General features: G+C 44.3%; 2 protein-coding genes across 3 annotated transcripts; one reads left to right on the forward strand and one right to left on the reverse strand.

Annotated features, from left to right (window-relative positions):
• Positions 1–7,577: 7,577 nt before the first annotated feature.
• SPOP (speckle type BTB/POZ protein) lies at positions 7,578–74,233 on the forward strand. Of its 2 annotated transcripts, XM_057716137.1 has the most exons (11): positions 7,578–7,763; positions 41,917–41,962; positions 53,614–53,756; positions 54,373–54,494; positions 56,413–56,564; positions 56,687–56,814; positions 63,716–63,893; positions 67,125–67,180; positions 67,708–67,830; positions 71,582–71,724; positions 72,977–74,233. In XM_057716137.1, exons 3-11 carry the CDS (start codon positions 53,679–53,681, stop codon positions 73,119–73,121), a joined length of 1,125 nt encoding a protein of 374 aa, XP_057572120.1. In that variant the 5' UTR covers positions 7,578–7,763; positions 41,917–41,962; positions 53,614–53,678; the 3' UTR covers positions 73,122–74,233. The 2 variants fall into 2 exon arrangements, with proteins under 2 accessions (XP_057572120.1, XP_057572122.1); XM_057716139.1 differs by lacking the exon at positions 41,917–41,962 and having other exon boundaries at positions 7,598–7,763.
• Positions 74,234–89,532: 15,299 nt separating this feature from the next.
• On the reverse strand, positions 89,533–93,968 carry NXPH3 (neurexophilin 3). The gene is made up of 2 exons (XM_057716023.1): positions 93,698–93,968; positions 89,533–91,310 (listed from the first exon to the last, which is right to left on the reverse strand). Exons 1-2 carry the CDS (start codon positions 93,749–93,751, stop codon positions 90,606–90,608), a joined length of 759 nt encoding a protein of 252 aa, XP_057572006.1. The 5' UTR covers positions 93,752–93,968; the 3' UTR covers positions 89,533–90,605.
• Positions 93,969–144,179: the final 50,211 nt, after the last annotated feature.

The following is a 144,179-nucleotide window of genomic DNA, read 5'->3' on the forward strand; positions in this document are numbered from 1 at the left end:
ATACAGGGGTTGCAGTAAGAGGAGAAATATGGGAAGACCTAGCTCAGGGTTAGGGAATATACACAGCTTCCTGGAGGAACAGATGGATGAATTGAAGCTGGAGAATCAGCAGAGAATTAACCAGGGGAAGGCGAGGGTAGGGGCAGGGAAAGGTGTGGAGAAGATTGCCTTGGAAGAGGTAGCAGTATGTGCAAAAGGAGAGAACTTGGTTTACTCAAGGAATTGAAAGCAGTTCTTTGTATTACAGGAAACCTTATTGCTAGGTATGGTGGGAAGCATAAAAGAGCACCTGGAGATTAAGGCATAGGTCACCGGCAAAGAGCCTTTCACCTCTTTTAAAGAGTATGGTTTTTATATTGAGGGCAATGAAGGGTGGAATGCAAAGAAATGACTCGATTAGACTGACTTTTTAGAAATCTCATTCTAGCTGCAGAGCAGAGAATGAACTGGAAGGGTGAAGATCAGAGGCTGGGAGCCCAGGAAGAAGGCTGCTGTGATCCCGGGAAGGACTGGGGAGGTGTCAGTGAAGACAGAAGGAACGAGGCAGAGCTGGGAGATAACTAAAGTATGGAATTGTCAGAACTTGGTGTTGAATTAGAAGGGGGCTTTAAGAGCCAAGTGTACTTTCCAGTTCCCAGGCTTGAGCTACTTGGTGAGATAATAGAACACTGGAGGAGAAGCATGTGTTATATCTGCTGAATATTAGGTGCCGATGGTTCATCCAACTGAAGATATCAGGTTGATAGTTGGATGTGTAGGTCTGGAGCTCAAGAGAAGGACCTGGCTCAAGATAGATTTGGAATATTCTTCAGCAGATGGATGGCAATGGAGCTGTGAGAATAAAGGAACCATCTCAAGGCAAGTGAGGACAGTGTGAAGAGGAGAGAAACTGGACACAATCCAAGGAAAGCTGATATTCAAAGGATGGCCAAAGGAAGAGCCTGTAAAGGAATAACCAGAAAGGTAGAAGGAAAAACCAGGAGTAACGGTCTTCTGTTGTTGGCCTCCAGCATTCATTTCCCCCTTCTGCCAAGAGGGCCCTGAATTTCCTTTGGGGTATTCACTCCTCCCCTGTTCTCAGACCTGTGGTTTGGGTCATAGGGGAGACATGCTGGCTGGCTCCTCCTAACCTTCCTGGCCCACTCCCCACAGACCTCCCACTTGCTCTCTGTACTCCAGCTACACTAATTTTCCTTGAGTTTCTCAAAAACTCCATGCTCTCTCTGGCCCTAGGATCTTTATCTTCCTGGCCTGCTTTCCTTCCTCATTCCCCTTCTCTACACTCTTTGCCTACTAACCTTCCTTTCATGCTTGCAACCTTCTTTGACATTCCAGACAAGTCTAGGGTTTTCTGTTGTACATTTATTCATTCAGTATGTACTAAGCATCTTCTGTCCATGTGTCAGCACTGTGCCGAATGCTGGGACATTATGGAGAGCAAAACAAACAGGCTGGAACCAGCAATTGATTAGGATAATAAACAAGTAAATTCACAAAACAGTTACAAATTATTGTTAGTGTTGTAAAGGAAGTGAACAAAGTACCAAGATACCAAGAAGATCCTTATTTTGGATAAGGCAAGTGGTCAGAGAAGGTTCTCTGAGGATATGAAAATTAAACTAAGACCTGAAATAAGAGGCAGACCTGAAATAAGAGGCAGAACCAGCCAATGTGAAGAGTTAGGGGAAAAGTGTCCAAGGCAGGGGGAATAGTAACCACAAACACTTGTGCAGGGAAAGAGCTCGATGGGCTCTAGGAATTGATAGATGGCCACGGTGGCTGAAATGCAGACGGGAAAAAGAGCAACAAGAGATGTAGTTGAATATGAGACTCTTAAAGGCAGTGGTACAAAATTTGGGTTTTATTCTTGGTACAATGGGAAGCTATTCAAAGTTTTTAAGCAGGGATGCAGCATGATCTGACAAGTTTTAATTAGATTGCCCTGGTTGCTGAGTGAAGAATAGATTGAGAGACAAGCAAAGAATTAGGAGGACGAGTTAGAATTCTCTCACTGTGGTTCAGGCAAAAGAGGATGTTGGCTAGAACTTGAATGGGACTGGGGAGATGGAGAGAAGTGGACAGATTCAAGGAATACTTTGAAACTAGAATTTATGGGAATTCCTGATGGATTAGATGTGAGGTATTAGGGGAGAAGGGGAGTCAAGGATAATGCCCAATTTCTGGCCCAAATGAGTGGAAAGAGAACCAGACTGTCTTGGCTCGGACCCCAGCTGCCTTTGCTGCTCTCAGCTTCCTTGGAAGCCCTGAGGCAAATCTTCAGAAGCCCAGAGCTTGAGAAGCAAACACTGTTCAAAAACCACTGAGCTGGAGGATCAGTATGGTCCCTTCCAGTTTTGAAATTTTAGAATTCTAAGCTGAAATCTCTGTGAATAGGGACAATATTTCTATTTCTTTTGACTTCTCCTGTAGTTACCTTGGTAGAGCTCTGTAAGGGAGCTCTTGGGGAGCATTCAGTAAGTGCTAGTTGACTGTTCATTTGGGTACAGACCTTCCATAATTGAATTTTAGATTAAATTCCCTTTTTAGAATAGGGTTCTAATGTAGAATAAACTTTCAATTGAAATCAATTCACCTTGATAAAGTAGAGCCATGGCAAGAATAATCTAAAATTGTAAAATCCGAAGTAATTTCTATTTTAGGGGAGGCAGAGAAAAAAATGTTTTTGCTAAACAACTTACTTACATTTAAGTAAATGTTATTTTGGGGCAAATACCAACAGGTAAGTGGATAAAGCCCACTCAGAATAGGACCAAGAAACCACTGAAAATAGTTCATAACAGTGAACATAATCTATATTTTGGTAATGTATTCTTTGTTGAAAGCAAATATTGACCCTCTAAAACTTATTTTGAAATAATGACTTTAGGTAATTCTTAGAACCATTTTAAAGATGAATATGATGGAGATGGAGCCGTGTGGCCAGTCCAGGACAAAAATCAAAGACAAGCCAGACTCAAACTTGCCATTTCCTCTCCTCTCTTTCCCACTGCTTCTCCTCTGCTTGATACTCCACTCTTCAGACATGATCTTTCCCAACCATTTCTCCAGGTGAAAAACTGAGAACTTCAGTATCTATAAGCACATTGATCAAATCCTCAGATAAGTGTACCATTCCAAGCCTTTTATAAAAGAGGGAAGTAAAGTCTTTTATACAGAATGTCTTTTATACACCAAGCGCTTTTGAACAAACATGTCATTTGATACTGCTTATTACCCTATGATGAATGCCCTGTTTCACGGATGAGGTGGGAGGATTGGTGGTCCAGCATCTGACACCCTTCCTGTTTGGGATGAGTACCCTGCTATGGACAGCATCAGTAAGAAGGAGTGCTGAACATTACACCATGGGCACTGTGGCAGTGAGACCTTTATTCATTGCCCCCCCCCACCCCCCCACATGGTGGTCAGGGCCCAGGATGTGGTCTAGGATTAGTCAACAGGGTGCTGGTGCCTGGGCTTTGGGTTTGCAGCCTGAGGCACACAGATGGAAGGAAGATTAGATGTCCTTTGCAAGGTGGGAGCAGGGGCCATGTGTCTGGTGGTGGCACTTTGTGGCAGTGCTCAGCGGTTGGACCTCCTGGCCAGAAGGTCCTGCTAAAGAAGGTTGTTGTTCTTCCTCCACTAGTCCTTGGTTTCTGCCAGATTTGTCTTCAGCTCCTGATAATTCTGGGAGCCAGAGATATTCAGTAAATTCCAGTTGGGGCTGATATAGCCAGTGTTGGGACAGTTCTTGCAACCAGAAACTTAACCCATCTGTGAGGTAACAGACTCCGAGGTCAAGGAGCTTGTTCAGGGACCCTGGCTAGCAAGTGTCAGTGTTCTGGCCGAGGAGCCCATGCTGCTTCCTTGATTCCATGCTTCTTGAAGAATTCTAAAGAAGGGCATAGAGGAAAGGAGCAAGGATTGCACACCGATTAGAGTGAGGCTTGAAGACCAGCAGGCATGTGAATACTTACCCCCAAATCCACATTCAGTAACACATCCATAAATAAGTGGGGTCTATTCTATTCTGTGGAGAGGGACTGTGCTATGTTCAAATTTTATTTCGGTTAATCCTCACAACAATATGATACGGTGGGCATTATTTTCTCAATTGTTCATATGGAAAAACTGAGGCTCAGCGCAGTTTGTCCAAGTTTATATTTAGTAAGCATTAGTGCTAGGTTTGAACTTGAATCTCCAAGGCGGCTGGAGCTCATTCATTAAGCCACAGCTGCTTCACTATGAAATTTAATCAATCAATCAATATTTCGTCACTGCCAATTTTCTGTTAACCCCATCACAGCTCTAGCACAGCCTCATCAGTGTGTTCTTTTTCTTTTTTAAAAAATAAATTTATTTATTTATTGGCTGCATTGGGTCTTTGTTGCTCCACACAGGCTTTCTCTAGTTGTGGCATGTGGGGGCTACTCTTCATCGTGGTGCACGGGCTTCTCATTGCGGTGGCTTCTCTTGTTGCAGAGACGGGCTCTAGGCACTCAGGCTTCAGTACTTGCGGCACACAGGCTCAATAGTTGGTGGCATATGGGATCTTCCCAGTCCAGAGACTGAACCTGTGTCCCCTGCATTGGGAGGCAGATTCTTAACCACTGCGCCACCTAGGAAGTCCCTCATCAGTGCTCTTATTGGCATGCTTCCTTGAGTGTGGTCTTACACCTGTATCCCAGGGGGTGTCATCTGTCTCTTTAGACAGGACCATGCCGCTACTAATGACCTTCTTTCTTGCATTTCCATCTCCTATCCATGTACGCATCTTCTGTTCATTCCTGCCTGCCTCTGCCTCCCCTACACCTTCACGGGAAACCATGCCTTTGCTTGCTGGACTGTAAAATGGAGCTGAAGATCCTCATTGGCAGAATGAATACCAGACGTCTAGGGATCTTTGGGACAGATTCCTTGCCCAGACCTGGCTCATGATGGTCAAAGAACACTTTGTCATTTGTGTTTTGGATTAAGAAAACGAGTTCTGTATGTTTCCTACCATCACAAAGAGCAGTGAATTGAATTGGTGCCATTGTAACCTTGATTATTGTTGCATAGATAAAAGCCTCATTAAGTCCCTCATGAGGGGAGAGAAACATTTTATTTTGAGGCTAGAGGAATGAAGGGGGTTTTCTTGCTTGTTGTGTTTACAACAACAAAACAGTAAATGGAGGAAATAATTAAATAACTGCACCACCACCCCCCCCCCCACCAAACCTCATCAAGAGACTGGGTGAGTTTTTAATTAGTGCTGCATTTTCAATAAATCCGTATCTGGATGTGGTGATGATTCTTCCCTGGATAAGGAAAGGTAATAATGAGAATCCTATTTTTCAGCCCCACACTAAAGAGATGCCTAGTATATTTAATCATGCTGTAGAAATCCTGGCAGCTTTCTCTGAGCCCAGCCTCTGCTCTAATTACATTTCTAGATTTTAGTAAATTGAAAGGGAAAATGTAGGAACAAAATAATTAAAACCGAAGAGGAAGTGCATATTAAAAAGGAGAAGCTGTTTAAAATTCTTCCACACAGTGCTTCCAAGGACATCTCCAGTCGTTTAATCAGATCCACACCAAATCAAAGTCCTTTGTACAGAGGCTGGTGGGATCATATCTCAGGTGGGCGGTATGGTCCCCACAGTAGAATGGGAGACTCATCACACCAGGCTACAGATGGGGATAGGACTCTTATGTCCTTCCAGATCTCTGGAGAGTCAGGGCCAGCCTGGACAAGCTGTTGGTGCAGACTCACCAGCTCAGAGGAGTCGCTTCCCAGGCAGAATCTGACTAAACTGTAGTGATTAGCCCCAGTTTTAAGGTAGCTAAAGTATGTTGTCCATGCCTTCAGTTTCCTCCTTCTGCACCCCTTCCCCACCTCCATGCTCCTCCCTCCAAGAAGTACCCCTTTTCTTTCTTCCCTGCTATCCTGTGAAATCTGAAGTCAAGAGAATAGGAACTGAACAGCTTCAGTGACACTAGGAATCAGTTACTTGTAACTGGTTACTGGGTTGCCTGTGGGGCACTCTGAATTTTCCCAAGGACCAAAAACCTCGCTGGCTTGAGCTAAGGGAATGAAATGTTTATTGATGACGATGAGTGAGACGTAATTGGAAAGTTTCAATCGTCAGCCTAATAGGTGACAAAAGCACTTCTTGTTTTAAGTGGGACAGGCACAGTAACCACACCATTGCTGAATTTAGGGTCTCCATTTCTTGATCATTTTGGCTGAAATATGGGTTGAGCAAGCTTAGGAGTTTGGGGTGTTTTGTCCATCATTCCTAGGACATTTTAAGCTGTGGGCTTGTAGGGTCTGCTTGTGTATCTGAAAGTGGAAGACAGCCTAGCACTGTCACAGCCTCCTCTGTGGCTTGGCTTGTCGGCTCCCAACTTTCCCTGCTGAACAGACTCACCAGCCACCTGGTGCCAGGACGCATGTGGCAGGAGACAGTGAACACTGTCTCCTGGAGACAGTCCCACAGAAGCAGAGCTTCCAGTAGCTATCCCCAAGGCAGGGCCCACACTTTGTCACCCCATGACCCACAGGTTCATCTGCTTGCTCTTCTGGATACAATGCCTCCTCGCGCATTTGTGTGCGGGTCTACATAATGATACAATCTCAGTATGGGAAAGAGACAACGCCTGCTGCAGATTATTTGGCTTGATTTATAAAGAATAATCTTTTAAAGTTTAAGCCAAAGGAAAGAATTGTAGCAATAACAAATATCCCATCACTGACATTTTTACTTTAACACGGAGATTATTTTTCTTCCCATGGCCAAGATGCTCTGAGACTTTTTTTTCTTTTAGTATTTTTGGCCCCACTGGGTGACATGCAGGATCTTAGTCTCCTGACCAGGGATCAAACCCTTGCTCCCTGCAATGGAAGCGTAGAGTAACCACTAAACCGCCAGGGAAGTCCCTGAGACTTCTTTTCTTTTACTCAACTCAGCAATCAATGATAGCCCTTGGGAGCTAGGATGTGAGACCAACTGGGGACCCAGGTGTCCAAGACAATAAATTGTCACTGAATCAGCTTCCTTTCAGTTAAGCCACCTATATGCCTGCCTTCCCTCAAAAGAATGGTCCTTTTCGTTTCTGTTTCCAAATGCTCAATTTTAGAAGTTACTTAAAAGGGTCTCTAACATCATCATAAAGTCTAAAAAATATTTTACTGACACAGAGTTGGTTAGAGAAAAATGAGGTAATGTATATAAAAGTGGTAGGAATCCACAACCTGCTTGCAAATATAACTTGCTGTTGTTAAATGCCTTTATTGTTATGCCCACCCCACTTCCCCTCTTGGTGTGCCTCTATTTGGTCCTCACACCTCTGTGCGGCCTGCCGCGCCCTGCACGCGACCCCCTCCGAGTTCCCGCCTCTTTCTTCTCAGGCCCCTCCTCCCGGCAAATCCTAGGGCCCCGGTGAGACCCGGGACGCACGCGCACTAGGGAAGGTAGGCGGAGTCTTGAGACAGAGGGAGGAGGGGCAGGAGAACTCAGAGAGGGCAGGGGAGGGGAGGGGAGCAGAGGGGGCGGAGGCCGCGCGGGGTGGGGCCCGGCGGGTACACGCTCGCTGCGTCGACGTGCTGACGCCATGACGTCCCGGCCGGTGTGTTTCGGTGTGTGTGTGTGTGTGTGAGTGTGCGCGCTCCGAGTGTGTGTGTATTTGTGTATCGGCGGTCCCGCAGGTCCCGGATGTTGCGGACAGTATGAGGCGAGCGCAGGGGGACGGGGACCAGCAGCTGTCGCCGCCGCTCTCAGGTGAGTGAGGGGAGGAGAGTCGAGGGAGAGGGCTGTCCTGTCGGAGTGGGGGGGACGTCTCTTTAAGAGGTGACTGACCCCCCGCTCCACCCCCCCAACCCCCCCCCCGCCGCCGCACATATACTCTTCTCTGCCCCATTTCCCACATCCCGGGTTACGTAGCCCGCGAATGCCAGAGCGTAATCAAGCGTTCCTTCTCCTAATCCCAAGCATTCAGGAGACACAAACGCCCCCTGCCTTCGGGCTCCCCCCCCCCATAATTTTCCCAGCCCCATCCCCCTTGCCAAATAGTGAGCTGTCGCCTGCGGCGAGATGGGTGACTGCGCATGCGCGGGTGTGAAAGCGTTAGGGGTGCTTGTTCGCTGCCCTCGGGGCGCATGCGCATCGCTGTGTTGCGGGGACCTGCGGGATAAAGAGTCTCTTGACCACGCGCCCGCCTTCTTCCCGGACAGTGAGCTAGACTTGGTGGCGGCTAGTGAGCCTGTTGCTTCTATCCAAAACGGAGAATTTAAATTATTTGAAGGAGTTTGTGACAAAGCACCGTTCGCATCTTGTGCTGTCCTAGAGACTCCCAGGCTACAAACGCCTCCCACAGCCAGCATGCCCCACACTGACCCTTCTTTTGAAACTGTCACCGCAACTTCTAGTTCTAGCATTACTTTTTTTTTCTTCGGATACTCCCATTGTCATATTGTATGTTTAATGCAAACTTCCCCTAAATTTAGGAGTAGATGCCTCAACCCATTCAGTTATTCTGGCAGGGGATTTTGGTAGCCTTTATAAGGAGGACGAGGGTCATAAAAAAGAAAGGGGGTTTTCTTTTAGTAAAATGATTTGTTATTCTCACAAAACTAGATAAAGATCAGAGTATAAGGCTTAGAGTATTAACTGTATATCAGGGTTCTCTCATTTCCAGCCCTCCTAACTTTGTGTGACCTATTTGCCTCTTTTTTGGTAAAAGATCTTCCTTAACGCTTTCGTTTTAGCTGTACCTTATTGATGCTTTGAACAGCACATGAAAACAAAAGCAATCTGAAACTACTGGTAGACAATAAATTACCCAGTGGAAGTTTTAATTTTAAATAGCAAGAGTGGTTTTTCTTTCACATTTGCAAATAACAAAGAGCAAGCTTTAAAAAATGGACTTTAAAGTACAGTAATGTTTCAGTGATCTAGAACCTGGATTTTCAGTTGCCAGATTATACGTGGTCCCTTAATTTGGTCCTGTGTTGCCACTCTTTTGGATACTTGCTGCTTCTTACCTCTGCCATTAGAACAGGGTGAGGAGATGATAAACTCTTACAAGCAAAAGTTTTGCTGAATAGCATTGAAATGGATAACTAAAATTGTTGGGGGTGTGTGTGTGTGCACATTTTCTGTGTTTTTCAGTTGTCTCTGCCAACCTTGTCTCCTATCTGGGTAACTTAGGAATGGGACATGTTATTAGTGAGTCTTATTTTCTCTTCTCTTTCCTTTGTGTTCTTTCTTTGGTATTCGTCTCTCAAGGCCCTTTTTCTCCTGCTATTCTTAACTCTAGGACCTTATGTTCTTAGGCCTTAAAGTGTGTGAGTGTGTATATATACATATAGAATATGTATTTTATATATATATATATTTTCCACTTTCCCACTTAACTCTGGCCTTTGCATGGTTCAGCTGTCTTTTGTGCTGTTTTCTGTTGCCATGATTACAACTGGAGCCAAGAGACCACACAGAGGAAGCACAGGAATTTGGGGGGCATATATCTTTTTGTATCCTGTGAAAGAGCTGGCGGCTCATCTTTTTTTTCCCTTGTGTGAGGACTGAGGAGTATAAGTTATTGTGAGAACCTTACACTTAGGCTAGGGGTGGTTGATGTCCATTTGGTGCTTTAGGACCTCCTTTTAGAGCTCTTCATAGTGGTTAGTTTGGTGCTTGGAGATGTTTAATGTTGCCTATGTCCAGACTTCCATTAGGTAGTCTGGTAAAATCTTGAAGTAAAACTATGGAGGTAATAAATGTCCATTTCTCTTCTCAGTAGGCTTCTGTCATATAGGATGCTTTGTTTTTATCTGGTTGAAATCTCATGTAAAATTTTTCTGGTATGTAGACATGAAATACTTTTAGGTTAACATAAGTATTAATTAAATCAAATTTGTGCAGAGCCATGTTTAAAAAAGTAACTCTTTAAAATGGGTAATACATGTACATACATATGAAACAAAACTCAAAAGCTGCACAGAGAGAGGGAAAAATCTTTCCTCTCCTGTCCTCCTTTCATCCTTCTAGTTACCTCCCTCAAAGGAAACTGTTGTTACCTATATCTTGTTTACCTTTCCAGAGATAATGCTTTTACAACTATATATTCTTTGGTGTTTTGCTTTTATTTATTGTTTATACAAATGTTAAGTTAGTATATCCACTATTCTGCACTTTGCATATCTTGACTGTCATTTCATATAGTACCTCTCCCCTTTTGAAAGATGGCAGATATTCCACTGTATAGATGTACCTTCATTCAGCCAGCTCTTATTGGATACTTAAGTTGTTTCCAGTGCTACGATTAATTCCTCATATGTACTTTTTATGTACATGGGTGTCTGTTGGATAAATTGCTAGTGGAAGGATATATGCATTTTTAATGTTGATAGATATTGCTAAATTGCTTTCCATGGAGGTTGTATTGATTTATATTCCTGCCAGAAGTATGTAAGTCTGCCTCTTTCCTCACCAACACTGTATTATCAAAGTTTAGAAATCTTTGTGCAGGGGACTTCCCTGATGGTGCAGTGGTTGAGAATCCGCTGCACGGGTTTGATCCCTGTCAGGGAACTAAGATCCTGAGTAGTGCAGCCAAAAACAAAACAAAACAAAACAAAGCTTTGTGCACTCTTTTATCTAAGATTTTAAAGTTCGTTATGTAGCTTGTTACGCTTCATTACACCCAGGAGTTGTGGATAAATAAACTGTCACTGTTTTGCAGATGGGGGTGGTGGTAATAGATATTGTTGGACCAAAGAATAATGTCATGAGGATACAGTCATATGCCTGGATAACACGGCAAATCCATTAATAATGCTAGGAAGACATATAGAACATACAGTCTAATTTCTCCCATTAACTCTTGCTGCTAGTTTTTCTATGCAAAATTCTGTAAGCCCGTAAGTGATGTTTGATGATCTCTTTTTGATAGCTGTGACTCCAAATTGTTTATACAAGTGAACTGTCATTCTGTTGAGGAATTGAAAAGCTAACCCAGTTAGTTAAGGTGCTTTTCTGAGTGCCTGCACGGAATATTGCTACTGGTACTTTTTAAAAGTCTGCTAATTGCAGAATTCGTGCTTTACTATGGGCTGTGAGTAGATAGAAAAGAATTAAAAGGTGTCTCTGCTGGAAGAAGCATACAATTTTATTGGAAAATCAAATCTGAGTATGTGAAATAATAAGAGAACAGTTAGAAAACAGAATAGGAACAATTCTGTGTTCCATGCTGACAGGCCTTCTAAAGATGCGATTAAGATTTAGAGGTGAGTTCATTTGGGAGGCCTTCCTGGAGGAAATGCATTTTGAGGCCCAACAACTGTTTAGGTGAAAATTTTTAAACATAAAGAAAAATTGAAAGAACAGTAATCACCTTTATACCAATTATCCCCTAGATTCAACAGTTTTTAATGTTTTGCTGTATTTGCTTTGTCTATATGTGTGTAAAAGTGTTTATATATAATATGTAAAGCTTTGTAGATGTCATGACACTTTAATACTATAATACTTTGCTTTAGATGCATCTTTTTAAAATAAAGACATTGTTTTAGTTAATAGTTCTTACAGTACATTGTCACAGCTGAGGCAATTGATAGTACTTTCCTAATACCATCTACTCTCCAGTTTATGTTCACATTTTCCCAGTTGTCTCCAAAATAACACTTGTTAGCTCTTGGTATTTTTTTTCTCCAAACGTCTCTTTAGTCTCTTTTAAAATCTAGAACACTTTATTTAGGATCCATGCAATATTGCCTTTTTGAAGAGACCAGGCCATTTGTATTGTATAATATATCACTTCTGGAGTTTTCCTCACAGTTTCATTTAATTTGTTACTTTATCCCTGTATTTCCCACACACTGGCAGTGAAGTTTTGGTTAGATTCAGGTTAAACATTTTTGGTAATAATACTTCATACGTGATGCTCTGTACCTCATTATTGCATCGCAGTAAGAGAAACATCATGTCATAATGTCCAACTGTTAATGGTGATGTATTTGTTCAAAATGATAAATACCAGATCTCTCCATTGTAAAGACTTTTTTCCCTTTGTAATTAGCAAGTAATCTGTAGAGTGGTGACACTTTGGCATGATACTATTATACTTCTCCAGCAACCTTTCACCTTCTGATGGCGATCGTTGCCTGAATCAGTTATTTCTTTGGTTATTACAAAACGGTAATTTTCTAATTCTGCCATTCCTTTTACATTGATTAGCCCTCTATCTTCTGTAAAGATTTCCCTCATCAGTTAGGAATAAATTATAATTCCCAAAAGTTCAGGTAAATTCTTAATTTTCCCTTTAGCAATTTTCTGAGTAAGGAGTTGCTATACCTCTAATGATAGCAAATGAATTGTTTCTTTTTCTTGCTCTCCTTGTTTTAGTATCCTTACAAACTCTTGGATTTTAATTTAGTCTATGTTTTACCAGTAATTACAGACCTTTTTTTTTTTTTGATGCTCAAAATGTCCCATATTTGACCTATGGAAGCCCTTTAAGCTTGGTGTCTGAGTGCCTCTAGTAAAAGAAGTACCTGGATCACTTTGTATTTTTCTTGTCTCAGGTGTCCCCTCACCTCACCTGTGTACGTTGTTCATCTTCCTATGGAGTCTTTGGCACCAAATTCTAAAAACTAAAGGTGCCTTTCTTTTAACACAATGTACCTAGTGTTTGACTCACTTCTGTTCCACTGGCATTGTTGAGTTCTGACTCTTAGAGCTCACAGATTTCTCTTATCTTGAATACTCATTGTAAAAGACAGGTAGTATCTCTGAAGAGAGCATTGCCTCCCACCCCTACATCGTTAATATAAAGTTAGCTATGGAAGAGACTGGGGTTTCTTCTCTCATGAGCAACCTTGCTTTTTTCCTGAGATGAAAGGTACACAAGATGAAATTTAGAAACTGATAATTTGTATATAATATCTTGAGGATGTGGGGTTTTGATCGTTATAAATCTTTGTATGTGTATTTGCAAGTATGTCTTCCTCCCTTTTCCTCATTTACACGAATTTCTCCAACAGTTGGAGTGTTATGTAAGATTATGCTGTAATAGCATGTTTTTTTTTTCATTATCACTAGATTTCATCATAAAAAAAGAGACAAACTGTTCTTAATTCGGGAAAATTTTCAGATAGGCCATGAACTCTCGTATCTAGCTGTCTTAACACAGGGTGTGGAACAGTGCTGGATCTTGTGGATTTCTGTCGTGTACTATGGACTCCGAAATGTTGATACATCCGCAGTGTTTTCTGAAAATCCTTCACACTAGTAAGGGTTCACATAAATGAAAGATAGAGTGGAGCTACATTCTAAAACTGTCTTAGGGGCTAAACTAATTCCTGCCTTAGCAGAAAATGATTTATAACACTCTTAGTGTTTAGTGGTATTTTGAGTAACTTACTGGTTTCAAGTTACTCAAAGCCTGACAATAACAGTATTTTGATATTTCTCTGAAATTCATTTTTCTTTTTACCATCTTGTCATATTTACTTTCAGATTTTATAAGGTTATTCTCAACCTTGTTTCATAATAATACTGGCTCCATATTAAATTCTGGTTGTGTATTCAGGGAAGCACACCTGTTTCTTGTGTTTTTATTTCAGTCATGGTGAATCACTCTGAAAGGCTATGCTGACACATTTGCTACTAAGATCCAGTAGCTTCTTTTACTTTTGTTTTTGACGAGCTCCCATTATAGGAAAAAAGATTTGGAGCTTCATTTACAACTATGGTCATGTTTTAATAGAATCGGCAGGAGTTGTTTAGTTGCTCCGAGTGGCAAAGTTAGTCATGCTGCTTTGGAGGAGCTGGATGCAGATCTCAGAATGGGAATTTTACATTTGGACAGTAACCCTTACTTGACCATGAAGACCTTTATTTTTTCTTTTCTTTTTTTTTTTTTTAACAACTTAAAAAAATTTTTTTAAATTTTTTGGCCATGCCATGTGGCATGCGGGATCTTAGTTCCCTGACCAGGGATCAAACCCACACCCCCTACAGTGGAAGCATGGAGACTTAACCACTGGACCACCAGGGAAGTCCCAAAGACCTTTATTTTTGGGAGGCGAGAATTCTACCATTGAACCACCAACGCGGCAGCCAAGACCTTTATTCTTGACTGTTGCTTTCTAAGAAGCTGTTGGCATAAATCTTTAGGCTGTGGCACTAGCTACATCAAAGAAGGGCTGATAGTAGTTCTCTGAAGGCCTCTAATTTCTCCTGTCAATCTGCTTATTTGTAAGAAAACAGAAAGATGTATCATTCATCTCCTTAATTTGAGATTTATGTAATCCTTTTCTTGGTATTTAGAAACAGGTACTACTTTAGATACTTCATATGAGTAGGATCATGTAGTTTTTGTCCTTTTGTATCTGGCTTATTTCACTTAACATGACGTCCATGAGGTTCATCCATACTGTAGCATGTGTCAGAATTTCCTTCCTTTCCAAGGCTGAGTAATACTCCCTTGTGTATATATAATTACATTTTGTTTATCCATTCATCCACCAGTGGACACTTTGGTTGCTTCCACCTTTTGCTGTTGTGAATAATGCTGCTCTGAACATAGGTGGACAAATATCTCTTTGAGACCCTGATTTCAGTTCTTTTGGATATATACTCAGAAGTGGAATTGCTCAATCATATGGTAGTTCTGTTTTTACTTTTTTTGAGGAACCTCCATACAGTTTAATATAGTGGCTGCACCATCGTACATTCTTACCAACAGTGTACAAGGGTTCCGGTTTCTCTATGTCCTTGGCAACTTGTTTTTTGCTTTAAAAAAAAAAAAAAAGCCATCCTAATGGGTGTATTTTAATTTGCTTTTTAACTTTATCTTTTATTGAAACTAAGTTTAAACTTTAAAGTAGGTTTTTTTTTTTTTCCTTTATGGTGTGTGTTTTTTGTGAGGTAATAGTTACATCCTGTGTTTTTTTTTTTAATTAATTAATTTATTGGCTGTGTTGGGTCTTTGTTGCTGCATGCCAGCTTACTCTAGTTGTGGAGAGTGGGGGCTGCTCTTTGTTGCGGTGCGCTGGCTTCTCATTGTGATGTCTTCTCTTGTTGCAGAGCACGGGCTCTAGGCGGGAGGGCTTCAGCAGTTGTGGCTCTCGGGCCCTAGAGTGCAGGCACGGTAGTTGTGGCACACGGGCTTAGTTGCTCCGAGGCATGTGGGATCTTCCCGGACCGGGGCTCGAACCCATGTCCTCTGCATTGGCAGGCGGATTCTTAACCACTGTGCCACCAGGGAAGTCCCTGTATTTTCTTCTATAAGTTTTAAAGTTATGCTTTTCAAATTTAGGTTTCTGATCCACCTAGAATTTACTTTGATGTTTAGTGTTAAGTAGGAATCATCTAATTTTTTTCATAAGGATAACCCAAAGTAGGGATTTAATTTTCTTTCCATAAGGTACCCCACCATCGTTTATTGAATAGTTGTATATGACTTTATAATACCACTTACAGGTTTCCAAATATATGAGGGTTTGTGTCTGTGTTCTCTATATTCTATACCATTGGTCTGTTTGCATATCTTGTGCTGATAACTACACTGCCTTAATTATCATAGCTTTATAATAGTTGTTCATATCTGGTAGGGCAGGTCTCACTACCTTGTTTTTTTTCTGTTCATCAGCATCCCAGAAAAACCCTGTCTGATTGGTGTATTTCAGTGAAGCCATTTGCTGTCTGAATTATATTGACATGATATATAATGGCCTTCTCCAAAAGAGAGAAAAAAATCAAGCCTCCCTTATCTAGCACCTGGTCATTAAGCTTGTCTCTTATTCTGAATGAGCCGATAATTTTCATTCAATTTTTAGTTTTGTTGGAGTGATATTTATTTTTATATAGGAATATGGTCTTCAAATGGAGGAGAACGTTGTTATAACTTGTTGTCTCATATAAGGACACCAAATAAAACACTTTTGGCATTGAGGTTCTGTGATGTTAAGGCTTTCTTAATCATAAGGAAAAGAAACCTATTTAAAATAGCTTGTATAAAAGATTTATCAAAAGGAAGTAGCTGTCATAGAATCCAAGGAAAAGCTGAACAACAAAGCTTCAGAAAGGGCTGGCACCAAAACAGTTCTGAGTGCAATATTTAAGCAGTTAGAGTTAATGGACTCTAGTGTGCCACCACAAACAGACCTCAGTATCCATGAAGCTTAATTTTGATTCCTGAGCAATATCTGATTTGGTCAGTCTAACGCTTGATTTCCCCCCGGGCCAGATATCTGCCCCGGGTTCAACTCTCGTTGAGGCTACAAAAAGCAGTTTTGGGGGTGGCTGGAATCAGGAGCAAATTCTCTTAAGCAGTGGTTCTCAAAACATTTTGGTCTCTTTACACTCTTAAAAATTATGGAGCTTTTCTTTGGTTTATATTTATTGATAGTTACTAAATTAGAAATTAAAACAAAACATTTTAAAAGTATTAATTAAAAAACTATACTAACACAAATAATATATTTTTATGAAAATAACTTAAAAAATTTGGAGTAGTGGCATTATTAGATTTTTGCAAATCTCTTTTCTTAAATATTCAGCTTAATAGAGAAGACAGCTAGAATCTGCTGTTTCTGTATTCAATCTGATGTGATAGATTGTTTTGATTGAAATATATGAAGAAAATATGGCCTTAAAGGACTTGTAGTTGGAAAAGGGAGGAGTATTTTCAGGCAGTTGTGAATATTATTCTCTGATACTACGCCAAAACTTGATAATTGGTAGTTTCTTCAAAAGTTAGGTTGCAGTGTGGACTCTGAATCATACTGATGTTACTGTTACATTAAAATCATTGGTCTTTGATACATAATTTTATAATATCATGCATTGGTTGTTTAGGAAATGTTGGTTCATTGAGTTCAGCAGATCTTCCAAATGACACATTTCCTAATACAATACCAAAAAACCCACATTAGCTAATATCAGTGTCCTCCTTATCAGAAAAATTTGTAAGTATTGGGAATCTATCAGGCAGCTACAATATTTCTAAAATGTTTATTTTTGATTAAAAGCTTGGATTTTATCATTTGCAACAAATACTGTCAGTTGTTTCCTTGAAGTGACAGAATCACTTTCAAAAAAATACCTGCTAAATATTCATGTCTGAATAACCATAGTTTGCCCTTTGTTCCAAGTAAAAGTAGTGTTCCATAAAAAAAGCACTTCGTGTAGCTCACAAATCACAGTCACAATTGCTCTTCCTGGAGACAACCAATGTACTATCCTGTAGATGTGCTTTTTGTATACTTCCCATTTCATCACATAGAATATTTAAAAGACCTGTACAAGGGCTCAGGTTTCATAAAATTAATAATTTTTATTGCTTTATCAAGCACATTCTTAAGTGAAATTGACTTTTTAAAAAGATCACTGGTCCATGGTGGTAAAAGACACGCATGACTCTAGTGCAGTGTGATGCCATTACCTTGATTTATGCTAAGGCATCCACAGTTATACCCATTATTGATTTTGTATCACCAGTGCAAATGCTAACACAATGAGAAAGGCAGTACTTTCTTAGTATTATGAAAATGGTTTGAACTTAACAGATGCACTGAAAGGGACTTTCAGGGATCTATAAACTACACTTTGGAAACCATTGTGGGTTGGGAAACAAAGGTCTGTTATTTGAGGTACAACAAGTTTCATGGTAGAATTTTACTGGATTGGCTAGTACTGTTACTTAACATCATTTAACATGATGTAGAAATGAGGATACTTAAAAGATCATAAAAAGTTTCAGATTTCTTGTTGAATAGAAATATTTTCCTAGTAATTATCGTTTTCAAACAGCAGAATTTAAGATATTCAGATTCTTAGCCAGATAGTCTTTCAAATATGTCATAATCTTAGGGTAACCCATTTTAATGTGGCTTATGGAATTTATGTCATCATAGTAGCGTGTGCAGCTTAACATTTTTTTTCAAGCAGTTGAATACATTAAAGAATTTGGGCTCCAAAAATTGCATTTGGGAAGATCTTGCGTTTTCAGAAAAGGCATAGAAGGGAAGGTTAAGGCTAGGAATCTGCTATTTCAGCTTTAAATCTTTTGTTCATTAAGAGTCTTATGAAAAAGAACACTCCTTCCCCCAAATTTAAATATGTTTTATGACAGAGAAGGGACTAGTGGTGTTAACTGACTTTATTTCAAATATCTATTGAGTGACTATAAACAAAAGGTTTTGTAAAAGGTGGGGGAGGGGTAAATTCCGAAATGAGTGGGGAATTAAACCAGGATTATGTATTTTGGTGTTTAGAAGAGGGGACTTAACCTGGTGGTCTGGTGGTTAAGACTCCTCGCTTCCACTTCAGGGGGCACAGGTTCAATCTCTGGGTTGAATCCCTGGTTGGGGAACTAAGATCCTCGAAGCCACATGGAGTGACAAAAAAAAGAACAAGGGGAAGAGACCATTCAATTGGGAAAGTTAGGGTAGGAGGGCTTTCTTTGTGAAGGTTACATTTGAGCTGGGTTTTGAAAGGTAGGTATTTTATTTATTTATTTATTTATTTATTTACTTACATATGGCTGTGTTGGGTCTTTGTTTCTGCGTGCGGGCTTTCTCTAGTTGTGGTGCATGGACTTTATCTAGTTGTGATGCACAGGCTTAGTTGCTCCACGGCATGTGGGATCTTCCCCGACCAGGGATTGAACCCATGTACCCATGTCCTCTGCATTGGCAGGTGGGTTCTTTTTTTTTTTTTTTTTTAATTTATTTTAAAAAATTTGTTTATTTTATTTTTATTTTTGACTGCTTTGGGTCTTCGTTGCTGTGAGCAGGTTTTCTCTAGTTGTGGAGGGTGGGGGCTGATCTGTCGAGGTGCAAGGGCTTCTCATTGCTGTGTCTTCTAGAGCACGAGCTCTAGGCTCACAGGCTTCAGTAGTTGCAGCACGTGGGCTCAGTAGCTGTGGCTCGAGGTCTCTAGAGCACAGGCTCAGTAGTTGTGGCTCACAGTCTTAGTTGCTCCAAAGCCTGTGGGATCTTCCCAGACCAGGGATGGAACCTGTGTCCCTTTCATTAGCATGCGGATTCTTAACCACTGCACCGCCAGGGAAGCCCTGAAGGGTAGGTATTTTAAAGGCTGGAATTTTGATAGGCAGAAATAAGAAGAGAATTCAGGCAGAAGGAATGTCATGAGCAAAAATGTGGAGGTGGGGAAATACAGTGTTAGTATAGGGTGTGTACTGGAAATAATGAGCAGTGTAGTGTAGCTGGAGCAAAAGACACATGGGAAAATGGGAGATAAGATAGGAAAGTAAATTGGCCCAGAACACGGGAGGTCTTCTACCAAGGCCAGGCAGTTAGGGTTTAATGTGGTAAGTGGTGGAGAGACTTTGAAAGTTTTTGATTGAAAAAAATAACATGATCAGAGTGTACTTTCAGAAAATGCATTTGACCTCAATCATTTATTAATTCATTCATTGAACAATTTTTAAATTGCTTTGTGCCACTTAAGCATGAGGAATACTGTATATAATGGTGAACCAAATGCAAAATCCCTATTTCATGGAATTTACATTCTAGGAAAGGAGTGTCAACAAATAAACAAAATGTAATTACAAAAATTACTATAAATGTTATGAAGGAAAGGAATAAATTACTATGGGGGATAATGGGGAAGTTAAATTTAATTGAGGAATCTGGGAAGGTCTTTCTGAGGAGTTAAATTTTTAATAGAGTACCTACCTTGTGCCAGATGATGCTCTAGATGCTGAGGATGTAGTTAAGGAACAGAACAGACAAAAATCCCTGCTCTCATGAAGTGCATATTCAGGCAGTAAACAATATAAAATATATGTTATGTTAGAAGGTGGTAAGTCCCAAGGAGAAATTATAAAGCCAGAGAAAGAGATGCTGAGTGTTGGGGTGGAGGTAGGTATTGCAGTTTTAGATAGAATGGCCAGAGAATGTCTCACTAAATTACTGCAAAGGTAATATTTGAGTAAATATCTGTAGAAGTGGAAGGTGAAGGAGTAAACCAGAAACTCCAGGCAGAGGGAGTAGCGAGGGCAAATGCTGGGAGGAATGTATGTGCCTGGCATGTTCAAGGCACCAGCAAGGTCAGGGTGGCTGGAATCGGGTGGACAAGGGAGAAAGTAGTAGAAATAAGCTTCGAGAAGTTAGTAGGAGTCCGGGACCTCTAGAGCAGTGGGTGAGCCCATAGCTGCGTGTTAAAATCACCTGGGGAGTTTTTAAAGCTCCTGAATCCTGGGCTGCACCTCATACCACCTAAATAAGAATCTTTGCAGGTGGAAGGAACTCAGTGGCAGAGGTGATGGAGAGAAGTAGATTATTTGAGAAGAATGTAAAAGAAAATCTATTTAATTTTAGAGTGAATGTGGAGGTTTAGGGAGAAGAAAGTGTCAAGGATGACTCCCAGGTTTGTGGCTCAAGAAATTGGATGGGGAGAGGTGCCACTTACTGAGATGGGAGTGGGAGATAGGAATGGGAGGAGTAGGTGTGGGAGTTGGAGGGAAGATCAGAAGTCAGGAGTCCAATTTTTGACATGTTAAAATTTGAGATGTGAATAAGGCTGAGTATAAATACATTAAGTAGGCAGAAATGTGAGTAGAGCTTGAAGTAAAGTCAGAACTTGAGGTAATAAATTTGTCTATAACCTGCTCGCTGATGGTCTTAAAAGTATCTAAATGACATCATATAGGATCTATTATTTGATGGGGGAAGAACTGAAGGTCTGGAAAGTGTTTGGCCTATTCCAGTAATCTGAACAAGAATTGGTGCTAGTGTGAACTAGGATGGTGGCATTGGGACTAGAAAAGAAAGAGTAGGTTGGAAATTTGGGGACCTGGGGAGCCCTAGGTAGCGGGGATGGACAGTAGACAAGGAGTGGAAGATAGCTTGGAGATGTGAAGCCTGGGTAATAGTCGGTCTGTTAACAGATCTGAAGTAGTCAGGAGGAAGCAAGATAGTGTTTGGCTTTGCATATGTTGACATTTAAGAGAGGCTGCTTAGCAGGCAGGCAGTTGAATCTCATTGCACTGGGTTTTGGAAGAGCAGGTGAGCTTTGAAACATAGATCTAAGTTTTATTTCTGTGAAATTGGGAGTGGAAAAATTTTTGAGAATACAACATCCAAAGTCTTTATCATGACCTGTTAGGCCCTCTGTGATATGGTCCCTCCTTGTTTCTTGGCAGTTTTCCTTTGTGTACGATGTTCAAGCTGCACTGGCTTTCTTTCTGTTTTTCCAATATGCCCAGCTAGGTCCTCCTTCAGGGCTTTTGTACTTGTTTTCTCATCTTGAGTCTTCCCCTTCCTCTTGGTAGATGGAATAAAAGTTCAGAGAGAAAAATTCAGAAGTTAGCATCTGGGAAGTAGAAAAAATTCCAGGAGATCCTTGCTAAGGAATGAGAGTGTTGATGAGCGTCTGAAATGGAATGGCTGTGGGAGCCCTTGAAGTTGAAATCCTGTCAACGAAAAGACACAGAGTACCATCTTGGTGTTCGTGTACTCCAGTATTCAAATCTGTTGATCAGAGATGCTAAATCAGTGGATTTCCCCTCTGCCTTGTTGGTCTGATGATGGGGTGGGGGTGGTGGACGTTGTTGATGATTTGACTCATTGCTGTCCTGTCACCACTTATGGAGATGTCCTCTGAATAGGTGAAAACTTCCTTCAGTGAAAGTTATTGGTAATTATTTCAGAAACTTCTGGCATGAAGAAACAACATGAAAACAGCAAGAAAGTTAATTACATGTCAACTTTGATACATTGTTAGGGACTGTTTCTCTTCATGAGCTAGTGTGTCACTTCTCAAGTGATAAAAGAGTTGTATGTTATTTTAGATCTACACTATATTTTTTTCAGAGTGAAAAGATTTGCTTTTTTCTGATTCTTAAATCATGGAGAAATAGAAAAAAACTTGAAAATTTTCATGTCATTAAAAATACTCTTTTAAAGTAACTACATAGAAATATGTTGTATGGATGCATCATATTTTATTTGGCCAGTTCCCTCCTAATGAACTTCCTTTTTCTCCAATTTTTGCTTATAAATTATGCTTTGATGAATCTTTATACACTGATCAGATTGATTCCTTAGGTTGGCTTCCTAAAGTGGAAGTAGAATTGCTGTGTTGAAGGTTATGCAGTATTTCATTTTTCCCTAATTGTTCTTTTAATATCTTTATAGTTGAAAAGGTATTTAAACAGCATTAAAGGACATTTTAATAAAGGAAAAAAATCAGTTTTATCCTTTTACCAGCTGTTTTCCTCTTCTCATATAAGTTGCTTTGTTTTGATTTTTAAATACCTACTCCGTGTTCTCACTACCAAAAGAGAATTTGGGGGTAGGGAAAAACACATACAAAGAACAATTACAATTCTGGGCATCCTATATTATCAGGTAAGGGATTCTAAGTAACATTTGTTAGCTGCCAAGAAAGTGACAATAAATATGATGGAATTCGGAGTGAACTGAGGTGATGAGGAAATGCTTCAAGGTAAGGTGGGACCTGACCTGGATCCAGAAGAGTAGTATTCAAATACAGGGTAGGGGAATGTTCCTGGCCTTCAGAATGGTATAAACAAATTTGAGGAAGGTGTGTGTGAGCTGACAAATAGGCTAGAGTATGCCGCTATACTAATTGGGAAGGAGGGTTCATATTGTGTAGTGGAGAGGCTTGTATAGGAGTTGTTATATTCCAGAGGACTGATTTTATTTTTGGTACATCTGAAGTTGTACAGTAGGGAACTTTAAGATAAAGCAGATATGTGGTCCAATTTAAGCAATCTGAATAAAGTCTCTTTTTATAAGAAATATAGGTTATTTACTTATATAAGTGAATTATTTAAATAATGAACTTCCTGTAGATCTTAAAAGTTCTCATCCCACACAGATTTTTTTTTTGGTGACTGTGTGATGATGGATGGATAACTAAACTTATTGTGTTAATCATTTCACAATATATGTGTGTATATCAAATCATTATGTTGTACACCTAAAGCTAATACAGCGTTGTATGTCAATTATATCTCAATAAAAAAATGAACTTCCCAGTACTTAATTATTCATTTTATTATATGGTTTGACAGACATGTTACAACTTTTGTGGATCTCAGTTTCTTCTGTAAAATCGAAGGGTTTAGACAGGATGGTTACTAAGGTCCTTTCTGGCATTTGAGATTGTTACATAAACTTCCAAGAATACCTTGATTTTATGAAATAAATTGGCCTGCAGTTAGGCAGATATCCACTTCCAGCTCCTTAGGCACAATAATTCGCCCCCATATCTGTGGGAGCAAAAATCTTCAGTTGGATGATTCTCTCATGGTTTCCCAGGTCTAGATTGATTCGCTTTTGGAAACTCATTTGTTCTCACTTTTTATTTCTAAGTGACATTTAGAGATTTTCATTTAAAAGAATTTTGTGGCCTAAGATTGAGCCTCAAGAGGATACTGTGAGGTTGAGAGGAACTATTACATAATAATAGTCAGTTTTAAACTATCCATAGGAATTTATCTCATGCTGGCTTCCTTCTTTTACTCCGAATTCACTCCCATGATGTCTTTAATATATGGCCAGGCTATGTAAATACATTTTATTATTAGTTCAGCCCAGATGCAGTTTTGGATATAAAATCTATAGGAAAAATTAATACATTCCAAAGTAAAATGTTAAGGATTTCTTTTTTTACTGTTTGTTTTGAATTACTTATACCACTTTTCACCTCCTTTAGTGTGGATAATTGACAACTGACTAGTACTTTTTAAAACTCAGACTTTCTCTTTAAAGTACACAATCATGTTAAAGCTAATTTTTGGTATACTTTAAGTATCTCCCTCCTAGCGCCACATTCTTTTCACCGAAGCGTATTTGACCAATGTTGCCTTTTAGAGGGAACCAGGGTCATAAGTTGACTAACTAGCTTTTCTAACAAGCCTTCTCAGGATGCTGGTAACTTGATGGGGCCTTCAGGATTTAGGCTCCATTCCTCAGTTTTTCAGGTAAACTTGTTTCTTCAGTGCACCAGAGTTGATTGGTCTCAGAGAAAAGGGGCTAGCTAAACTCACATTGGGCTAACAGGTAAGCCAGAATGCTGTTTTGTCAAGGTACATGGTGAGGGTTTTATTACGGTACATCGAGGGGCATTCTCTTCCATGACCTAGAAAACGTGTCTGCTCAGTCTCTTCCCTTCCTAGTGTCAGAGTATTATTAAAAAACTAATAATAGCTGATGTTCACTGAGCACTTACTATGTGTCAGGCTCTGCTGTAAGCATTTTACTTGTATTTAACTCATTTAATCTTCACAGTAATCTTATGAGGGAGATATTCTTATCTGTGTTTTACAGGTGAGGAGTCTGAAGTACAGAGAGGTTTTTTAAGTAGCTTGCCTGATATCACATAACTAGTAAGTACTGTGTTGTTGTAAGCAAAAGATCACTTGGTAAGCATGAATCTTCGCAAAGGGAAGTAAAAATCCTTGAAGCCATTTTATCTGGATCATGATCTGTTCACTCATTCCTTTTTCAAACATTTCCTAAGCATCTACTATTTGCTGGGCACTGCCTAGACACCAGCCTTACCAAGGTGAATATAACTCAGTGAAGTGCCCTCCTGGGACACTCAGTCTAGTGGGAAAGACAGATAATTATAATAGCAAGAACTACACATTGAGAGTGAAGAGGAAGGAAGCATTTAATTCTACTTAAAGAGATTAGAGTAGCTGTTTACAAAGATGAAGGAAAGGCATTCTAGATAGAGGAAACATAGGCAAAGATGGTGTGGTCAGAAAACAGCTTACTCAGCAGGAACGAAACAAAATCTTGCAGTTAAGGTAATATCGCAGTCTACTTATATCCTGAACTAATTAAAGCTGATTGTTTGTCCTGGGTATAAAGAGATGCAGACAGTTTGGAGATGTATTTCTGAGGTAAAATTGATAAGACATGATGATATTAACTAAATGGTGGGGCGGGGGGGGAGGTGGGGAAAGTGAGGGAGAGTGGGAAGTTGAGGCTAGTCCTAAGTTTCTAGTTTTAGTACTTAGATGAATGGTGGGATCACTGGAAGACAGTCCGGTGTTTGGAGGAAGGATGGATTTTCATTTTGGATTTGCTACGTTTGAGATGCCAACCAGATAGCCATGTGATGTCTAATGGCAGGAAGTTGGTTTGCAGTGCAGAAGAGATAGGCAGGCAAGTCTGTGGTAACTAAAGCCATAGAAATTAGTGAAATGGTGGCGACTGTAGTGATTTGGATTGTCTAGAAGGCAGGAACAAAAAGAGAGGGGCCAGTATTCCCTATTTTCATTAAATCCTTGTTTAAATTTTTAGGTCCTTTTTTGTCTGCTTTGACTTGTTAGAAATCTTGTCTTTCGAAGTAAGTGCTTTAGTAATTCTTATTTGTGGTTGCTTTAAAATTCACACAAAAACTATTTTGTATTTTGATTGTGGTGGTGGTTATATGTGAATTTTGTCAAAAATTTTGTACCCAAAAGGTAAATTTTACTGTATATAAAAATTGCTAAATAAATAAATGCATCCAGAGTTTATTCCAGAATTCTGTGGATACTTTTCTCTTGTATCCTTTTAATGGGATCTGTTTAGAACTTTTTATAATACCAGGATCTCATATTAACAAATTTTTCTAAACTTTCTCACCAGCTCTTTGATCAAGCTGACAAATAAGCGAATGGGTGGATTTAAATTTATCTATCCTCCTCCTACTTTGGTTATCACTACTTGAAAAGAGAGAGGCAAGAAAGGATCTGAAGAGTCTACAAATTATACTGACCCAGTCTTTTTTCCACCAATAAATTGTGAATGATTTTTCACCATAGATATCTACAATATTTTTTAAAATAATTTAAAAAATTTTTTTGAATGTTTTCATCTCCTTCAAGAATGGTAGGAATTGAAGTAAAGGTTATAATTTCATTCTAGAATAAAGAATGAGGATAACAGTGTCTTAATGCCAAGAATAACAAAAATATTTTGAATTAGCTAAATTAACATCAGTTGGGAAAATCAGAGTTTATAGACATGAGATATTTATAGGAGTGATTGGGTAAATTATAAATTATGTGGAAGTCTTAGACATTGAACATGTAATTTCAATTTTTGATAATTTGTTATGCAGTAGTAGAAAACTAAGACACCTCCCTTCCTCTACGGGACTGTGCCTTGACTACTTTGCCTTGTATGGAGTATGTGCTCATTAAAAACTCATACAGTGGGGGAAAGAAAGAAACTACTACTTGCTTTTGAAAGTAATTTGCATTACATGATCTGTTTGGATAAACTTTCCTGGCAAGTATGGGCAGTAACCAGTAAATATGCACTTTGATTATCAGACTGTTTACAGCTAATTATGAGCCATTATTTTCTTTTATGTCATAGTAGTTTGCTATTTAACATAGCAGCCCTACTAATTATTACTTTAGTTTGTTCTTGACAGTATGTACAAGCTTAGTGTTAAATTGAGTGTCTTTGGATTTGATTTTTGGTTTAGTTTCAAGTAGTCATTTTTCTCTTCTTGAGCCATTGCCACTTAATACCAGTCTCAGGTCCAAGAAACAGATTCTTGTGTGTCTTGAAAACAGTAGATTGTATTGAAGGGCGTAATTGTTTCATTTCGGTCTGAGGCCTGCGTCTTTGATTATGTGATTGTAATATTTGTTTTTGCTGTGGTTTATAATTTTTATTTGAAAACTGTTAACCTAAAATTTTTATCTACTAGTCTGTGGAGTTCATTCTGGTAGATGGGATGTTGAATTCCATTAGACAGAATTTGTTAGCACCTAGAAGACTTTAATTTTTTTTTCAGCTGCAACCATTCTTAAAGGGCCCACAGGTAAGGGGTTTTCATTTGTTAGTGGTGGAATTTGAGGACCTCCCACGTGATTTTTTGATAATGTCAAGGGCAGGACCCTTGCCAAGTAACCCTTATATTTGACTTCATGTCCCATTTAGTTCAGCTGCCTCTCCCTTTCCCAGTTGATGCCTTGTTGGTTATCTGGATTATCTGCTCTGAACCCAGTGTCTGGGGTGGGCCCCAGTGATAATTTGTGGTATAGTCAGAGCAAGGGCTGAGAAGACTTCCTTCATTTTGAAAGATACTTCTGGCCCTTAACATAGGACTTGCTGTGTTTCGTGAGTTTTATGTATAGGTGTATGTAAGGTTGGCTTTGATTTGAATGCTTCCTGTTGATGCTTAAAATTGTGAGGGTTTTTTTTAGTGATCCCCTGATACTAGAAGAAACTGGGGGCAGTTTTCTTAAGAGATTTAATGTTGGTGTGGTTGGTTTACTTAGGTGAGGAAAGGAAGGAATGTGTTGGGAATAATCTCGTATTGGGTGTTCCTAAATTGTGTTTTCCCACTTTTCTTAAAAAGTTAGAGGGAGCTTCTGCTGAAAACATATATATTGCATTAGATATACCTTGTTTATCTGGTTCTAAAATTAAAAAAATTTTTTTTTCACATTTCAGTGTAAGACCAAAGTTATTCCTCCCTTCCCCCATGGGATGGCATACTACAGCTGAAGATGTTATAAATACTTAAAATAACAAATTACAGAAAAGTAAAATGAGAACTTTTATGTATGTTTACTTTGTTTTTAGAAACTCATGTGCTCCTCCTGGAGTTGCCTGATGTTTATATGGTCCTTTGCAAATACTTCCTACTGAATTAAGATGATAATTTCAAAGTGAATGACACTCATTAATTTAATTGACAGTTACTTACTGAGTATCTACTCCATGCTAGACATTATATCAATTATTTAATTCAAAAAAATACTCAAAAATGTTACTTCTGTGTGCTCTATTAACATTTTTATCAACTCTGAGATGGTGCATTATCCCATTTAATTTGGGGATAAACAACTGAATTAATAGGGATCTTTTGCCAGTGAAGAAGATAAGGAACTAAACTGATTTTTCATTGTACTGATAACTATCTCTGGGTGAAAGTGGCCAAATTAAATGTGGAGGAATTTAGCCACATGTGCTATTAAATCCACATCCTGATCTAAAATAGAACTTGGTCTCCTTGGAATTCATAGAATCTGCAGTACAGGTTACTCTCACATACTCTTTGTGCTTCCTTGTACTCAAAGGTGTGGGAGAATTGAGGAGTCAGTCATGTGGGGAGTATGTATTGGTACAACATTTTGTTGAGCAGTTTGGCATTACCTGTTAAAATAAACAATGCTTAGACTTGAGCTTGCTTGCATTTATGTGTTGTTTGCAATAGCGAAAACCAAAAACCACACAGCAGGGTACAGTGGAATTCTTTGCAACCTTTGGAAAGATTAAGGTGTGTATGTACCCCTCAAGGAGTATGAGAGAGGGAGAGAGTGTGTGTGTGTGTGTGTGTGTGTGTGTATTTGTGTGTGTATGTGTGTCTGTTTGCAGGTACATGCCTTTTTTGGGTTTTGTGTGCTTTTTTGCTTGTTTCTGAGGATACAAAAGAAAACAGTGGCAGTCTTTAGTCTTAGGAAGAGGATTTGGGTGTCTGGACGGTAACTTTTACTTTTCAATTATAGCTTCCTATAACTTTTGAATTATACCGAATATGTATTGCTTTTAGTTTTTAAAAAGCATATATGAAGAGAGGTAGATGTACTTTTAACAGTTTTTCGAAAGGATCATAGAACTTTAGCTCGGGAAGGCACTTTGGAGAGCCTTGGACAGTTGCCCTCAATTTAAATATAAGAAAACTTAGATTTAGTAAAGTATCTGCAAAGCCTACACTAGAATTCAAGTCCCAAGGACGGCAAGAGCTTATGAATATATTGACTTGTTCTGTTCTTATTCTAATGATTTACTTAACTGATGTCCATTTCTCATTGTGAAGAATTGATTTTGAAAGACTCAATAAAATGTTGACCTTTGTAAGACAATAAAGGTAAAGTGGTAGTGTTAACTCTTACCTACATTTTGTAACTTTTCCTTAAAAGTGAGTTTGTTTCTGCAAGTTTTTGATATTTGAAATGAATTTGTGTCTAGAGTCCAAAGCTTCCCTTTTTGATTTGAGTACTAGCTGACTATTAGATTTTTAAAATTGATTTTATGGAGTTTTTGTTCCATCTAGTTTCCAGGGGTGAATAGATGGAGAAATAATTTTAGTGTCTTCTAAATGGCTTGCTATTTAACGCCAAGTATGCTGAGAAGGATGGTAGGGAAATTGTTTAAAGGAGGAAAATTTATATATTGAGGAGGAACTCTCAGTTCTTGAAAATAGGAGTTCTTCTTTTAACTGTAAGTTGAACCTTTTCCTGGCTCTTCAAGGCCAGAAACATTTTCTCTTAATTCAAACCAAGCAAAGAAATTGGTAGTGGTGAAGGCTGGTGGTTCAACATGGGACTGGACATCCAAACTGCATTCAGTGACTATTTTTTATGGTTGATTGACTTTAGGGCCCAAGCAATGGAAACACATTTATTAATGCTAAGAGTTGTTGTTGGACTTCGGATAAAAATCTGTTTTTGCTGTGACTCTACTAGTTGTACAGGTGGGAAAAACTTAGTCTTCCAACGTTTAAATAAACCATAAGTCTCTCCCAAAATGGGACCTCTGTTTGCTAATAATTTATTCAGCTAATAAGATGACTTGTTGCTTTGAGGAAAGGGTTTTCAGGAAATTGAGTAAAGGAGCCTTTTTACACCTTGAGGATCAGAGTCAAATCATATCTGTGTAGTTTTAATCAGTTAAGGTTTGGTTGAGTTGAAGGGAAGAAGAGGTTACAGAGGGCCAAGAACAAAGAGAGTTGGAAATTTATCTTTGTAACCTCACATCCTTGGGGAGGAATCCAGTTTCTATAGCCACTTTAATTCTGTTGCAAATGTAGACTGAGCAGTAGAATTGGGTATCTTGACAGTTGACTTAATTTGAAGTCACATTAGATAAGACTGGAAAATCTGTAAAACAATCATTTTACTGGATGTTCATTAAATCCTTTTATATCTCTAGAATATTTTGCTAATTCCTTTATTCACCAGGTGTTTATGAAGCACCTTCTATGTGCCAGGCACAATACAGGATTCTCTGGGTACAAGTCCCTTGCCCTCAGAGTATTCTGGCTAATAGCAGAGAACTCCCTTCACTTTACTCAGATTACTTCACTCTTTTACTCCTGAAGAGTTAAGTAGTATTAGCAAGTTTTCTTGTTTTTTTACAATATCACTCAAAAGATATTTGTTATTATTTATGTCTCCATCTCCAAAAATGCTTTTATATCTACCTTTTATTTTTCTATTTGTAAGCCAATTTCCCATCTCAGATTTCAGCTCCCAGTCCCATTGTGATCAGTTGTTTTCCTTAATTGATAGAAAAGAAACTGTGTACTACAGAATAAGGCTTAGTGGTCAAAAAAATGAGTGATTTCTTTAAAGCAAGACAGAGTCTATAGGCTTGATACTATAATTTTTTTTTTTTTTAAACTTTTTTTTGTATTTATTTTTTTGGCACACGGGCTTAGTTGCTCCGCGGCATGTGGGATCTTCCTGGAGCTGGGATCGAACCCATGACCTCTGCATTGGCAGGCGGATTCTTAACCACTGCGCCACCTAGGAAGCCCGATACTATAATTTTTAAAAAGAGAAGCCTAAGTGGATATGATAAGAAACTTTTCAAAGATCAAGGATGGCTTTGTTAAAAATTTTTATACCCAAAAGAAAAAAAGTTTGAGTTTCTGTTGGACGCAAACAAGAAAAAGACGAGGGGGCTGCTTTTGACTTTGAATTGGGCATTATCTCAGCAGAGCACCCACTGTCTAGGTTCTGAGTTTGAGATTTGCCGGACCAGAATGTCAGTACACTCAGAAGATGATCAGGCTGTGTAAAGTGTAGACAGTGTGGAGGATTAAGTCGCACAAAACAAATCTATGGAAGAGTAGGGATGGGGCTGCTACTTTTGACTATGATCACAGAAGGCCTTTTTAATTAATTATTTATTTTAAAAATATTTATTTATTTATTTTGGCTGCACTGGGTCTTAATTGCGGCATGTGAACTTCTTAGTTGTGGCATGCGCGCAGGATCTGGTTCCTAGACCAGGGATGGAACCTGGGCCCCCTGCCTTGGGAGCTCAGAGTCTTACGCACTGACCACCAGAGAAATCCCCAGAAGGCCTTTTTTAGAAGAGGTGAGTGTTGAGCTAAACATAGATAACAAAAAGCAAGCAATGTGAATAACTGGAAGAGTCTTCCAGGCTGAGGGAAGATAGTGCTAAGGCCCTGAGACGGAAACAGGCTTGCCTTATTTATAGAAAGAAGGCCAGTGTGTTTGGAGTGAGGGGTAGGTAATGAATTTGGCATAATGGGCCAGTTTTTGTAGGACCCTATGGGGTTAGGTAAAGAGACTGAATTTTATTCTCAGTGTGGTTAAATGGAAGAGTAACATGATCTGATTTACCTTTTTAAAAGTTCATTATGGCTGCTCTGTGGCAAATAGATTGTGCTACAGAGGAAGCTGGAAGATCAGTTAGACACCAGTTAACACTGGTTCAGATGAGAGAAAACTGCACAGAAATGGATAAGATTTGAAATGGATAAATGTGGACTGTGTTAGGAAGCAGGACAGCCGACAGGACTCGGTGATAGACGGGATATGAAAAGATAGGGGTTTTGGCTTGAGCAACTGGATGGAAGATGGTGCCATTCAGTGTTTTAGCCCTGTTAGACTTCTCAAATGAATCTAATTAAGGAATGATAGAAATTGTGCTTTTTAATTCTGTAAGCTTGTGGCAAAGGAGAGAGAGATCTCCTGGGGAAAAGACTGGTTTTTTGTAAACTCAGACTAGAAAATACTCCGGCATGTTAGAACAGTAGATATTTTATTTTTAAAAATTAATGATGATTAGGTGCTAAAATATGGAAAGTCATTAAAAAAGTATTAGGATATATGATTTAGTCCCAGCGTCTAGTCTTGAGAGTAGGCATGAGCCTATCAACGGTTTGCCCAGGTGTCATTAATAATAGTGTTTTGTTAGAACAAAAGAGCATAGTGTTCAACAGAGTTGCCACTTGAAAACTACATCAGAATTGAAAGCTAGGGTATATAGCTGTATCTTCTGTCGGGTGTTTTTCCAGCTCTTCCATGTTGAATAATACCTGATCTAAGAATCACCTAGTCACAGGAATTAAGGTATTGGATTAGAAATTGAAAGACTTCAGCTCTGAACTCAGCCCCCTTAATAGCCATGTAGCCATGATAGATTGTAACCTTTTGAGCTTCTGTTTTCTTATTTGTAAAATACTTGCGCTGCATGCCTGTTAAAAAATCCCAAATAAGATCATGAATGTCACAGTACTTTGAAGATGGTGAAGCACTGAATGCTGCTTGTGAGGGAATGGTTATATCACTTAAAGCATTTACCACAAAAGGACCTTAAAAGTCCTTTTAAAGAAGACAAGGAAGAGCTGAGCTGGAGTGATAGGATCAAGATGGCGGAGGAGGACGTGCGCTCACTACCTCTTGCAAGAGCACCGGGATTACAACTAACTGCTCAACAATCATCCACAGAAAGACACTGGAACTCACCAAAAAAGACAGCCCACATCCAGAGACAAAGGAGAAGCCACAATGAGACGGTAGGAGGGGCACAATTGCGTTAAAACCAAATCCTATAAATGCTGTGTGGTGACTCACAAACTGGAGAACAGTTATACCGCAGAAGTCCACCCACTAAAGTGAGGGTTCTGAGCCCCACATCAGGTTTCCCAACCTCGGGGTCCAGCAACGGGAGGAGGAATCCCCAGAGAATCAGACTTTGAAAGCCAGCGGGATTTGATTGCAGGACTTTCACAGGACTGGGGGAAACAGAGACTCCACTCTTGGAGGGCACACAAAAATGTATGCTCACCAGGACCCAGGGGGAAGGAGCAGTGACCCCATAGGAGACTGAACCAGACCTACCTGCTGATGTTAGGGGGTTGCCTGCAGAGGTGGGGGGCAGCTGTGGCTCACTGAGGAGATGGGGGCACTGGTGGCAGGGGTTCTAGGAAGTGCTCATTGGCATGAGCCCTCCCAGAGCCTGCCATTAGCCCCACCAAAGAGCCTGTGGGCTCCAGTGCTAGGTGGCCTCAGGCCAAATGACCACCAGGGTGGGAACACAGCTCCACCCATTGGCAGACAAGCAGATTAAAGTTTTACTGAGCTCTGCCCACCAAATCAGATTAAACTCTTACTGAGCTCTGCCCACCCAGCCCTACCCACCATCAGTCCTTCCCATCAGGAAGCACCCACAAGCCTCCTACATAGCTTCCTCCACAAGAGGGCAGACAGCAGTATCAAGCAGTATCAGCAGTATTTCATCTTGTGGAACTGAAAACCACAGCCACAGAAAGAGAAAATGAAAAAGCAGAGGACTTTACCAGATGAAGGGACAGGATAAAACCCCAGAAAAACAACCAAATGAAGAGGAGATAGGCACCCTTCCAGAAAAAGAATTCAGAATAATGATGGTGAAGATGATCCAGGACTTTGAAAAAAGACTAGATGCAAAGATCAAAAAGTTTACCAAAGACCTAGAAGAATTAAAGAGCAAACAAACAGAGATATGCAACACAATAACTGAAATGAAAAATACACTGGAAGGAACCAATAGCAGATTAACTGAGGCAGAAGGGCAAATAAGTGAGCTGGAAGACAGAATGGTGATCATCACTGATGCAGAAAAGAATAAAGAGAAAAGAATGAAAAGAACTGAAGACAGCCTAAGAGACCTCTGGGACAATGTTAAATGCACCAACATTCTCATTATAGGGGTCCCAGAAGGAGAAAGGAGAGAGAAAGGACCCAAGAAAATACTGGAAGAGATTATAGTTGAAAACTTCCCTAACATGGGAAAGGAAATAGCTAGCCAAGTGCAGGAAGCGCAGAGAGTCCCAGGCAGGATAAACCCAAGGAGAAACATGCCAAGACATTATAGTAGTCATATTGACAAAAATTAAAGACAGAGAAAAGTTATTAAAAGCAACAAGGGAAAAATGACAAATAACATACAAGGGAACTCCCATAAGGGTAACAGCTGATTTCTCAGCAGAAACTCTGCAGGCCAGAAGGGAGTGGCATGATATATTTACAGTGATGAAAGGGAAGAACCTACAACCAAGAATACTCTACCCAGCAAGGATCTCATTCAGATTCAATGGAGAAATCCAAAGCTTTACAGACAAGCAACAGCTAAGAGAATTCAGCACCACCAAAACAGCCCTACAACAAATGCTAAAGGAACTTCTCTAAGTGGGAAACATAAGAGAAGAAAAGGACCTACAAAAACAGCAACAAAACAATTAAGAAAATGATAATAGGAACATACATGTCGATAATTACCTTGAATGTAAATGGACTAAATGCACCAACCAGAAGACACAGACTGGCTGAATGGATACAAAAACAAGACCCGTATATATGCTTTCTACAAGAGACCCACTTCAGACCTGGGGACACATACAGGTGGAAAGTGAGGGGATGGAAAAAGATATTCCATGCAAATGGAAATCAAAAGAAAGCTGAAGTAGCAATACTCATATCAGAAAAAATAAACTTTAAAAAATGTTACAAGAGGCAAGAAAGGACATTACATAAAGATCGAGGGATCAATCCAAGAAGAGGAGATGACAATTATAAATATATATGCAACCCAGTATAGGAGTACCTTAATACATAAGGCAAATGCTAACAACTATGAAAGAGGAAATCGACAGTAACACAATCATAGTGGGGGATTTTAACACCCCACTTACACCAATGGACAGATCATCCACACAGAAAATTAATAAGGAAACACAAGCTTTAAATGACACAATAAATCAGCTTGATTTAATAGATATCTATAGGACATACCATCCCAGAACAGCAGATTATACATTCTTCTAAAGTGCACATGGAACATTCTCCAGGATAGATCACATTTTGGGTCATAAATCAAGTGTTGGTAAATTCAAGAAAATTGAAGTCATTTCAAGCATCTTTTCTGACCACAACACTAGGAGATTAGAAATCAATTACTGGAAAAAAACTGTAAAAAACACAAACACATGGAGGCTAAACAGTACGCTACTAAATAATCAAGAAATCACTGAAGAAATCAAAGAGGAAATCCGAAAATACCTAGAGACAAATGACAATGAAAACGCAGTGATCCAAAGCCTATGGGATGCAGCAAAGGCAGTTCTAAGAGGGAAGTTTATAGCAATACAATCCTACCTCAAGAAACAAGAAAAATCCCAAATAAACAATCTAACCTTACACCTAAAGAAACTAAAGAAAGAAGAGCAAACAAAACCCAAAGTTAGTAGACAAACAGGGACATTTGTAGAGACATGGATGGACCTAGAGACTGTCATACAGAGTGAAATGAGTCAGAAAGAGAAAAACGAATATCGTATAATAACACATATGTGGACTATAGAAAAATGGTACAAATCAACCGGTTTGCAAGGCAGAAATAGAGACACAGTTGTAGAGAACAGACATGGACACCAAATGGGAAAAGCGGGGAGGGTTGGGGGTGGGGATGAATTGGGAGATTAGGATACCAAATTGTACACTCTAAATATATTCTGTTTATTGTCTGTTAACTGTATCTCAATAAAAGTTCTTAAAAAAAAAAAAAGACGGGGAAGTGCTCGCTTTGACAGTGTATAAGCTAAAATTTGAAAGGTACAGAGAGGATTAGCATTACCAAAAAAAAAAAGGCAAGGAAGATGGGGGTGGGAGTGCTTCAGTTTTATCTCGACTGTGAATCTTGAGGTTATGGTTTCCATTAGGTTGTAGTACTCAACTTTACAGACCTGTTCTAAGTGGCCTTATCATTCTTAACCAAAGTGACTTGTGAAACAGAGGACCCCAGATAAATGCTGTGAGGATGATAAAACGTATAAGTTTGGTTTTGCTCTCTTATTTGGTAGTTAGAACTTTATTCCTAGCCATAATGAAAATGAAAGACAGCAAAATATGGTTAGTATTTTTTACTTTAAGTTTTCCCCTCTTTATTTGCTCTTTAGGGGCTGTGGAGTGAGATTTTGTTTGGTTTACTTGGAGTATCTTTTGCTTAAGAAGGGAAAAGTATAAACATGCCAGAGTCTTGCTAGAAGTTGAAAGCAACTGTTGGTCAGCAAGAGAAAAGAAGGAAAAAAACAGGTTGGGGAATGGAAAAAGTGAAGCAAGAGGGAGGAAAAACAGATTTTGAAAGAGGAGAAAAAGCATGTAAATCATTTCCAAAAGTTTCAAGTTTTCTTTTAAAAAATCTGTCTTTGAGTTCAGGTACTATACTTTGAGGTGATTGAAGGAGGGGTTGGTTGGTCTTAGAGGAGAGTGAGTAAAATTAGGTAAAGATAGAGGACAGGTTTTCAGAGATTAGAGGTAGATGTTGGAGAAGAAGGAGAAGGTGCTTTGTGGAAGCATACTCCTTTGTGAGGTCTGACAGTCTCTCTTAGGATATGCTGGGTTACTATGAGTGTTACTCTTATTTAAAATGTGCTTTGTTACTGAAGTATATAAAGTCAGTCTCTTTACTCCCTGTGCTTAAGTAACCCCGGTGCTATATTCTCATCAAGTGGGGAAGATATTTCACCAAGAGTAGATTTTTTATTATTGAGAAGATCTGGACTAAATTCATTGGCTTTTTTGGTTTGATTCAGACTGCATTATTGTATACTTAAAATATTGCTCTGATGTTGATTTTTTAAAGCTTTTCTAATCTACTTTTGCTTCTGAATTTATTGTTTTTTGGGGAAAAAAAAGCCAAGCAAAAAGTAGAGAGATTGTGACATCTTCAGCCGAAGTCCTCTTCATTTACTTTCTCAGTTCTTTTTCCCACCTCACTCCCTGGAGACAGACTGTGACCATGAATTTAGTGTGTATCCAATGCAGAGTGTGTGTGAATGTATCAATAAATACTATTGCAGTCATTTTTTTTCATTGTTTTTCAAGATCTGTCCATCCGGATATACATAGATCTGGGTCCCTCATTTTAGCTGTTTTATTTTTTTATTTCTCTGTTTCAATACTTCAGTTTTCCCAAACCCCTTTGGTGGATGATTTAAATTGTTTCCAGTTTTTTGCCATTACAGACAAAACTTCAGTGAACAACCACTTCATATGGTTTTTTCCTTTTCCTCCTCCTTCCTTGTTATTGCTTTGGTAGTTTGTCGTAAATATCCTATTTGAATTCTCCCATTTGGTTCACCAGTTTGTGATCATCATCTGATCATCATCTGAAGGAGAGGGAGGGATGAGGAAAACCTTCCATAACTCGAGTGCCAGTTTTCTATTACTAAGGCCAGAGGCTCTGAAATGTTCTTTTCCTATGGATTCTTTTTGGCCTCTGATACACTTAGCAATGTTTGCATTTAATATTTTGTATTTTTATTGTCTCATATCCAGTAGCTGATTTTCATAAACATCAGTAACTACTTACCTTTTCCCTTTCTCCCTTATATGTTTTCTTTTGTTACTTTTTAACTCCTGGGGTACTTCCTACCCATTAAATATAGAAGTAGTATTTAGTGATCTCCAATCCGGTTCATGCAATTCTTATACTGTCTTATAAATTCAGCATGATCCAATTGTAGCTGATATTTACGAAAGAGTTTCTTGGCTCATTCTTAGCCAAATCAAACGTTTTAAAACTGTAAGCCTTTACCTTAGATTAGAATTCCTACAGATAAATTTTGTTCAGGGATCATATGTTTCAGTGGCCAGTGGTTTTCATTTATATTTTTTTCCTGGAGTCTTTAACCCGCTATACTTTAGTCATTATTGTGAGGTTGGATATATTTTTAATTTTTATGTTCCATGAGGTTTTTTTCCACTTTAAAGGTAGATCCTGTTCAGAGCTTTGAGCACTTGGAATGCTAAAGTGTTGCAAATGATAACAGTTACTCTTCTCTGACAATACACTCTGCCTGCTGAAGTGTTTGAGTAGGAATTCTTTTCTTGAATGTTATCAACTATCTGTAAGAATTTATGTGCTAAGTATTTTTAAAAGCAATTGATATTACCTTAAAATGGAAATCTTAGTAATAAATATAACTGTAGAATATCAGGTGCCTGTGTATTTTCTTTCAGATTTGTTTATGTCCTAGGATATGGTTCAGGCCACAAGTTGTGGTTGGAAAGTAACCTTTGGATCTAGGCTAATTCTGGCTTTATTTTAGGTAAAGTATTCCACCAAAAGTATAAGCTCTATCTGTATGCTCAGAAGTATCTGTCTAATCACCCAGTAGGCAGTTTTGTTCAGTGAATTGTCTTCCTTATGTTGTAATAATTAAGTTTGAATGGAGTTCCTTACCTGGCTCTTTATCATGTCAATCCCATGTTTTATGCTGCAGAAAAATGTTTCCATTTTAAATCTTTCTTTAGAATAAAAACACTAACACTATGCAGTTTTGTTTTCCCTTCCACTCTGGAAACTCTGCTATAAAAAGTTTTAGTTCCTAAGTCAAAAATAATTTTTTCTTCTAACTGTAGTCATTGTCTTGGGATATTTCAAGACTTTACTGTTTCAGTGGGCATCAGAATATAATATAAAGAACCTTCTTCTTGAAATTATATTTGTTTGAGTAATTCTTTATTTAAAACACCTTTTTTCCTGATTTTAAAGAAAATATGCTCATTTAAAAAACAACTTTAAAATAACAAAAAGTGTAACTAAAAGAAGCAATCACTCAGTCTTCATGCTACATCTTGTTGAGTAATTCCCGTAGTGGTTATGGCAGCGTTCACCCGAAACAGCAGTGCGGGAGAGCTGTTGTCTCTCTGGGCTCTCCCAGCGTTGTCATCATCAAAACATGCACTGCACATTTGTTTTAGGGGAAAATGCGGTTTAGTTTGTATCAGCTTTTTATTTTATAAGTCTTACCTGTGACTCAGTACTAACAAGAGCATAAATCTGAAACTTGTTAGTAAAACAACTTTGTTAATAAATTTGACTTACAGAGCGGGGAAACCTTTTTTTAAGTGTATAAAGTTATTGTCTTATCTTTTAAGGATAGTAATCCAAAAGAAGAGAATATTAATTCAGTTACTTACTAAATAAGTATTCATTTCTGGTCTTCCATATGCCAGACACTGTCTGGGTACAGCAACAAAACAGACAAGAGTCTGCCTTCTTACATCTCAGGTAAAGTGTGGTAGATGACTTTATGTGCTATAGAAAAAAATGAAGCAATGAAGGAGAAATAGGATTGTGGCTGTGGGAGGAGGAGATGATATGTTTAAGGGTGTCAGGAAAGGCCTCGCAGAGGTGGTGATTATTAGGGAAAGCCCCAACAATGGTGGAGAACACCAAGAGAATACCTTGGGGAAGAGTTATCCAGGTAGAAAAACGGGCAAGCACAAAGCCCTAAGGCAGGAATGAGCCTATTCTGTCTGAGGAACAGCAGCAAAGAAGGGCATTGTGGCTGGAATACAGTGAACTCTGGAGAACATAATTGGAGATGAGGCCAGAGAGGTAATGAGGTCCAGATTGTGCAGAGACTTTTCAGTTATTGTCAAGACTTTGGCTTTTACTCATAGTGAGATGGAACTCATTGGAGGTTCCATCAGAGGCCATGATTAAACTAAGAAGGTAATACCAAAAAACAGTTGTGTCCTGGCTTTGCTTTTTGAAAAGCTTGTGTTTGTTTCTTACAATAATCTTGGTAGCAACCAATGGCTCCTAATGAGTAGTCATACATAGATTTAAATATTTGTGTCAGTCCTGAAAATTTCCCAGGAATACAGATCTTAGGTATTACATTTAAATTTAGAGAAAGGTATTATATTTAAATTCCTAAATATAATAGGAAAGCCAGTCTATATTCATTTCTGGGTGGCTGTGCTTTATTACTGAGTTCTCATCCTGAACTGTCTTGAAAAAAAAAAAAAAATCAAGGGTATATTCTGTGCAAGACACTATATTCACCCTTAGACATTGCAGGAGATATATGCATACACATGTATACACACACACATACTATTGCAGGAGTCCCCAGCCTCGGGGCACTGGTCCACAGCCTGTTAGGAGGTGAGCGGGCAGACAGAGAGTGAAGCTTCATCTGCTGCTCTCCATCCCTCCCATTGCTCTCCATCACCCCTTTGCTCTCCATCACCCCTATTGCTCGCATTACTGCCTGAATCATCTCCTCCCCACCGTCTGTGGAAAATTTGTCTTCCACGAAACTGGTACCTGGTGCCAAAAAGGTTGGAGACCACTGGTCTGTTGGGTTATTTTATTCCATGTTTTATTGCATTTTAAATTACGATTTTATTTTAATGCATTTTTATTATGAAATATAACCCATAGAAAGTACACAAAACATAACTGTATAGTTTAAAGATTAATTATAAAAAGCAAGTACTTCTGTAACCACCAGTTAGACCTAGAAATATATCATTGCCAGCACCCAGAAGAAGCTTGCTGTGTTGTGTGTCCCTTCTAGATCATAACCCATACCATTGCTCAGAGGTATCACTAATCTGACATTTGTGATAGTAGTTTCCCTTTCTTTGTGATTTTGCCACCTAGAATTCATTGCAAACCAATATAACTTAGTTTTGTCTGTTTTTGAACTTTATATACATTAAATGGAATAATACTCATTGTGTTCTTTTATGTCATCTTTCAGAACTTAAGTACGTTTGTGAAGTTCATCCATGTTGTTATGTAGAACTGTAATTTCGTTGCCATGTAGCACCCTGTCATGAATATACCACAGTTTGTGTATCCATTGTACTGTTAATGTTTTTGGCTGTTAGGAACTCTGCCGTTGTGAATGTTCTCATTTATTTACGCTGATGGACATGTGCAGGACTTTATGTGGGCCATATTTGGGGGTGAAATTGTTGGATCTTTAGTTTTATTAGATAAGAAAAAACATTTTCCAAAGTAGTTGTACTAATTTGTCATCCTACCAACAGTGAAAGTGTTCCTGTTCCTCCCAGTCCTTATCAGTATTGTCAGACTAAATTTTGCCAATTCTCTAGGCCTAAAAGTGTTCATTCTAGCAAATTAACTGAGAAACCAAAACCTTAAATACAGTTGGTGTGTGGTAAATATCTGTTAAATGAATTCAGCCTGACTCCTGCTACTCTAAATCATCTCATAATGACTTGTCCTGTTTTAGAGTCAGTAGTTTAGTACAGTTTTCGGTGAGGGCTCATTCCATTACTGATATTAACTAGACTTGGTTAATCAAAATAAGAGGAGCTTATTTGTAGCAGTGTACCAGTTAAAGATAGCATTTACATTTTCAGGAAGAGATTCTGTTTTTGAAGACTCACCCAAAATGTATGCAGTACTTCATTTTCCCACAAAAAGGAAGATAGCACCAGAATTTCCTGCCTAGGTTATGCTGCTAGAAGCCTTGCAACCACTCTTATCCCTGTTTCTGTTTTGAATGACTTTGTAGGATATGGTAGATTATTTAAGGTGGTGGTGGTGGTGGTGTTTAGCTAAGATATCTGTCTGGTCTTTGACAGCAACTTCAGTGTGGCAGGTATTTATTAAAACCATAGAATACAGGCTTTGTTTAAATGTATCTTGCTTTGATGTAACTGACCCACAGAGCACTTTTTATAAAGGGTATTTTACATAAAAATTTGATAGTAATTCTTTCAGCATTTTATGAAGTAGCTGGCAGAAGTGATCCCCTCTTATAAATGTTGACACGGGGCAAGCCACTTAATTTCATTTTTGCTGTACTCATGGGCCAGTTCATTGGAGGAATTAACTTGAATTTTTCTGATTTTAATTTCTAAGTATAATCTTTTTGAGAGATGACTAGAAAATAGAGCTCTCAGAACTAGTGATGAGATATAAGAATGGTAATTTTGACTAGTAAATCCCAGCTAATGTATCCCCTGCTTTTGTAAGATTTTCCCTTTTCAGAATAGCCTAAGTAAGTAAAGACTTGTATGAGATTCAGAATCTTATGTCTGATTCATCATCTCTATTTCCAACAGAGATTTCCTGTTAGACAAGACAAATTAGAGTCTTCCTACTGACTTGGTGAGTTTTTACATAGTTTTATTTTAAACATAGTTTAAGATCATGAGGACAGAAGTGGAATGAAAAGCATAGAAATATTTTTCGTGACTTTAAAAAATGCACATCTTGAGCGCAATCTACTGTTTCATTTCAGTCCAAATAGTACGTATAGTTGGAAGTCATATAAGATGAGCATGTAAGTTCTGTTTTCTTTTTAAATAATGAGCATTACAATCAGTGTTAAGGAAACATTTTCCATAAATGGTTTCAAAAGAGGTTTTATTCTAAATATTCTTTCCTGGAGTAAACCAGCATTATTTATTCACATCTTCTCTGCTGACTACTATCTATAGGATAAGGCTTAACACTAATGATGGAGAGGAGACAAGATGTTTGGATTTAAATTTTTGGATAATACATGATATGGAAACTTTAGAGTTTTCTCCCTAGAAAAGATCTTCAGGGAACTTTGAATTACAGCCTGTAAAAGGAGATACCTTAAAGCTATTCATGGGCTTCATTTTACTCTACATATAAAAGGAGTTTGATTCTGAGCAGATTGCCTTTGTGTATGTACCTTAGAGCTCACCTCTCTATGGGTAACTTAGATCTTTCTGGACTAACTTAGATGAACCATTCTGTCTAGTATCTTAGAAGTTTTGCTTTATAATATGAGATTCTTGCCTCAAATGCTTATGTATGTTTTTACACAGTTTTATTGGGTAAAATAGGTGTTATTGCATTTTAATCTTTTCAATTCTGAGACAAATCATCGGCAGCCAGGAAATTGTGTTAAGACAGACATTCTGTCTAACTTTCTCCTGTTTTGTCTGCCTGTGTGGTTTTACTTTTTTCTTGCGTCATGAATTTTGGAATGAACACTTAAAACTGAGAACTTCCTGCTCACCCTTTGTCCCATTTAGTTTAGTTAGAACCTTAACATTAACATAGAAATTGGCTTATTTTAAATAACTTCAGAAGAAGGGAGAATTTCTTTTTTGCAGGTGGTTTCTGGGTAAGGAACATGGGTCCGTGTAAACAACCATCAGATTTCTTAAGACCACACTTAAAGAATAAGAGTAAAGCATACATATTCCTCAGTCTCTTTCATAGGTAGGGGAGGTCTAAGTGTCACTCATGAAGATAAGAGTTGCCAGAGAACACTGAATTCTGTACTGCTTGATCGTTTGTAGTAGTAAATGCTGAAGAGAATTGGTTGTCTTTGTAGTAGACCAGATCCTCTGGAGCAGGTGGGTCTTTTCAGCTTCTAAGTTAATGAAGTTATTCCAGATTATATACCCTAAGACCAATCTAGAATTTCTTCCTTCGTATGCGTTCCTTGGGCCCTTTCTGTAGCCAAATTGTGTTAGCGAGAAATATTTTTAAATGGCTTGACTAAAACATTGATGGCCAAAAAGAACTGCTTGTTGAATTTGGCTTCTATAAAGGCCAGAGGACCCTGTGGGGTTATGCAACCTCTGCCTATTTGTTTCATGAAATGACTCTTTTGTTTCTGAATTCCTTGCAAATTGGACGTGTTTAAATTGTATTAAGACCAAGTCATTCATCTGTTTAGTATTTGATTTTATACGATTCTTCATAGTTGTAGTTGAGGGGAGAAGGTGAAAAACTATAACCTCTCAAATCTCAAAACAGCTTTGGGAATATAATTATATAATAAATAGAGTCTTCTTAACCATAAAGTTTTTTCCTTCTTCTTCTTCCTCTTCCTTCTTATTTTTTAAAATTCTGCTCCAGCTCTTGTTTTAGAATAAATATTTGCAACCTAGAGTAGAAATCTTTGGCAAAATGTGGGATGTGTTGAAATCTTTATCTTTCCTAAATTTGCTCTTTGTGGCCGTAGAGATTTTTGCCCAAGCCATTCAGTGGAATCAACACATGATAATTTGTGAAAAGATAGAAGTTGCTGATGGTTTGGTTCTGCCTATCTAAGTTCATTTCTAAAGGTGTTTTCCTTTGGAACTGAGATCTGCTTTGAAGTGAAATAGCCCCTTTATAGGCAGATTTGTTTGCTGATTTGCATTCATGTTTCATTTCAGACATCTCCCAAATGATGGATTTTGAAAGTGATGTGTGGAGAAGCTTAATCCAATGAACTCTTTCTGCCTTTTTTTTTTAAAAGCAGCTGGAGGAGGGGTTTTTTGTTTTGTTTTGTTTCATTTTTGTTTTCCTAGCAGGGGTTTAGTAATTAACAACAGCAGCACATCACCTGATGCAAAGAACCCAGACCCTGTGAAACCTTTGCTTGTTGCCGCTGTGGTTTATTCTGCAGGACCCTCCATTCAGGCAGAGACTGTAATTTTTTCCTTTTCTGTTGTTATGTAGATGTGATCATTTGTGCCTAAATTAAAAAGAACAAAAATTCAAGAAGTCTTTTTAAGGTCTAAGGAGATGCAATCCTACAAGACTGTGGAATGGCACATAGTGGCACATACCTCTTTCCAGGACAGACCTCTGCATTTGAAACAGAGCATGCTCTCCCTGAACATATTTTTGGGGTGGGGAATCATGCTAATATGTCCATATCAACTACTCTTACATAATGGATAGTTTTTAGAGGGAGGGAATGATTCCCTAGCCCTTAACTTAAATTGGCAATATATTTTTCTGCTCTTTGATTTTTTTCTTCTAACTGGAAAAGTTGCATCCAGATTGAGAACTATTCCATATTCTAACTTTTGAGCTGACTGCTGAGGTCTCCTTGGGGACAAGGGCACTTTGTAGTTATTTATAACCTACAGAGAAGGGCAGTACGGCTGTAAACAGCCAACACATGCTGAGGTTTGGGAGTCAGTGGGAGCAGTCTGTTGTTTATTCCTCTGCTTTCTACGACTTGAAATTCTTTCACATATCTTCTTGTTCATCTTCATTTTGACTTTGGATGAGCCTTACTAGCCAGGCTATTTCTAGAAAACTCTATCTTACAGCACTTAGATTGAGGAGAAGGAAAAATAGCCTTCTTATGTACAAAAGCATACCTAATCCTCACAGTCATTGCAGAGTGTATGCTCGCCTAAGAGATCTATAAACTGGGAAAATCTTAAAGGTACTGACATGCATATGTAATACTATACTTGTTTCTGAGTTTTCCTCATATACAATAGTTTCTTCTAAGTTTTCCTTATACACAACAATTGCAAGAACAATTGAACTCTTAGCTAAATAGTTGGCTATGGTAGAAAATATGTTCTGCATCTTAGCCTGGTATAGAAAAAACTTAGTTGTGTGTCTAGACATGTCTTAAAAGTCTGTCTATCTGTCTGTCTGTCTTTTTATATATACACATGTTTACACATGTATATATTTAATGTTAATTATCATTTCTCTACGTGTCAGTTTTAAGGGAATCAAACCCCACGTCAGCTATGAAAATTATAGATCAGATGTAGGTAAATGCTGAGAATCTGCCTCATTTTTATCAATGTATGGTAATTTTACTGTATAGAATTTAACTTGAAATAACTGAGAGGCCTGTCTGAGTTTCTAACAGCTGCTGTAATGGTTCTTTCAGGATCAACTTACCCTAGCAGATGTGCTTATATTACTGTTGTCTTGTGGGTTTAGGAGCGTCCCATTTAGCCCTGTACACTTCTCTTTTCTCCCAACTTTTCTTGGATTTTTTTTTTAGTCAAAGAAGAATGTAGTTTTGGAATGTATTAAATTAATTCTTTAAAATTGGAGATCAACTGATAGTTTTCCTTTTAAAATATTTTCTTGTTTTAAAAGTATGCTTGGTCCTATAGCTGTTATTCATTCAGCAACTCCCAAAGTTTAACCTTTTAACTAGAGCTCATTAAGGAAAAATAGGATTCTAAAAGACAGTAGTCTGGTTAGTCAACAGCAATTTCATTGAACAAATATTTATTGAGTGCCTATTATGATACCATTTTAGGCACAGGGGATGCTGTTCTCTCATTGTGCTTAACTTCTAGTGGGGGAAGACAATAGACAAGTAAGAATATAAAAACAAGGTAATTTCAGATAGTGCTATTTAAAAAAGAAATTTAAATAGGGTAATGTGATGAAAGAGACAGGCTAGAATTGGGAACTGCTTTAGATCTGGTGGTCAGAGATGACCTCTCTGAGGATATTACATTTGATAGGACACCTAAATGACAAGAAAGAGCCAGTTATGAAAAGATCTGAGGGAAGAAAGAGCTTTCCATTCTGAGGAAAGAGCCTGATGTGTTCACTAAGTAGAATTAAAGGCCTGAGTGAGTAAAGCATGGTGATTGAGAAGGGTAAGTGTTAGATGAGGTCAGGGAGGTACACTGAAGCTTTGGCAGTTGTGACAAAAGGTAGATTTTATTTGGATAGCACTGGAAGCCACTGAAGAATTCCTGTCTTGTTTCTCATATGGGTCTGATTTATAAGCCATCTCATAACTTAGAAGAATTAATTGTAAAGTCTGCTAATTCCTTTTAAAATATTTTTATTCATTATTCGATAATATATTCACATGGTTCAAAATTCTGTAAGTACAAAAGAGAACACAATGGAAATTCTTTCCCACCCAAGTACCCAGTTCCTTCCTTGGAAGTAACCAGTGTCCCTAGAGTCTTGTGTAGCTTTATAGAGATATTTTATATACATACACACACACAATATTTTTGCATCTTTTTAAAAAAATTTTATTTATTTATTTATTTGGCTGTGTTGGGTCTTTGTTGCTGCTCACAGGCTTTCTCTAGTTGCGGCAAGCAGCGGCTACTCCTTGTTGTGCACAGGCTTCTTATTGCAGTGGCGGAGCATGGGCTCTAGGCGCGCAGGCTTCAGTAGTTGCGGCTCACAGGCTGTAGAGTGCAGGCTCAGTAGTTGTGGTGCACGAGCTTAGTTGCTCCGCAGCATGTGGGATCTTCCCAGACCAGGGATCGAACCCATGTCGCCTGCATTGGCAGGCGTGCTCTTAACCAGTGCACCACCAGGGAAGTCCCTTTTTGCATCTTTAGATAGAAGGAGCTTCCTCATTCTTTTTTTAATAGATATTATTATTACATTGTATCATAATTTATTTAATCAGCCCACTGTTGATGGACGTTCAGGTTATTTCCATTTTTTTTTGTGATTACAAATAGTGCCACATTGACAAGCCTTTTATATTTATCATATTAAATATATCAGTAGAATAAATTTCTAGATGTGGAATTGTTGGATCAAAGGGTATATGCATTCTTATTTATTCAGGTATGCATTTCCCTTCATGAAGTTTCTAACAATTTATACTCTAATCAGAAAAGTTGTCCTTACACTGGGCAAGTGTTATCAAACATTTTAATCTTTTAATCTTTGCCGATTCACTAGGTGAATTAATGTGTAGTTTAATTTGCATTTATCTATTCTGAATGAGAGTTGAGCTCGTGTTCACATATTTCAGAACCATTGATATTTTCATGTCTATAAACCATTGGTTGTTCTTTGCCCATTTTTCTGTTAGCTTGTTGACTTTTTTCTTCTTGATCTTTAGATTCACTCAATTCTAAATCCCTCTGTTAAAGAGTTTTTTTAAAAATATAGTGTTACATGTCAGTTATATTTCAATTTGAAAAAAGCAGTCATCTTTAACTTGTAAATTTTAGGAAACATGAACCTGACCTGAGACAGGAGAAACCCCAGTCTTCCCTTTGCTGATTGAAGTCTCTCTTGATTGTCCTTAGTTTCATTTCATTTTAAGAATGTCTCTGAATTAAAAAAAAAAAAAAAAAGTGCATTTAGTATTTTGTTAGACTAGATTGAACTGCAAAAGTTTACCCATAACAAATATTCAAAAGTCATTCAAACCTTGTAACAGAGGAAGTCAGTATGACCTGTAATAGTCTGTCCTTGGGGTAATAAGAAAGAAGTTATTACCTCCTGGGGTGTGTATGATTGAGGACACTGTAACAGAAGAAATACAAACACTCCTTTGAGGTCCCAAAAGTTTCTCAAAAATGAGTATACCCAAGTCTTTCTATAGGTGGGTTTTTTGGGGGTTTTGTTGTTTGTTTGTTTGTTGTCTGTCTTTTTTTTGTCAGCAGTCTTTTGGCATCTTCTGTTTTGGAAAATGCAAACGTCTCTCAAATTTAAAATAGTTACGACATTGGGATTTTTCCTTACTTGGAAACTGTACCAGGCTTTAAACCAAGAGAAGAAAAAAGTTACAGGCTTTTAAAAAGTCCCTAACAACCATTCTTTGGCAAGAAAACGTGTTCTTAGCCATCTAACTTGTGCATGTTTGTGTATTATATTAAACCACATGAAATTGCTGATTTTTTTTTTTTAATAAATTTATTTATTTAGAGCAGAGGCTATTCTTTCTTGTGGTGCACGGGCTTCTCATTGCTGCGGCTTCTCTTGTTGCAGAGCACGGGTTCTAGGTTCACAGGCTTCAGTAGTTGTGGCACAAGGGCTTAGCTGCTCAGCGGCATGTGGGATCTTCCCTGCCCAGGGATTGAACCCATGCCCCCTGCATTGGCAGGCGGATTCATAACCACTGCGCCACCAGGGAAGTCCTGAAATTGCTGATTTTTGACCATCTTTGGCCTACAAAAACAACTTAATGGTTCAATCTAGTATCTCCATAATTTTATCCTGTAGTTTTAAGACTGGTGGATATAAGGCTAACTCATAGATTTCATATATGTGATACGTCCATGCTAGTTCATTTTTTTAAAAAATCCTCTGGATGACTGGATTAGATTGAAGGTGGAGGAATGCTTATACGAAATAAAAGATTAAAAAACTGCACAAGCTGTCTATATAACACTTTGCAGAGTGTTCTAGCCTAGCTCTGCATGTTTAACTGCAGGTTAAACTATTGGGACATTTCTCTCTATTGTATAGGGAATTAATCTTCTATCTCGAAAGTATCCTGATTATTGTAAGAGTTTAGTTCAGATTACTGATATGTGTTTTCAAAATGAAGGAAAAAATAACAAGTCTTTCTTCTCTGGTAGAATGAAGATATATTTGATACTGGATGAAAAACTCACTTTTACCAGAACTGATACTTGAAAGTGCCAGGCTAGAAGTTTTTGGCTTTGTGTGTAACTCATCCAAAACAGCAAATTAATGATTCTCATTGCATTTACAAACCTAATATACTCAGCTCTGTTCAGAGGGCTCTTTTAGAGATATGTGAAAGAAACAAGCAAAAATGTTAATGAACTTGAATGCAACTGGATAAAAGTTTTAGTCATCAAGGTATTTTTGTTGAGTGCCTCGTTCTAGGCAGGCTGTGCTAAGTGGCAGGTGGTACAGAGAAGAGTAGTTGCAAGCTCCTTAAAGTCTACTGGAGGCAACAGGAGTGTTCATAAGTGTAAAAGGTAGAAAAGAAGTGCACTGTGTAGATTTAATTGAAAGCATTATCTGTGCGTCATGAGAGCATTAATTCATTTTATTTTTTACTTCTGTCTGCTCTCCAAAGTTTAACGTTCTTAGAAATCATATTTTATTGATTGACTTGAATCTCTTATCAAAAATAATTAATGACTTCATGGTCTCATAATATCTGCTACAAAGCATTCTGTTAGAGATTGCTGTTAGTTTGCTAACTGATGCTACTACCTTCATTGGAATTTGAGCAGTTTTACAGTTGACAGATATTTTAAAGTATATTATTGGTGTGACTCAGAAGAGGTGTAGCCTCATAGGTCAGGATTTAATAGAGTGAACAGGAAAGTAAATGGTGGTATATAAGAGATATGTTCAGCCTCTGAATTGTCAGAGTACTGGGAAGTTTGCTAAGCTTTGGAAAATAAATTTCTCAGTAGAGAACTTGGACAGTCTTGTTTTAACTTGTTTGAAGCCAGCAACGGTATATTTTGGTGCTAGTTGTCTCCTACAAAGGTTCTCAAACCGTGACCCTCAAATAGACCTCCTCTTTTCTAAAATTGTTTTTCTGCTGGTTGCCTGTGGCAGTTGGCATGAAGTGCTGAAGAGTTCATGTACCACCAGGCTACTTCGCTGATGAACACTGCCCATGCTGCCTGCTATGAGTGAAATTAATTAGACTTGTGCTATCCTAGTCAATTTCCCTCCCAGCAGGTTGTGTGGTTAGAGCTCCTTAGAGTCTAAAGCTGATTCTCCAGTTCTACTGGCTGCTGGGTTGGACACTTTAAAAATTGGAAGAAAAGTGGGTGATATTATTTTTAAAAAACCAAAGACTTGTCTACAGAATATATTAGAAGCAAAAAAGATAGGAAAAAATGGCCAAGACCGAAGTTGTATTTTTTTTTTCCTGGTTGTGATAATGGACCATGATTCAGTAGCGACAGTTAAGCCATTAAAATAAACTGGTTTTTTACCTTCTCTTTTTCTAAGGCTTAAAGAATTCTTAAATTGTTAATTGTTAGATAAATTTGAAGTATTTTTTTAAACTTCAAAAATAAACTCAAGTTAGTATTTTATGATCTGTCAATATAGAGCTGAGCCTGTACCTCACACCTACAGAGCCAAGTTTTATGCTCTTAACTAACATGTAAAATTCACATCTTCATTGCCAACCTGGCCAAAAGATAGTTTTAATCGGAAACTTTGAAAATTCATTCTGGCTCCTACTGGCAGTAATGGTAACTGGGGTTTGTAAAACCGCCTAAGATGCATTTACTCACTACAAGACGAACAGTTTTGTGAGAATGTGTTTTCCATCAAATTCAAGCCTGCCTTAATCACAGGTATCTTTTCTTGATATTATCATGTAATCCTGAATTGCACAAACCAGGGAGGCCCAAATTCCATTGCAGTGCTTTGTTTGCTAGCTTAAGTGAAATAGCACATCATGTGTATAAGACAACTTCATCTGTGATTACATGGGATGTTTTAATTACAAACACATGTAGGATAGTGTTAAACCCAATGGGGACCCTGGTAATACTGGTGGTATTATTCTGTGAGGGTGCAGCTATATCTTATTAATCCTCTTCCATGCTTATTACTTAAGTGGCCAGTGAACGTGTGTGGCTTGAATGATTTTTTTTTTTTTTTGATTTATACCTCTTTCTATGAGGGATTTGAGGCAGTTGCCAGAAATACTTAATACATCAAAGAGTAAAATAAACAGTTCAGGGAATTATAGCAAAGTGAATAACAACATTAAGAAAATAATAAAGCTATAGTAGAGTGATCATATGAGCCTATAATAGAATATAGCATATAGAATGAGCATATGAGCCTACAGTTTCAAGAGATGGGTCAGATTTGTCTCAGGGCTTCCTATTAGCCAAGCAAAGAGGGCAACATGATCCGTTATAGGTTAGTATTGTCTCTCCATAGCTGAAAACAGACCAGGTGTTCAGGAAAGAAATTCCTCCCTTGTGTATTGTAAACCAGACAATGTATGATATGATAGAAGTAAGTACATCCTTACACTATTCCTACAGTTAATAAAACATATTTTAGGGGACTTTCCTGGTGGTGCAGTGGTTAAGACTCCATGCTCCCAATGCAGGGGGCCCGGGTTCGATCCCTGGTCAGGGAACTAGATCCCCCATGCATGCTGCAACTAAGAGTTTACATGCCACAACTAAGAGCTCGCATGCCACAACTAAGGAGTCTGCCTGCCACAACTAAGGACCCTGCCCACTGCACTAAGGAGCTGGCACAACCAAATAAATATTTTACAAATAAATAACTAAATTAATAATATGTTTTAAAGATAGAGCAGAACAGTACAAAGGGTAATATATACTAAAGTAGCTATCATCTGAAACTAAAAGATATTTGTATTGTCATATTTGCCTCAGGTCATCCTGATTTTAAAAGAAACATGAGAAATCAGCTTGAAATGTCTTATATTCTTTTCCCAGATTCATTCTTCTTACTTGCTCTCCTGTCATGAATCTGATACATAGCTTGTCAGTGATCTTTTTTCACTTCTACTGTATGCATATATCTGTAAATAATATGTAAATCTTAAATTTGCATGAATAATGTACTGCACATGATCTTCCAAAACTTGCTTTTTTTCATTAGTGTTGTGTTTGATCTCATCTCCATGGTGCTATAGATGTAGTTCATTACTTTTAAATCTTGAAGTAGTTTTTCATTGTATGAAAATAACCCAATCCTAATGGATTTTTAGTTCGTTTGTCTGTAACTGCCACATTGAATGACCTTGGCCGTGTCTGCTTGTGCCCATGTGCAGTTTTTCTAGAGCAGTGGTTCTCAAAATGTTCCAGCATATGAGGGTCACCTGGGAGCTTGTTAGAAATGCAAATTCTTGGGCCCATTCCAAACCTCTGAATCAGAAACTCTGAGGAGAAGGGCCCAGCAATCTGTTTAATAAGTGATCCTGATGCGCCTAAAGTTTGAGAACCACTACTTTAGCACATATATAGTTAAAAGTAGAATTACTAAGTCTTACGTATAAGTGGGTTCAGCTTTACTAGATATGGCAAATTCCTACCCCAAATACACTTACTAATTTACAGTCTCTCCAGCCAGTGTATGAGAGTTCTTATATCTCCATACATGGTATAGTTGGGTTTTTTTCTTGTTGATTTGATAAGTATAAAATGTTTAATAAAGGCTATTTTATTTCCTTTTTGTAACTGATATTTTTATAGGGTAGTTGGCTTTTTTCTTATTTATTTTGTAGAAATAATTTATATATCAGTTCATATGTTAATACAGTTGTCTCTTTGCCATGCATTGCAAGCTTTTTTTGTTTGTTTTTGGCTTTGTTCATAGTACTTAAAAATTGTAACCAAATTCACAGCTTTTTTGAATGGTTGTGTTTAGAACGGCTTTGGAGGGGAGGATTTTGAGTTGGATTTGATTTGCTACTGGGTCACGCTGTTGAGATGTATAGCAGCCATTTGGAAATGGTCTGAGGCTTATAAGAGAGGTCAAAGTTAGAGATTTGGGAAACGTTTGTATAAAGGCAGAAATTTGACACTGTTATGGATAAAACTACCACAAAAGAGAATGTAGATTGAGAAAATGATTGAAGACTAAACCGTGGGAACAGCAGTGAAGGAAGAGAATCCAATAAAAGAGATTGAGGAATGGTCAGAGAATAGACAAAGCAAGGAAAAGAATCTGGAAAATCAGATACTGATGAAGTGTAAGTGGAAAGAGATCTCTAATGCTACAGAGAATGCAGAACATCTGAAAAAGGGGTAAATGTTGCCCTTCCAGAGAGCAGCTAGCGATGGGTTGAGAAATAGAAGACTATTCTTAATAAGTTTGCACTGAAGTGTAGGAGATGAGACGGTGGTTGGAAAGGTAACAAGGTCATTTTCCTTTAGGAGTGAAGTATTTATACCCCCAAGGGAAGGAACCAGTGGTAAAGCTGTATGTGGTGTTCACCAGCTGTCTCCTCTTTAGGTAGCTTTTTCATGAATATACTTTAAGTACCCTTTGAGTAAATTCATTTGGTAAGATAATATTAGTTTTGTGCGGAAGATTAAAATAGGGTGATATCATTGTGATGTCATTGTGATGGTATCATTGTGATATCATTGTGATGGTATCCTTGTGATATCATTGTGATGGGAGACTGCTTTAGGGTAGGTGATCTTCTCTGAGGTTGAGTGTTAAGGAGCCATTTGAATGATAAGGGTAAAGCATTCCAGGCAGGAGACTAAGCTTCCAGTCTCTGGAAGGTCAAATGGAAATAATAGGATAGTATACCGTTCATCTAATAAACTTCTCTTGTTTCTTGCATCAACCAGGGTGAAGAGGAGCAGAAGTCTTTGTCCCCTGACTTCGGAAATCTTGTTTAACCTTCAAACTGGCGATGTCAAGGGTTCCAAGTCCTCCACCTCCGGCAGAAATGTCGAGTGGCCCCGTAGCTGAGAGCTGGTGCTACACACAGGTAGGTGCTTCTTCCAAGGATTTTGGTGGATGAAAGGAATCTGATTTCTACGTTGACATTCCTGCTTTCTCTTGGTCATACCTGCCAAATAAAGTACTTGTCAGCTTTCCCTTCCTTGGTTTTCCATGAGGAATCTGAATACCTTAAGGCCACTGTTTTTCACGAGAGGTTGAAAGAGGGAAATCTTTGAAACTAGATCTACTACCTACATTCCCCTTGATGGAAGTTCCTCTGTTGGGCAACTCAAGGGGAAACCAGGTTTGAGATTTGCAACCCCAGTTAGAGGTATCAACATCTAAATCATCAAACACTGCTCTGAGCAGAGGTTCGTTTTAGGTGTGGCTTTAATCACCTGCTTTCCCAGCCTTGGCCATGTTTTTCTCACTTTCCATCCATTGTTTCTCAGAAGCTGAGAAAAGTTATGAAAGCAGCTGGTCACTGTGAGATTTCTTAAAATGTAAATGAGGGACAGAAAAGGCTGAGCCTCCATGCTGGCCAAGTGCTATCTTCCGATGGGATTATGCAGAGGGAGGGAGGGGGAAAATTATCATATCTCCAACCTGTTTTTCAGGTTGCCCACTTCCTATTTAATTGCTTCCTGGTTTTCTGTCAACAGATCAAGGTAGTGAAATTCTCCTACATGTGGACCATCAATAACTTTAGCTTTTGCCGGGAGGAAATGGGTGAAGTCATTAAAAGTTCAACCTTTTCATCAGGAGCCAATGATAAACTGAAATGGTGAGGAAGAATACATTTAGCTATAAAAATTTTTCTAAAAGTTGCCTGTTTTGCTTGGCTTTACGGAAGACTGACTAGAATGTAAGATCCTCGATGTCAGAGACTTTGTTTTATTCTTAATGTATTCCTCGGTGTCTGATACATAACAGATAGTCACTGTATGTTCGTTGAATTAATTCAATAAGGATATTAGGGAGCAGCAGACTCAGATGGTTGTAGGGTGATGTAAATGAGTAAAGAGGGCCAACACTGTAAATAACATCCATACCTGGTGTGAGTGTTGACCACTTGGCAAACTAGTGAGTCTTCTTCTAAAGGAAGTGGTGGCTACTCAGCTCCAGCTGACTAGAGCCACGTGGGAATAAGGGCCGACCATCGCCAGATTTCCTGATTTTTCAAGAAAAGCAAGAAATATAGATTTTAATGTACTATCTCTTGACTTTTAGATTGCCTGTTTTTAAACAGTAAAGGAGATTTACTTATGTAACTGGAACGCCCATGGTGTAGGATGTCTTTGAAGGTAGTTTGATCCCGCAGCCAGCCCAGTGGTTAGATTAAGGACCCCATCACTCTCTGCTGTGCCCTGTCCTCCACACTGTTTGACATCTCAAGCTTAGCTTCCCTTGTGGTTGAAAGGATGACTGGCAGTAGCAATGGGCATTACCCTCTACCATCCAACAAAAGTCTTTGAACTTTCTCTGAACGAATTGTGTGACCAAGAATATGTCAGGCATGCACTGATTGGTTTAGATATAGGTTCACTCAGTTGATCCCTGTGGCAGGGGGAATAGGATCTGGGAGTGGGGGTCAGTCCCATCCAAACCATCTGTTTTCCTGAGGAGGAGCAGGCAGTTGTGGATACAACCATGTGCTCCCTGCAAAGCCAGAACACACATCTGTGAGCCACCATTTTTGACCTCTGATAACCCACTGAAAAGTTTCACAACTCTCCACTCATTTAGTATTTGTTGGCCATGCACATTAAGCAGTGTACTACTAGGTGGAGAGAAGCTTTATTCTTAGGCATTGTACTTAAATCCGCATCTTTAGCACCGTGTATAGTGATGTATGTGACATATGCACTTCCTAAAGAAGCACCGAATTGGGCCACCTGTTTGAGAGAGGTGCCATAACACTGGCAAGGCCTAAGGATACATATGGCCTATATATTATGTGCGGTAGAAGCAGTGTTTGAACCACATGCAGTTCAGCTAATGACATTTACAACTTAACTGAGATGAACCTATTAAATTCTGTCTGAATTTTGTTTTGATCCATTGGTAACAGATTGGCATCTCTAACTCTATTTAGAAGTCTGGCTTGGAACTCTACCCTGTGTGATGGGAGTTTACTTTTGTCTGTGCTTCCTCCATACTGCCTCCTTTATTTTAATCTTAGAATGTTATTGCCAGATTGATAAAATATCTATAAAAGATTATTTACTCCTCACATATTTCTCTAGAATTCTTTTTCTCTCCCAAAGTGATATTAAAAGGCCCACTGACTTTTTTTTACCTAGTTTCACTGCAGTTCCAACAAAATAAGGGGCTGCTTTTCCTGAGACTGAGGATTAGAATAGATTGTCTAGGCTGAATTTTAAAATATTTTAGGGAGAAAAAGAGTGATTTGGGAGATTATGAGGAAGGAGGGAGAGATGCAAGGGATGTGTTGTCAGATTCTAGGATGCCCCTTTATTATTTACTTTTTAAAAGGTGCTTCAGTTTGCTCTAGAAAAGTAATTTCCAAGTAGTCATTTACTGAATCAGAATCTCCTGCTATGGGGCCTGGGTTTTTGTTTTTTTTTTTTTTTTTTTTTTTAACATCTCCCTCTCTTGATTCTGATGTTCTAGTTCCCTCCTATCACTTCACAAGCCTACAAACATGGATGCTTTCGACATTTTTTTTCTGTTTTGGGTAGGTGTTTGCGGGTAAATCCAAAAGGGCTAGATGAAGAAAGCAAAGATTACCTGTCACTTTACCTGTTACTGGTCAGCTGTCCAAAGAGTGAAGTTCGAGCAAAATTCAAATTCTCCATCCTGAATGCCAAGGGAGAAGAAACCAAAGCTATGGGTAAATGTTATCTTTGTTCAACTCTTTATTTTCATGTCTAGCAACCTTATACATTGACAGATTATGAATTTGACCTGGTTTTTTGAGTAATCCTAAATATATATATATTTTTTTCACTCTAGAGAGTCAACGGGCATATAGATTTGTGCAAGGCAAAGACTGGGGATTCAAAAAATTCATCCGTAGAGATTTTCTCTTGGATGAGGCCAATGGGCTTCTCCCTGATGACAAGCTTACCCTCTTCTGTGAGGTGAGTCCTTTTACCCGCTCTGAGAGTAGTAATTCCCAGACCTGATGGGTATCAGTAGACTTAATTGTATTGTACCAAGGATGGAGAGTGAGAAAAATCCCCAAATTGAAGTGGTGCTGCATGAATATTATTTATGTGACTGACTGAAAGCTGTGCCGTGATTTCAAGGTTGTTGGGCAGCTCAGCTTTCCACTTGTTACTGTTCTTAAAAACAAAGATTGTGCGCTATCTTGGTGTGTGATTTTTTAGTTCTTGGGTCAGGATCCTGGCTTTTTCATTGCGGATTTTTTCAGAAAGCACTCGGAAGGAGTTACTTTAAGCTGAGGACAGTGACCAGCAACTAGATATGTAAATACATTTGTTCCTTGAGCTTTCTGGCTCCTCCTTGAGTATGAAGTCCACATGTGTTTGACAGAGCACTTTCCTTTTCTGCTTTTTGAACTAGATGACTCTTATCAGTTGTTGAGTCTCCAGTTTGTCTTGCTGGGGTAATTGTGAAATAGGAAGGCGAGAACCATTTTTTCTAGAGTGAAGTTTATGTAAAGCTCTCTAACTCATAGTTAGCTAAGAGAGTTATCTGTAGTCAGTTAGGAGAGCCCTTCTCTTCCCAACGACTAAAGAGCCTTTTATAGGAGAAGCCTTGAAGTAAAATTCCTAAACTGAGAGTGAGTTGAAAAATTATCTTTAATGAGTATATGCTAATTAGTCATTTCATGCTGTTATCAATACATTTATAACTACTCATAAACTCACAGTGTAAGAAATGAAGAAAACCGCCAGTCATCTGGGATGTTGGTGTTCCCTATACATTGAGTGGTCAAGGAACCACTTCCTGAGCAACATCACTTTATGAGAATGACCACTGTGCTTTCATGGGGAGGGTACAGGCAAGTTCCCCAGCTAGCAGTGTGCTCTGTCAAGTAATAGGCTTACATTGGGAGTTAAGGTTAAGGACAGCTCCAAAGGCATATCACACCTACACAGCAGGGACGGTGTCCCTTAGGAATCTTGCCCTTTTGTAGAAGAGGCCTGGCCAGCAGTAGCCAGCTTCTTTTCCAAGTCACAGCTAATTGAATAGTTGCTGGTGATGAGGAAATTTGGGAGGTATAGTTTATTAAAATATCACACTGAATACATAAAATATAGTTTGCATAACTTTTCTCCTTTTTAATTGCTAAGTAAAACAAGGAAATACTAGAGTGATGGCATCTGTAAAAATACATAAAATCTTGTAGTTGTTTTTTGTCTGATGGACTTGGAATTTGAATTCTACATAAATCCAAGTAGTTACAGATCATACTCAGTTGCCCAAGTGGAGAAATGAGAACAATTATGTGGTTTTGTGTGAGGTTGGATGTTATATAAACAAACCATCAATTTAATGTTCCACCCACCTTAGAGGTCCTATATTTCAGAAAAAACTTAAAATAGTGGAAAATTCTAATTTCTGTTGGAAATGAAAGCCAATCTTTGAACTGCTCTCTGAAGGAAGAGAAATCACCTCTAAATAATGCATCTGGTGTTTTAGGCAATACAAAAACCTTTATTGCAGCATTTTCAAGTCCACAGTGAGTCCAGCCTTTTCTTACATGCTTCCTTGCTGCACCACCACCAGATCCATTCCATCTGCTCCAGCGCTTGTATTGACATTCTTGATGTGGAAACCAATTGGCCTGCCCTCACTTGGCAATCTCTCATCCTGCGGTTAAGTCCGAGGCACGCTCTCTCTTTGCTTCCCCATATGAAATTCTCTTAGGAGAAATCCTGTGGTTAAGTTTAGACATGTCTTACTGACTTAGAAGGGAGGTGAGATGACACTTTGGAAATGAGGAGATGTTGAACAGGGAAACGTCTGCTGGGTTCTGCTGATGCCATCGGTTTCTTACCATCGGACCAGGTGTGCCATCTGTTCCTCTCACACTTATCTGTTGGCCACAGGTGCTGAGTGTTGCTTCTCGTTCTTGGGCTTGTGCCTAGTGAGACTCGTTTCTGTTCCAAGGCTCTCTGTGGACTTAGTAGCATTCAGCGTTGCAAGACAGTTGCGTGGGAGTGTGTGTTGGATGTGTGGGTTTTAAAAATGTCTTCAGCTCATCTAAGTTCTTAGTACATTTCAGAGCTAGATCATCCTTTGGTGCAAATTCTGTCTCTTTGACCTTTTCTACCTTCTATCAATGAAATATTTATAAACAAGTTTATTTTGTTCATAGTTATATTTTATTTATTATTGGTTCAGTTAGTATTTTCTTATAATTTAGAGGCCTTTGTGAAGTTGATGTCCACATACAAATTTAGGTTATGAGTATTCCACTGTTCCATTCCTCACTCAGTCTTTGGCCCAGGCACTTCTGTCCTCTCCTGATGTAAATAATAAGTACAGTTGTTTTGTGAATGTTTTTAGTCTGTTCCCAGAGGCCACAAGAGGGAATCCTAAGGTGAAAGATTGAGAATCACACCTTTGTGTGTTCGGGCTGTATTTCAGTGGTGTAACTGTTAATGAAACTCTGAAAAATGCTGAATGGGTAGTCTTGTTTGTAATGTGCCACACTGGGTTCACTTTTGATTCTCAGTGATCTTTCCGTCGGACTGTTAGGAAATATGGCGATTCTTCCAAGTTGATATTGCTTAGTTAACACATTCCCTGAATTGTCTCTTATCACAGTCCTTTGAGCTAAGTTAGTTCTTTTCTCTTCATTTTGTGTTACTGAGGAGAGAAGCAGTGCCTAGGGAGGTTAGGTAATTTTTCCTAGCATTGTGCAGCAAATTAGTGCCAGGGCCATGTCAGCTCTCCATTTTCCCTCTCTAGTCTGCTGTGCTACACTAAGTGAAACTGAATGCCAGTCACCAAAGGAAACCTGGGCTCTACCAACTTTTCTTTGGTATTAAAGAGAGAATCATGAAGCTTTACACTTTCAATTTTCTCCTTAATAGTTTGGACCACAGAAAGTCTACTTGAAATGTTTCAGCTTCTCTTGATCTTCTTTCCATTTATTTATATTGAAAGCAAGTAGCTGTTAGCAATAAAGATGTGTGTATCCCACCTTCAGTGTGTATGCCTCTGACAGGTAGAAGATTCCGGTGCCTCTTTGTAATGTTGCAGTTAAAGTTGAAATATTAAATACCGTATGAAATATAAAATACCAAATATGAAATATCTAGCTACTAGTTAACTCTTAAAACATCTTTCTTATCAAACATAGAATATCCATTCAAAGTCTGGGAATATGTATTTTTGCCAAATTTTAAATATGCGGGTCTATTAATTTTTCTTTTTATCATTTTTAATGGATTATTTGGATATATTAGTCGAATTTATGAAAATACTAATAATGATTGTCCTTGACCTACAAAAATGGTGATTTAATATGTACTATCTTTATAGGTTGTAAAACTTGATAACGTAGTAAACCTACCACCCAACCCAACAACATCATCAGTAACTTAGAACTGACCTACATATGCTTCTCCCCTATCCGTTAGACCTGTTGTCTCTCTACTCAGATGATGATAATAATAGCTCTTTTGAATTATCATTCTCTTTTTTTGTTATTTGTTTTCCTGAACAATATATTGTTTAGTTTTGCTTGTTTTTGAGCTTTATGAAAATGGTGTCAGAATGTATGTAGTCATCTAGGACTTGCTATTTTCTTATTATGTTTCTAAAATTTATTTATATTGTGAATGTAACTATAGTTCATTGATTTTTTTTTAGTGCTGTACAGTAGTTTGTTGTGTATTCGCACAACAGTTGATTGGTTTACTCATTCTTTTGCTGATGGACATGTAGATTGTTGCTAGTCTTTTGATTAGAATATGCTGTTGCTATAAACCAGCCGTCCTCAGCCTCTTTGGCACCAGGGACTGGTTTCATGGAACACAATTTTTCCACGGATGGGGGTGGGGTGGAGGGATGGTTCAGGTGGTAATGCAAGTGATGGGGAGCGGCAGATGAAGCTTCACTGGCTTGCCCGCCACTCACCTCCTTTGGTGTGGCCCGGTTCCTAACAGGCCACGACTGGTACCGGTCCGTGGCCCCAGGGGTTGGGGACCCCTGCTATAAACAATCTATATGCAGTCTGTTTACTTTTTCTTGTTTTAATTATATAGAAGTTAAAAATATATTCCAGTGGTTTTACATTGACTTCCTATGTTTAGACAAAATACATAAGAAATGGCACAATCTTTTATGAAATTTTGTTTTTCATGAAATTTTCTTTTTTAAGAGAAAGGAATTGACTTTAAAAGTGAGGCCCTTTTACAGCTTGAAATTTAGAGGATTAGAGAGCCTTCCTGAGACATTTCCATGCAGTCATTTCTACGACGACATAAATATCACAGTCATGTCATCGTCACAGCTGCAGTTCTGAATGAGTCTCCATAGTCAACTTTATAGGCATTAAAAAAAAAATCTTTAGTTTTTCTCAAAATGGTATCATTTTAGCATCATAATTTGCAGAGGAAAACAATCCCTTTCTGAGTTAAAAGTTTGGGCTCTGAAGACTCATTTGTGAATGCCATTTAAAATTTATTTTTAATTAAGCGTATTTAATGTTGGTAAGAGGTGCCAGACACTCAGAGCTCTGGAGACTCCAGGCATCCATATATCTGCAGAACAAGTCTGGCTCAGACAGTAAAGGTACATTCTCCTTCCTGTTGTGTTCTTGTCTGTGTCTAGAGAGGAATTGCCCCAGTGAGAGGGGTCAGTCTTTGGGCCCCACTCATTACCAAGTACACAGGTAACCAGCACAGAGCCCACTGGTAACCGCAGTTTGAAAATCAGCTTAGCTCCTGCCAGTTCACTTTACCCAGTCTAGTAAATTGCCATCGAGTGTTAATGACTTTGGGCTCCTGTCAGCCTGGTTTAATTCAGGCATAGGAACCCAGTGCCCAAAGCATTTTCCATTCCCTTCATTGGCCATCCCAAGAGATTCCTCCCTTTCCCTATGAGGAAGTTGGATTTAATTGGTCTTTTCCTTGGTGTTTTGTTTGTTTTTAAATCAGCAGTATTTTGAAGTTAAAACTGGAAATAGGGTACTTCTACTTTTGGCGTTAATATTATATCAGAGGAGTAAGGGTGTTAATAGGAGAAAGTTGCTGAATGAAATTAGAGATCTTACATGGGACAATCTCTGTGGGGTGGTTTGTGTTGGGTCCTGGGCTATTAAAATCATGCTATACTCTGGCTCTGATAAATGTGCTGCTAGTGCTGAGCACATTTGTAATTGATTAACTTGGCTGCTTCACTGCTCAAGACTCTAACAGCTAGTTTTAAACAAATGAATAAACTTCTTGATCTGATAGTAAGTATCTCACTCCTACACAGAAGGGACTACAAATCATTTGAATGGGGCGTTAACTTTGCTTCTGGGACTTCCTTGGTGGCACAGTGGTTAAGAATCTGCCTGCCAGTGCAGGGAACATGGGTTCGAGCCCTGGTCCAGGAAGATCCCACATGCTGCGGAGCAACTAAGCCCGCGAGCCACAACTACTGAGCCCTCACACCACAACTACTAAAGCCCTTGCACTTAGAGCCCATGCTCTGAAACAGGAGAAGCCACCGCAACGAGAAGCCTGCGTACTGCAACAAAGAGTAGCCCCTGCTTGCCACAACTAGAGAAAGCCTGCACGCAGCAATGAAGACCCAATGCAGCAAGAAAGAAAGAGAGGGAGAGAAGGGGAGAGAGAGAGCGAGCGAGTGAGCTAAAACAGTAAAAACAACAACAACAACAACAACAACAACAATAAACTTTGCCTCTGGGTTTATGACTGCATTTAAGGGATGACTTGCATCTTGAAGGCTGAAAGAAATTTGGACCATTTAGGATGTTCCTTTGCTGTCTTTCTCATCTAACTCATAGGAATAGTAAGAGTGGAGAGCTGGTTCTCAAGGTTTGTGAATTCTGCTTTCATTTTAACGTTTCTAACCTAATATGATGTAGGAGAGGAAGCATAGCCAGGGTTGTCAGGCAGAAGACTGATCTGTTGGGTCTCATCTTCAGTTTGATAATTTACATTTATTTTATAATGTTATGTGGTTTATAAACCCTTGTGTTTTGTATCCCGACAAATTTATCTAAGTTTCATTGACCTGTCTAGAAGTTACCAGGGTTTTTATCTAGACCGAACAGTTAATTCAGCTGGTTAAAGATGCTGTTGCTGAAGCCAGGTGGCAAGCTGGGTTCCTCTATAAACCCATCGTCGTCATTCTGTTCCAAAGCTGTAAGTGCATGCCCAGCTGGAGCCAGTCATCTTGTATATCATTGTCACGAATGACAGAGTAAGGGTGTAAATGGTGTGGGGTACCCACCCAGTTATCACTTACCCAAGATCTTCCAAGCCCAGTCCCGTTCATTAGACTAACATTTGTGAGGAAACGCCAATTATTTACCAGGCCCTATAGAATCTGCATTTTATTTTTATGTTCCAGATCTAACTGAGATAAGTGAAGTGCTTTTAGGCTTATTAGATTTTTTTTTTTAGAGAGTTTAATTTAAATGGTAGTTTCTATAGGAGTTCTTTGTATTTAACCTTTTGCTTAAGGCAGAATAAGGTAGATACTTGAGGTTTAACATTTCTTTCTGTCAGTTTTTACCCTCCTGTGGTTTTGCTTAGGTTTTTCAGAGATGGGAAGGCAGAGCTTATTAGAAGCTTAGAGGAGAAGGAGATTTGTGGGGCTCTCTCCTTATTGTCCTGAGATGGTGTAGAATAAGTATGATCGTAATAGTTTGGAAGTTACTTGATCCAGAGGATAAAGCCTTGATTTGTGAAAGTGGTTTCAAGAGAATATGACTAACGTGGGTTTCTAAATGTACTATAACAACAAGGTAAAAGTCATCTCTCCTCCTGCTGGGAAGAAAATTCCTGGTAACAAAAGCTTTGGACTGTGTTTTCTTATCTTTCACAGGTGAGTGTGGTGCAAGATTCCGTCAACATTTCTGGCCAGAACACCATGAATATGGTGAAGGTTCCTGAGTGTCGATTGGCAGATGAGTTAGGAGGACTGTGGGAGAATTCCCGGTTCACAGACTGTTGTTTGTGTGTTGCTGGCCAGGAATTCCAGGCTCACAAAGCTATCTTAGCAGGTTGGTATTTATTCAGGGGGAGCTTTAGTTGTGGTTAAACAAGGAAAAACAGTAGGCTGCATAATCACCTTTTGAATAACTTCAACTGTTTGAACTAGTACAGAAAAACTGCAACTATATATATTTTTATATTGTGGTGACATTAGTTGTCAAAACCAAAAAGGCTACTCTCCATAAAATGCTACTTCTTTTTTTCTCTCTGTAGTGGACTTAGGCCACCATTTTCAAGGAATGGATGATGATATGTATTGGATGCCTTTGCACCTAGAGGTTGGATGTCAAAACACTGGTTAAGAGCAGGTATCAGCCCCTAGACAGAGACTTAGGATGTAATGGAGAGGATTCTGGGTTTGGGACTAAACCACCACATAGCCAAGTCCCCAGCCCTGAAAGCCTTAGTCTTCTCTTCCATACAGACATACTAGAAGAATGAGAATGTTGCCAGTGACGTGGAAGATCAGTTCCAGTAACAGGCCCTTGGGTCTTTAAGACCAGAAAGACTGACACACAGGAAGAACTTACAAGGCAGACTGACGGCCTTACCTCACAGGGAAGCATAGCTTTCAGCCACAAACTTATAGTCAGGCCAAAAGATGTAAGAGGAAATCACATGAACCTTCAGGCAACAAATGTCTTACCAAGACCCTCGGCCCTGTCATTTTAAAATGCAAACCTGGCAAAACCTCAGTCTGGCTCAATCTAAGCCTCTTTCTGTTCCCTCTCTCAACTAGGTGTTACTGAGGATCGCTAAAGGAAGTCATTAGCTCTTTTTTTTTTTTTTTAATGATTTTTGATTTTTTTTTTTTTTTACGATAAACTGCATATATTTAGAGTGTACAATTTGGTATCCCAATCTCCCAATTCATTCCCCCCCCCCCCCCAGCCCTCCCTGCTTTCCCCACTTGGTGTCCATATGTTTGTTCTCTACATCTGTGTCTCTATTTCTGCCTTGCAAACTGGTTGATTTGTACCATTTTTCTATAGTCCACATATATGTGTTAATATATAATACTTGTTTTTCTCTTTCTGACTCACTCCACTCTGTATGACAGTCTCGAGGTCCATCCATGTCTCTAAACATGTCCCAGTTACATTGCTTTTTACAGCTGAGTAATATTCCATTGTATGAATGTACCACATCTTCTTTATCCATTCATCTGTTGATGGACATTTAGGTTGCTAAGGAAGTCATTAACTCTTATGTTAGTGTCTCCACACTCAGCTATGCCCTCAGCACTGCTGAGACCTCTTTCTACAGATACATAGTCAGCACGGTTTCTTTTTCTCCACAATAGACACTTCAGACCTTTACCACTCTCCTTTAATCTCCACCTCCTAAAAGATGACCTTGCTACTTCTTTCAAGAGAAAATCCCTCGGCTCTTGCCTCTCACCATTCCTGCATTTTTCTCTGAGTTCTCAGTGGCGGAGGTGTTCTTCATGTCCAAGGCAGCCTACTTTCTACAGCTATTCTGTTTCATATCTTGTGCCGCCAGTTATACCTTTCTTATCTGGTGTCTTTGCCATCTCTTTTTCCTATTTCCTGTTTACACTCAGCCTGTAAACATGCTCAAGCTTCTCCCTCTAGTTATTCTCTCTTTATTTTCCAGAGCTAAGTTTCTTGAGTTAGCATATCCATTCTCTCTGTTCTTTACTCCCAGTTATCCTCGGTTTGTCTCCATGCCACAAAAGCAGTTGTCCAGAGTTATGTGACCTGCTAGTTCGTAAACTTGAGGGCCTGTTTAGTTTACATATATTTGACTCCTTGTGTTTCTCTGGCTGGCTTTCTGGCTGCTTGTAACGTGTGGCCTCCCTCCTCTTCACCCATCCCTTTAAACGTTGTTTCCTAAGGGTCTGCCTTAGTTCTCTTTTCACTTTACCTTGTCTCCCTAGACGATTTTATTTATTCTCCTGACATCAGTTTCTGTCTATCCGCTGGTCCCTCTAGGTATATTGCTCCTTTGGACCCTTCCCTCTTTATTAAAAGTACCAGCCCTTTAGTCTTCAGCTTCTGTAGTATATTTATATAGTACCTTATAGTCTGTAAACTTTCAGAGATAAGAACAATGAGAATTGATATTCTCTTTGGAATAGATTAAAAGGGTTACGTGATTTGCCCAAGATTATATGGTTAAAAAATGGCAACTCTAAAATTAGTTGTTTCTGACATAAATTAGGTCAAAGTTCCAGGTACCTGTTAGCTGAAACTCCTGCTATATATTCCATCTGTTCCTCCTCTCTCAGGTAGAGATTGGTAGTCTCAGCTTTCACCAAAACCCGTGATTTATTGGACAACCTGATAAAATTTGAGTTCTTAGCCATTTTATTAGTTTCATGTTTGAAATTAAGTTTACTTATTTTTCATGGCGTTCATTAGACTACAATGGGCATGGCTTAGAACACTGTTTCTGAACCTTTTTTCGTTATTCTTATCCCTAAGGAAAAAAATTAAGAGACATTGAATACTAAGGAATAAGATTTTGTCTGGTTGGGTTAAGATCTGAAGGGCCACAAATGATTGTGATACCTAAGATTGTTTTCACCTCTTTGGGGTGTTATCTTCTCTGTTGATAATGCATGGCTTGGAGGAGCAGACAGCCTGCCATAAACAAGCCTGCACTTCATCTAGCTAATGGATGCCATTGAGCTCTGTTCTTGACCTCCTTCCTGTATGGTCTCTGGAAGTGGAGAAAGTAGGTATCATTGTTCCGGGAAAAATGCAGGCATTAGGACACCCCGCTTAGACCATGAAGGACCTTCCATTTGAACCCCTAGATCTACCCAGAGGACATCATTGTCACCTAACATAGGTAATTTGAGTAATCTCCTTGAAATATGAATGGTTGGAATGGAGCTAATAAATTATTTTGAAAGAAGTGATTTATTTTTTCTCCTGTGTATTATACAATAATTGTTCACTTATTGGTATGATATAAAAAGAAAGGAATTTTAAAGTTCTTGCATAATTTGATATAAAAGACCATTTTTGTAGCAGTGGGACAGGAAAGAAAATGATCTCTTCTTCTAGAGTTCCCTGGTGGTCCAGCGGTTAGGACTCGACACTTTTACTGCCATGGCCTGGGTTCATTCCCTGCTCGGGGAACTAAGATCCTGCAAGCCATGTAGTGTGGCCAAGAAAAAAAAAAGAAAATGATCTCTTCTTCATAACAGAAGAACCAAGAGAGTTTGGTGTGATAACCATATCTGTCTCTGTTTTCCTTTCACTCTGTAGCTCGTTCTCCAGTTTTTAGTGCCATGTTTGAACATGAAATGGAGGAAAGCAAAAAGGTATGTAACAGGATAGAGGTATGTCTTTTTCGCTAGGTCGCTAGAATCAGATCATTTCCCAGTTTGGCAGCAGATTTATTTTCCTGTTTTTTTTTTTTTTTTCTTATTATGTTATTTAAAAGCAGTACAGTTCCGTGAACAATTTCTGAGAGCAGAGAGAGGTGGTCTGGAAGCATTCTAGGTGAAGCAGACTCACTATTCCAGGCAGATCATCCACATCATCTTGGGTGAGGGTATCAGACATGTGTTTCTACTGATGAAAAGAAAGGTGAAAAATCAAAGATATAGTTGTCTTGCTGTTGTATTTGAGAAAACAAAGGTGGTACATATGATGGGAGAAAAGGCTGTTACAATCAAATAGGGCAAAGAGGAATTTTCCATTCATGTTAGATTTAAAATGATATGAGCGCATCTCTTCATCAGAGCTTAAAATCATGAAAATTGTTTAGGGATTTTGTTCTGTTGAAATGTTTCTCATTGTTAGTTTTTTTGTTTTGTTTTGTTTTTTGTTTTTGTTTTTTGCATAGAATCGGGTTGAAATCAATGATGTGGAGCCTGAAGTTTTTAAGGAAATGATGTGCTTCATTTACACGGGGAAGGCTCCGAACCTCGACAAAATGGCTGATGATTTGCTGGCAGCTGCTGACAAGGTGAGATAAGAACAGAAAAATAATAACAAGACTTGGAGTTTTGATGACCTCTTGAGTTGCATGACTGGCTTTTATGTTACTTTGTGAGCAGGATGAGCATATATCTTAGTTTGGCCAAAACAATCCTAGTTTACATTTGTGTTCCAACACAGTTATTGATAGCACCCTTTTTATTTTCAGAAGTGTGCTACTTTGAATGGTAAATTATATGCTCACCCTAACTATGGAAAAGAAGGATAAGTTTGATATTTACTTCTCTTCTCCTGCCAATCTCAAATTTAGCCACAGTGATTTTAAAGATTCAGACAGTACTAACATTTAGATTTATAAATTATAATTTGGGTTTGTAATTTACAAAAAATATCCTTGAGTTCATTAACTTTTACTTAAACTTTGTCAGTAAGAGAATAACTTTTGCTTAGTGCCCTGCTTATTAGCATTTTCAACTTCTACCTAAGAAGTTATTGAAATATACCATATTCAGGATTTTAAAATGAGAAGTAGCTCTTTGGGAAAAAAGAGATACTACCGCAATAAGTGTATACTTTGATTGTAAGACACATTTTAATTTGAGAACTGTTAAAAGTGTGAAAACAAAAATGTAGGTCTTAGCCTTAAGGAAATATGGTGATTACCTAGAACAGCAGGCTCGTGATTGAGGTTGAGGGGAAAAGGTTAGTAAAACACCACGTCAAATTGGGTTTTTTGTGTTGCTCTTTTACAGCAGGATTTCTCAGAACCTTTAGTATGTTAGTGTGCACTGTGAGTTTTCTGTAAGAGAATATGATAGACAGATTTCTCCAATTTAGTTACCTTTTGGAGTCACTTTTCTCAGGGATCACCTCTGGGGATTAGTGTTCCCCAAAACACACTTTGGGAAACTGATCTTCATTGTGTAGATACACCAGAGAGAGCAGTGACCTGTTTCTCCAAGGCCCTGTGCTCTGAGGAAACACACTGGGGGCGGGGGGTGGGGGGCGGGCGGTGTGTGTGAAAGGATTGCTATTTATCCTGTGGAAGCTTTTCTTATATTGGGGGGGCAGTTGAGGCAAGGGTGTTAAAGGGCTTAAACCCAGCCAGCAGCAGACCCCATGAGAAAGATGTTTCTCTGCTGGAGGTGCCTCCTTTTCCTGCCGTGATACTGCAGCACCCGCTTGAGGGTCACAGCTGACTCTGACCTAAGGGCACTGGAGCCTTCCCAGGATTCAGTCACTGGAGTAGACTCCTTCCTCCTCCCTTTGCACCTCTGAGGAAGGTGTCTGTGTTTACAGTGGAGGTTTTATCTTTACTGATCATCTTTTTGAAATGTTTGTAGAGGATGAGGCATATAAACCCAATCAGTGCTACCAGTGGAAAGGACTGAATCATAGCTATATCCTTCTTACCACCTTTCAAGACTTTATTAAGTACAATTAAGCAATGCAAACATCCTATACCCTTCCAGGCTGGCTCATTTCTGACCAGAGGAAACTTGCTTTCAGTGGAAACGGAAAGAAAGTATTTGCTGTGAGCTCTGGGGAAGTAGAATATACAGCCCAAATGGCTGCTTTTTATAAATATGAGTTTATAATGATGACTCTGCCTCATCTGTCCTCTGATTTTTTGTTTGTTGTTGTTGTCCCGCGCAGCTTGTGGGATTTTAGTTCCCCAACTGGGGATCAAACCCAGGCCCTTGGCAGTGAGAGTGCGGAGTCCTAACCACTGGTCCACCAGGGAATTCCCTGCCCTCTGATTTGAAAATTGAAATGAAGCAGTCACTTGTGCTCATACACACCACGCATTTATCCCCCTCATTGTCTAGCTCCCATAAGGTTGAGTAGTATCCCAGGGTGCAGTTTTTAGACAGAAATACTAAGACTCAGAGTTGTACATTCTCAGAGCCAGGGTTAGACATCTGTGTCCCTGGGTTTTCTTTCCTGCTCCTCAACCAGAGAGCCTACTGGGAACCTACTGTAAGTACAGAGAGCATGGGGTCAGCCTGAACTGACATTCCCAGGGTGGTGTTTTTCAGTGCAATGTGTTAGATAAAGCAGTTGAATCACAGCCGTGCTTTAAACGTATGTATGAATGAGAAGTAACTGAAGGGTGCGTTTTTCAGATTCCATTCAGAATTTCCCATTAGACAGTGCTTGCTCTAAGCTTATTTGAAAACATTTTTACCTTTATACTTCCTTGTGAGCTTCAGGAAAACAGAATAAGAAAATTTTCGTGGAAGGATCTAAACATCTAGAATTTATCCAGGAGGCTAAAACAGCTTCTTCTGAGCTTTTCCAGTCTCCTGGGGACATGTGTAATTAGACCAAAAACAAAACAAAACACGTTGCCCAGGCCTGGGGGACACAATTTCAATCTCTCTGGTAAGTACTGCCATTAGGCAGGTTTTTCAGAAGCATAATTAAGAAAAAGAAACTTCGTCCCCAAGGGACAAAAATGGCTACTTTTGTCTAATTATGCAGTAGGGATCAGAGCTATTCACAGTAAAAGTCCTTTTAAAAGAATGTATTGAGAAAGGATCAGATGAATATTCCATGCAGCGCTGTATGAAGACTGAACATTTACTCAACCTTTTCCAGTCTTTTAAAACAAAAATGGCAACCTAATTTCTTTCTTGTCTAGCGTCATTCCTGTTTCCCATGGAAACTGTTTTCCAGTTACTCAAATGTAAGAAATTAAAGCTGCACCAAAAGCAATAAAACTCTTTTTGCTGCAGGAGATCACTGTGCCAGCAGATATGCCTCCTCACCCAGAATTCATAACAATAAAATTGTCCTGGTTTGATTGTTATAATTCAGCCTGGAGGAGCATTGTGTCATTGAATTCTGAGGCCCTTAAGATGGGACCTATACAGAGACTGTGGATACCCTCAGAGCAAACCATCCTCCTGTGAACTGACTAGTGACATTTTACTTTGTGCCTTCTCTTATCCCTTCTTCCCCCTTTTCCCTGAAGTTTCTTAGTAAGTTCATAATATATTTGAGAGCAAGTAGTACAGTGCATCAAAACAAATCGTATAGATCAGATGTGCCCAATATTAACCTAGACCTTCATTTCCAAAATATTTATTTATACCCTTTACTTGGAAAAAAGGAAGTTTTTAGATTGCAACTGGATCCAGAGTCTCTGTTGCTTTATTCTTGTACCCTGAGAATCTTAACCTCAACCCCAATAAAATAGGACTCCATTTATCCTCTTCTGTTGAAAAGGAGGCCTTTGGTTGACCCTCATTCAGAAACAACTAGTGGCAGAGGTGCTGGTGAAAGTCACCACAGGGCTGCTTTTCACAGCCCGATGGGCCAGTTGGAATATCCTGCTGGGCTGGTGACAATGCTTAAGTAGAAAGGACTGTGCCGCACCCTAGTCAGGCTCTAAATAAAACGATTGCAGAAATTTAAAATGTAATGTCCCTGTTGACTTGAAGCAGAGAGATGCCTCATTGTAAGGGCAGGTGATGATGACACTTTAATTGTAGTCAGGGTAGGGGAAAATTTGAAGATGTTCGTCTATTCCATAATCTCCATTTTTCTAATAGACTTTAGAACTTGAATGGCAGCCTTGCAAGCTATTTTGGCTGTCTTCATTTTGGCCTTCGGAGTATGGTTATGTTATATAATTGCAGTAGCAGCCTTTTCATGGTCTGTCCAGTTTTGTTCAGGTATCCAGTTATATGGTGGTACAGCTGAAGAAAACAACTTAGTAGCAGTCAGCCCAGAGCCCTTCCTGCTCTGACAACAGCCACGCTTGTGTTTTACAGTATGCCTTGGAGCGTTTAAAGGTCATGTGTGAGGATGCCCTCTGCAGTAACCTTTCCGTGGAGAACGCCGCAGAAATTCTCATCCTGGCTGACCTCCACAGCGCAGATCAGTTGAAAACTCAGGCAGTGGATTTCATCAACTAGTGAGTTGGCATCTTCAAAGTGCTTTCAGGATAGTTGGGTTTAGCTAGCAAATGAGAAAGACTTTGAATTGGTGAGTGAAACAAGCAAGTAGCTTCATTAAGCTTTTACTAGTAAGTAGAGAGTGTCCATCTTTTCCTTCAGCTTGACAGTGTGAAAAATGGTTTTGCTTTCATCAGTCTAATCTGATTGGTGAGTGAAGTGTTTTGCTGCCTTGTAGGGTTGGAATTGATGAAAATGACAACTTGCTGGTCTGAAAAACCTGTGTCCCATAAAGCGATGGCATCTTTACTTCACAGTCACCAGCTTAAAAAAAGACATGCAGATCTCTGGGAGAATGGAAGTGGATTTTTATGAGTTAGTAAGAGTGTCCAATGGTTGACTGCAGAGTGGGGAAGAGAGAAGGCATAATCAGGAGATGTGGTCGTTAAATACTGTTTTGAGAAAGAGGCGTCCATTCCAGTAGATCTGTTCCTTCATCCTAAATGACCATATTACTTTCTGAAATAATTCTCAGTGGGACATGTTCTACTCCTTTGCCCGACGGGGAGCAAGCGTTGGGGAAAACCGCAGGAAGAGAAGCAGGCCTTGTAAAGCCCTCACAACTGCAATTCTGGAGTAAGACAGGTCTAAGAGGTTGTGGGGTAGATGAGTAAATGTTAGTTAACACAGAAAATGCCCTGAAACAGGAAATGATGTCCTCTAGGTCTGTAAGATTGTTTTGAAGCAAAATGTTCTTTGTCCTGAGTGCTTACTCTGTGCTGGACACTTGCTTGGTGTTTTTTAGATGTTAACCATTCAGTGAAGTGTGGGTGTGATCCCCTCTTTTTCATAATCAGATAGGCCTCAGGCTATGATCTGTTTTGTGGTTACAGGACTAGTAAATGGCAGAGCCAGGAGGAAGCTCAGAGCTTTCTGACCCAGAGAACTCTTGCTCTTTCTCTTTATCAGCATCACCAATGAATATAAAGAGCATTGATGGTGTAGAGAAGAGCCTGAGGAACATTTCATCTTTTGTAATTGAGAGTATAGTGGCTCAGAGCCCTGGTTTTCAGAGTTACAACAGCTGTAACCTGGTCGCCTGTCTGCACATTGTCCAACAAGCAAATTCTCATGCACGTTAGGGGTTCTGTCTGAGTGTGTCTTGCACTGACACCCATTACAGCAAACCTTGGGAAATCGGGCTATCTAGGTGGCTGTGTAATTCATCTTTCACTCATCCCTTTGGTAACCCATCTCTCACATTTCTCCTAGTCATGCATCGGATGTCTTGGAGACCTCTGGGTGGAAGTCAATGGTGGTGTCACATCCCCACTTGGTGGCTGAGGCATACCGCTCTCTGGCTTCAGCACAGTGTCCGTTTCTGGGACCCCCACGCAAGCGTCTGAAGCAGTCCTAAGATCCTGCCTGTTGTAAGACTCCATTTATTTTCCAGAAGCAGCAGCCACAGTTGCTGCCACTGACCACCAGGTAGACAGCGCAATCTGTGGAGCTTTTACTCTGTTGTGGGGGGAAAGACTGCATCATGGCCCCGGACTTTTAAAACAGCACTAAATAAACTTGGGGGAAATGGGGGTGGGGGGAGGGAAGGGCCCGGGACTCCGGGCTGTTCAACCTAATGAAAACCCTGTTGCTGCGTCACTGTGTTCCCTTTGGACTGGCCGAGTTTGATACTGTGGGGATTCAGTTTAGGCGCTGGCCCCGAGGACATCCCAGCGGTGGTACTTTGGAGAAACCTGTCTGCATCTGACTGAGCAGAGCACACCGTCAGGGGCCTGGAGCAAAGAGAAAGTTTAAAAAGGACATTTAGTTTTAAGAGAAGGGAAAAGGAAAGAAGAAAGGATTTTTGCAGAAATTCTCAAAAATCAGTTTGTGGATTCCAGTAGTATTTATGTTGAGAGAAATTTTAGTCCATCCAGCTGTGCTAAAACTTGGATATTTGTGAAAACTCACCATCACCATGCAAGTATCAGAAGAGCTCTCTTGTTGTTAGCACTTATTGTTTGCAAGAACAGAATATGTCCCATTATCCTTTTATGAAAGATGGCAAGTGGCGGTGAAAGGGGAAGGAGGTTATTTGATCTAGAAGATGAGTATTCTGATGTGGTAGCTTTTGGGAAAAAAAGTCTTTATTGGTGTTGAAAACTGGAAGAAAATAATTCATCCAGAATTCATACTGTCTTGACAAGAACTATGGTTCTCTGTTTTTAGATATTGTGGAAAATGTTTTTTGGCATTTTTCTCTGATTTTATTTCTTCTCCCCTGCTCCTTTTTCTAAAAAAAACAAACGCACACAAAACAAAAACAGAGCGAAGAGAAGAGAAAAGGAAATTTTATTATTAATGCTGTGTAGAAACTCCCAGCCCAGATTGCTCAGCTGTTCCTACCTGACTTGCCACCTACATAGGAGCCAGTCCTGTTCCTTCCAATTCACCCCTCTTCCTACAGGGGAGAACTTCCAAATGTTAATTTTTTTTCTTTTGGAAAATACAAATAATTACTATTTTGTACTGTGTGGTATCTCTGGTCTTTTGTTTCACTCACCTGGCTTGTCTTTTGGGTCTGATTTCCATAAGGGATTTTGAAGGTCTAGTTTGATCCTTTAGCTTGCAGAGATTACGCTCAGAATGTCTAGGCAGTAGGGATTTATTGCCTCTCCCTAATCCGAAGTTTCCTTTGTGAGCTACCAGCGTCTGCTAGTCCCTTGTCCTTGAGTATCTCACAGTCCACAGCCTAATGAGGGATCAGGCTCCTACTGCCAAGGCGAGTAATGGAAGTGGGCTTTCCTGCACCCTACATGTTTTAAGACCTAATTCCCAGTCTCCCTCCTCCTTAACTAGATACAGAAATACCAAGGGGACATGAATGTGGAGATTTAATAAAGGGAAATTCTTATCTCTGACTGGTTCTGTCACTGACTGGATGTGTTTTCAGAAAAGTTAATGTCCAGATTCCCAGTGAGCTCACAAGAAGGCTCTGGGGCTCCTCCGCTGCCTTTCCTGTAGCAGCGTTGGACAGGACAGCGGGATACGCTGGAGAATCGTCGGCCATTGGGCCAAGGTGTATGTTATTTGACCTTAGGTGGAGACTCAAAGCATTTCACCTTCCATTTCCCTTCAGTGACTTTAGTCTTTGCAAATTTTCCAATTTTCGTTTAGCTTGTTCCTCCTGGAATGGAGTATATATGACCTTCTATCACTATAAGCAAAGGCAGGATTTGCTCATTAGAAGCCACTCCTTTGCACTTCTCAGTTTCCTCCTAAAGTGTCACATATGTGAGCAGGTGCCCAGTTCTCCTTGTCCTGGCTGCTGTCCTGTGCCTCCTGAGTCCTCACTCTCCGAAGCAGCACATGGATCTGGGGGCTGGGGTGTAACCAGGGTCTCCTCTACCCACATCGTCTCTCAGGTAACTGCACTGGCTCAGCACTGCTCAGGTTTCAGCAAACCTTCCTATACAGTATCTCATTTGAGCTTCCCAACAACTCAGTGGGTTTGGTAGGACAGGTGAGAGAGAGATAGCATCTTTGTGTTTTATAGATGAGAAAAATTAAAACCCCAAGGGTCATGCCTAAGATCACACAACTTGCGCGGAAGTTCTTCTAATGTGATACCCTGAAAAGATTATGTGAGCAGCTGGAGGAAGTTCCATTTCTGAAATGTTTAGGTACGAAATCCGAGGTAAATCTGGGAATAGCACAAGCAAGAGCGCTGGAAAGGTGCCAGAGTGGGCCTGGTCGTCAGAGGATCCGGGAGGACAAACCAGGCTTCAGGTTTGCTTTTCCTCATTCACAGAAAGCTGTGTGTTGGGGGCTGGTAGGTTCCTGAGGTATGTCCTCAGGAGGGTAGCAATTCAGGCACCAGGCTTCTGGGAAGATGAAGGTCTCTTCTGGGATTTCCCAATATTTATGGGATTTCAACTGTGGGCTCTACTATGGGTACAAAGTAGTTAGGATTTCAGGTACAGGTGAAACTGTTCAGTGCTTCTCCTGTCATTATTATATTCTTTCTGGACATGTTTGTTTTTGTTTAAATGATACAGTTGAAGCCATCTGGCTCTGACAACATCAGAGCCCCAGCATACTGTTCATAAACCTCCCACTGCCACCACCCCCTCCCTTAGCTCCCCCACATCTGAAATTTAATTCAAGTTAACTCCACAATCTGGGGCAAGTGCTGTCACTGCAGAGATGTCCGTGCCAGTGGAACAGTTGGAGATTTCAATTCCACAAGGATATGGCTTATTTATGAAAACAATATTTCAGGCAAGGAGTTTCACAGAACCTTTGGAGTTGCAGTTCCAGGTCCAAGTAGTGGGCATCATTCCCCAACTCCCCTCCTTCCTTATTGTCAGCCCCCTCTATCTGGCCATTCATGGAAAGATTTTCTTGTTCCTTATGTAGAGGTTAAACCCATGCTGCTATTAGGTATCTCAAATACCTAAGAGATGCCTCTCTTTTCCTTATCACTGTAAGTCTGCTGGCCTTTTAGGTCTTTAAGAGCTTCCTCTTTCTTTTTTCTTTTTTTTCTTTTTCTTTTTTTAAATTCCAGCCAGGGACATTAAGATTCTTTCTGAGGCCAAAAGATCTCTGGCTTGACCACCACTCTGCACATTCATTTATAATTCTGGCTTAAACCTGTTGTCAATTCTCCATATTGTGTGAGCCTGTGCAGATGAAAGGAAACAGCTTGTATGTTTATGAGCAAAATAACAAACGGGGGGAAGTTGAGCTGCACTTTGAAACTGACTGTTGCTTTGTCCTGGCTCTTCAACCCCTATAAAAGAACAGCAGCTAAACCCCCCCAACATGACTGTATTGGATCCTTTGGTTTATCTTTGTCAAAGACATATTCTTGGCTGGAGCCCAACCTTATTTTCCGCAACTAATTATCTTTTTAATCAGCCTGGGCCTGTGTGTTTCCTTTATCTCATGACTTTTCCCTGAACTCTGCCCTGCATCATTTAGATTCATTTCTAATGGCTTGCTGACTAATCCAGCATTCAGGTGAGTATTGTGGGACTGCTCTTTATGTATGTGATGCACAAGGTAGATGTGTTTTCCCCCTTTTAATTTCAGAAGTGACTGCACCACGCTGGGGCCTTTGACCCACTAGGTGGACACCTTCTGGAGACAGTGAGCAAGGAAGCAAGTGTAGGATGATCAGTATTTGGGATAATGAGCTGGAAGAATCAGAAGCTTTGACCTCCAGATGAGAGTGGAAACTTGAACATTGTGGACTGATGGGATCTTTATGCAGCTGAGCCATTAGCAAGACGATCACTCCCTCTGTAAATCCTGTAACGCTGGAGTGGAAAGTGGCATCTGGAATACTGTTTGGTTCTGATTCCTACAGCTCTAGGCAAAAAAGAATTTTAGACTTGAGGGAATTCAGTACAAGCAACAGAAATGACTAAAGAGTTGAAGGGGATCAACTCTAGGGGAAAAACATTATGAAGATAAAATATGCATTACTCAAGTATGGGAATGTCGCAGCAGGACCTGTAGCTTACAGATCTCACAGGAGTTCTGAACGCTTGCCGGCTTGTCTTGTGCAGCTCCCGTTCATCCCAAGGTGATAACGTAACATCCTCAAGGTCACGCAACCTGGCTCAGAGCCAAGAAGCAACAGCAGGCAAATGAATAGCTTTGGGCCTTAGGCCCACGGACCAGAAAGAAAGTGAAAATCTAAGAATTTGCTTAAGTGGACACACCTGCTTGTAATGTTGAGTTGAAATGGGGTGAGCGTTAGCCTGCTGAAGACCCTAGAAGGTGAGCTCTTGACAAACCACAGGGTAAAAAGGGGCTCCCACATAATTCATCTTTTCATGTCTGAGAGAACACATCCAGAGAAGTGAGATGACTGCTCAAGGTCACAGAGATGAAAACTCAGGCCACTGACTGAGCAGGCGATGCCTGAGCACCTAGAAAATGCCAAACACTGTGCTAGGCTAGGCTTGAGGTGGGGGCAGGATTTTCACTCCACTGATCCAGTTTGATAGAGGAGACCGGGGAGCGGCCCACAGGAGGTCATAACATTGAGAACTGAAAAGCTATTGTGTTTAGTGGTAAGGAGGTCAGTGGTTACCTTAGAGCAGTTTCTTTCCAAGGGTGGAGGCAGAAGCCCAGACTGATGAGAAGGTAAGGAAAACATGGCTTGAGTATAAGCTACTCTTTCCAGAAGTTTGGTAGGGAGAGAGGAAGGGAATCTCTCCTACCCACTCCTAAGAGCTTATGTCTCAATTCAGTCAACACATTTATTTTTGTCTAGAAGTAATGGTGTACAGGTTGTTCCATAAAATTACAGACACTTTAGTGACAGAGTTTGTAATAAAAGTCATGTCTGTAGAGTAATTGTAGCTTCGAATTGAGAAAACAATCATCTTCAACCATTACACAGTTTTGAGAATGATTTCCTCAAGATAGACACATGTTTCTATACTTCTTAACCTATTCATCTTCCAAGTAAAAGTTGGCTTCACGTGTAGTATAGACCCTTAAAATGTTTTTGTGGGCAGTGGTTTTGTCAGTGGTGCACTGCTTTAAAGGTATAACATTTAGTTCTCCAAAATGTAAGCCCTGATGGTAGCATTTGCCAGTTTCCGTGGTATGAATACTCCCACTATGGCCATTTCGAACTTAAAGGTGACATTACTGGGTGCAGAGTTGGAAGGGATGTGCAGCTCACCATTATTGAGTCCTGCTACCATACAGATACGGTAGATGTATATAACCTCAAGCCATAGGCAATGGTAAAGTGTAAGATAATTAGGAAGAGGTGAATTCTGAGTATTACTTTTGCTGTTGTACAATAATACAGTTTAATTTTTAATTGGCCATTTAACAACCAGCTCTCGAAATTCCTGAAAGTTTTACCAAATGGCTCTATAGAGCCAGTGTGAACTAGCTCCAGCACATCACTGGTGTGGTTTCAAATCTGTCCTCCAGTATCTGTATGCTTTGTTATTTCCTGTTATCCTACAGCACTTTAAAATGCACTTACTAGTTGAATGGTAAAATGAAGTACTACCTTTTTGGAAATTTATAGATAGAGTTACATTAATATGTGAACCAATAGTAATATTACACATTTTAATTCCTCTGGGTAAATAAACATTTTTATTTCTATCTCTTACAAATATTGGAAGTGTTTATTTTTATTGAAATGCTAATGAAAAGTAGGCACATCCCCTGATATATCCAATATAATCTTCAGTCATGCCAGGGATATGGTCTCCACAGTGTATCCTTCATGTCTCCATTACCTCTGAACAAAAGTTAAAGAGGAAAAAAAAGAAAAGGGCATTTGAGCATGGTCATCATACTGATGGGTGATCCCCAGGGCCTTCTACACCCACCAAAGTTTAAGAACCTTGTATTAGTTTGGCCTTTTATGAATGAATTTTTAGAACCCTTTCTGTTTTCTTTGCTGAAATGTATTTATACAGTATATGATGTGCCAGGGACTGTGCTAGTTTCTAGGGATAAACAGATAAACCGCTCCCTGCCCTCACTGGACCTGACTGACAGTCTAATGGGGAGAGAGTGTCCTTAGTAATCTCACAAATCCATGATGTCAAGCCATGGTGAATGCTCCAAAAGAAATGTATAGGACACTGTGAGAGCCTGGAGCAGGGAGTTAATCTCATATGGGAGATCCAGAAAGGCTTCCCTAAGAAAGCAACTTTTGAAGAGAGAGCTGCAGGATGAAGAGCTGTCAACTTGGTAAAATTGGAGAGTCACATTCCACACAGAAGAAGTCACCTGCGTAAAGCACAGAGTCAGGAGGGAGCACAGTGCGTGCATTCTAGGAGCCCAGGGAAGGCTGGGTGGCTGGAGTGTGGAGAAGCGTGAGAGCAAGGTGGAAGCCAGACCTGGCAGGACCTTCATAGGTCACATGTAGAATCTGGGTACTTATAGTAAGAAGAGTGGGGAAATCATGGAAGTTTTATTAAGCAGGAGGGGGTGACAAGATTTCCGTTTTAATAGATCTTTGGCTTGAGTGTAAAGTTATGTTGAGAGTGGGGATGGAGGAAGGCAAGGATAACAGTTTGAACTACAGAGGTGGCAGAGCTGAAGAAGAGGTACGTGTGAGAGAGGTTTAGGGGCAAATTTGTCATACTTGATGATTGGATAGAGTAAGGACAAAGAGGTGACTAGGTTGGATTCACCAAAATAGAGACCAGTGGGAAGATAAACAGGGAACTTAGATCATTAAATTCATTTTACTTGTTGATTATGACATGCCTTGAGAAATCCAAATGGGGGTATCACATGGGCTGTTGAATTTATGAGCCTAGGATTCAGAGAGGTCAAGACTGGAGAGAAGGTTCTGGGATATACTGGTTTAGAGGTGTACTTGTGAAGCCCTTGGTGTGTTGGATCATCAAGGAGTATGGAGTGAGGAGAGAAGGGGGCCTGGGACTAAACCTTAAGGAACACATATTTTAGAGCCGGTAAAAAAAGATAAGCCCCAAAGGAGGAGAAGAATTGGCTAGAGATAGGAAGGAAATATATGTCAGAGAACAAATACAAAACAGTTACAAGTGTCAAATGCTGTAGAAGAAGAGAAACGATAAAATTGCCCATTGGAGGTAGCAACACGGAAGTCATTAGTGACCTTAGCTGGGGCCACTTCAGTGAAGGGACCCAATCGGGGTGAGGCAAGGTGAGGAGTGGGTGCGTCGTGAGGAATGAGAGTACAGGCAAGTCTTGGCTATGAAGGGAAGGAAAAGCTCGGGCAAAACTGGAAGAGGGAAATCAGTAGAGGGAGGAGTTCCATTTTTCCCTGTGGTATGGAAGAGACTCAAGCATGTTTAAAGCTGGCGGGAGGGATCCAATAGAGAGGAAGCAGTTAAAGCTTTGAGGTCCAGTAGAGAAAGGATCATCTGTGCCGGGAGGTTCTGAGAGAGCTGGGAGGAGAAGCGAGTGGGTGGCCATAGGCAGGAAGAGGAGGGGCACCCTCCCTGCGTGTGAGGAGAGTCCTACAGAAAGTGGCTTTGTCTCATAGAGGGAAGCTGAGCAAGTTTGCATCTGGCGTCTTGTACATTTTTCAGTGTTAAGTAGGAAATAAGATCAATGGCTGAGAATTCCTGGGATAGTGTTGGGGCTTGGAAGTGTGATCAGAACTAGTCGTTGGGGAAGAGTTGGTGAGAGTGCAGGCAGCACTGGGGGTCTAGCCAAGGTTGGTGTTCGGAGAGCACAGCGTCTGGAGTCTAGGAGCCTGACTCTGCTCTCCTGCCACCACTCATGATCCTGGCCAAAGCACCTGCCTGTATAATCCTTAGCTTTTCATCGGTAAAATGGAGAGAGTTCCTGTGGCAACTTAATGAGTAATACATATCAAGTTCTCGTGTACCTCTTGTTGGTCCTACCCTAAGCCACATGTAGCCTTTTGAGTCCATTGCCTTTTAGGATTTCTTGGAATGGAATGTAAATCTGCGATGAGACCCTGAAATGGGCACCTTTGGGAGTGTGGGGATCTTCTGGACCAGAATTACTTGTGGGGAGAGCATCCTGCATGAACTGGCCAGCCCTGTGTCCTGCGAGCTCTGAGGCTCTCACCTGCTGTGACGTGTGGGGGAGTCTCGGGAAGAGTCAGCCTGCGTCTGCAGGTTTTTCAGTCACCTGGAGCAGCTCTGCATTTATGATCATCACTGCCACCATTGTTATAGCCTCCCAAAGCGACAAGCGCTTGACGTTAGGCATCCCCAAGAGGAAGGTAAGAGGCAGGACAGACGCACTTCAGCTTGGAGGTGTGAAAATAGGGCTTGGGGAGAGGATGTAAGTCACTTGGGGACCCCAGAGCCCTGTTTCTTGGGTGGCTGCTGCCTCCTGAGGGGCCAGGGAGAGAGGGATGATGCATACCTGCTAATTCAAGGCCGTCTTTTCTACATGATTTTCCTTCTTTGGCTTCTTTTCTTTTTTCCTTCTTTTTTTGCTCGCTGTCCTTCCCTCTTCCTGGAGCATGGAAGCTTCCATTATTTCTCCCGTTTTCCTAGACATTTCTCTCCCGTCTCCAGTACCACTCACTAGAGTGACATCTTGAGCCTGATCCTGCTGCATTAAAAAAAAGAAAAAAAAAAAACCCTGCCTACAACGAGCCCTCCAGTGCTGATCTCCGCTGAGATGTGGCAGATGGCAGAGCCTGACTGAGCAGCAGCAGGCCCCCTCCCATCCCAGGCCTGGGAGCTGCCGAGGCTGGTAAATGGGGCATTTATATACCTTTCCACACTGCTGTATCCTTCACCTGGCCCCCATTTCCCCAAACAGCAGCCGCCTCATTTAGTGCAGATGCCGCCTGGCAGGGTTTTAGCTGCCTCTTGACCTGTGTCTTCCCTTCTCCTTTTCCTTTCTGTCCCTGTGAAAGACTCCCACAATAGATAGAGTTCAGAGTTCATCAGCGAATCATAAGATTCAACGCCAGGCCCTGTGTCTACCCTGTGCTCTTGGCCCTTCTCAAAGTGTAGAAGAAATGGGTCGCACAAGACCCAGTCCTCAGGGGCTCACCCTCAGGGGTACAGTCTGAGATGGGCATGTCTCACACACCCAGTTCCCGGGGATACCAGCAAGGGACCAGAGGCCATCCAGTCTGATGAGAAGTTGATCCATTGGGTGGAGGTGATAAAGATAGGTGAGGTGGGATGGGGCAGAGAGAGGCAGGAGGGGCCCCTGCAGGCTGCCTTGGCCTGGGGAGTATGCTTGGCTGACTGCTCTAGATGTTCAACTCTGCTTCTAAACAGAGACCCTTTGGCCACCTGCATTCCCTGAGCCTTGTGTGGTGGTTACCAGTCAAGGTCCCCCGGGGAGTACCCAGGGGATTCCGGAGTGTGGAAGTGGGAGATTCCGGGCCCAAGGAGCGGTAGAAGTGCACCCAAGGGCTCTGTTTCCCAACCAGAAGAAAAAGAAAAGTAGATTCCTTTGTACGTGTCCTCTCTCGTAGACTTCTGACCTTCCCTGTGGGTACTTCTTCCTGCACGTTCCTGCCCACGGCCATTCTCCCTTCCTCACACCCAGGCTTGGCCAGGAACAGAAAGGGCTGTAGGGTGGGACGGTACTCAGGGCAGCTGTGCCAAACACGGTTCCATTGCTTTACCCATTCCAGCTCACAACAGCCTTCTGACAGGTAAAGATCACTCCCACTTTACAGATGGGGAATTTGAGACACAGAGATGTTCAATACCTTGCCAAAAGTCTACACTTAGGAAGTGGCAGAGCAAGGACTTGAATCCAGGCAACTTGGCTCCAGAATCCGTGCTCGCAACTGCTGCTCTCCACAGCCTCCCCTAGAAAGAAAGAGAAACCAGCACCCACCCCCACCCCCCTGCCCATGAGCCCCAGCCAGATGGCAATAGCCCTACACGGACCTGGAGCCACGGCTGCCAGAGCTGCTCGTGGGAACTCTGTAGGCAGGTGGGGGAAGAACTGGCATCCAGGCCCAGAGGGCTGAGGGGACCAGAACGAGATCCCATGGCAACTAAGACTCAAACCCAGCTCTCCAAATGCATCCTAGCTGGGGAATGGCCTTGCTCTGACCCCAAGGAGGGGGAGCCCAATCTCCCTGGGGCGGGGAAGGCCAACCTTCCCCAGGTGGGGCCGCCCCTCAAGTCATGAAGGGGATCTAGGGCAAGGAAGCCTGCAGTCAGGAAAGAGCAGAAGACCTTGGCTTTTTCTGTGATGCTCAGTGCCCCTTACTGTGGCCCCGGAGCTAAGCCAGGTCTCTGAAGACTTCCAGAGAAGACAACATGCAATATTGGGACAGGTGGAAGGAAGGGTGTGCCAACACCGACAGGCTGCTGTCCTCCTCTGCTGCCCTCACCCTTCCTGTCCACCTCTCCTCCAGCCAGGAGGACCTGGGCTGCTGGAGTGAGGACGGTGTGGCAGCTTGTCCCCCTGTTGTCACTTCCTCTCCCAAGCTGGCAGAGTGAAGGCTGTGATCACGCCTCAGCGCACTAGCCAATAAGCCCATCAGGGATGATCCCCCAGGGAGAGTTTGGTGAGCAGGACACCTTTGAGCAGATATGCCTTAAAGGAAGGCCCTCCTGCCTCTGGGGAGCCTCCAGGCCAGATGGACAGGACACACAACCCCTGCCCTCACGAGTCTCTGATCTGATGGGGAATGACAGCTCCTGTGCCCAGTCTCTAGTTAGTCTGGGGGGACACCCACGTTTCCTGCTGTGACAGTCCCCACGTTGGCAGTTACGTAGCACTCCAGACTCAACCTGAGTCAGAGGTAGGAGTAGGGTCTTTCAAGAGGGCCATGGATGCTGGGGGATAACAGGAAACAAGGTGGAGTGGGGAGTTGAGGCTGGGTGCTGGAAGAGAGGAAGGGCATGGGAAGGCGGGAGCCAAAAGCCCTGGGTACTGGGGAATAAGTTCAACTACAGCGCTCCTGGCTTCAGCTTCAGAAGGAGAACTTTTGGGGTGTGGAGTGGTGGGGCCTCATGGCTCTTACTTTTTCCCCTGAGTTTTTTCTTCTTCTTGGGGTTTCTTACTTCAATTCTAGCCACTGACTTCAAGCTGACCACAATAGAACGTGTCCTTTAAGGCTATAGCTCGTGCAAACTGAACCTCTTCCCCTGATGATCTGGCCCCATGGAGACCAGCTGGAACTTTCAGAGGCTTTATTAAACAATATTTGTTGAATGAATAAGTTCTAAGGGAGAACTGAAGGGTATGAACGTATTATGTCCACAAGGCTTAAAAATAGCCCAGCTCACTGAGTCTAGTTTTCTGAGTCTGCCCCACCAAGGCTTGGCAGGCTCTGACCTGGCCGGGGCTACTGCCTTCTGCCTTCACAGGGAGAGGCCAGTTGAGGGCCAGCACCATGTTGGGGGAAGGGGGCTCCTTACCGGAGTTCAGTTCACAGGGGCGTTGCTTTTCCTTGGTGGAAGGAGAGGTACCCCTCTTTCTTAAGCCAGGCCAATTGGGAGGACTCAGAACTGTGCCTGCTCCTATCCAGACAGTTCTGAGCAGGGGCAGGGGCTGGAGGGGCTCAGACATGAGCTTATACAGTCTGTGTTGGTCTCAGTGTAAGCACAAAACCAACATTGACAGCTTCAGGTTCAGGAGCCTGGTACTCTGCTCCCAAGGGCCTGGTTTGCCTCACTCCCTGCTTGGCAGTCAACCAACCAAGCCAGAGGCATGGGCTACACAGGATGCTTCTCACTGTTTGTGCCCACCCTGGTAGGAGAAATGCCCTACAACTCCAGGTCCCCAGAGTGATGGAAGGGCAGCCCCTACTCTACCCTGTCAATGATCCGTCTCCTGTTACAGGCCCCCTTCTGCACTGGACTTCCAAAGCTGTGTTGTTGCAGGTAATTAAAGGGTTTTAATTAAATTAGGATCCCATCTGGCTGGGATCACTTAGGCCCTTAACGATGATTGTGTGTCACCAACATCAGAATGTGGACGGGGACTCAGATGTGTGGGGGCTGAATCTGGGGACTAGAGGCCTTTCAGACAGGGCTAGAGGATCCTTTGGAGCTTCTCAGGGGCCCCCTGCAGTGCAGCAGCAACTTGTTTCACCTCCCAAATGGCAACTATGCGCCTAAGTGCTGGAGAGGAGGCAGAGAACCAGAGCTTTTCCAAGTTCCTTCTTGCCTGTGAGTCAATAAAACCTCTCTGAAGTGTGGCAAGATATGTGAGCATTTTCTCATTTCTACAGAAGAGGAAACTGAGGTCCACAGAAGTGAAGTGCTCAACCTCATCCACTGAATCAAATGGAGCTAAACTGCTAGAAATGGAGACCCAATAAGACAGAAATTTGATAAAAGATAGAAATTTGATTTTTCTCTCACATAAAAGTCTGAAGGTAGGTGCCTAGGACTGGTATGATATTTCTATTCCACAAAATTTTCAGGGACCAGGACTTCTTCCAGCTCATTGCCAGTTCTAGAGTATGGCTCTTATCCCTCATGGTGTAAGATGTCAGCTAGAGCTCCAGCAATCACATACATGTTCCAGGCAGCAGGACAGAGGCTAGAGCAAAGAAGAAGGGGCAGAGGTGTGTATCAACTGTCTTAAGATTTCTGGAAGTTGCCAAATAACTGGCCTACTGTCTAGAAGTCACATGGCCATATCTAGGTGCAAAAGAGGCAAAGAAATGAAGTATTTTTTTCAGGCAGCCAAGTGCCCAACTGAAAATGGAGAATTCCATTACTATGGAGAAAGGGGAAATAGACATTAGTGGTCTCTGCCACATGTACTATGTGAACACAGATCACCTACCTCCAGCCTGGGGCCTTTTCACCTCTCCACACCTGGAGCAAGGCTGAAGTTAACACAAACCTATCTCCAGAAACAATGAGGAGAAGTAACATTTGTTGAGCAACTCATTTAATTTTCCCAACAATGCCCCAAAATAGGTAGTAGATCCCTAGTTTTTCACATAAGCATGCTCTAGGAGATTGTGTTCTTTGTCCAGGGCGCCCAGCTAATAAATTACAGACTCAGAATTGGGATCCAGATATATCTTCCTGCAACTCTCATGTTGCCAGTTCATTGGTTCAGGAGGTACTAGTTTGTCCCTTGGGACCATCTAGCCAGGTGGCCCTGAGATGATGAACTGGGAGGCTTTGAACTAGGCACCTTAGCTTGGGTTGTCTTCCGGTCAGCCTTTGAGCTTGGCAGGCCAACAGGAAACAGGGGCGCCTGTGGGAACAGAACCCAGAAGCCAGCCCCCGCTGCTGAGTGCCAGGTCCCCTCTGGCACTTGGGCCTTGGTGATGGCAGCAGCTGCTGCTCCAGGAGTTCGGTATAATTGGCAGGTACTGCCCCCACCCAATCTTGTCTCCGCCTAGCAGGGCTGGGAGTGCCTCTCCTAGTCCATCACCCCAGTCCCTGGTCCTCCTGGCAGTACCAGAGGACTCAGGGCCTTCGGAAGTAACGCTTCTCTCTCCTACTCCCAGCCATGACATTGGATCACTTCCCAACACAGAGAAACAAGTTCGTTGTGTCTTCCACACCTCTCTACACATACCCACTCGGTAATCCAGAACCCTGGTCACTCCGTGACCTACAGCTGCCTCCACCCCCGTATATACCCTTCCCTCAGCTTCCCTACCCACCTACCACCTTGTGCATCTCTGAGCAATGGGCCTTGCCACAGAAGTCTGCCACATGCAAGGTCACCAGCATTCCTGCCAAGGATGGGAAAGGGGGTGACTCAGTTCCTGCTTGCTCATCCCCAGGAAGAGGGTAAGGAGGGAGGGAGGAGAGAGGAGGGAGGAGGGACCCAGGCACCCATTCATTTTTGCCTTAAAATGCATCAAGAGGAAGACAGCATTGCTGCCAGCTGACCTGACATGTATTCCTTCTTATTAGCTTCACAGACCACTGGAAATATTTACCCCATTAGAGACGGGATGCTGAGGCCCAGGTGGGAATGCTTGCCCAGACACGCACAGTGCTGAGGGCAGAGGCCACCTCCAGGTGTTCTGATGCTTAGAAAAGAACAAACTTTCCCCACTGCATCCATGTTGCAGTTCTTGCCCTCAGAGACTCCAGTCTGATGAGGGAGGCACAGATTCTGGCTTCAGAGGCTCTTCAGTATGACGTGGGAGGTACAGACCCTGGCCCCAGGGGTTCCCCAGTCTGGTGGGGAGATACTGGTCATGTCCCCAAAGGGCCCCCAGTCTGGTAGGCTTGTCCCAGAGGTTCCACTTGAAGGGAGGAGACGAGCCCCCTGCCCTGGACCAGCTCCTCAGCCAGGTTGAGCAGATGGGGGAACAGGGCCACGGGACCAGCAGGCCAGCAACTGAAGGGCAGTGGTGGGTGGGCAAAGGCTGGGGGTGAGGATAGGAACCTAGAGCGTCTCTCTGGGACAGGAGACAGGTGTGTTCCTGAGGAATCTGCTCTCCTGTGAGTTTTGAATGGCAAGCGTGGGAGGTCCAAGCCCTTGGTGGGGACTGGGGGTCCATCTCCCTGAGGGATGCCTTAGGCATTGCTCACTGAGGGGGCAGAGGTTGGCGCCTTCATAGCCAGACACGTAGATGCACCCCTTCCCTTTGTGGGGACCCGGGGGAACAGGAAGTTGGGTGCAAATTCTATTCCAAAAGAATGGTGATTCGGGAGGAAATCTGTTAGCAAGATCCTGAGAGGAGCTGCCGGGTTACTGGGGAAGGCGGAAAAGGAGGGAGAGGCGGCAGGGTGTGCGTGCCAGTGAAATGAAGTTATTAAAATGAACCCACCCCCTGTGCAGGCAGAACTGAGTGCCAGGCAGGCCAGCCCTCCAGCTGTCGGCAGCATCTGGCTCTCTGCAGGAGGAGAGGAGCCGGAGGGGGTGGGTCAGAGTGCCCCGGCCCTGCTGACAGTTCAGCCGGGCCGGACGGAGGGAGGGGCCCAGCGCGGCCACAGGGCTGTGGGAGGGGCTCGGGGGCGGGGTCCAGTGTGTGTCCATAGGTGGGACAACGCGCCAGAGCCCAGCGAGCCGAAGCCCCCCGTGGCAGGGCCCGAGCCCCTGTCCCCAGGGTGGGAAGGGAGAGGGTGGCATGGAGAAGGAGTGGGGCAGTCTCACGCCTCTGCTCAGGAGAGACACCCCCGGAAGCACGGTGCCGTGGTGGGCGGGGAAGAGGCTGGGACAGGAGTGTGGGCTCAAGTCACTCGCCCTTCCTGGGTCACTTCCTACAACGTGGGATGACAGCAAGGTGGCTGCTGAGGCCCCACCCAGCTCTGCTCTGTGATGTGAGGGCACTCGTCCGTGCGGAGTGGTGCTGGGCAGGGAGACAGGCTGGGGTGGCCAGAGCACTCTGCCCTCGTGCTAGGACTCTCCTCACCCTGGCTGCCTGGCCAAGAGGGACCCAGGGAGCCTGTGTGCCACCCTGCCAAGAGAACAGACCTCAAATGGCCTCTAGAGAGGGCACCGTGATCTTGATAGTGGGGGCCCAGCCTTCCCTGAACCAAGCCCCAAAGGGCCCAGCTAACCCCCAGATGTGGTGCCCCTGGCAGCCATCCATTCTGAGGCCCTCCTGTGGGCTGGGGCAGGGGGGTGGCTGCTTTCAAGCCCCTTCTGCCCCCACTCCACGCTGGCCTGTTTCTCCCCCAGCATGTCATCAGACTGAACACCCAATATCCCTGATGTTCCAAAGGGATGCTTCCCAGCAGACTTCCATAGGAGGAGCCGCTGGATGTCACAAGCAGGAGAAGCATCCGAGGTGTCTCCTCATCCCAGGAAGGAACTCAGAGGGCATCCGAGTGGCCCTCAAAATGTGGTCCCTGGGCCGGGACCACCAGTGTCTACCTGGGCACTCATGACTCGTTAGAAAGGCAAATTCTTAGGCCCCACTCCAGACCTACTGAATTAGAAACTCTGGGGTAGAACCTAGAAATCTGTGTTTTAACAACCCTCTTGGTGATTCAGAAGCCCACTCACATTTGAGAACCTCTGGGCTGGGCAAGCTCCTCATTTTATAGAAAAAAAAAAAAGAAAGGAGAACCAGAGAGGGTAACGGACTTGCCCAAGGCCACACAGCAAAATACTGACAGAGTGCGGGGGCCCCAGTGGGCCCTCCCAGACGGCGATCCAGGAAGGCGACAGGGGACACCCTATGTGGCTCCTTCTTCATCCCCTGCTGCTTCGCGGGTGCCACCCCACCCCCTACCAGCCCCGGCACAGCATCGGCCTGGCTTTTGTGGTGAGAAAGGGGGTGGAGAGGGAAGCCCTGGAGCATGCGCTCCAGGAGCTCTTGGAGCCCTGCAGCTCTGGCCTCCAGAAAGGGCCTGTTGCCCTCTGAGAAACTCTGGCTGGGCCACGGGGTGCCTGTGGCCCTCCCCGCTGACCCCCACACCCATCCCCAACAACTCGGAGTCCAATGCCCAGGAAAGCTTTATTCCCTGCTCTGAGAACGAGTGTGCACACAGAAGTCGACAATCAGGTGATTTCACAAAACCTCCCCACCCCCACCCCCCCACACAGACACTACGGGACAGGTCCAGCACACCCGCCACAGTGTGGCCTCACCCCACCCCGAGCTGCGGCTGGCCCCACGGGCCGTGAGGGAGGCAGCATCTCAATTCGGGCAAGCCCCTGACGGATGGGCAAGGCCGGCTATGGAAGGCTCGCTTGCTCGCTCGCTGGACAAGGTGGCTCCCGGAGGAGCCAGCAAGGGGCGGGGGGGGAGGAGGGGCACTCGGCTCATGGGTGGGCTTCCACCTGTGCCCTTGGTGCTGGGAGAATCACGATCGCCCCCGTCTCAGCTTGAGGACGGAGGGTCCCTTCAGCATGAGGGTGGGGGTGGGGAGCAATGGCAAGAGAGGGACTTTTGAAAAGAGGTGGCCTGGCTGGGAGCAGATGGTCTCTTTGTCAAGACATCAAAGACTCCAAGGGTCACCACTTCAGCCTCACGTCAAGCTCAGTCCACAGTCCAGGAGGAGGGCTCAGGGCTGCCCCCTGGGTGGGGCTGGAGAGTTCCCAGTGCTGGCTCCCAGGAAGCCCCAGATCGGCCGTCCTTCAGAGCCCACTTGGTGTCCACACTGATGAAATAACCCTCTCCTTGTCGCCGTTCTTTCTCAGGATGCCAGGGAGGGAGCCAAGGTTTTAGACTCCTCTTGATGACTTTATTGGTCTGCCAGCCCCAGGGGCCTCCTGGACCCAGCATCTTCCTGTCACTTAGTGGGGAAGCCCTGTGAGGCCGCCCAGAGAACGCACTCCTTGGCCGGTGCTCCTGTGTCCTGGTCGCCCCACAGCCTCAGATTGGGGCCAACACCGGCGACCCCTTCCCTGCCACCTGAGACTTGGCCCTGGCCCCACTTGGCCTGTCCTCCTCTCCACCCCTGTACTCCCCGCCTGAGGCCCCTTCCCTTCCCTGCCCAGTATCCAGACAGATGGCTTCCTGTATGGGCAGGCCTGTCCTTCCGGCCCTGGCCTGGCCTCTGTGGCCTGCCCAGAGTCACCCGGAGGGATAGTAGGGAGTATCGCTGTGGTAGTTGTAATCCGGGCACACCTTCTGGACCAGCCTATAGTCCGTGCTGTAGAAGGCGATGTAGACGCAGACGACTTTGAAAGGCTGGGAGCAGCTCCAGGTGGCTGAGCTCTGGGCGTGGTCTCGGGAGCAGGTCTTGGCTGGGTCGTGGGTGCAGAGTGAGATCCGGCGGCCCCGTTCCACCTTCTCCCACTCCATCCGGCAGTTGAAGATTTTGGAGGCCTTGGCTTCAATGAAGATCTGCTGCTCCTGGTGGAACTCCACAGCTTTACTGGGGGGCACGAGGCTGATGGAGATGTTGCCCTGGCCCGTGGCATTGTGTCGGAAGTGGACGCTGAAGGTCCCGTTGCCATGGTCCACGATCTTCCCTGTGACGAGCAGGTTCAGGGCTACCGTCTTGATGTTGGAGTAGAAGTCACCCCAGCCAAAGATTTTCTTCACCTTGGCCGATGGTGGGGGGCTGTGGTTCGGGCGACTGGGGGGCTGCCCAAGGACCCCCCATGCCTCCCCGGGTGGAGCCAGCAGCCCTAGGAGAGTAGAGTTGGCCATGGGGCGGGACTTAGGTGACATGTGGCCCCTCTTTCGAGGCATCCGGGGCCGGGGCTGGCTCTCAGGTTCATCACGCTCAGGGTCCTCTGAGCCAGGGGGACCATCATCCTGGCCACAGATGACCTGTGGAGGGAGTTAGGAGGAGAATGAGCACCCTGGGTCCCCAGAAGACCCAGGAATTTTGGTCGACTGCTCCCCCCACCAGCATCATCTCTCTACCCTCCCTTGCGCTCTGACTGCACACTGCCCACCTGCTCTGGGGGTTGGGTGTGCCCTTTGGCCTGTGTTGTGGTTCCATCTCATGTTCTGACACTCAGGTCACCCCTAGCTCCTCTCCCCACTGTCCTGCCCCTGCCACTATTCAGTCTGGGTCTGGAAGGATGGTGGAGAATTTTCTCCAGTGGACCATGGCAGCACAGGTACATGGCCCCTACTTCTAGGAAGCACCAACTCTGATGGGGGGGGCCCAGCTCCCGATCTTGGGAGAGCCCTCATCTGATGCAGAAGCATACCCTTGTGCTGACAGAGCGCCCCTTTCTTATAGGAGAGATAGGGTCCCCACCTCTGTCAAATTCCCAGGCCGATAGGACAGGTACAGTCTCTGTCCTCAAAGAGCCCCAAGTCAGATAGGGGAGCTCCATCTCTGTGCTGAGAGAGCCCCTAGTTTGACAGGGGAGGTACAGCCCTTGCCTTTTGGGACTTTCTAGTCTGTTGGATGAGACACCAGCCCTACCCAGGGATAGTTTCTACCCTCAGAGGCAAAGAGAACCAACAGATGATGGAAAAGAAAACAGAACCCAGTGAAATTCTCTTGCAAGTACAAATGCAGTTTAGGTTTTGGCAGGAGGACTTGAGGGAGCCCTGGGGGTATTCCATGCCCAGGACAGCCAAACTCTCCTCTGGGGACAACTGATGATAACATGCCAGGACATTACCTATACTAGGAGGTAAGAGTTCTTATTATTCCCCCTTCACAGTTGGGGACACTAGACTCACAGGTTACATCGCTATAAGGCTAAGTCACATAGGGTCAGCCCTCTCAACCTACTGCACTCCCAGGCTCACAAATCACATGGGTCCTTCTACAGGGATTTTATCCCAGCCCCATCCCCACCTGGGATCTCCTGTAAAGCTCTGCGGAGGCTTGGCTGGCCTCTGCTGCATCAGCTCTAGTGACAGGCAACATCTGGGGAGGCTTCCTGAAGGAGCTGTGGGGGGGGCCAGCAGGACAGCCTGACACGCTCAAACACAGGACAGCTCAGGAGGGCATCAGGGAGTGGACCAGGTTTCCTGAGGACAGCTGCCTGGTGTGGGTTCGCTCAGCTTTTGAAGAGAGTACTCACCCTGTGTGTCTCGTTACCAGCACCAGGTGCACCAGCTCACCGCTGGGCAGCATCTGGATTTGCTGGCCACCCTGGGATGAGGATGTGGGATGCCTGAGGGCTGAGGGCTGGAGGGCTCCAAAGGGATTTGGGGTCTTCACATACCCTTTTCTGGTCCTGGCCATGCCCAAGGTTGTGTGCGGTGGCCCTGCCTGCCAGGACCCAAGGGTGGGGCAGAGGGACAGCAAGAGGGGAGGATCTGGGGGCTGGGCTCAAGGCGGCTGACCTGTGTGTACTTGGCCCCCAGGGTCACAGCTGAATGGCTGAAGGATGAGGAGAAGGGCCCCGGGTGGGGATATGACAAGGGAAGCGTTCTTCCACACGGTGGCAAAGGGGATTATTGTTTTCAGAAGGGCAGACCCAGATAATGGGGCTGAGGCTTCTCCACGACAGGATTGGTGGGTGGCGGTTGGCAGGCGCTGGGTCGGAGGGGAGTTGAGCCCTGGGTTGGGGTCTGAGGTGGATTCCCCACGGCCTGGGCCGCCGGGAAGGCGCGAGCGAGCGCACGGGGAGCGGGTTCTGGGCGCTCCGCTCAGCTGCCGCGAGCGCCCGGGGCGGGAGCCGCCTGCCCAGGTCCTGTGGGGCTCGGGCTGCGCGCAGCCGGGAGAGCAGAGGAAAACAACAGGCGGGGAGGGAGGGAGCGGGAGGGAAGGCGGGAGCGAGGGACGCGGGGGCCGCCCCCCGCCTGGACCGGCTCGTACGCTGGGGAACCCAGAGCGCGGGGCCCTCCGGGTCCCCTGGGTCAGGGAAGAGCCCACACGCCCTGCCCTAGCAGGTCATCAGCTCCACAACCATCCCTCACTACCCTTCCGCACGGCCCGGGGCCCGGGAAGGGGTCGAGTAACCCTTGGCGACGGCTGCGGGCATTTTCCCTCGTGCCCGTCGCACCTCCCGCCACCCGCGGCCGAGTGGGTGGGCCAGCCCAGCACCCTCTCCCCGCCCCTATTAACCCTTTCCGTACAGTCTCCGGCCTCGCACCCGCCCTCCCACCCCAGCCTCCAGTCTTCCCCTCCATCCCCGGGATGCTGAGGGGAAGGGAGAAAGTTTTCGGTCTCGGAAGCTTCCCGCGCGCTCCCCCAATCCTCCGGGCCCCCGCCTCCCCCGGGCCGCTCCCCGCGGACCACTCACCAGATAGAGGCTGCCCTGCACTAGGAACACGAAGCAGCAGCGAGTCAGTTGCATCTTCCTCCTGTGCTCTCGTGCCCCTTTCTCTCGTCTTTTGCCTTCAGGGTCCCAGGCCCTTCCTCACCCCTGCTCTTTCAGGCGCGCCGTCCCATGCCCCAGTCCCCGGTACTCGCGGCCCTCCGCTCAGCCAGCAGCCCAGGACCGACCCCGCCCCCTTCGGTCCAGCTGTGCAGCCGCCGCCCCCCTCGCCTGGTCCGGCTGCGCGCGGCACGGCCCCCTCTCGAGGTCCCAGATGTGCGCCCCGAGCACCTCGAAGGGCCCCAGCTGCGCGGTGGCTCCGCCGCTCCAGATATGCCCGCTCGGTTCCAGCGGCGCGGCTCTCGCCCAGATGTGCTGGGGACCCGCGCGCGCGCTCGTCCCTGCGCGAATTCCCCAGACCAGACGGCCCCTCCCGCCCCGTCGCGGCGCGCCCCCTGGCGGACGCCCCTGGCCGCGCCGAGCCCCGCCGCCGCTCCCTGCGCAGCGCCCCGCCAGACTGGAGCGCTCCTGGCGCCCGGGCGGCTCCAGCTTCCTCGTCCCTCCCACCGGCGGCGGCGGCGGCGGCGGCAGGTACTGTGAGCCCAGCCGGTACCTCCGGAGTTAACTCTTCCCCTGCCGGCCCGCAACCCAGGGACCTAGGACACGCGAGGCAGGATGTGGGGGCGGAGTAACTCGGCGAGGAAGGGAGAGGGTGGTGGCCTTGGGGATAGGGACACTACTTATTATTCCACCTCTCTGGCGGGGAGCCTGTCCCCGGTAGCGGTAGCGAGCATTGGGAATCTGCTGCCTTGCCCTGAACCCCAAGAGACCTGGAATTTGGAAAGATCATGCTTCCCAAACCCATTACAAGAGAGCCAGGAAAGGACTGCTTTCTTAGTGTAGCCTATGCCCACAGCCCAAAGTCCACTTCTCTCTGCAAGACTTGCTTTTGTGCTGAGGGAAGTTCTTCTAGGTGTCTAGCCTGTGCTCCTTTTGTTCTGGAGTCAGTTCCTTTCCTCTTCTACTTTACTCAGAGGGGCTGGGATAACCCTCCTCACCTCCCCCAAATACCTCTCAGTCCAGTCGCTGTGACAGGAAACTTTTGGCTGGAACCCTGGGCAGAAAAGGCCACTAGGGGTAAGGCTGGATTCTGGGGCTGGGGGCAGGGGTAGGCCTCCCGGAAGCTGGGGAGTGAGATGGGCAAGGCCTCCCTGGAGGCTGTACCTCCAGTCTTCACTACTGCCCTCCCTGTGATCCAGGAAGTCACAGGCGGGATGTGGGGCTCCGATGCCAGCAGGGTCTCTGTCTATCTCTGGTCTGAAAATCTCCAGGGCAAGAAGGAAGAAAAAGACCCTCATTTGAGATTCCCAAATGTGGGGCCCTTCCTGCATGACCTTACATCTCCACGTTTTCTTCCTGGAATTGCAGAGCTTCTTTAGTCCTTAGAAAAATCAAAGGTCAGATTCTAGCACCCAGCACCCCTTAGAGGCTGTGAGGGGGAGGAGGTACCCCAGCATTTGGAGCAGCCCTAGCTTGGTCTGGGCCCATGGGTCGGGATGGGTGGGCACTGTGCTCTGGCCCTCTGGGCCCAGCTTGGCCTCTGGCTACAGCCCCCAGCACACACCCAGCCTCCTCCCCCACCATCTGCCAGGCGGGTGCACGGGGAATGCAGATGAATCTTAATATCAGCCTGGGCCAAGTGCGATGAGGAAGACAGATTCTGCAGAGCCCAGACAGCATCGCAGAGCCCCCTGCATTCCCAGGCACCCTGGGCAGTATGGGATGCAGGAGCCCTTCTCTGGTGGTGGGGGTGTGTGTGTGTGTGTGTGTGTGTGTGTGTGTGTGTGCGCGCGCATGTCTAGTCAAAGACCACCCCCCACCTCTGCAAAGCCCGGGGAGGGAGGAGCTGATAAATTCCTGTCTGGCCTCTGAGCCTCTGGTCCGGCTGGGAGGAAGAAGCTGTCGGTCTGAGCGTGGGCAGCTGGTTCCGGCGCTCAGCTAGGCAGAGGCGTAGCTGGGCCCACTCCTTGTCCATCTCCAGAAGGTCCTATCCCCAGGAGAGCAGTGTGACCCAGCAGAAACAGCACAGGTTTTCAGGCCAGACAGTCCTGGATTCTTCTCCAAGCCTGGCTGTGTGACCTTGGGCAGGTTGCTTTGGTTCTCTGATGCCGATTCCTTGATCTGTTGTTGCAAGAGCTAAATGAGACAGAATGTGCAAACAAAGCGCAGGCACAATGGCTGGCAGGCAGGCATGACATGCAATAAAGGGGAGCTCTTGCGTTTCTACTGCCCACACATTTGCTCTGGCTGAGCCTCCTGCCAGGCTTGCCCTCACTGCCCTCTCGGCCCTTCCTGGCTCTCACTTCCTTCAAGTTTCCCCTCCACATCCATCCATCAACCACTGGCCAAGCCTGTCCACCGTGCCAGGCACCAGGCCAGGAGTTGGGATATAGGGGTGAATGGGGCACCATCCCTGCCCTCAAGGATCTCACTGGCTATTGCGGAACCGAGACATGAAAATCAATAATTATAACCCAGTGTGGTGAGTAGAGTAACAGATCCCTCTACCAGGCGGTATAGATACGCCAAGGACCGTGCAGGCGGGGGCGGAGAGGGATGACTTCCTGGAGGATATGATGCCAAAGGACTGAATGAATGGTCAAAGGTCTGGAGGCTAGAACTGGAACAGCAGTTAGCTGTTCCGGAGCTCAGAGGGAAGGGGAGGAAGTTGGAGCAGGAAGCTAGGACCAGCTGATGGAAGGTCTTTCTTGTGGGTCAAGGGGGTTAGGACCTTAAAAATCCTTTGAAGGGGGCTGGCGATTATAGTCAGATTTGCATTTTAGAAAGCTTTTGGAGAATTCCCTGGAAAAAGGAAAGACTTGAGGAAGGGAACCAGTTAGGGGATAAATGCAATGGTCTCGGGTGAGAGAGAGGGGGAGACTGAAAACATCTTTAGGAGGCAAATCAGGATTGAGTTGTTGCTGAAATGAGGGATGAAGGGAGATAGGGAGTCAAGTATGATACCCAAGTTTCTGGCTTGGGCAATAGGCAGGATGCTTGCCGAGGTGGGCACTACATGCAGGGGATGTGCTGGGGGGTAGAAGGTGGGTTCCGGGGGAGGGGGGAGGTTGGTATTGCTCATGACAAGCCTGGGTGCTGTTGGCCAACCAAGGGCAGAAGAAATTCTAGCCTGGGGTGGATGCGCAAGAGGAACAAGGGGCTTGGATGGAAAAGCCCTGGGCGCCCTGGCATTTAAGGGGTGGGCAGCCCCCAAAAGATCCCAGGCAGGAGCTGGCAGGCAGAGGCAAGGAGGGCGTGTGGACTGATCCTTGAGTGCGCAGAAGCAGCAGAAGCAGTGGGGCCCTCATACTTGAGTGCATCAAGCAGGGATTATTGTACACATGCAGATGCTGGGGTCCCACCCTAGGGCCCCATTTTTGCCCCTTTGCCAGGTAATGCCAATGGAGGTGGCCGCTGGGCTTCACTTTGATAAACTGATGTACGGAGAGTGTCAGGAAAGAGGGAATGAGCAGCAGCTCAAAGAGCAGAGCAGCCTGGCAAGGTAGAGATTAGAAGGTGACCAAGGGCGTTGGCCGAGATTCCTCCGGCAACTGTACCCTACCTTGGTCCTTCCAGTTTCTCCCAGGGTGGGAAGACAGACCGCAGATTCAGTGAACTCTGTGCACAGCTGTGCTGGAGGTAACCCCAGGTATGTCTGTCATTCAGGCTCACCTCTCCCCTTATCCCCAGCCACCTCCTCGTCACACCCTGTACACAGCAGATGCTCCACGAAAGGGGCAGAACTCAATGCACCAGTGCCCCCTCAGTCCCCAGCCTCCCTGGCACCCACTTGCACCCTGGATGTGGCTTGGCTGGGCACTTGCTTAGCACCTCTGATGCTTCACCTGCCTCAGTCTCACCTTTGGAAGAATCCTGTCTATATCCCTCCCCTCCTCCCTACCACCCCAGTGCTGCAGGAAAGAAGACAATACAGGGGTTCCTGATCAGTGCATATTGAAAGACTGGGAAATGGAGCTCCTGATGGTTTGAAAGGCAGAGAATGGATGCCTTTGAGCCAGCTAGAGCAGAGAGGTCCGGGGAGAGGTGAGAGTAGATCATTATCGCTAACAATCTCTCATGTTTACTTGGAAAATAACATTTTTTAACTGTTATGATAGAATGCTATGCAGAGGGGACCAGGCGAGCCCAGAGGGAAACTCTAATTCTAATGAGGGGGCCAAGGACGAATCCCAGAGAAATTGGTCTTGTGATATGTGGATCAGCTCAGGTGGGGGTGGGGGGGTGGGGAGGGAAGAACCTTCCAGGCAGGGGAAGCAACTCATGCAAAGGCCAGAGATGAAAGATAGGCTGGGAATGGGGTTCCGATGAGGACAAGATGAAAGACTCATTTGTTCCACAAATAGTTATCAGGTGTCTACTTTTATGTCGGGTCCTGGGCTGGGTGTGGGGGTACAGCTGTGATTGAGAGATGACAGTCCTTATTTGCGTGGAGAATTTGGGCTCTGGGAGAGACAGAGATTAAATAGCTAAGCATACGAAAACACAAGCTCTGAGATGTTGGCAGGTGGTATAAAGGAAGAAGATCAGCAAGTTCTGAGTGAGAGAGAAACTAAGGAGGGGTCCCACTTTATCTGGAAGCGGTCAGGGAAAGCTCTGTGAAGTCTGATGTTTCAGCTGGATTAGGAAGGGTGAGGAGGCCTTGCCAACCATCCAGCTGGGGAGGGGCCTTCCAGGCAGGGAACAGTGCATGCAAAGACTCAGAAACTAGGAGTTTGGTGCTTTGGAGGAGCTGAAGGCAGGGAGGATGTGAAGAAGCAGGGAGTGAGACAGAGAGACAGAGAGATGGGCAGGGGCTGGATGGCCCAGGACTCTATGGGTCTAGTGAAAGGTTTGGGGCTTCATCCTGTGATTAAGATGTTTGTTTTGTATTGCAAGTTTTTAATTTACAAGTTTTAAACAGGAGGCAGACTTGCACTTTAGAATGATCACTAGAAAGATCACTCTGCCGGCAGTAGATTGAAGAGGGTGGGTGACACTGGAGGCTGGGAGGTGATGGTGGCCTGAGTTAGGGCAGAACCCCTGGGGATGGGAAGGAGGGGGTGGCCTTGAAAGATGTTTAAAGAGTGGAATGTAGAGGAGTTAGGCTCTAGGACTGGGATTGAGGGGTCAAAGATGCCTCCAGCTTTCTGGCCCAGGGGACACAGGATGGAGGATAAGTTTGTGGGAGGATGCAGTGCCCTGCCCTGGACAGGTGGCATTAGGTGCTTCAGGTGTTCAGGTGCAGCGAAGAGCTGGGTGCAGGGTGGAGTTGCCACTGGAGGGACCAGACTGGGAGGTGTGTGAGCCTTGGGAGCTATCAGAGGTGAGAGTGTGAGGCGCTCGCAAAGGACAGAGAACAGCGAGGGTGCAAAATGGGGCTGCCAGAGGCAGTCATGTAGGGAGGAGTGGTGGAAGAGAGGTGGGGATTGGGCAGGGGTGGGGAGGACAGGGGAGCCCGGAAGAAGGTGGGAAGCCCCTGGCCTCAAAGGCCTGAGGGAAGCTGCCCCTGAACACCTCACACCATGCTTGCCTCCTGCCTTGGGCTTTAAGGGGTGATTTTGTCTGTGCCCCTGCCTCTCACAGGTCTCTCCAGCCAGGAGGGCCCTCCTTCTGGCTGTAAAGGCTTCCACGTGTGCTCTTATTGAGAGGAAAGTGTAAGGACACGTGGGGTCCAGCAGCGCTGGATTAGGGTCTGGTTCTGAGATCGGCTGTGTGGGTGATCTCGGAGGAACCTCTTGTCTTCTTTGGGCCTCAGCTGCCCTGTCTGTAAAGGGGGATCATGCTGCCCCTCTCCTGGGGTGAGGACTTGGTGAGGGTGAGAACTTCTGGCTCTCTACTGGGCACATAGCACACCTTGGTCCTTTATCTGCATTGAGCTGGTGGAAAGTGCTTTGTAAACAGTGAAGCGTTTAAAGGAATCTGGCCGTGCTCCTTCCTGCTACTTGTCAGTATCTTCAGAGGTGAGAAGAAAGGAGGAGAAAACAGGGCCTGCATTGGACCGCTAGACAGCAGGGCACCTGGCAGGGACCCCACACCTGGCACCAAGTTATCTGTTCTCCACCTGTCAGCTGGACACTGGTCGCCGCGGTCAAAACCAACTCCTGCAGGGATGATGGCGAGACCGCGTGGGCGTGTCGTGTCGGACGTGAATGGGGTCAGCGCGCCGCCTGGTGGGCACTTCGGGCGCTGCCTGTGGGCGCTTTGCCCCGCGAGGAAGGCGAGGCAGCACCCACGCGCCGTGCTGCCCCCTCTCGCTATCCAGTGCCCGGTGCCCAGGCGCTTGATGAAGACCCCTTGAGACAACGAAGGGCCTGTGCTGCTCAGAGACGTTGTTGCAGATCTGGAGCCAGATCGCTTGGGTCCCTACCCTGTATTTGCCACTGTGCCTTGGGCAAATGACTTTCACCTCTCGATTTCTTCATAGGGATAATAACAGTACCCACGGATAAGCTTGCTGGGGACAGCGTCTGGCACACAGTGCTCACTAAATGCAGCCTGTTCTTATACTCGCATTCAGTTATTCATTCAACCACATGTTTTCACGTCGCTGTCGGACCAGGAGCTTGCAGGGAGGCAGCTCTGCAGTGAAAATAGCCTCGACTGAGACAGGGAGAGGGGTCGTGCCACCTCGGACACGGAAAGGGAGCCTCGAGTTCTTCATTTGGAAAAGGGTCCGTATAACATCTGTAGTGAGAAATTCCCGCTTCCATTTCACGGAAGGGGCGCAGGGTGCGCGTAGAGGCCACGCTCACCTGCACCCTGGCCCCAGGGTTCGTCTCCACTCCCGGCCACACTGGCCCGAATTCAGGGGCGCGCGCCCCTTTGGACCCCCGGCGGACACTGGGTCCAGAGCGCCCAGTGGTAGCGCCCTCCGGAGGCCGAGGCGTCCATCCCGCAGGGTCCTCGCCTCCCCCCCGCCCCAGACCTGGCGGGGCGCGGCAGTCCCTCGCCCTCTGACGGTTGCCCCGGCGGCCAGACGGCCTGGCTGCGCCTTCCACTTCCAGGCCGATGGTGACGCCTGGCGGCGGAGGGAAGGACAACCGGAACCTCCACTCGAGGACCTTCTATCTAAACTCTTGGGCGCCGCTGGGTGGGGCGGGGAGGTTGGGGGAGTGGGATGGGGGGCAGACACGGTCAGAGGGATCCGGGGAGGTTGAAGGGCTTCCCAGAGCCGTACTGACCTGGGCTTTTGTTGGGAAGATGGAATCAAGACCTTCCGATTCCAAATCTGATCAAAGATGGGGGCGGGGGGAGTCGAAGGGCACTGGGGAAGGGGCAGGATTGGGGTGGGAGCCAGATGAGACCCCTGAGAGTTCAGGAGGAAGACTTCCCTACTATCCTCCCTCCACCTCATTTGGGGTCATCATTGCTGTGCCCCACCCAGCCCTTCCCAGATCTCAACATAAAGCAGTACACGGGCATGGGGGGGGGGGGGGGAAGGACCGGGGCGGGGGGGAGGACGGGGGCAGGGATGAGCCTAGAAATGGCCACAGACTGAAAGGGACCTCAGTCCGGCAACAACCAGGAAGGCTCAGCTGCAACCATGAAGAGGCAGCAGGAAGAATGCCACTGGAGATGCTTTTCTGACCCCCGTTCTGCCCTGGACCACCGTGGCTGCCCACACCCACCTCATGTAGACGCAGCACTGGCTTGCTCTGCAGCCTTACAGGCTTGGGGGGTGGGCACTGACCTCAGCCCAGAGGCATAACCTACTCACTCCTGAATGCCAGGCCCGAACTCAGCCAACTCTGGACATAGGATTCCACAGACTCAGCCAACTCCAAGTATACAAAATCGTACACCTCACATCCTGAACCACAGTCTTGTGGCCTCCTGTGTTCCTCCCTCCTTGAAGGGCCCCACCATCTACCCCATTAAAATCTTGGTGCCAGCCTTGCCCCCAGTCTCTCTTCCCAATGTCCAGTTGCATCTCCTCCAGCACACTGGAGGCTTCAGGACTCCATCATTGCTCACTGGGACCACAGCAGCCCGGAATGGTCTCTCCCAGTCATTCCTTACCTACCCCACAGCCAAAGGGAGATATCCTCCAAGATGCAAACTAAATGATCTCCTTCTCCTATTTCAAATCCTTGGAAGTCTTCCCACAGCCCCAAACTAGCAAGGCATATTGAGAACACTCATGAAATGGTACCAAAATTCTCTTATAATCACACAATGTAACGAGGTAGTTTCTTTTATTGCCACATTTTACAGATGAGAAAACTGAGGCTTTAGGGGATAAGGTGGCCTCTCCAAGGATCCACAGCTAATACTCTTCAGAGCTGGGGTTTGGACCCAGGCGGCATGGCTTCCTAAACCCACGCTTTTACCCACCACACCACTGTGTCCTAAAGTGAAGTATTTGTTGTCTGGGAGATTCCTTTAAAAAAATAGTACTGGGAGATTCCTTTAAAAAAATAGTACTGATGAACAATTTTAATTTTCATAGAAATATGTTTCCTTTTAAGGCTTTTGTTCTATTTTCTCTTTTATTTATAGCAAGGGATACTGGTTTCCCATTTATGGAGGTGATACAAAGTGACCCTTTAAAATGAATTTATTTTAGGGACAAAGAGTAGCTAACTGAAAGAAAAGTACTACATGACAGCCCGGCTGGATGTGGAGATGGGAAATGAGATCTGCGCACCCACGGCCACGCGCGTTTCTCAGGAGGAAGGGCAGGCTCTGTAGCACACGCGTGCGTGCGCTGGCCCTGCTTGTGACTGACCAGGGTTCTTGGCCTCCTTAATCGATAGAAATTGATCAGAGCCAGACAAGAAATTCAGGCAAGGCTTTACTGGGGCCCCTGCTGCATCAGGGGGGCAGCGAGAACAAGCAACGGGTTCCCCTGCTCGCTCCCTGAGGGAGGGTGATCTGGTTGCTTATATGGGGTGAAGGTGTGTGTCCAGGGGTCAGGCCTGAGGGCTGGCTTAGGTGGCTTGCTTACCCCTTTGGTGGTGGTGTGTGCAGGGGCAGGCACAGTACCCTGCTTTCGCTCCCAACACTCTGTTTTTGCTCTCAGCTCTTCGGAAGTGGCAGTTGGGTTTTTTGGTCTTTTTGTATCTTGTCTATAATTTGCCACAACTGTGCATGTATGCAGTGGGTTTTAGTCCCTTATAGTTTCTATGTATTTTGTCCAGGTGCAAGCATTGCAGCGAAGGGTCCCAGGTCCCAGGTCCCAGCCTGTCTCATGCTCTCCTTGCCAGCCTGCCCCTTGCTTTCTCTTCTCTACCAGCCCTCCTTTCTGGGCCCTGGACCATTTGCAGCTCCCCAAACACACCCCGCTTTGCCTTGCCTTGGTGCTTTTGCACATGTCCTTCTTGCCACCTGGTGGCCCCTTCCTCCGTGGCTGTCTGGTGAACACCTACTCACCGTTGGATCCTTCACCCACCTTAGGCATCACTCCCTTCTTGAAGCTTTTCTGAAATTGAATTGACACCTCTCTCACCATTGAACCCCCAGAGTCACCCGTCCTTACTTTGTTCTCCCTTCTCTCCCAGACTGTGAATTCCTAGAAGACAGGGACAGTCTTCTTTGGTCCAGTGCCTGACACTCAGAAGGAGCTCAATGAATGTGTGTGCAATTTGACTGAATGAATTCCATGGGAGGTCAGGTGGGGATAAGGTTGATTCCAGCTAGGAGGAATGGGGAGGGGATTACAGACTTTAAGGAAGAGGTGGCTATGGGCTTTTGAGCTGGATGTTGATGACAGCATGGAGAACTGGGGAATTCAGTCTCCCACACTCAGATGTAAGGATCTATATGGGAACTTATTTATTAAAGGGGAATGTCAACTTAGGGGGAAAGTCAATTTATTTAATAAATGATGCTACCATATCGGTGATCCGTTGGGAAGAAAATAAACCCAAATCCTCCCCTCCCACCTGACACCACCTACAAAATAGATCCCTGATGGGTTAAAGTTTTAGAGCGAAAAATAAAAGCTAAAATATTAGGAGAAAAATTCTTTAAACTTGGTGGGGGGAGGACAGGAAACCCAGAAGCCATACAAAAGAGAGAGAAAGATTTGGTTAAAGAAGAAAGTATTTCTGAGTGACATAAATTTCCATAAACAAAGTAGAAAGGTCAACAACAGATTGAAAAAAAAATACCGTTGCAACACGTGTGTAACAGACAAAGGGTTAATACCCCTACAATGAAAAAATTTTATAAACCAATAAGAAAAAGGCAAAAAATAAAGAGTGGGCAGAAGTATAAACAAACAGTTGGCAGAAAATGTATGTGAAGAGACTCAGCCTCAGAAGGCATCAGGTAAATACAATTTAAAACAATGAGAATGTATTTTTAAAATTTATTTTATTGAAGTACAGTTGATTTGCAATGTGTTAATTTCTGCTCTACAACAAAGTGATTCAGCTATACATACATACATACATACATACATACATACATACATACATATGTATACACATTCTTTTCCATATTCCTTTCCATTATGGTTGATCACAGGATATTGACTATACTTCCCTGTGCTACACAGTAGGACCTTGTTGTTGATCCATTCTATACATAATAGTTTGCATTTGCTAATCTTAAACTCACAATCTATTCCGCCTCCAACCCATTGGCAACCACAAGTTTGTTCTCTATGTCTGTGATTTTTTTTCTGTTTCATTGATAAGTTCATCTGTGTCATATTTTATTTTTTATTTTTTTATTGGCTGTGTTGGGTCTTCGTTGCTGCACAAGGGCTCTCTCTAGTTGCGGCAAGCGGGGGCCAATCTTCATTGTGGTGCACAGGCTCCCTACTGTGGTGGCCTCTCTTGTTGTGGAGCATAGGCTTCAGGTGCTTGGGCTTCAGCAGTTGCGACACACAGGCTCAACTGTTGTGGCTCATGGGCTCTAGAGCGCAGGCTCAACAGTTGTGGTACATGAGCTTAATAGCTCTGAGGCATGTGGGGTCCTCCTGGAGTAGGGATCGAACCTGTGTCCCCTGCATTGGCAGGTGGACTCCTAACCACCGCGCCACCTAGGAAGTCCCTGTGTGCTATTTTAGATTCCACATATGAGTGATATCATATGATATTTGTCTTTCTCTTTCTGACTTACTTCACTTAGTATGATAATCTCTATGTCCATCCATGTTGCTGCAAATGGCATTATTTTATTCTTTTTATGGCTGAGTGGTTTTCCATCGTATATATATACCACATCTTCTTTACCCATTCATTTGCCGGTGGACGTTTAGGTTGTTTCCATATCTTGGCTATTGTGAATAGTGCTGCTATAAACATAGGGGATGCATGTATCTTTTTGAATTATAGTTTTGTCTGGATATATGCCCAGGAATGGGATTGCTAGATCTTATGGCAACTCTATTTACAGTTTTTTGAGGAACCACTATGCTGTTTTCCACAGTGGTTGCACCAATTTACATTCCCATCAACAATGTAGGAAGGTTCCTTTTTCTCCACACTCTCTCCAGCATTTGTTATTTGTAGATTTTTTAATGATGACCATTCTGACTGGTGTGAGGTGGTATCTCATTGTAGTTTTGATTTGCATTTCTCTAACAATTAACAAAGTTGAGCATCTTTTCATGTAGCTGTTGTCCATCTGTATGTCTTCTTTGGAGAAATGCCTATTTGGGTCTTCTGCCCATTTTTCAATTGGGTTGTTTATGGTTTTGTTGCTGTTATTGTTGTTGAGTTGTATGAGCTGTTTGTATATTTTGGAAATTAAGCCCTGTTGATTGCATGAGATGTGTATTTTTTAAACTAGTGAACTTTATTTTTTTCAGAACAGTTTTAGACTTACAGAAGAAATTGAGCAGATAGTACAGCAAGTTCCCATAGACACACCTCCCCCTACGCTATGCACAGTTTCCCTTAATATTTACAACTTATATTAGTATGGTACATCTGTTACAATTAAAGAACCAATATTGATATGTTATTACTAACTAAAGTCCATAGGTTATTCAGATTTTCCTAGTTTTTATATTCTTCTGTCCCAGGATCCCAAGGAGGATACCTCATTACATTTAGTCTCTTTAGGCTCCTCTTGGCTGTGACCTTTCCTCAGAGTGTTCTTATTTTTGATGACTTGACAGTTTGTGGAGTATTGGTCAGGTTTTTTGTAGAATGCCCCTCTGCTGGAATTTGTCTGATCTTTTTCTCATAGACTGGGGTTATGCATTTTTGGGAGGTTGACCACAGAGGTCAAGCGTCATTCTTATCACATCATATCAGGGGTACACACATAGTAAGGAAGAACAAACCTGACTCCATATTGGATCTGTTTCTTTTACTTTAATCTTTATATTATATTGTTTTTGTTACAAGTTACTCACTGAAAGGAAGTTGCCTATAGCTTAAAGTATACATAATATCTCATCTCTGGGAACCCTGCCTCCCAGGCCTGAGCATAAGCTAAAGTACCTTTGTTTAGCTCACAGGGAACATCCTGACCAGGTCCACCTATGAAATGGCTGCAGGAAAGAAGAAATTAATGCATCCTCTCCGGAGTCTGGCTGGAACCAGGAAATATTTGCAGCAACCTATTGCCGTTTTAACTTTACCTCCTCACTTCCCCCTCTTGGTTATATAAAAGAAACTAGCATCCAAACCCTGGCAAGATGGTTCTTTCCGACACTAGCCCACCATTTTCTCGGTCTGCTGGCTTTCCAAATAAAGTCACTATTCCTTGCCCCAACAACTCATAGATTTATTGGCCTGTTGTACAGTGAACAGGATGAGTCAACTTGGACTCAGTAACAAATACTGTCACCATGACTTATGACAGTTGCTGTTGACCTTGATCACCTGGCTGAAGTAGTGTTTGTCAGGCTTTTTCCTTGTAAAATTATCCCCCGCTCCCTAGCTTGTCTCTTTCCATGCTGTACTCTTTAGAAGGAAGCCATGGCGTGCAGTTTACAGTTAAGGAGTAAGGGATTATATGCCCCTCTTTTAAGCTGAAATATCTGCATCATTGACTTGGAGTTCTTCTGCACTGGAGATCTCTCTCTTCTTTCCCCATGTATTGATCTATTCAATCATCTATTTAAATCGGTATGTACTCATGGATATTTATTTTATACTTGGAGTTATAATCCAAGATTGCTTTATTAATTTTGTTGCTCAAATCGCTGTGATGTATTTTTTACCCTTTGGATTGGAAAAATTAAAAAGTTGATTAACAACCAGGGCTGTGGCAGCTGTGGGGTCTGGTTGTCCAGTGTGTGAACTGCTGCCCCTTTGGAACTGGCGTTGCATTTTCTGACTGAAGCACTGGAAGGAAAAAGAACATGAGCAGATCAATGTATGTAATCTAAGCCCATTTTATATAAAAAGAAAGAGTATCTAAAAGAAGAAATATCTCTCTCTCTCCCTCTGTCTCCTGGCAGCCATACTGCCCCACCCTCAATCCATTCTCCCAAGGGGTCCTTGTGCAACCCCTCCTATGCCCAGTGGCTTTTTTGGTGTCCTTAGAATAGCATTCAAACAGTGGCCTACAGTGCCCTCTATTGGGCCTCAACTCAAATGTCCCTCCCTGGAGAGCCGTCCCCTGGCAATTCCACCCAAAGCAGCCTGGTCCCTACCCCAGAACCCATCACTCCCAGCCCATCGCCCCACCATTTTCCCCCCGGAGAATTCATCACTGCCTGAAATACTCTCATTTACTTTCTACTGCCTCCCCATCCCTTTACTAGAATGTAAGCCCCATGAGGGCAGTGGGCGTCATGGCTGTTGTCTTATTTTCCCCTGTACCAGGCTTAGCACAGGGCCCATCGCACAGTAGGTTGCAGTTCTTCCTGTCTGTTGAGTGAACAGCCTTAGAGCAATAAGGAAAGACAACACTCCTTCAACCACATTAGTGATCTCAGGGGTGTAGGGCTGGAAAGGGAGAGAAGAGATTATCATCTTTTTCTTTAGATACCTCTGGTTTGTTTAGCTGTTACAAAGAACATGTAGTACTGTGGTCTGTAATTAAAAAGAAAATCCAATAAAGTTAATACAAAAAGAAAAGAAATAAATTAAAGTTTTCATTTCCTGGGGGGAAGAAAAAAAGAATAAAGCAGAATGCTTTACGTGAGAAATTGTTTGGTTGTCGGGGAGCACGGGTAGTCTCCTGTGGCTGGGGAATGCGGGTGCTGAAGAGGATTGGAGGGTATGGTGGGAGAGGAGGGGGTTGGTGGCAAGACAGGGAGTTCTAGAATTGTTATAGGAGGGGTCTGGGTAGAAGGTGTGGGGAGCGGAGGCATGGCTGGGAGACTTGTCTGGAGTTGCCCGGATGTAGGTTGATTTGGGGTGGCTGGAGGGGAGCATGACCGGTGGGGTTGACTAGGGAATCCCAGGCCATCCCATGGCTCTACTACTGGGACTTCGCCAGCCCCATAATCCAGTCCCTGGTGCCAGCCCCCTTTGGGATCAATCATCTCCCCTCTCTCAGCTTCAGGTTCCCCAGCAACAAAATAGGGATTGACACAGGAGCCGCCAAGGTTCTCCCAGCTCGGATGACTACTTCAGTGGGCGCTGCCTCCTGGGGCCCTAGGGAACTTGTGTTGGGCAGAGTCCTGCAAGCAACCCCTTTCCCCCTATCATTGCAGAGCTCTGGAGAGGCGGCCTCTGCCTCTGGCCAACAGAGGGCGCTGCATCACCGCCGCACTTGGCCAGGCTCCGCGCGTCCCTGAGCCGTTTGCTGAAGCTGAGGTCCTGGTCGTGCCGCTGGGCTGCTGCCTCCCCATCCACCAGATCCTGGTCTCCACAGCCCTGGTCACACCCGTGTCCACAGGACTCGGATGTCCCGTTCTCTGAGCCTGGGCTGAAGAGGGCAGGCTAGATGTGAAGCCTGAAGGGATTCAAGAAATCATTCCTTCCATGCTCCTGCCTCTAATCTCTGCCTCCCCTTCTCTCCCTGTGGCCCTCCCTGAGTCCAGAGCTGGCTGTGCCCCAGCCTACATTTTCCCTCCTGGGATTCTGGCCACCTGGGCCGTGCTCTCTGGAGTTAACTGGGCACGCGGGTGGGACAAGGCCCTCAGCAGAACAGCCAAGGACCGGCTCGGGCTGCCTGCTGGTCAAGCCCCGAGCAGGGCCAGGGGAAGGGGTTCCCACTGGTTCTGGGAGCTGGGCTGTGTGGTTTGGAGGAGTCCAGCTACCACACACACTGGGGAACCCCACGTGTCCCTGCCTCCCTGGACCTCTGCTGCCCCCAGGGCTTTCCCCACGGGACTGGGGGCCCCTGTCAGGCTGTTGCACCGGAGTATGTCGTAGGCCGTGGTGTGAGTGAGGCCTGGCCTGCTGCAGGGAGACACATTCTGGGTCAAGCTTTCCAGGACGAGTGTCCGGCACGCACAGTCAGCCACGTGGGGCAGAGAGGGTCTCTCCAGCAGGTGCTCTGGGCTGGGATGCTGAATGGCTGTGTGGGGTGGGGCTGAATGACCAGCGCCCTGGGCCAGTGTGGACAAAGACCTCACCCCAGGCCGACACCTTTGTCTCCCCCTCCCCAGGTGGAATCCTGTTCTCAGGGTGGCACCTATGAACCTCAGTCCGCTGTGGGGATTGGGCCAATGGGCATCTCTTGTTCAGGGTGCCCCATGCTGTCATCAGTTGTTGAGTCCAGATGCAATACAGGCCTGTGTGCTATAGGGACACAGTAAGGGGCGTGGACATGTGCAAATAAGCTGTATCAGGAAGTCGTGGGCTGGACATTTGATCTGTCTGCCCAGAACTGTCACATCCTGATCCTTTGGTTAAGACTCTGCTAAATCCAGATTCACATCTAGATTCTAATACTTGCTCACTGTGTGACCTTGGCAAGGAAACCCCTAAATGTTCTGAGCCTCACTTTTCCACTTGTAAAGTGGGCTAACAACATCTCCAACAGCACAAGATTGCTGTGAGAAGTAAATGATAAGGTATGCAATAATAACTAACAGTAAGCACTGAGTGGTGCCAGGCAGCTCCTCTAAGCATATGACATGAATTAATTCATTTGATCTTCACTGTAAGCGAATGAGGTCTGTCCTATTATTATCTCTATTTTGTAGATAAAGACATAATTCTTGCTGTAAAGGAACTTGTAGTCCAGTGGGGAGACAGAGAAGTGAGCAAAAATCCTTGGAGCCAAATTAGACTTTACTGTTCAATGAAATGAGAATTCAGGCCATGAATGTTCAAACTCCACTTGGGTCCTCGTAATCCCCCACAGTGAGCCCATTTTACAGACAAGGAAACTGAGGCCCCAAGAGGCTGCAACACTCACCCAAAGGTGCACAGCAGAAGGGATGGAAGCAGCATTGTCTGATTCTCGTGCCTATGCTTTTCCCCTGAAAATGAACACAAAATATAATTTAAACCCAAATGCTTACCACGTAATTGCAGTTTTCAGAAAAGCCCTGCCCCTCCTTACAAATGATGGGTTGCAGTCTCCAAGCCCCTAAGCATCCCCTGTACAGATATTCAGGGCCAACCCTCTTTCCACCCGACTGCTCTGCCTCTGGATGTGCAGAGAGAGGCGCGAGATTACTTCTGCCAGGTAAGATTAAAGAAAGATTCACCCAGGAGGTGACATTTGAAGTGGGACTTGAAGGATGTATAGGAGTGTGCTGGATGGACAGGGAAGGAAGCCCATTCAGGAAGAGGGCACAGCACAGCTCAAAGTTGTGTGTTTATGGTGCAGGAAGGCAGGGAGGTGTTCTTGGTGGGGAGCAGGGAGAAGAAAGAAGGCAGAGCCACCCAAGGAAGTTGTGTTTGGGGATGAATAAGGGCAGGAGGCCTGGGGTGGGGGCAACAGAGCTGATGCAGAAAGTGCAGGATGGAGCCATATTTCAGGGAAGACAAAACGCTGACTAAAGTACTGCTACTCTGACTGTGCTATCCCAGGGACCCCCTGGTGGTAAAGCCACTGAAAACAGCCACCTGATCAGCACTGCCTCCTCTTGGCCAGTCACACAGGAGTGCCCATGCCAGTTCTGCCCAGCTGGGGGTCTGGGTGGAATCTGTTGCTTAGGGCACTTCATTGGCAGCCCACTTTGGCACACAGACCATGTGCAGCCCCCCAACTCCTATGTGAAGTGCATTGTGTTTGCTTGTGCACTGGGGCTGTGGGGGCGTGTGTGTAGACAAATGTGTATGAGTTTTGAGTGTGTGTGAAGACAGAAGCATGGTCATCCATGCAGCTGCCTGTGTGAGTGTATATTCTTTGGTGCATATTCAGGGGAAGGGTGAGGGTGTACACCACTAGGACCCAGGACTCTGCATTTTTGCATGTAGGTGGAGGCTGGTATACTCTTGGGCCTGTGTACAAGTGCAGCTGTGTGTAGGGAGGGGTCTGTGTGTGACTGTCCTTTAGGAGGCACCTGGGTCAAGGGGAGATGGAGAGAAACAAACTCCCCTAGGAAAGGCTCAGCATCCTGTTGAGATCCAAATTCCAGGGTTGCTTAGAAATGGCCAACCAGGAGGCACATGCAAATCAGATGTAAGTGATATGCAAATAAGAAGACTTCTTCCTGGTCTGGGCTGGGGCCCCAAGAATCCTCCCAGAACCCTAGGGGCAGAGGCAGTGGAAAGTGGGGCTCTGGGGTGCTGGGAGTAGAACTCCTTGTCACCTTGGTCCCTCCCAGCTCATGGATTAAGAACCCCACAAGACCCCGTGGCCACGAAGGCTTCCAGGTGCCACCCTGTCTAATTCCCAGCCGTGGGTGCAGCCGGGAGGAAGAAGGGCGAGAGGAGCTGGGGGAGCTGGGTGGGAGCTCCCAGGCCCACCGAGGAGAATGGATGTCACAGTGACAGCTGGCCTGGCCTGCATTCGCTGGTGGGGCACAGTTGTTCGGGCGCCAAGGGGAGAGATCAAGGGCAGACAGAAGGCCTGGCAGTGGGCGGGCAGGGCCCCTGGGGCTTTCCCTGGTGCTCAGAGCACAGACTGATGGAGCTGGGGAAGTCTCACACAGCCCTCTACCGACTCCTCCCTGTATGCAGGGGCCTCGAGGTCCAGGGAGGGCAGGCAGGTTACCCAGCATGATCTCATAGGGCAGACACTGTGCCCAGCTCCCCCACTCTCCCAGGGGGTCTGCATCTGGACTCACGCACACGTGTTGCACGAGCAGTGCGCACATCCGCACCTCACACCCTTGCAGACCCTCCATGTAGCCTGTGCACACAGCATGCTCACTAGCACCAAGGACCATGTGCCCAGTACACCCGTCTCCCAGGCCTGAACACAGGTACCAGGACATCTGCCCACGGATGGGCACACGGTCTCCCACCCAGCCCTCTTCTCTCACACCCATGCACACGTCCGCAGACAGGCCAGGGCGGGGGATGCACGGAGGTGTCCTCACCCCCACCAGATCCCCAACACGCTGCACTCACTGCTGGGCCTGCTGCCAGCTCTGCTTCCCTGATCCAGTTTCAGATTCACACGCAGTTGGGGCTCCAGCTGCCTCCAGAGGAGGGGAGTTTGGTGTTTGCCTGACTCCTAGGGCATTTCTCCATGTGACAGGTCTCTTCCCTGAGGAAGGGGCTGACTCACACCCCATCTGACTCCCCGCTCCATTGGGCTCCTGAAGGCAGAGGCTGCATCTTCCCCATCAGACAGAATGACAACCCCACTCAGAGCCAGCCCTGGGCTCTGTACAATCCTAAAGGTGTGGGACGAGTGGATAAATGGCCTCACCCCGTGACTGAGCCAAAGGTCAAAGGTCAAACCTCATGCATGCCAGGAAGGGAAATCCAGCCTGACCAGGACAAAGTCCTGCCATCCCAGCCACAAGGGCAGGAGGTATCCCCCGATGCTGCCCAGCCAGACGGAGCCGGGAAAGCAGTGACCCGGGGCCTGTCCAGGGGCACGTGCCCCTTCCTCCCGGGCTCATGTCAGCCTGAAATCCCTCATGGCCTGCGGCATTTCCCCTCATTTGGCTTCCTGGGGATCTCAGACGAGGTCTCCTGACCTTACAGTTTTCCAAGATATATTGTCCCTGTTGGAATAAAAAAAAAAAAAAAGAAAGAAGGGAGGGCCAGAGGGACTGCAGGGGCCATCCCAGGCCCATCACCTTGTGGGTAAACAGGCTGATAGAATGGAAGGCCCACGGGAACGGAGGGCGGAGGCTGCGGGCCCTGTCTTTCAGCTCTTGTTCCTAGACCTTCCTTGTTCTGGTGACCTCTCCTGGGTCTTCTTCCAACCCTGGTCCTGTCCTCGAGGCCCTCCTGAAGATGAATGTGGACCTTTGACTTCTGCCCAGCGCCTGCCTGGCCCTGTCTGGCAGACTCGCCTGCCGTGGGCAGCTGAGCGAGCTAACAGCTGCGGGAGAGGGGCAGGTTAGGTTGGAGCCGGGGGAGGGCAGTGAGCCCCAGCAGAGACCCTCTGTGCGTTGCTGATCCTCCCTGGCCCGGTCACACCCCAAGAGGTGCTTCTGAGATAGAGCGGGTGGCCCTGGCTCTCCGGAGCCATGGGCTGGCTTCAGGAAATGGTGGGTGGCTGGCGAGTGTTTCAGGGTGACATGACCCACTTCCTCTGTTCCTGGCCCCTTGGGAGGTGTGGGGACCGGGCAGGCGCCTGGCTGCCGGACCACAGCCCCAGCACCAGCAGGAAACAGACCCTCGCTTAGAGAGCCTCCGGCCTCGTGGAGAAAACATTGCTCCAACCTCAGGCATCTCCAGTGTGAAGGGAAGACATGGCCTCTGCCCTCAGGGAGCTCAGGTCTAAAGCAGACAGGGCCGTCCCACTTTCCTTTAATAATTCAGAAACCACCACTCCCAGTGCGGTTTGTGTGATGTCTGTTTTCCCCACCGGCAAGGATCTCCTCGAGGCCCTCACTTGGCTGTTCACGGCTGTCTCTCGCCCCCAGCAGATGTGCCGAGATGTGTTGGACTGAACGGGGCCGGGAGAGTCACAGTCCAGCTCAGGGAAACCTGTTCTTCTCTCCTCCTCAGGTCCCGTCAGTTGTCAGGAGCTACTGGTTTTCCTCCAAACAACACAGGCTTAGCCCCTGCCTGGGCTCCCTGCTTCCCCCCAGGCTAGCCTCTCCAATCTCTTCTCCTTACCACAGCCAGAACCCACATCTGAACTGTCACTTCTGGGCCCGAACCTTCCATGGCTCCCCATTGCCCCAGGAAACCGTCCCAGCTCCTCGTCTGGCATTCAGAGCCTTTCACAGCTGGTCTCACAGGGCTCCACTACCTCATCCCAGCCTTAAATGTTCTCTCCAGTGGCCCCAAGCCTCTCTTCTCCCTCTGCCTCCCTGGGGATGAAGGATGCCTACTCTGTGCTCCTGTAACTTCGTGTCTCTCTGAGCATTTGTCGGGACTGCAAAGTCTTGGGCGTGGGGACTGGTGCCTACGCACCAGGACACAGACTCAGAGAGATGGACAAACGGCCTCTCTAACACCCAGCTCTCCCCACGCTGCCTCCTATGCATCTGTCCAGACCCATGGTCTCCCCGCTCTGAGTACCTTCTTATCACCTGTCACAGCCTGGGGTGATCTCGTTTGCTGATTGCTGACGTGTTTGGTGTCTGCCTCGGCCACTAGCATGTGAGTCAGAGATGGCTCGGACTCTGTCTGCCTGAGGGTGCTGGGCCTGCTGTTGTCCAAGCAGTAGCTGGCAGCCCTGCCCGAGGGCTTACCATGGCCGCCATGGGTCTAGGTGCTTTGCACAAACTGCCTCTTTTCTCCTCTGGGCCCCGGGGTGGCAGATCCGACATTCACTCCCATCTGACAGCCAGGTCAGCAGAGACCTCAGGAACTTGTCTAGGAACGTGCTGTCCATGGGTGGGGGGCTGCGACGGGAGCCCAGGTTCACCTGCTGCACTGCGCCTCGTCCATCTAGAACAAGATGACACCCTCAGGACACCAAGGCTCTGGGGCCTCCTCCAGACCCTGCCCCCCCCCCCCCCCCGCTTCTTCTCCTGTTCTTCCTGGACGCCTTTTCTGTTTCTCTGCTGGAAGATCAGAGGGGGGCAGTCAGCCACCGCCGGAGGAGATGGACAGCAGCGACTAAGCCAGCCAGTGGGAGCAAGGTCAGACCACAGAAGGAACTTCCAGACCCTGACTCCTTGGGGACAAGACCCCTGTGTTGTTTCTGTGAAAGTGAATGAAGCTGCCCCCAGGGAGCAGGGAAGGATTCTCGTTTTGCAGCCAGAAGATTCTGCTGGGCTGGTTGAGGGCTGGGGACATCTGGCTGGAGGCAGGAGAATGGCAGAGTGAGTGTCTGGAGGGCTTCTTGGAGCTCCGCTGGGAGAGAAAGGGTTAAGCCCACCCCCAGCCAGGCTGCTGCTTCAGGCCTCTGACCAGTGTATGCTTTGGCTGAGGGAGCCAGCTCTGTCTGTCTGAGATGTCCCCTTTTTGCCCTCCTTCCCAAAGCTATTGGCAGGCCCGCTGTCCCACAGGCCAGCCAGCTGTGCAGCTGTCCGGAGCTGTGTCTGGGGCGATGGGGCGTGAGAACATCTGGAGCTGGGTGTGCAGAGCAGCGAAGCAGTGGTGCAGGGCCCCTGGGCCTGCTGTGGTCACACGGAGGGGCTCCCACCCCCTGGGGGACACGCCTTGTGCCCCCCGACAGGCTGTGGGCTCTGTGCCCAGGCAGGAGACCCCACACAGGGGCTTCTCCTTCGCAGCGTGTGAAGGCAGAGGGAGGGTTTTGGCTCCAGGCTGGGCACACGGGAGGGGCACGTGCTGGATGAGAACGGGCGACAGGCAGGCTACTTTCAGACTGAATCTGGGGGGTACTCTTCTGTTTTCTCTTTTCTCTGATGGGGTGTGATATATCGGTCACCTTTACCCCACCCTGGGCCTCCTCGGACTCACTAGACTAGGTTGGGACCCAGGTCTTTGCTCGTACAATACCCTCTTCTCTCTGAGCTCATATTCCAGATGGAATTGATGATTTGGTTAATGTCTGTGTCCTTGACCCATCTCTCAGACCCCTGAAATCCCCTCTCTGCTGATTCAATATTGCGTTCACAGTGCCAAACTGTGAGTATCTGGCTCGTAGTCGGGGCTCAATTTAGAGAAAGGGACAGGCCTCCCAGGACGTGTCCATGGCAGGATGTCGTGTCTTTCCCCTGATCGCAGAAGTTCACGTTCACAGCTCCCCATTGCCGCCTCAGCCTGCTGTTCGCAGCCCTCCCGCATCTGCCTTCTAGTCTGAGCCTTCCATCTAAAGCCCTGTGCTCAACAGCCACGCGGTTCTGCAAATTCCCTTCCATCAGGCTGCCCCTCGGCCAGAGCAGCCCCTTCCCTGCCCACTCCCAACCTCGGTGGCCTTCAAAATCCCACCAGGGCCAGCTCAGAGCATCCTTGCCCTCGGAAGTTGTCCTGGACTTCCCTAAAGGTCTGAAGTGACTTCTTTACAGGGTTGGCCTCACCCTTGAGGATGAGGGTCCCAGCGGCGGGTCTCGGCCTCGCCACCTACCCCTACCCGCCCACCCCCCGCACGCGTCCTGCACACCTGCAGCTCTCTGCTGACTGGAAGTCGAAAAAAGAAGGGTCCACACCAGCCCCCGCCCAGGCTCTTGCTGCCACAGTCCAGAGATTGCAGAGCTTTGCGGAAGGTGGGTAGTCACGTTACAAAGACCCTCAGTGGATGGCGTGGCAGAGGCAGCACCAAGGGGACAGCCGGTGAGTCAGACCCTCGTGTAATCCCCTCCCCTTGAGTGTGGTCAGAAGCTGCGACTTGCTTTTAGCCCATAGAATATGACAAAGGTGAATCAGTTGATGTTGAGTTATCCAAAGGGAGCTGATTCTTGGTGGGCCTGGCTTAATCAGATAAAGCTCTTAAAAGGGAGACTGAGGCCCTCCCTGAGGTCAGAGAGATCCTCTCCTTGACCTTGAAGAAGTAACCTACCCTGTAGTGAGAGGGCCGGGGAGAGGGCCACGTGGCAAGGAACTGTGGGCAGCCTCTAGGAGCTGAGAGCAGCCTCGGGGTGGCAGCCAACAAGAAAACCAGAGCTTCAGTCCTGTAGCCTCAGGAACTGAACTCTGCCAACAGCCACGTGTGCTCAGAAGAGGCCAGACTCAGGAAGGAATGCAGCCTGACTGACACCCTGACTGCAGCCTGTGAGACCTAAGCACAGCATCTGGTTAAGCTGGACCCAGACTCTGAGCCCTGGAAACTGTGAGATAATAAATGTGCATTGTTTTCAGCTACTGAATTTGTGGTGATCTGTTACTCAGCAACTAGCCCGGGTGGGCTTGAGAACAACCAGCCTCAGGGAGAATGTTGGGGGAGGGTCACAGGCTGTACGACAACCTGGAGGAGAGAGGGCTGAATTCAGGCCTTCACACCCCACCAGCCGCTGAGTTTATCCCACCCAGGCCCACCCATCTCCACCTCCAGACCTGGCCTGGCTGAATCGGGTGCTTGGTCCAGTGAGTCTATGTGGAATTCAATTGGGCTCAGTGGGGGCCTTGCGGGGGAGGGGTTGGGTTACATGGTTTGAGGGTCCTAGTGTCTCTGGGTCTCCTTGAATTCAGGCCAAAGTTGGGATAAGGTTAACTGTATTCCAAGTACACCCCCCAACCCTAACACCAACTGTAAGGCTCCAAATTACCATAGAGGCAGGTGAGACACGGATCCTACCCCCATCACCCCCCTACAGAGCCCCAGCGCCCGTCTGTAGCCCCGGCGCCCGGAGCAGACAGCTGCTGCCGCCTCGGCTCTTCTCCTGCTGTTGGGACCAGGCAGACCTGGGGAGAAGAGTTCACAGCCTCCATGGTGGGTCGGCAGCTGGGGCTCCAGATGTGGGGGAGCCCCAAGCCTGGGGATAGTGTTACACCCAAGTGGCTAGTCTGCTTTCCCAGGAGGGATGGTGATGTCGGGGGTGTCTGGGACTGGAGAATCTGGGAGGGACTACTTCCTACTCCCCCCTCCCCCCAGCTCTGCTCCTAGGCCCCCTCCTGGGTGTGGGTAGCTTGGAATCAGCTAAAAGCAGGGTTTAGCGAGTAGGCCTGGGTTCCCAACCAATAGGCATGCAAACCACCACCCCCTTTGGGTCCTTCCTGCCCCTGAAGAGAACCTGACCCAGATGTCCCCAGACCTTGCCGGACGTCTCCAGCCAGAGCAGCTGTGAGGGGAGGCTGAGCCCCTCGCCAAGCCCTTCCTTTTGTCCACAGTGAATGCACCAGGATTTGGTTTCTCCACTCACATCCCCTCCCCATCCCCTGGCCCAGGGCTCCCATCCATCCTGTCTCAGGCTGGGCCTCTCTGGGATGCAGACAAAGAAGCCATCTCAGGTTCCGTTGTTGGGGCGCCTGCCCTTTGATCTGTCCCCTCCTCCTGCTCCTGGTATCCCGAGGTGCATCCATCAGGGACAGCACCCAGAGATAAGATCTGGGATGGGAGGGAGCCCAGGGCACAACAGACTTTAAAGGGGCGCCGACGGCTGCCCCCTCCCAAGCACACCTCTTCCTGCCTACCTGGGCTCCTTCCCTCCACGTTTGCCTGTGCTCTCCCCAGGCCTCAACTCCCCAGGCACTCTTGGGTGAGAGATGCCCGTGGCCTCTCAGAATGGAATCCCAGACCGCCCGCTGCCACGGAACCACCTGGGACTCAGAGGCCCAGCTCCACTGATTCCAAATCTGCATCTTGGGCGGGGGCAGGGGGCTGGGGTTCTGCACTTTCAGCAAGTTGCCAGGTTGACACTACACACCACACCCGTTCCCAGCCCCAGAATCTTCAGGGGCACATGAAGCTGTCTACCATGATTCACCACCCCTGCCCCCCAGCTCACGGCGCCACATGGGGCACCGGGCGGGAGCTCTGGGCTCCTGGGTGGCCTCCGAGTCTAAGCCTCTCACATAACAGGGGCTCCCCTCAGCCTTCTGGAGGGAAGAAGCCCTTCTGGGCCCAGGAAAACCCACCTTTTCTGCTTTTCCTGGGAGCTGCAAGCCTCTGGCAGGGTCCTTTGACCTGGGCCCCATGCAAGTCCCTCTGTTCCTGTTTTATCTTTCTTGCCAGGCTCTCAGAGCAGGCAGAGTTGCAAGAAGTTCAAAGTTTGAGCTCCTGGGTCAGACAGAGCTGGAATCAGCCACGGCTTCACCATGCACCAGCTTGTGCCCTGGGCTGACTCACTGGGCTGCCTGGGGTCTCCTTTCCTCAGCTGCCTGGGTCCCACGCCTCTTCCATCTGCTCTTCTATAGACATGTGTCTTTTTCTCCCCTGAGTTCACTTCCTCTTCTGTTTCCTACTGGCATGAGCCCCCAAAGCCTGCCCTGCAGTCTCCCTCCATGCCCTGCACATTTCATTCTGCCTGACACGTCCTCCCCCTCCTGCACCCTGGCAGGGTCATCTTAGACTCATCAAGGAGGCATGCGTGGAGAGGGAGATAGATCATCCAGAAGTCTTGATAAATGGCAAGTTTTTTTCCCCCAGATCTTTATTGGAGTATAATTGCTTTACACTGTTGTGCTAGTTTCCACTGTACAACAAAGTGAATCAGCTGTATTTATACATATACCCCTATATCCCCACCCTCTCTATCCCACCCCTCTAGGTCATCACCAATCATCAAGTTGATCTCCCTGTGTTATGCAGTTGCTTTCCACTAGCTATCTATTTTACACTTGTTAGTGTATAAATGTCAATGTTACTCTCTCACTTTGTCCCAGCTTCTGCTTTCCCTCCTCCCCGTGTCCTCAAGTCTGTTCCCTACAACTGGTCTTTATTCTTCCCCTGCTACTGAGTTCATCAGTACCATTTTTTTAGATTCCATATAGATGAGTTAGCATAAGGTATTTGTTTTTCTCTTTCTGATTTACTTCACTCTGTAGGGCAGACTCTAGGTCTATCCACCTCACTACAAATAATTTTATTCCTTTTTATGGCTGAGTAATATTCCATTGTATATATGTGCCACATCTTCTTTATCTGTTCATCTATTGATGGACATTTAGGTTGCTTCCATGTCCTGGCTATTGTAAATAGTGCTGCAATGAACATTAGGGTGCATGTATTTTTTTGAACTATGGTTTTCTTAGGGTATATGCCCAGTAGTGGGATTGCTGGGTCATATGGTAGTTCTGTTTTTAGTTTTTTAAGGACTCTCCGTACTGTTTTCCATAGTGGCTGTATCACTTTACATTTCCACCAACAGTGCAGGAGGGTTCCCTTTCCCCACAGCCTCTCCAGCATTTACTGTTTCTAGATTTTTTGATGATGGCCATTCTGACTGGTGTGAGGTGATACCTCATTGTGGCTTTGACTTGCATTTCTCTGATGATTAGTGATGTTGAGCATCTTTTCATGTGTTTTTCAGCCATCTATATGTCTTCTTTGGAGAAATGTCTATTTAGGTCTTCTGTCCATTTTTGGATTGGGTTGTTTGTTTGTTTTTGATGTTGAGCTGCATGAGCTGCTTGTATATTTTGGAGATTAATCCTTTGTCAGTTGCTTTATTTGCAAATATTTTCTCCCATTCTGAGGGGTGTCTTTTCATCATATTTATGGTTTCCTTTGCTGTGCAAAACCTTTTGTTTCATTAGATCCCATTTGTTTATTTTGTTTTTATTTCCTTTACTCTAGGAGATGGGTCAAAGACGATCTTGCTGTCATTTATGTCATAGAGTGTTCTGCCTATGTTTTCCTCTAAGAGTTTTATAGTGTCTGGCCTTACAGTTAGGTCTTCGATCCATTTTGAGTTTATTTTTGTGTATGGTGTTAGGGAATGTTCTAATTTCATTGTTTTACATGTAGCTGTCCAGTTTTCCCAGCACCACTTATTGAAGAGGCTGTCTTTTCTCCATTGTATATTCTTGCCTCCTTTGTCGAATATAAAATGACTGTATGTAGGTGGGCTTTTCTCTGGGCTTTCTATCCTGTTCCATTGATCTATATTTCTGTTTTTTGTGCCAGTACCATACTGTCTTGATTACTGTAGCTTTGTAGGATAGTCTGAAATCAAGGAGCCTGATTCTTTCAGCTCCATTTTTCCTTCTCAAGGTTTCTTTTGCTACTCAGGGTCTTTTGTGCTTTCATATAAATCATATAATTTTTTGTCCTAGTTCTGTGAAAAATGCCATTGGTAATTTGATAGAGATTGCATTGACTCCATAGATTGTTTTGGGTAGTATAGTCATTTTCACAATGTTGATTCAAATGGCAAGTTTTTTGTTTTTGTTTTTGGCATCCTGCGCAGCATGCGGGATGGGATCAAACCCATGCCCCTGCAGTGGAAGCACGGAGTTGTAACCACAGGACTGCCAGGGAAGTCCCAGATAAACAGCAAGATTTAAAGCTGGAAGAGACTTTCAAATCTTTTAGCTTCTGTGTGGGGATGGGGTAACAGGGATTGTGTTTGCCTGCTTTCTCAAAACAACCCAAAATACCAGGCAGAATATGTAACACAATGACATCAAGGCACTGGACATCAGGCGGTGAAGGCAGTAATCCCTGAGAGACAGGACACCATGAGCTGGGCCCTGAGATTCCCCAGCTCCTGCCTGGAGAGGGTTTTCAGGCTGTGCACAGGGAGAGACTGAGGCAGAGCCTGAGGGGCTCCTGGAAAGGAGGAGTGGAGGTGAGTCCAGGGAGACCGAGGCATCTAGAAGTAGCAGGAAAGGCTATCTGAGAAGAGACCTGCTCAGAGGCCACCCCCAGATCTGCAGAGCAGACTGCTAGAGTGTTACACAGAGTACCAATCAGTAACCCGCGGGTGAGAAAACCAGCCACAGCCTGGAAAGACAATCCAAAAGGATTAGAGAGCAGTGTCTATATGGGACTAGAGCCTGTTCCCACCAGCCAGACTGGAAAAACTTATAATTCATGTAGCACTGGGTCGACTACCAGGAAGGTCTTACTTCAGTGATGGGGAATGATTAGACTGAGTACCGCTCTGGATCTGCTTCTATAAAAGAAGAACAATGTTGGAGAGCTAACCCTACCTGATTTCAAGACTTATTATAGAGCTGTGGTAATCAAGGCAATATAGTATTGGCACAAAGATAGACAAATAGATCAATGGAATGGAATAGAGTCCAGAAATAACCCGCACATATATGGCAACCGATTCTCAACAAAGGTGCAGAGGCATTTCAGTGGAGAAAGTGTAGTCTTTTCAACAGATGGTGATGGAACAATTAGATATCCACATACCAAAAAAACCCCAAGCCCAAAACCAAAAATCTTTGACTCATATGACATATTACATACAAAACAAACTCAAAATTTGTCATAGGCCTGAACATAAAACTTAAAATTATGAAACTGTTAGAAGAAAGCAAAAGATTTTAATTTTATTAATAAAATATTAATTATTAATATTAATAAAATAGTATTTATTGTATAACCTTGGGTTAGGCAAAGATTTCTGAGATATGACACCAAAACCAGGATTCATAGAAAAACGAGTTGATAAATTGGACTTTGCCAAAATAAAAATCTTCTTTTCAGAAGACGCTGTTAAGAGAATGAAAAGACAAGCCACAGACTGGGAAAAAATATTTGCAAAACACATTTCTGAAAAAGGACTTGTATCCAAAATATATAAAGAACTCTTAAAACTTTACAGTAAGAAAACAAGCCAACCAAATAAAAAATGGCAAAATTATATGGACAGACACTTCCCCAGAGAAAATACACAGATGGCAAATAAGTATATGAAAACACACTCAACATCATTTGTCATTAGGAAATTGTAAATTAAAACAAAAATCATATATCTATTGGAATGGCTAAAAATTTAATAATTGACAATAACAACTTGCTGGCAAGGATATGGAGCAATAGGAACTCATTGCTGGTGGGAATGCAAAGTGCTACAGCAACTTTGGAAGACAGTTTGGCAGCTTCATACAAAGCTAAATAGTGATCCAGCAATCACACTTCTAGGTATTTACCCAATTGATTTGAAAACTTTATGTCCACACAAAGAAGTACATGAAAATGTTTTTTAGCAGCTTTACTTATAACTGCCCAAAACTGGAAGCAATCAAGATGTTTCAGTGGGTTAAAGCATACATAAACTGTGTACATCTATTCAGGGGAATATTATTTAGTGATGAAAGAAAAGTCAAGGATGAATTTCAAATGCATATTTTTAAGTCAAAAAAGCCAGTGTGAAAAGGCTGCATATTGTATGATTCCAATTATATGATTCTGGAAAAGGCAAAATTACAGCGATAGTAAAAAGATCAACATTTGCAAGACATTTGTGAGGGAAAAGGAAGGGTTGAATAGGTGAAGCACAGGGGATTTTGTTTTAGGATAATGATACTGTAATTCTGGACACATGACACTATGCATTTGTCAAAGTCTGTATTACCTTACAGCACAAAGAGTGAACCGTAATGAATACAAATTTACAAAATCATCTAGGAAGTTGAGAGCTTTCAGGAATATGTTACTGAACCAAACTTGGGTCCACTCCCCCACACACAGTAAAGTCAATTTACTGACACCGGGTTGCAGGGAAGGAAAATCCAATGTTTCTTGCAGGGCACCAAGCAAGAAGTCTAGGCAGCTAGTGCTTAAAAGACCTGAACTCCCCAATGGCTTTCAGGGAAAGTTTTTTATTTTTTTATTTTAATTTTAAAATATTATTTATTTATTTATTTAAGTTGCACCAGGTCTTAGTTGTGGCATGCAGGATCTTTGGTTGCAGCATGTAGACTTCTTCTTAGTTGCAGCATGCAGACTTCTTAGTTGTGGCATGCATGCAAGATCTAGTTCCCTGACCAGGGATTGAACCCGGGCCTCCTGCATTGGGAGCGCGGAGTCTTACCCACTGGACCACCAGGGAAGTTCCTCAGGGAAAGGTTTTTTTTTGTTTGTTTTTTTTATTTATTTATTTATTTATTTATTTATTTATTTTGGGGGGTACACCAAGTTCAATCATCTGTTTTTATACACATATCCCCGTATTCCCTCCCTTCCTTGACTCCCCCCACCTCGAGTCCCCCCACCCTCCCTGCCCCAGTCCTCTCAGGGAAAGGTTTTTAAAGACAGGGTCAGGGAGGGGGTTATGGGGTGCATTATCAGCTCATGGACATTTTTCTGAGCTGATCAGGAGTCAACAGCATCAACCTTCTAGTTCCAACCAGTTGGGGTCTATGGCTTGTGGGCAGCATACAGTTAACTTTTTCCACCTGGTGGGGGTTTCAGTAACTGTTAAACTGCTCAAGGGATATGGCTCAGAATATTATCTATAGTCCTTTAGGAGAAACTAACAGTCCTTGACTTTGTTTAATGGCGAAACTATTATTATTTTGCCTTGCTTGACTGTTTTCCTTTTCTTCTATGTTTTCTCACATCTCTGATTAAACTTATTCTTTGGAACTTGGGGCAGGCCTATGAGGCTAAAGTTTTTCTCAAACAAGTGGCAGACAGAGGACATGGGAAGGGGTCTGTCCTGGGAGGACCCCATAGGGTCCTGCTCAGTTACAAAAGAATGCAGAATGTGACAAAATTATTGCAAATGTATGAAACAACCTCACTAAAGGAGATGGGGAGAAAAAGTTTTGGGAAATTTGAGAATGAGTTTCATGTGTAAGATAAAGTCCAAAGAAATTATACATTAGCACTGGATTCTAGTTGATAAAGTTATTTCCTGCAGGGATTCAGGTTCACAGTTCTGATACTGGTATGCATGTATACTGGAATTGAACAACTAAGTAAATGGAGAGTGGATTGTAAGAGCCAGGTTTCTTACTATGTAGTAATATAGGTAAGCAAGGAGAGGAGGCTAGAATGATAGAACAATTTGTGGATTAGAGCATTAGTATAAACTCATGTTTAGCTTAAATAGATACAGGTGGTTATATATAGAAATATTTACAGATATATCTATATACATGGGTTAATATACGTATATTTCTTTGCTATGCCAACCGAGAGGGCCTAGAAACAACCACACCCATTAGAAATGAGCACACTTAGTGCCCAGATCTTGGTTTCTAATACCATTGTCCAATAAAAGGAGATTCTTAGAAAAATGATTGCTTTTAGGACTTGGACAGGAAACACACAAGATGAGCCTGAAGAATCTTGTAGTGCCAGAGGTAAGAAAATGCTCAAACGAAACAAAACAAATAAACAACCTCCCCACACACACAGTCATGAAGATATGTCAAAGGAACATAGGACCTAACTGAAAGAGCTCCCAATGGCCAGAGTTGGAATAATTTGCACAGTAAAAATCAGTGAAGTAGTATCAGATTATAATTCAAAGTATAAAATATCAATAAATGTCCTTGAGTCCATACTGATATAAAATATTGAGTAAGTAAATAAATGAGGAAGGATAGACAAATCTCCCATGCAGAAGAAGTCTAAATAATATATACCCTACTCTTCAGGTAGAGCATAGTTTCCCATCCCTTAAGTGTGAGCTCCTTCCAAAAAGTGCAGTATGGAAAGGGAGAAAATGTATAATTTTACAGTAGAAACACCTGACAAACATTACCTTGGCTAGGTGATCAAGTGATAAGTTAACATCCCAGTGATATGTAATGTTAATATTATATACCCTTGACATAATGTGATAAAAATGGCATATACCCCCAAACCCATAACTTTAGTCTAATCATGAGAAAAACATCAGACAAATCCAAGCAGAGGGACATTCTACAAAATACTTGACCAGTACTCCTCAAATTGTTAAGATTATTAATACAAGGAAGGTCTGAGAAATTGTTACAGCCTAAGAAGCCTAAGGAGACTAATATACTGTCCTGAATGGGATACTGAAACAGAAAAAAAGACATTAAATGTAAAAGTAAGAAAATATGAATAAAGTACGGGCCTTAATATTAATGTAGCACTATTGGTTTATTAATTATAAAGAATGTTACAAATATTAATGCACCAGGGAAAACTGGGTGTAGAATATGTGGAAACTCTCTGTACTATTTTTCTGTAAATCCAGCCCTATTCTAAAATTAAAAGCTTATTTTTTAAAAGATAAGAAAATATTTATAAAGCCTATATCCCATAAAGGACTTGATTCTAGAAATAAAGAACTCTCAAAAAAGTAAAAAAACAAACAACTCAATAAAAAGTGGGCAAAAGATTTGAAGAGATTTTTTAAGCTCTTTATTGGAATATAATTGCTTTACACTCTTGTACCAGCTTTTGAGGCACACCAAAGTGAATCAGCTGTATTTATACATATATCCCCATATCCCCTCGCTCCCGCAACTCTCTCCCACCCTCCCTGTCCTGGCCCTCTAAGGCATCATCCATTGTTGAGTTTTGTTATACAGCAACTTCCCACTAGCTATCTATTTTACAGTTGGTAGTGTGTATATGTCTATGCTACTCTCTCACTTCATCCCAGCTTCCCCTTCGCCCCCCACCCCCAACCCCGTGTCCTCCAGTCCATTCTCTGCATCTGCATCCTTGTTCTTGCTCTGTCACTGGGTTCATCAGTACCATTTTTTTTTTTTTTTTACATTCCGCATATATGAGTTAGCACACAGTATTTGTTTTTCTCTTTCTGGCTTACTTCACTCTCTATGACAGACTCTAGGTCTATCTACCTCATTACATATAGCTCCATTTCATTCCTTTTTATGTCTGAGTAATATTCCATTGTATATATATGCCACATCTTTTTTTTTTAAGCTCTTTATTGGAATATAATTGCTTTACACTCTTGTACCAGCTTATGAGGTACACCAAAGTGAATCATATGTGTTAATACACATATCCCCATATTCCCTCCCTCCCACAACTTCCCCCCGACCCTCCCCATCCCAGCTCTCCAAGGCATCACCCATGATCAGGTTGATCTCCCTTTGTTATACAGCAACATCCCACTAGCTATCTATTTTACAGTTGGCAGTATATATATGTCTATGCTACTCTCTCACTTCATCCCAGCTTCCCCCTAGCCCCTCACCCCCCCCCCAACTCTGTGTCCTCCAGTCTATTCTCTGCATCTGCATCCTATTCTTGTCCTGTTGCTGGGTTCATCAGTACCATTTTTTTTCTTTTTTCTTTTTTTAGATTCCGTATATATGAGTTAGCATACAATATTTGTTTTTCTCTTTCTGGCTTACTTCACTCTGTATGACAGTCTCTAAGTCTATCCACCTCATTACATATAGCTCCATCTCATTCCTTTTTATAGCTGAGTAATATTCCATTGTATATATATGCCACATCTTCTTTATCCATTCATTTGTTGCTGGACATTTAGGTTGCTTCCATGTCCTGGCTATTGTAAATAGTGCTGCAATGAACATTACAGTACATGTTTCTTTTGGGATTATGGTTTTTTCTGGGTATATGCCCAGTAGTGGGATTACTGGATCATATGGTAGTTCTATTTTTAGTTTTTTAAGGAAGCTCCAAACTGTTTTCCATAGTGGCTGTACCAGCTTACAGTCCCACCAACAGTGCAGGAGAGTTCCCTTTTCTCCACATCCTCTCCAGCATTTATTGTTTCTAGTTTTTTTGATGATGGCCATCCTGACCAGTGTGAGGTGATACCTCATTGTGGCTTTGACTTGCATTTCTCTAATGATTAGTGACGTTGAGCATCTTTTCATGTGTTTGTTGGCCATCTGTATGTCTTCTTTGGAGAAATGTCTATTTAGGTCTTCCACCCATTTGTGGATTGGGTTATTTGTTTTTTTGGTATTAAGCTGCATGAGCTGCTTGTATATTTTGGAGATTAATCCTTTGCACGTTGCTTCATTGGCAACTATTTTCTCCCATTCTGAGGGTTGTCTTCTTGTCTTGTTGATGGTTTCTTTCGCTGTGCAAAAGGTTTTAAGTTTCACTAGGTCCCATTTGTTTATCCTTTTGTTGTTGTTGTTGTTGATAATGTAAATGGGATTGTTCATATTATATTCTCACCTGATGATTGTTTACCTATATATAATATTTTTAATAGTAATAGGCAATGTTTATTGCCACTATAGCCAATACTTTGTGTTAAGCATTTTAATGCTTAATTTTATCCTCTCCACAACTCATTGTTCACACGGAGAAAGTCAGTCTTGAAGAGCTCAGGTAACCGGCCTGGGGTTTCATAGCAGGTGACAGAGCTCAGACATGAATTCCAGCGTCTTCAATCTTCATCTTAAGTCTTAACCACTGCATTCATGCCTTACTGGGCCACTGCTAGTTTGGGTCTATTTATTGTGTGATTGGCCACGTTACTGAGGTCACTTTTTATCTCAAATGGCATTTCAATTGATTGTCTTATTTTTCCCCGATAGACCATCCTGTCAACAAAGGATGATAATTTTTCCTTCTCCTTTCCAATATTTTTACTCCCTCCCTTTGTCCAATTATATGATAGCCATTTCTTATAATGCATACACCTTTTTGTTTTTTATTATTTTTTATTTTTTTAAGAACTTTTATTGAGATACAGTTAACATACAATAAACTGCATATATTTAGAGTGTACTATTTGGTATCCCAATCTCCCAATTCATTCCCCCATTTGTTTATTCTTGATTTTATTTCCATTGTTCTAGGAGGTGGGTCAAAAAGGATCTTGCTTTGATGTATGTCATAGAGTGTTCTGCCTATGTTTTCCTCTAGGAGTTTTATAGTGTCTGGCCTTACATTTAGGTCTTGAATCCATTTTGAGTTTGTTTTTGTGTATGGTTTTAGGAAGTGTTCTAATTTTATTCTTTTATATGTAGCTGTCCAATTTTCCCAGCACCACTTATTGAAGAGGCTTTTTTTCCATTGTATATTCTTGCCTCCTTTGTCAAAAATAAGGGGCCCATATGTGCTTGGGTTTACCTCTGAGTTCTCTATTCTGTTCTATTGATCTTCCTTTCTGTTTTTGTGCCAGTACCATACTGTCTTGATCACTGTGGCCTTGTAGTATACTTGGAAGTCAGGAAGCCTAATTCCACCAACTCCATCTTTCCTTCTCAAGATTGCTTTGGCTATTCGGGGTCTTTTGCTTTTCCACACAAATCGTAAGATTTCTTGTTCTAGTTCTGTGAAAAGTGCTGTTGGTAATTTGATAGGGATTATGTTGAATCTGTAAATTCTTTGGGGTAGTACAGACGTTTTCACAATGTTGATTCTCCCAATCCAAGAACATGGTATGTCTCTCCATCTGGAAGAGATATTTTTTAAGGAGATATACAAATGGCAAATAAGCACATGAAGAGATGCTCAACAATACTAGTCATTAAGGAAATGCAAACTAAAACTATGAGATATCAAAACATACCTATTAATGGCTAAAATTAAAAAAAAAGAAATTGACTATACTAAGTGTTGACAAGGATATGGAGGAATAGGGACTCATACACTACTAAGGGAATGTAAAATGGTACAATCACTTTGGAAAACTGACAGTTTCTTAAAAGTTAAATATATACCTACCTTATGATCCAGCCATCCCACCCGGAAGTGTCTATCTATGAGAAAAGGGATATAAAAAGATATACAAAGACTTACACATGAAAGTTCATAGCAGCTTTACTTGTAATAGCCAAAATCTGGAGACAACACAAATGTTTCATTCACTGGCAGCTGAATGGATAAACAAACTGTAGTACAATGGAATACTACTCTACAATAAAAAGGAATAAACTATTGATACTGGCAACAACATGGTTGAACCTCAAAATAATGATTCTGAGTGAAAGAAGTCAGACCAAAAAAACAAAAACAAACAAAAAACCTAGTACATGCTAGATGATCCCATTTATATACAACTCTAGAAAACAGAAACTAACCTATGGTAACAGAGAGCAAATCAGTAATTGCACTGGGAGTAAGGGGAAGGAGGGATTAAAGAGAGGACAAGGAAACTTTTAGGGGTGATGGTTATATTCTCTACCCTAATAATGGTGAGAGCTTCACAGTTGTATACATATGTCAAAACTATCAAGTTGCACACTTTAAAATATGTGCAATTTATTATGTTAATTATACCTCAATAAAGAAAAAAAATTAAAGAAAACAAAAAACTCTTCACTTGGGGGACTTCCCTGGTGGTCCAGTGGCTAAGAATCTGTGCTCCCAATGCAGGGGGCCCGGGTTCCATGCCTGATCAAGGAACTAGATCCCACATGCTGCAAGTAAGAGTTCACATGCCACAACTAAAAGATCCTGCATACTGCAGCTAAAGATCCCATGTGCTGCAACTAAGACCCAGAGCAGCCACATAAATAAATATTTTTAAAAATTATTCAGTTGAAATTTATAATTAAAATTATTTAAACATTTAAATTTTAAATAAGTAATATATGCATATGGTTAAAAAATTAAACAGAAGAGCTTGAAGTGAAAAACAACTCTCCCTGTCCCAATCTGATGTCCTGCTCTCTATTTTAACCATTTTTATTTTTAGCTATTCTGGTGATTGTCATCTTATCTCTAATTTTTATACTGCTACTTTAAAATATTTTGTTTATTTCTCTTCCTTGGCTTATCAACATTAGACATTATTAATTGATTGCTTTTTAGGATTGATGAGGATTTGACTCTTAACCTCTCATTTCCTCTCCTTTCCCTAAATGTGGCTGCACTCCACTGTTCTCAGACCCTCCACTCCTTATCCCTGCAAAAAGATCATACATCAAGGTGATGTTTAGCCTACCAGAGATGATATCTCTTGATTTCCCATTTTGAAAGTGAGGACATTTCCTCATGATTGGTCCTCACATCTCTTCTCTTCCTTACGACTCCCAGCCACTGTGAGCTATATTTTTGACATCAGGTTATTAACACTTACCTTCTAGGCTGTAACCACAGACAAATCTTCTGTAATTTGTCTAAAAGTCGATCCTTGTTTAAAAAAACAAAAACAAATGAAAAACAGCATTTGACTATGTAAATATTGTTCACAGCAGAGCCAAGCAGTGTGCTGATACAATATGACTGTGACAATCAACCTTCATCATTTTATGGATGGAGGAACTGAAATCAGAGAGGTTCAGTGCCTTGTTGAAGGTCACATAGCTTGTGAATGGTAGTGTTGGAACAACACTTTCAGTCTCTTGGAACCCAGCTTCTAAACCCTCAGTTACTCTAGAGAGAGGGAGATCTGAAGTAGGGTAACTAATATTTGGTTTGCAGTTAGAAATTGGGGTGAGATGGAGTCAAGGATAACCAAGATTCTGAGCCTGTGTGGGCAGAAGTATCATCAACTAAGAACAGAGCACTCATAAACAATCTGAATAGACCTATATCTATTAAAGAAATTGAATCAATAATTAATAACCTTTCAAAATAGAAAGCACCAGGCCCAGATGGGTTCACTGGTGAATTTTACCAAGCAATTAAGAAAGAAATTATACCAATTTTCTACAGTCTCTTTAAGAAGATAAAGTCTGAGGAAATACTTTTTAATTTACTCTACGAGAGTAGCATTACCCAAATACCAAAACCAGACAAAGATATTACACAAAAAGAAAACTATACACCAATATTTCTCATGAACTTAGATGCAATATTAGCAAATCAAATCCAACATGTATAAGAAGAATTATACACCATGACCAAATGGGATTTATCTCAGATATGCAAAGGTGGTTCAATATTTGAAAATCAATTATTCTAATCCACCACATCAACAGGCTAAAGAGGAGGGACTTCCCTGGTGGTCCAGTAGCTAAGACTCCATGCTCCCAATGCAGGACGCCAGGGTTCAATCCCTGGTCAGGGAACTAGATCCCACATGCTACAACTAAGGGTTCACATGCTGCGACTGAAAAAGATCTCGCATGCCGCAACCCGGCACAGCCAATAAATAAATGAATAAGTAAATAAATATTTTTTTAAAGGCAGGCTAAAGAGGAAATATCACATGATCATATCAATAGGTATAGAAAAAGCATTTGACAGAATTCAACATCCATTCATGATAAAAACTGTTAATAAATTAGGAATAGAGGGAAATTTCCTTACCTTAATAAAGAACATCTACAAAAAATCTATAGCTAACATCATACTTAATGATGAGAAACTCAAAGCTTTCTTGCTAAGATCAGGAACAAGGCAAGTATGTCTCTCTCATCTCTGCTTTTCAATATTGTACTAGAAGTCCTAGCTAATGCAGTAAAACAAGAGAAGAAAATAAAAGTTTTTGTTTGTTTGTTTGTTTGCTTCTACTGTTTTACATTGATTTTAATGGCAATAAAAGAGGGAGTAAAAACAATATTATTTATTAGTGGTTTACATACTTGCCAGGATGGCATAAGTGATTGTAACCTGCATAAATAATGCACTCAAGATCATTCTACACTCCTTTGTGGTTAGAGAAATGCAGTTTATAAAACAATACTGTGGGGACTTCCTAGGTGGCGCAGTGGGTAAGAATCCGCCTGCCAATGCAGGGGACCCGGGTTCGATCCCTGCCCCAGGAAGATACCCCATGCCCCGGAGCAACTAAACCTGTGCGCCACAGCTATTGAGCCTGAGCTCTAGAGCCTGTGAGCCACAACTATTGAGCCCATGTGCCGCAACTACTGAAGCCCACGCGCCTAAAGCCCGTGCTCTGCAACAAGAGAGGCCACCGCAGTGAGAAGCCTGCGCACCACAATGAAGGGTAGCCCCCACTCACTGCAACTAGAGAAAGCCCGTGGGCAGCAACAAAGACCCAACACAGCCAATTAAATAAATAAATAAAATAAAAAATAAACAAATAAAATAAAACAATACTGTGACTATTTCCATTAAAGTTGGCATCAAAAATTAGTTTTGAGAGAGAAGATGAAAGGAGCATTCTCTAAGTCCTGGATGCCAGGAAGCAGAGTTTTTTCAGAATAAAAAACAAAGAGAGCCCTAATTAAGAGAAAGGCCCCAGGACTTTAGGATTTGTTCCTGGTCAGGGAACTAAGATCCCACATGCCATAGGGCAAATAAGCCTGCACGCTCTAGAGCCCTTGAGCCACAACTAGAGACCACATGCCATAACTACTAAGCCCAAGTGCTCTGGAGCCCATGCACCACAACTAGAGAGAAGCCTGAGTGCCCACAACAAAGAGCCTGCAGGCCACAACAAAAGATCCCACATGCTGCAATGAAGATCCTGAGTGCTGCAACTAAGACCTGACACAGCCAAATAAATAAATAAATAATTTTTTTTAAAAGGCCGTCACTATCCTATTGATATCAGCAATGCATAAGTGGAATTTGAAATTTAAAACACATTATTATTTACATTAGCATCCCCCAAGTGAAATATATATAAATCTAACAAAATACATACAAGATCTATGTGAGGAAAACTACAAAATTCTGATAAAAGATATCAAAGAAGAACTAAAATAAATAGAGAGCTATTCCCTGTTCATGGATAGGAAGATGATTTTGTCAAGATCTCAATTCTTCCCAACGTTATTTGCAGGTTCATTGCAAACCTAATCAAAATTCCAGTTACTCTGTGGATATCAACAAACTGATTCTAAAATTTATATGGAGACTTCCCTGGTGGCACAGTGGTTAAGAATCCACCTGCCAATGCAGAGGACATGGGTTCGATCCCTGGTCTGGGAAGATCCCACATGCCACAGAGCAACTAAGTCCATGCACCACAACTACTGAGCCTGTGCTCTAGAGCCCGTGAGCCACAACTACTGAAGCCCACACACCTAGAGCCCATGCTCTGCAACAAGAGAAGCCACTGCAGTGAGAAGCCCGCACACCACAATGAAGAGCAGCTCCTGCTTGCCACAACTAGAGAAAGCCTGCAAGCAGCAATGAAGACCCAATGCAGCTAATTAATTAATTAATTAATCAATCAATTAAAAAATAAAATTTATATGGAGAGGCCAGAGACCCAGAATAGCCAACTTAACATTGAAGGAGAAAAACAATGATGGAGCTGGAAGACTTGATTTCAAGACTTACTATAAAGCTACAGTAATTTAAACACTGTGATATTGGGGAAAGATAGACAAATAGATCAAAGAACAGAATAGAGAACCCAGAAATAGAGCCGTATAAATACAACTGATCTTTAACAAAGGAGCAGAGGCAATACAAAGGAGAAAAGACAGTCTTTTCCACAAATGGTGCTGGAACAACTGGACATCCACATGTAAAAAAATGAATCTAGACAGATGTTACACCCTTCAAAAAATTAACTCAAAATGGATCACAGACTTAAACGTAAAACACAAAACTATAAAACTCCTAGAAGATAACTTAGGAGAAAACCTAACTGACCTGGGGTATGGTGATGACTTTTTAGACACAATACCAAAGGCACAATCTTTGAAAGAATCACTGATGAGCTGGACTTCTTTAGAATTAAAAATGTCTGCCTTGTAAAAGACGATGTCAAGAGAATCAGAAGACAAGCCGCTGACTGGGAGAAAATATTTGCAAAAGACATATCTGATAAAGGACTGTTATCCAACATGCACAAAGAACTCTTAAAACTCAACAATAAGAAAACAAACAACCTGATTAAAAATGAACAAAAGATGTGAGTAGATATCTCACCAAAGAAGATATACAGATGACGAGTAAGCATAGGAGTAGATGTTCAACATCGTATGTCACTAGGGAATTACAAATTAAAATAAAAATGAGATACCTGTACATACTTATTAGAATGGGGTCAAAATTCAAAGCACTGACACATCAAATGCTGACGAGGATGTGGAGCAACATGGACTTTCATTCACTGCTGGTGGGAAGGCAAAGTGGTACAGTCACCTTGGAAGACAGTTTAGCAGTTTCTTACAAAACTAAATATGTTCTTATCATACAATCCAGCGACTGAACTCCTTGGTATTTACTCAAATTAACTGAAAACTTACATCCACACAAAAACCTGCACACAGATGTTTATAGCATCTTTATTTATAATTGCCCATGCCAAGTTTTTGGCAATTATAAATAAGCAACCAAGATGTCCTTCAGTAGGTAAATAGATAAACTGTAGTATATCGAGACAATGAAATATTATTCAACACTAAAAAGAAATGAGCAGGACTTCCCTGGTGGTCCAATGGTTAAGAATCTGCCTTTCAATTCAGGAGACATGGGTTCTATCCCTGGTTGGGGAACTAAGATCCCACATTCTGTGGGGCATCTAAGCCCATGTGCCACAACTACTGAGCCTGCGTGCTCTCGAGCCCTTACACCACAATTAGAGAGAAGCCCTCTTGCCACAACAAAAGATCCCACATGCTGCAATGAAGATCCCGCATGCCACAACTAAGACCCAATGCAGCCAAATAAATTTTTTAAAAAAAGAAACGAGCTATGAAGCTGTGAAAAGACATGGTGGAAAAGTAAATGCATACTACTAAATGAAAGAAGCCAATCTGACAAGGCTACATACTCTATGTCATACATATAACATTCTGCAAAAGGCAAAATTCAAAGACAGTAAAAGGATGAACAGTTGCCAGGGGTTGGAGGAGGGAGAGGTCAACAGGAGAGGTAAATAGAGGATTTTCAGGGCAGTGGAACAATTCTGTACAATATAATACTGTATCGGTGGATGTATGTCATTATGCATTTGTCCAAACCCACAGAATGTACAGCACTAAACGTGAACTCTAATGTAAATATGCACTTTGATGACGATGAAGTGTCAGTGTAGGTTCGTCAGTTGTAACAAATGCACCACTGTGGTCTGGGATATAGACAGTGGAGGAAGATGTGTATTGGGGTGACAGTGGTTACATAGGAACTATTGGTCCTCTCTTGGTACTTACCACTCACCGTTGCTGTGGGCCTAAAACTGCTTTTTGAATTTTATATATATATATAAAATATATGAAATTATATATAATAAATATATATAAAAACAAAGTAATCCACGACAGATTTAGGTTTTGAAAAGTTTGTGTGAGATGGGTACTGAAACAACTCACGGAAGAGCATAAACAGAAGCGTTCTGATATCTGCAAACAAAATTTGGATACTCTAAGGAGGGTAAAATTTTCTCAAAGAGAATCATTACTGGTGATGAGACATGGATTCATCACTATGAGCCTGAGAGTCAATAGCAGAGTATGGAATGGAAACATCCACAATCGCCGACCAAGAAAAAATTCGAAAGTCAACCATCAGCTGGAGAATTGATGCTTACAGTTTTCTGGGATTCTCAAGGGTCAGTATTGGAACATTATCAGGAAAATGTTCAACAATCAACAGTGCTCATTACAGTGAGATGCTATTGAAGAGCTGAAGCCTAAACTTCAGATTAAACGCAGAGGGCTGCTACCCAAGGGCGTTGTGATCTTGCACGAAAATGCACGGCCGCACAATTCTGCCCACACTGTCCATACTGCAAAAACATCGTTTTGAGGTGTTAAAGCATCCTTCCTATAGTTCTATTGGACTTTCACTTGTTTGGTCCCCTGAAAGCAGCCCTATGAGGATGAAGATTCACTTCTGATGAAGTGAAGACAGCAGTGCATTTGTGGTTCGCAGCTCAGCCTAAAACATTTTTTAATGAGGGACTACGAAAGCTTGTTGAGGGATGACAAAGTGTAGTAGTGAAAAGCAAGGAGATTATGTTGAAAAATGATTTGCCTTTTTTAAAAGTTAAAGTAAATTCTACAGCCAGAGTGCAGATAATTCTTGACTCACCCTCGTGTATGTGTGTGTGTGTGTGTGTGTGTGTGTGTATTTTTTTAAACAATACAGAGCATTGAGGGAGGAACTTCTGCAATTGCTGCTTTGATTTTGGAGAGGTGGGGCAGATAAAGAATGAATTCTTGTTACATTTTGGGCACGTTGTGTTGGAAGTGTTAGCAGAACATGCGAAAGGCCGTATTTACAGGCAACCAGAAAATTGAGGAAATCAAAGGAGAAAGACGGTGCTGAGGTAACAGACTCGGGGGCCATTTAGAGTAGGGATGTGAGCCAGGAAGACAGCATGGCCTAGAAGGGGACCCAGAAGCTTTGGCCCTGGGGCAGTGGGCAGAGGAGCAGGTGGAGAGGTAGCTGTGTCCTGGCAGCTCAGGGAGGACAGCGTTTCAGGGGTGACCAGGCCTTAGAGCACAGGGGAAGGGAGGCTGGGAGGGTGACGCCTGGGAGCACTCACCAGTTCCCACAAGGAGGGAGGACAGCTGGGTGGGAGGGGGTGGGGAGGTGGGGGTCAGCAGGGTTGATTGAGGGGAGGAGGGAGGAGGGGGTGAACTTCTTTCTCCCAGAATCTGGATTTGGATGCAAAAGGGGAGAGGACAGAGGCTTGAGAGGGTGGCAGGGCTCAGAAAAGGTGTTTATAGGATAAGGGAATTGGGAGAGTGTTTATAGACTGAGGGGACAGACTGAGAGAACTCAGAGCACAGGTGGAGGAGTAAGGGGCTTTTTCCGGCTCATTTCCATATATCATGGAAAAAGTCTTACAGCAACTCTTTTTTTTTTTTTTAGAACTTTTATTGAGATATAATTGACATACAAAAACTGCATATATTTAAAGTGTACAATTTGATTTTTTTTTCTTATTAGCAATGTATATATGGCAATCCCCATCTCCCAATTCATCCCACCCCAACATCAACTCAAAAACATTTTTGGGGGGAAAATACCCATAATTCCACCTTTCAACTTGCTCAACGGTTCATCAGTTTTAGTCTAAAGTCAAGAAGTTTTTCCTGGCAGAGAGAGGAGGGAACTCCAAGGAGGTTCCAGTCCCAGAACCTCTCTTCCCAGAGACAGTAGCTGAGGGGCCGGGTCGGGGGAGGGCTGGGCGCTGAAGACTCGGGCAAAAGCCATGAGGCGATTTAACATCGAATCCAACCGAAGTGAATTAAAACATTGTCATTGTCGGCCCCCCCTTCCCCGCCCCTTTTCCAGGCACCCCCCATCCCGCGCTTGGAGGGGGCGGGGACGGCCTTGCAGCCGCGCACGTGGGGTTGGCCTGGCGCTAACTGAATCCAGGGGCCTCGAGACGCAGGCCAATGACTTTTCCTGGCCTAATTAGAAGGATTTTTTTTTTTCAACCCAGGAAACAAATCCATATGGCCTGCGCTTTGTTTCTCAGGCTCTTTACCCTCTTGAAGTCGTAAATGTCGTGGGCTTTTTAGCACCCGAGGATTGGGAAGGGGGAGGGCCCACAGGCTTAGGTTTCCCTGCCGGCGCCTCCCAAGCCGGGTGCGGGATGGGGGCCTCCAGCACCGGGGTCCTGCCTTCCCCCAGCCGCTCAGCCACCCCGTTCCCTGGGCCAGTCCTGGCAGGCCACCACAGGTCCCACCAGGCCTTTCCTCCGGCCAGAAAGCTCCCAGCCCAGCCCTTCTCCTGAGTCCGCTCTGCGCATGCACATCGCCTTCGCTCTGCGCCCCACCCCCTGCAACAGACGCCCCCTGCTCTTCCACTCTCTGCCGTCCACCATTGGATTGGGAGCTGCCCAGAGTCCAGAATCACGCCCTTCCCATCACTGTGGGGGCTTCTTAACGGGTTACTGCCAGCAATTTTTGTCTGCTCCAAACAGCAGAAGACACTGATGTTAGACCTAAGGTGGGCAGAAGGGAGAGCGGGGAGCTTTGCTATTTATACAGCGGTGGCCCAGGGTGCCAGAAAGACTGGAACCTAGGATCCAGACCTTGGAGTCACCTTCCGCAGGCATCACTGGCTGGCTCACTGCCCCCCAAGGGCCTCAGGTCCTCCTCAGCAGAACCAAGGCAGGGAGGGAAGGAGGAGACTAGGGGTTTGTTGAAAAAACAGGAAAGAGGCCCTTCTGGCCAGTGGCCAGTGACCTTGCTCAGGGCCTCCAAAGCTAGGAAGTGACTTTGGGAGACTTAGCGAAGGCAGGAGATAGATGGGCTCCAGCTTAGATATTTACAACTGGTCTCCTGTTTATGTTTCATGGAGCAGGAAAAAAGTGGGCTTCAGGCTGGACACTTATACCTAGCCTCCTGTTTGCATTTCCTGAGACAGGAGATAGGTGGGCTCCAGGTTCGGCATTTACAATCAGCCTCCTGTTTGCTCTCCAAATTGGAAGTCACAACAGAAGCAGGGTAAATAGCCAGGCTTTGTCTCTTGTGGACACCTGAAGATAACAGTCATGGCAGGAACAGAGAGGGGCTAAACCTTGCTCGAGTAACGGATCAAGGGACACACATACCCCCCTCCCCTCTCCTTGGGGCAAGGGAGACACTACACACGCACAGAAAGGCTCCTTGGGGGTCAAAAATCGGGGGATGCCCGGCCATGATGAGTCTTGCTTCTCCCAGATGCCTTTGTGCTGAGATCCATCTCGGCTGAGAGGTGCATGTGCACCTTGGCAAGGGGGGGGGGCGGGGTCCTGAGACAAATTAGCCGGGGGTGGGGTGGGAGGCGCAAAACAAGACGATTGGCCAGAGGGAAAACAAAGACCTGGAACACTGCCCCCTTAGAAAGGATTTAAACTTCCCAAAGGTGCGACTCTCTCTCTCTGTGCAGCTTTCCCAATGTACACTGCTCTCCCAGTAAACGGTTTGCTTTTCTCTTTACCTTCCACCTCCTTGTCAGAATGCATTCTTGTCAAGGCAGGCAAGAACTGGGGATTTAGGCCAGAGCCGCTGGCCTCTGAGGTCTAGAGGTTAGGACTCCTGGTCAGGGAACGAAGATCCCGCTTCCAGCTCCTGTTTGCCGCTGCTGCGTGCTTCCGAGATCACTAGGAGTGCGCGAGGCAGGAGGAAGGAGCCTGCTTTCTGCCCCTGAATCCTCCAGAACTTGCTGGCTTTGGGAGTGTGTTTGCAGAGAATATCTTGCCCTTGAGAACCTGCTCTCCAAACGGGACTGTGAGACGAGTCTAGAATATTGGAGGCTCAAGGTCTCAAATGGGTTCCCATCTCTGCTCTGCATCCATGGTGCGACCTCATGAGTCACTATATGTCTCTGAGCCTCAGCTTGCTCATCTGTACAATGGAGGGATTGTACCAATATTTGTTCATCAGGCACAGCACTGGGTGAAGGCGTAAGAGCCAGTCCCTTGTTCTCAAGGAGCTTTTAGCCCTGGTGAAATGAAGAAGGGACTTTACTAAAACTCTGAAAGGGGTTGGGGGGTGGTTGGAGAGGGAGGGCAGCCCAGAAGGCAGACAGGTGTCTGATGCATTCGTCTCCAGTCCTGTGTCAGCTGCAGCCAAGCTCAGCAATTGTCCCCGACTTTGCTTTCCTCGACCCTATAGCCTCCCTCAGCCCCTGCAGGGAGGCCCAGACTCTGTCTGTCTTGCAAGTTGGTGTCTGTGGGTGGCTTCTCCATCTCCACATCAACAGCCGAGAGTGGGGGAAGGTATGAGCTGCTGGCCTGGTTGGAGCCAGAGGGACAACCGTGTCAGGCTGGATTAAGTCACAGGCTGGCTCCCGCTAACACGCTGCTTCCTCCACTCCCCCTCTCTTCATCATACCCCAGTACAGCTGGGTTCCCAGTTCTCTTTGAATGGCAATGCTCGTCCTCGCTGCATGGTGTGATGGTGCCACGTGGAAGTGGGTCCAAGTAGGTTGGAAGGAGATGGGCTGAACTTGCTCCATGGAGGGGGGACACACTCGGCCCTCCATGGGCTTTTGGACATCTACCGTGCGCAAGCGCTGGGGGGTGGCGGAAGCCCCCCATGAGATGCGGAGGGTTGCAAAGATGAGTCAGCTTATAATGTGATGAAAGATAAAGCAAGGACCCCAAATGCAGTAGAGTCCTTTCTCTGCAGGACAGAGGAGATGTCCTGGAGGCAATGGAGAGGGCGATCTGGGAGGACTTCCAGGAGGAGCTGGGAAAGGGATATGGCTACAAGCAGAGCTGGGGAGAGGGGCCCCCAGGCAGCAGGCCCGACAGTAAAAGCCCCACATGGGAAGCGTAGGCTGGAGTCAGGGAACACAAGTCACCCGGTCTGGCTGCAGGGTGGGGGATCAGTTGGAAGGGCAGGGTGGGTTCCTGGGGGGGCCTCTAATGCCAGGGTGGGGGGTGGGTGACGATTCAAATAGCTGCTGTGGCCCAGGGCTGTGCTAGGTCTAAGCTCACATATATATGCTTTACGTTTTATAGCTCATCTCCAAGGGAGCTGCTATTTATCTCCATTTTACAGCTGAGCAACAAAGGCTCAGTGAGAATGTGTGACTACCGTGCCCAAGATCCCAGAGCTAGTAAGTGGCAAAGCTGGGATGTGAACCCAGGACTGTGTGACTCTACGGTTCACACGTGTGTTCCTTGGGGCATAGAGCCCAAACAACCCGCAGCAACGGCGGGAAGGGTGTCCTGGCCTTGGAGCGTCACTTCAGGGACCCCGGGAGGGCGGCTGTGGGGTCACCCAGTGGGACCCCACAGAGCCCAGGGTAGGGAGGGGGAGGGGTGTCCAAAAGAGCGGACTCGTGTAAATCCCAGACTGAAGCTCAGCGGCTCGTCAGAGAGGTGGGCAGGTGGGGATGGGCAGAGGGGTCCAGGCAGGGGTCCCCCAGGGTGGGGCTCGGGTTGCCGTGTGGCCTGGCTGGTCTTCGGCCCCCTCCCCCACGTCTGGCCCGTGTGGCTCTGTGCCAGGCTCCCTGTGGCTCTAGCCTCCTGCAGCCTGGGTGGGGGGGGGGGGCTGGGGCAGAGGGGAGGGGGTGCTGGTTGCACATCCATGTTAAGACCCCGGGCTCTAAATGGGGATCCCCTTTCTCCCCCTCGTGGGCTCCAGCTGTCCCTGCCACTCTGTGCAGGAGGGGACAGGGGATTCTGGAAGGGGCCTGAGCCTTTGGACATACCTGAATGGGGTCAGCTTATCTTCAGCCTCCATCCCCCATCTGAAGTCCGGTCCCCACTGCAGGCTCCCTGCCTCCCCAGACCAGCCCCTCGCCCCTGCCCTTCAACCTCACCTTACCCCCAGCACAACCACCTCCACCCCCATCCTGCTGGCAGCAGAGGCTGCCTGGCGCATGGCAGGGGGATGCGGATGGAGGGGTGGGGGGCAGGGCAGGGCACTGGGGGAGACGTGGCTCCCAGCTTGGCTCCGCCACTTCCTATCAGCGGGCCTTGGGCAAATCTCTGGGTTGTCTTATCTATACAGTGAGTCCAATACTACCTCTCTGGCAGGACGCGTGAGGCCATCACGTGGCATTACAGATGTGAGAGTGCTTTGTCAACTTTAAAATGCTGGAGGAATGTCATCTGTTGTCATTAAGCAGTGTCTCCAGAGGCCCTGGTTAACAGGCAGCTGTGTTGCTCAGGGCAGCCACCTCCGTAGCTCTGGTCGGCCCCTAGTCCCCGAAGGTCCCCCAGCGGCTCCAGGGCCTCTCCCCCACCGTGAGGCCAGACTTGGGGTCCAGAGCCCACGTAATTGGACAACGGCTCCCACTGACAGCCGCCGCGCTTGTCCTCACCGCAGGCCGCGGGGCAGGTCCCTCCAGGCTGGCCTGTCGCTGCCCTTTGTCCTCAGTGGAAGTTCTTCATTGACAGAGGGCTGCCTGGTGTTCAGGGCATCAACTCCGTTAGGTCATCCTGAGACAGCCTCGACGCCAAGCAGCCTTCTCTCCTGCCACGGGAGCCGTCGCGCTGCCCCCAGCGGGGGCCTGTGCGCACGCCCCTCCCCTTGGCTGGCCTGGCACCACAGTCCGGCACAGGCTGCAGCCGGTCCTCCCCAGCCCCGGCCCCTCACCTGAGTCACCCCTCCGGGTTTGCCCTGGTCCAGGGTTTCTGGCAGCCTCCCTGGAGAGGCGGAGGCAGGCCCCAGCCTGACATGCATGTGGCACTCTCTGGGCACGTGCCCCGCCCATGTGTTCCCCTGGGAAGGGGGGAGGGGCACTCGGTGCCCAGAGCTGCCGCGGTGGCTTGCGCATGAACCTGACATGATTCTGGCAGCTTCTTCAGTCCTGGAAGGGCTGGAGTGAGGCTCGCACACACAGGGCCTGATGGCTGCTCATTAAGTCTCAATGAGGTGGCATTTTGACAGGGGATCTAGGTTGTGGTTCTCCTGGCAGAATCTAATCCCATTTAGAATTTTTAGACAATTTCTATCTTCGTTATAACTGAAGAACTCCTTGAGAACCAGGCACGAATTCTTGCTAATTAACCCTGCATCAGTAGCAATGAGTTGGAGGTGAGGGGGTCTGAAAAACGGGTGGGGGGAGAGGGCAAGAGGGTTGGGGCAACAAGAGGGCCGGGACCCTGAGGACCAAAGCTGACCCCCCTTCAGCCAGCCTGGACCCTCAAGGCCACACAGCAGGGCTGAGCTGGTAGAACTAGGCTGCGGAGTCCAAGATGAGAGGCATGGCTCAAGGTAGCCTGGCTTTAAACCTTAAAGCTCCCTGACGGTGGAGATCACATCTTCCCTCTCCCTCCGCCCCAAGGAAGCCCCTCCTAGTCCCAGGGCAAGCCTTATCTCTCCTTCAGAGCCAAGCTTCTTGGAGAGTTCTACTCTCTCCCCTGCCACCCTGTCCTCTGACCGCTGCCGTCTGTCTCCTGCACTCTCATGGTCCAATCCAGTGGCTCTCCCCAGCCTCTCCCTCTCGGGCCTCCCTGTGGCACCTGCATTGGGAATCACTGGCTGTTTCTCCTAGAAACATGCCCCTTTCTTAAGATCCCTTGATGTTGCAAGATCCAGGCCTTTCAACACACTGACTGGCCCCTCGCGATCATCTCTGCCTCCTCGTTCTCCTTGGTCACGTAAGCAGGACGACCCCAAGGGCTCTCTCTCCCCGGGACCTCACCCAATGGCTGGCAGATGATTTTTAAGTATTTCACTGTAGTCCCTGAATTTCCCTGCTCCTGACTTCAAAAATAAAAAAGCCACCTGCCTTTCTCCTCGGAATGTCCCACAGGCTTCTCAAACTCAACATGGAAATTTTCTTCTTCCAGTTTTACTGAGATATAATTGACATACAGCACTGTATAAGTGTAAGATGCATGATTTACACATGAAATGATGACCACAATAAGTTTAGTGAACATCCATCTTCTCATATACTTAAAAAATTAAAAAAATAGAAAAAGGATTTTTTCTTGTGATAAGAAGTCTTAGGATTTACTGTCTTAACAACTTGCATATATAACACACAGCAGTGTTAGCTATATTTATCACGTTGTATGTCTCTTTTTCTATGAGTTTGTTTGAAGTATAATTGACCTACACTATGTTAGTTCCTGGTGCACAACGTAGTGATTGGATATTTCTATACATTTGAAAATCATCACGATAAGTCTAGTTACTATCTGTCACCCTACAAAGATATTACATAAATACTGACTACATTCCCCACACTGTACATTTCATAACTGTGACTTATTTATTTTATAATTGAAAGTTTGCACCTCTTAATCTCCCTCACCTATTTCTCTCCTCTTCTCACTCCCCTCCCCTCTGGCAACCACCTATTTGTTCTCTGTATCTATGACCCTGTTTCTGTTTCCACGTGGAACTCTTGATCTTCCAGGAGAGCCTGCTCCTCCTCCCAGCATCTGTCTCTGTGCCCAGCATCATCATCCCCTCGGCTGCTAAAGCTGGGGACTGGGAGGCATGTACTCGCCACCTTACTATTTCCCATCTGATCCTGTGCCAAGGCTGTTTCATTTTCCCTTCTTAATCATTTCCTGAATTGCTTCCCTCTTTTCCTCCCCACTGCTAGTTCCCGTGCCTGAAGCACCAACCTCCCAGTTGGTCTTTCTGCCTCTCCTTCC

This window comes from Hippopotamus amphibius, chromosome 17 (assembly GCF_030028045.1).
Source record: "Hippopotamus amphibius kiboko isolate mHipAmp2 chromosome 17, mHipAmp2.hap2, whole genome shotgun sequence".
In the NCBI taxonomy this organism is placed as follows: domain Eukaryota; kingdom Metazoa; phylum Chordata; class Mammalia; order Artiodactyla; family Hippopotamidae; genus Hippopotamus; species Hippopotamus amphibius.

What these genes read in the sequence shown, in the direction of transcription:
- SPOP (XM_057716137.1), top strand. Translation starts at nt 53,679, where the DNA reads ATGTCAAGGGTTCCAAGTCCTCCACCTCCGGCAGAAATGTCGAGTGGC. An exon ending in GCCAATGATAAACTGAAATG is followed by an intron (nt 54,495 to 56,412) that starts GTGAGGAAGAAT and finishes TGTTTTGGGTAG; the next exon opens with GTGTTTGCGGGTAAATCCAA. An exon ending in AGAAGAAACCAAAGCTATGG is followed by an intron (nt 56,565 to 56,686) that starts GTAAATGTTATC and finishes TTTTCACTCTAG; the next exon opens with AGAGTCAACGGGCATATAGA.
- NXPH3 (XM_057716023.1), bottom strand. Translation starts at nt 93,751, where the DNA reads ATGCAACTGACTCGCTGCTGCTTCGTGTTCCTAGTGCAGGGCAGCCTC. An exon ending in TGCAGGGCAGCCTCTATCTG is followed by an intron (nt 91,311 to 93,697) that starts GTGAGTGGTCCG and finishes CTCCCTCCACAG; the next exon opens with GTCATCTGTGGCCAGGATGA.